The 144,179-nt window shown below is 47.2% G+C and overlaps 1 protein-coding gene and 1 long non-coding RNA gene across 5 annotated transcripts; one reads left to right on the top strand and one right to left on the bottom strand.

Moving 5' to 3' along the window:
- Positions 1–71,267: 71,267 nt before the first annotated feature.
- GATA4 (GATA binding protein 4) lies at positions 71,268–137,316 on the top strand. 4 transcript variants are annotated; one of them, XM_037042178.1, is made up of 7 exons: positions 71,268–71,431; positions 91,492–92,580; positions 128,410–128,579; positions 130,060–130,185; positions 133,833–133,920; positions 135,398–135,546; positions 136,535–137,316. In XM_037042178.1, the coding sequence occupies exons 2-7, from the start codon at positions 91,965–91,967 to the stop codon at positions 136,715–136,717; spliced, it is 1,332 nt and encodes a 443-aa protein (XP_036898073.1). In that variant the 5' UTR covers positions 71,268–71,431; positions 91,492–91,964; the 3' UTR covers positions 136,718–137,316. The 4 variants fall into 4 exon arrangements, with proteins under 4 accessions (XP_036898073.1, XP_036898075.1, XP_036898072.1 ...); XM_037042180.1 differs by lacking the exon at positions 71,268–71,431 and adding an exon at positions 87,588–87,675 and having other exon boundaries at positions 128,413–128,579; XM_037042177.1 differs by lacking the exon at positions 71,268–71,431 and adding an exon at positions 87,588–87,675.
- LOC118984326 (uncharacterized) lies at positions 130,170–139,226 on the bottom strand. Its single transcript, XR_005065908.1, has 3 exons — positions 139,078–139,226; positions 131,394–131,429; positions 130,170–130,335 (listed from the first exon to the last, which is right to left on the bottom strand). It is a non-coding gene; the product is annotated as an uncharacterized LOC118984326 (long non-coding RNA).
- Between the last annotated feature and the right edge of the window lie 4,953 nt (positions 139,227–144,179).

The following is a 144,179-nucleotide window of genomic DNA, read 5'->3' as shown; positions in this document are numbered from 1 at the left end:
GCTTGTGTCTGCATCACTCGGCATCTGCCTCTGTCTTCACACGGTCTTCTCCTCTGTATGTCTGTGTCTTCTCTTCTGTCTCTCATTAGGACATTTGTCACTTGACTTAGGGTCCACCTAGGTAATCCGGGATGACCTCATCTCAAGATTCTTAGCTTAAGCACATCTGCAAAGACCCTCTTTCCAAATAAGATTGAGCTCACAGGTTCCAGGGGCTAGGACAGGGATGTATCTCCAAGCCACCATTCAACCCACTGCTGGGGTCATGAGCTCAGAGCCTTACCTCACAAATGAGAGTGACTTCTCTGCCAATGGAAAACCAATACCATGGGGGAAAATAAAGTAGAGGAGAGACACAAAGAGATGCCAAGCTGGAGGTAGGCTTCCTGTTTTATTTTATTTTTTAAAAACTCTATTTATTTATTTTTAGAGAGAAGAGAAGGGAAGGGAAAAGAGAGAGAGAGAAACATCAGTGTGAGAGATACATCAATTAGTTGTCTCTCACACACCCTCAACTGAATACCTGGCCCACAACCCAGACATGTGCCCTGACTGGGAATTGAGCAGGCAACCTCCTGGCTTGCAGGCTGGTACTTAATCCACTAAGCCACACCAGCTAATGCAGTTTTCTGTTTTAAACAGGGTGGTCAGGGAAGACCTCTCTGATAAAAGGCCATTAACCAAAGAACTGGAGAAGTGAGCATGTGATTCATATAAGTGTCTGGGGGCAAATCTGGCCTTTAAGTTCTGGCCTCAGAACTTTGGCCCTTTGTTGTAATAATTTACCACATTACTTTTACTTTAACCACATTGGTCTCCTAGATTACATTGTGACTTCCTCGAAGACAGAAACTGTGTCTTTCTCCTTGTAGCATCCCTAGCACCCAGCTGAGTATAAGAAGCATGGTCAGTAAATGTGAACGACAGAAGCAAATGAATGCCAGAAGGCATGAAGGGCTGCATGGTTTACACGACTCTCCTGAGGTTCAGAGGCAATGCCAACACTAGGACACCAGAGGTCTGGTTCTCATCAGAAATCAAGGTGGTGCATTGGCAGCTTCAAAATGAGCTTTCAATGGAAGCTCATTTTTAACTCAATTCTCTTTAAAGAACCCATTTGCTACATACCGAGACACATAGAGTAGATGTGACCACATGATGGGACCAAGCCATAAGCCACCTCAAGCCATGGGCCTTATTGCATGAGAACACCCCCACTGCTCTAACCCCAGAAAACACTTTGTTAATGGTGTTTAGAATGAAGAAAATCAATAAATTGGGTGTCTCTTGGAAATCAGCCAGATTACAAAAAAAAAATCACCCAAGAAACCAGGTGGCTATGGCAGAAGGTGGGGAATAGAGTGACAGGCAATGCTGAGCAGTGGGTCAGCTGATTATCAACAGGGACAATGGCAGTTAAGAGTGAGCCCTGGAGTGGCTTGGAGGCAATCGTGGACTGGGTCAAGTGAGCTCAGGTCAGCAGGACCTAGACGGTAAGTACCAGAGGATAATACTGCAAGTCACACAGGCATGGTTTAGTGAGGTCCAAAATCAGGAAAGGCCAGAAGGCCAAGGACACAGGTAGAGACATGGAGGGTCCATGGGTTACTCAGAGCACAGGTCAAAGCACTTGCAGGACCTTGGATAGCTCCACAGGAAGCTCTGAGATTTAAAGAAAGAACTGTAAAATCCTGGTGGCGTCAACCCTTTCCTTGTGAGAGACAGAGGGCTGCTATTGTCTAATCACATTCCCCCAGAGAGGTGCCTTTTTCAGTGTGTTGACATGACTGATGGTTGTTAAAGCCAGCACGAAAGAGATCAGTGGTCGAAGGAGGGTCCTTAGGTGTGTTCCAGATCCCCACGCCCAAGGTGAAGATCCCACTCCTGGCTTAGCTTGCCTGCTGCAAAAGTTGGACCCTGACTGAGCCTTGACCAAGGAGTAACCTCATGCACTCAGGGATCCCCAGAGATCTCTAGGTCATGTCAGTGCTCCTACGGTGTGTCGAGATGAGCATGGACTTCGGAACCACTTAGTGGCAGTGCAAGTTACTTCTCTTCTTTGAGCCTCTATTTGCCACCTTTAACGTTGGGGCAATAACCTCTTGCAGAATGATTGTAAAGATTAGTCAAGCTATACAAAGTACCTGGTATGCAACAGACGTTCCATCAGTAATCACCACGGGTAGGATTGAGACCACATCCCCTCCTCCTTAAGGGTCACGTTGGAGGTCTAAGTGCACACCTCTCAGAGGTGGCATTGTCTTCTTCTCCTGTTTTCATCTCCTGCCACATCTCACCCAGGTTTGAGGCTTGAGTCCAGGCAGGATATTAAGACTTGAAAGAAATAGATAGTCACTAGAGTAAGACCTTCAAAAGAGGAGGAGCTTCAAAAAACAAACAGAAACTGGAGGAGGATCTTCAAATCCAGTTGAAGTGAGTTGCTTGGGAACTGCTTTCTACACCAGCAAACATCACATTTGTGGGCAGCCGCAGCTGCACAGCCTTGGAGACCAGCTGGAGAGCAACGCAGAATTCCTGCCCTAAGAATCAGGCCAGCGCCATGAGACACCCAATCTTACCGACATAAAAATGCTGGTGAGGTTATTTGTGATTTCAAACCTCATCCTCTCTGAGGAATAGATGCCAGGATGCTAGAATCAGACAGATCTGGAGTTAAACCCTGTCTCTGGCTCTCACTCCACAACCTCACTGAGCCCTGGTCTCCCTGTCTGGATTGGAGGGCTACCTCAGAGAGCTACAGTGAATAGTAAATGAGGGGACAAAATAGTAAATGGGAAAACATGCCTGAGTTTCTGACGGAAAGCAAGCACTAAGCAACTGTTCACTCCCTGTCCTTCCTGCCATGGGAGTGAGCATCAAAACTGAGGGGGGAAGAAGCCTGGTTTTTAGCTTTGTTGTAAGCTTTTTTAAAAAATTTACTTATTTTTCATTTTTAACTGTTAATATTTTTATAACAGAGAGCTGGACAATGTTTTCTTGCTTCCATAGGCAGAAATGGAATCAGAGAATGGGAGAGCTTTAACAATCACCTATTTCAACATCTCCAGTTTAATGCATCGATAAGTCAATGAGGCCCTAGAGGTGAAGTGGCCTTCGGTACTGCAATTCCTTTAGTTGTCAGTAACTGAAGTCCAACTCAGACCAGGTTAAGTGAAAGTGAAATGTTTGGGAGCATTAGATGTGGTGGCTGGGTTCTGAGACTCAAAGGACCTTATCAAAGCTTATCTTATCTATCTACCTGTCTGTCTATCTATCCATCTATCTACCTACCATCTATCTGTCTATCTCCATCTCCATTTCCATCTCCCTCTCAACTTATCTCTTAGCTGTCATTTCTTTGAGTATTGTCCTCATTGTCTCCTACAGCTGGCAAACTTTCTCCATACAGAGACGAAAAGGGAGCTCTAGATTTCTGTTGTCAATTTAGTGATCCCAGAAAGAACTTCCATCTCCCAATAGCTTATATAAAACCCAGGAAGGACACAGTGGTCCTATCTGTTTCGTGTACCAAGCCTTATATCAGGGATAGAGTTTAGAGATGGGCTAAGAATGTGACGGGGTGGGTGACACAGGACCTCACGGAGGGAGGTTGGGCAGAGAACAGCCACTCTATCCACTGTTTATCAAGGCACCTGCTGATAATTAATGACACTGTTGGGGTGAGCACTCAAGTATCCTGCTTCCTAATCTAGTACTTTTCCCCTCCATCAGCTCACATTCTAGACCCGTTGGTAGACCCTACTTACCCAGTGATGGGAATGGACTTGTGCTGTATCAACCCATTAGGAAACATGGGGGCCCACAGCTCACATTTGGGGACCAGTCGGCTAGAATTTGTGGTGACATGAGCCTGCAGCCATGATCAAGACTATAATCTGGGGCTGCTTAATACTCCCCCATAACCAAGCAGCTCATCTGCCCCTCACATCCACGAGGTATGCTGGGGGCTGGACAGTTTTCATCTCCAAGTAACTGTGGTGTCATCACTAAGACACACTTGCTATCGGGAATTTAGGAACCTCTAAACAGACACACCAAACAGGCCTGACGTACACTTGCATCATCAGGAAAGGGTTCTCACCTGCCTTTAATCCAGCTTGTCATCTCTACAAGGATGTATCAGGTAGATTCCTCAAGCCAATTGTTCTCACATCCGATGCTGTCTTCACAGTTTATGGACCTTCCAGCATGGTCAGTCCCATCCACCGCCCTGACTGAAACAGCTGAACAAACCTCAGCACCAGCTAATTTCGACTTGTGGCCAATCCACGCGGAGCTTTCAGATCAGGGGTGTCAAACTCATTTTCACCTTCAAAGGGCTGAAATAATTTTAGGACTATGTAAATGTGACTGCTCCTTTACTCTTAAGGAGTTGAAATTACATTTGGCCCTTTGAAGGCAAGGGCAAGGCCGATGCAGCGCCCCCCCACCCCCGGTGAAAATGAGTTTGACACCCCGATTTAGAATGTATCATGTCATTGAATGTCCGAGCTAGAGGAAGCCACAGAGATCGTCCCACTGTCTTCCCTTTTACAGGTGAAGGAGCTGAGATACAGAGAGAACCACTTCAGCACAAAATTTTGCAACATTTGTGCAACACATATTAATGTACAAAAGGTGGGCATGGCCAAACGCTTGCCTGGGGGCAGGGCGACCACCACAAACAGAACTTGGTGGCCACAGCCCACACTTGGACTCTCCATGTACCTCCTCCAAAGCCATCCAAGCCCTGGGGGACACTGGAGCCAGAGTCCTTCTGTCTCCCAACGACCAGCATTGGGAGAGTTGGCTGGCCTCGAGAGAAGTTCCAGCAGAGTCCTGGTGTCTGGAGTTCCCTGGTGCTCTGAGGCACCCCCTCCTGCCCTCCACACCCCTCCACCACACTCTTGGAGCACTTGGGAGACCCGGCCTGGCAGATGTTCCGTGTCTACTCGAAGAGCTGAAATTCTAATAGGGATGATTTATGAGTTTCTGAGAGAGGGAAATGGGAGCCGCACTTTCCCCTGACACAGAGCCTGGTCCCGCGGGTGCCGGATGAGTAATGCTCTCCCATGGGGCAAAGGGCTCCTGTCTGAGTCAAGGGATGATTTAACTCCAACTGGAGGGAGCCAGCATTCCCTCCAAGAACTCCCCTCCTTGAGAAAGGGAGCAGTTTCCTCCCATCCTATCGGCGTCTGTGCCCACTCAGCGGCAGGAGCTGCCTCAGAAGCAATTGGCAGGGAAACCCAGTGGTTAGCAACCTGAAGGGTGGGGAAGGGCCAGCAGGCGGGCACAGGGAGCCAGTCTGTGAGCAGACCGCTTGGGCAGTGGCTGCTGCAGGCTGCTGCGGGGACACCCAGGAGAAGGAGGTGCACTCAGACGGGCTGATCACCAGCGCCAGAGCAGAACAGCTGTAAAGGACACATGAGGATTTGAGCTCAGGATAAAAAGAACTTTCCAACAATCAGATCTGCACTCTCCCCCACCCCACCTTCCCATCAAGAATAAACAGTTTGGAGGTGGTTGGCAAGGATGTGGAGACATCAGAGCCCTGTGTGTTGGGGGTAGAATGCGAAATCATGCAACAGCTGTAAAAATCAGTTTGGCCATTCCTCAAAAAACTTTACATGAAACTACCATTGAGTCCAGCAATCCCACTCCGAGGCATATACACAAAAAAACTGAAAGCAGAAAAATCAAACAAATACTTTGCACACCCATGTTCATAGCAGCATTACAAAAGCCAAAAAGTAGAACCAGCCCACTGACCATCGACAGATGACTGGATACACAAAGGTGGGACATCCATTCCCCGGGGACATGAGTCGGTCTCACAGAGGAAGGAAATTCTGCACGTGTACAACATGCATGAACTTTGAGGACATTATGCTCAGTGTCGAACATAAAAGGACAAATACTGTAGAACTCCACTTACATGTGGTACCTAGGTCAGTCAAACTCACAGAGTCAGAAGACAGAAAGATGTGGTGGCCCGGGGCTGGGGGAAGGAGGGAATGAAGAGCTATTTAATGGGGACAGAGTTTCAGTTTGGGAAGATGAAGAAGTTCTGTACTTGGAAGATGGTGATGGTTGCACAAAAAAGTGAATGGACTTAACGCCACTGAACTGTACCCTTAAAATGGTTGAAATAGTAAACACTATGTAATGTGTATTTTATCACCATTTTGAAAAAGGGACTCAAGGACCCTTTTTCTTAAGGACCCAGATAACTTGGAAATTAACAGATTATTGGAGTGTCAGGGAGATGAGAGAAAATGTGTACTCACATTCCAGGTCTGTGTCCAGTCCCAAGCCACTCCGCCTGAGACAAAGGCGCCCAGGCAAGCACCGCACAGGCCCTTGAAACGCACACACAACGTTTTTATCAACCCTGACAATCTGCTTCCCGAATCACTCTCCTGCAAAGTGCCTGCCCCTAATAACGTTCTTGCAGTAGTTAGAAGACTTACAAAGTCACCACAGCGAACATTTATCGAGCACGCGCTCTGCGCCAGTCACTCTGCCGAGGAGCACATTCTACCTGCTGTTCTTTCACACCCGCAACAAGCCTAGGAGGTAGGCGCTGCCATGGCCTCCTCCTGCACAGGAGGAGAACCGAGACTCGGTGCCATTAAGTATTGTGAGTCAGAGATTTCTCCAGAGCTCACTCTCCCACCAGCGTGCTCTACAGACCAAAGGGCAGGAGAGGCAGGGATGGAGATGGTATGAAGGTGGCATTTGAAGGGGGGGCCTTCAGGGGAAATGGGGCTCTAGCTATGAATCACTAACCATCGCTTAACATCCCTAAGCCTCAGTCTGCAAGGGAGGAATGAAAAGCATGCTTGCCCCATGGGTTGGCTACAAGGACCAAAGGAGGTGACTCTGGCAAGTGCCTGGCACAGTGCCTGGCACCAAGAAAGAGCTGATCAGAACCAGCTCTCCTTATTATCATCCCTCTCTCCCCACTCTGAACTCTGAGAGCGCTCAGTGTTCACTCCCCTTGTTGCACTTAGCAATTTCCACCCTGCATCAGATAGAGCACGTTAACCCAGTCCGACAACCTCCCCACTCCCCACTCCCCACAAATTATACATTATTTGAGGGCAGAGGGCAGATTTTGCTCATCTCTGGGTCTCCAGCAGCAGCGTAGGAAGTGCACAGCGTCGTCTGAGTGAATGGTGACATAATAAATGGATGCACGGTGCTCTTTGACCAAAAACACAAGCCTCCCGTGGCCATCATTGGAGCTGCAGCCACCCGTTACTGAGGAAGGCCAGAGTACTGTCCCGCCCCATCCTCGGTGCAGACAGCCAGACGACTGTTTCGGGTGGGCTGATCTCAGAGGGGATAAGAGGGGGCAGGCGGACTTTGTGGAGGACACAGCCTTGGGCAGACAGGCCCAGAGGAAGTGACAGCCCCAGCCCTTCAGGCCTTGGGCTCCGCAGCTCCTGAGGACAGCCCGAGGTGGAAAAGCAGAGCCCCTGAAAAAATGAGAGTGGGAAGTAGGAGTCAAGGAGCCAAGGGAAACGGCAGATCTGTTAACAGGCTGTTTTTGCTTTTGTCTCTGGAGAAGGAAGAGGATGGAGAGCAAAGAGAGGAGAGTCACAGGCCGGCTTCCTGCCCTGCCCGAGCCAGGGTGGGATTGCTCTAGATAATGGCTGATAGCAGTGGAAACTGGAGACAAGATAATGGGGAGGGCTGCCGGCAGCAGACCCATGGAGCCAGGGAGGGATGAGGAAGACGTGAGGAAGCACAGAGGAGGCGCGAGCAGAGAGAAGAAAGGCCTCAGCGACTGACCAGCGGCTGCCAAAGTGGCCCAGGGCCTTTGTCTGGAGCTCAGACATGGAGCTGTCGCTCAGGCCCAGGGCAAATGCCACTTTCTCCAGCAGGTTCTAACCACTCTGAGGGCTGCTTCTCAGGGGTAAAGATGGTGGCTATGGAGGGTGGGTTATTAGAAACCTCGCTGCTTCCAAGGGTGTTTGCTAAGAGATTTGAGATGCTTCCGGTTAAGGGGCCAGTACAAAATGAGTGCTCAACTGAAGGGTCTTTTCGTCTCCTTCTAGGAAAGTGACTTCAGGAATGGTCCGGTCCCTTGTGGCTCTCCAACCTCTGGAGCAGGTGTGGGAAAGGGCCGTTACCCCATTCCCCCTGTGACAGAAGCAGCAGTGGCCAAGAAGCCTTTTGGGCAGGAGCCCCCTTGGAACCAGGACTTCCTCTGGCTTTGGGGTCAGAGGCGAATCAGGAAGCCTGCGTCTCTGTGTGAACAGTGCTTCTTTAGGAGGTGTTTTCAGTTCTGCACACACCATCCCCATCTCCACTTTCCCTCCTGAGAAGTAGCCTGACGCTGCCCATCCGTCCACCCAGGGCCCAGGTATCTGGGCTTTCTGACCAGGTCACCTCGGAACGGGACAGTCTCACCACAGTGCCCTTACAGAGCTCGGCTGGGCGCCGAGGGAGGCCACAGCTTGGCCCCCAAGACACAGCATGGAGCTGGGGGTACAAAGAGCCCCAGGGGGAGCATCTACCCGTCCACCTGTGTAAGACCCCAAAACATCATTTCTTTTCTGAGCACCAGCTTCCTGCGCTGTTGTAGGTTTCCACACCTCTTCTGGCTCCTGATCCAGGAGGCCGAAATACAGAGGAGAAGCCACATTGCTGCTTCATCATAGACACATGTTTCCTCAGTCCAGAGAGGCCTCTCTGCTGGGATTCAAACCCTATTCTTCCTAGGACCCAGCTCATTGAGCACCCGGGCTGCATCAGCTCATCATTCATTCATTCATTCAGCCTATATTTATGTAACACCTTCCTAGTGCCAGGCCCTGTGCTGAAGCCTGGGGCACAGTGGGAACAGGAGTGACCTTCTCCCTGCCCTGAAGGGGCTTGCGAAATAGAGGTGAAGACAAGAAATGAACAAATGATCATTAGAGAGCACAGAAAGTGCTCATAAAGGTTCTGGGACAGATAAAATTGGGGAGGAGGTCCTGTGATCAAGGAAGATCATTTTCTCAGCTAGGCCACAGGCTTCTCGAGTGAGTCCTTACTTCACATGCAAACTTGCAAGTCAGGAGAGAGAAAAGGGAGAAAGGTGAAGGACAGAGGCAGGAAGAAGAAAGGGGGCCAACATAGAGACAGACGAGCTGGGCATTGTGTGCTAACGAACTATACTGTAAGGCTCTGATAACTCTAAACAAAAGTGCTTGTCTGGGAGGGAGGAGGCGCCTCAGTGTGTAAGAATTTTTCAAGAAACGCAGCTAGATCCTTGGACACTGAGATCATCAGAGCTTAAGAAACAGACGTGAATGGCTGAGCAAAGGGCACCCAGGAAACGCTGCCTTGGCCCAAAGGGATGGAAGGAACACGTGTTCCAGTGATGAGACTGGAAAGGAAAGGCTGTCCCACCCCATCAAAACAGAAATGTGACTAGTCTGGAAAAACTGTCACGTGGGTGGCTTGTCTTCTGTTTCTAAACCTCTTTCCTCTAGTTAGTGGTCCTCAGCATTTTTCAGTTGGCACCTAGCACTTACTCATGACTGCGTGTTGGTCCACTGAGAAATACTTACACCTGAAAATAAGACAGATGGAAGGTTCCTTGGTGGAATTGTACACAATCCGTGGAGGAGAGATATGAGACCTACCAGAGCCCTTGAAATCCTTCAGGGTAAGAGAATTTATTGCTTAAAGCCACCCCTGAAAACACCATCCCTCATCCACAAGGCCCATCATTCCTGCCTTCCTCTTATTCTTAGTCTTCAACCTATAGAGCTTCCAAAAAAAGTCCCATCCAGAGGAAGGTGGAAACCACGTGGTCTGGAATTGGGGCCATGAAAGCACACTCCTCTCCTTTGGTCCTGGTCTCCGGGCCAATCCCCTCAAGGAGGGCAGTGCTCATGGGAGTCTGACAAGGTCCTGATGGATGCAGATCACACCGTGACACAGTGGCAAAGCAGGCAGACGCTGCCCTGATCTTCTAAGCCTCTTTTCATCCCAAGAATATGTGTCTAAGAGACAAAACCAAGGACTTTATCTTCTGTCACTTGATGTCATGGAAGAAGGCCTGGATGCGGACACAGAAGACCCGGGTTGACTTCTAGCGCTCTGTAGACCCGCTCCTCAGTATAGCATAGGGACTCACCCCTAGAGTGCCTCACAGGGTCTGGTGAGACCAGATGGGGTGTGATTTCCCCCTGGACCCCTGACCCTTGGGGGCTGTTTATTATCCCCTTGGGCCTGGAGCGCTGGGAAGGGCAGTGGGTGGATAGGAAGGGTTGCAATAGCTGTGTCCAGCAGCTTCTCCATGAGCCATGGTGAGGGAGCTGGACTCTCAGTGACCCATCAGCCCTGCTGAGTTCTGGGTGTCACTGGAAGGGCCCTGAGCCTCTCACCGTTGCAGAGTGCAGCACCTGCTTGCAAGATGTGTGTGTCTGCGTGTTCAGTGAGGTTAACATGTTGAGGCCACTTGGCACGGGTAAAAACCACTTTCCAATGGAGCTTCACAACCATACTCCAAATTAAATTTCCTCGGGAACACATTTCAAAAAGGACCCCATTATGCACAACCTTTGACTCCACAGAAAACAGAAGTCTCCAAATGGGCACTAGGTGTGTTTGTTTTCTTTTTAAAGTTCAGGCAAGAATGTGAGGCTGGGTGGGCTCCTTTTCTCTCTGGCAGCTCAAGGCTGGCCTGGCCCACGGGGTCCACCGCCTTCTTTCAACCCAGGTCTCCAAGGAGGGAGCCAGGAGAATGACGTCTAGCCCCCACTAGCACCTCTCCTCTGTCCTGCTCCCCAGTCCCCAAACCAGAAATAGCTCTACTAATAACAGCCACCACCAGTTCACTGAGTGCAGACTGCCAGGCACCCAGCTAAGCATCTTAACCATTTCAATTCTGGCCTCAGGACAATCCTTTTGAAGCTAACTCACTGCACCTGCTCAATGGATGCTTCCAGGAAAGGTGAATTCACCCAGGCAAACTGCAGAGGCACCACCCCCTGGAGAGGACCCACTTTCTCTCTGAATGAGATTCTCTGGGGGCTTCACAACAAGGCGCACGACGCACGCGGGGACGCGTGCACACACACACAGTCTCCTGGGCTCAGACTCCCACCCCGACCAGCAGGGTCAGAGAAGAGCTGAGCAGCACAGTGGGGAGAGTGCAGACCACGTTTTGAAGACTTTCCTTAGGAGTCAGCACAGCTTGGGGTGGTGGTAGGTCGTGGCTTTGGGGAGGGAGGAAGATGCTGTAGAGATGAAGCCAGGTCTTGAGTTTTCTATCTGTTCTCAGACTGGCCCTTCCTGGCTGGCTGCCCTTTGCTTTAGTCCTGGGTCTGTTTACCAAGCTCCTGCTAAGAACAGGCTCTGGTGGGGCCTTTAGGGGCTGCAGGAGATTCAGAAAAGAAAGAGCTCGAGGGAGGGACCCTCCCTAATCCCAGAGCCCAAAGTACCAGGGGACAAAGCTGCCCGTGGCATCCTCACCACCCTCCTCAGCATTTCAGCTCAGATGAGGCCAGCGAGGTGGACGCCAGCCGGGTGGAGTCCCAGGGACGGAGAGAAAGGCCAGGAATTGGGGCTGGGAACCCACCCCACCCTGGCGCCCTCATTGGCCCCACTGGAAGGAGACAAGGGGTGAATTCTCATGAGAATTCTGATAAAGGGGCTCCTCCACCCCTCCCCCTCCCCCAATTAAAGCTAAGCTGTGTGAGCACCGAGATGCAGAAACCACTTCCAAGCCAGGCATGACATCAACATTTCAGTGATAAGGGCTGGACAATGGGGTGTTAGACTAATAGAAAAACACCGCTGGATAAGGCCGGCTCCTGATATCCAGCCTGATGGGAAATACCATTGTCTGTCCGCTGTCAGCTGAGTCCCAGGGCGACAGGGATTCCAGCGGCCACAGGCAGCGGCGGGGTGGGGGGGGGGGGGGGGGGGGGGGAAGGGCAGCCAGGGCAGCCAGCGAGTCCCGAGTCCGAGTCCGGGCAGGGGAGGGGTGGTAGGTCGCCCCAGGAGGGAGGGAGGGCCGGGTGCAGGGCAGAGGGGAGAGTGCACATAGTGCAGGCGCTGGTTCGAGGACGCAGAAGGCGCTCTGGGCTCTCCTCGGACACTGGCTGCATCGAACAGACGAACACCACCCCTGCCCCTGCCAAGTCCTTTGGGGAAGGTGTCTCTCTCCCTCTTCCTGCCTGCAGTTCCTACCCGGCTGCAACACCCAAGGGGAACCTGCCATTTGCACGGCCCCAAAGCAGGAAGAAAAACCAGAGAGTTAGGCCAATCTTCGGCTTTGGACTGAAGAATATTTTTTTCAATATTAATTACTGTTATTCAATAGTATTATTTACAATTGAAAGTTTACTTTCAATATCATTTTGTATTGGTTTCAGGTGCACAGTTTACTGGTTAAACAATCATATAGTGAGCTGAAGCGTGTTGAATGAACCTGCCTGGTGGTGGCCAGTCTTGAAGGAAAACGGCACAATTAGAGAAGAAGGTGTGATTGAAAATTTTATCATCTTTTTTAGATCTCAGAGAATAGAATTCCTTTACAAGATGTAAATCTGTTGCTTCGTTTCACAGATCTGAAACTGTCTGTCATTTGTTTGATTTTGAGTTGTTTGTTTTACTTGACTTATTTGGAGAGAGAAAGTGGATCAAACAATGCGACTGTTTTGGTCTCAGTCCCTGGACGTGCACCCCAGATCAGCCTTCTTCCCTCAGCCTCCCTGGCATCAGCAGCTGGGTACATGAGCCCATAGAGAAAGTGCTTGCTGTCCCCCCAGCACATATATGCAAAGGTCCCTCCACTCCTCCTGGTCCCTGGACAGTAGCTTCCCTCAAAGTATGATCCTGGTGCTGTTTCAGGAGAGGGGGCTTCTCAGTGCGACCACTCCCTGTCTGGACCACTCACACTCCGTGTTCTTCAAGCCACGAAGCCGAATGTCTGTGAACCATCCTCAATTCTCTCCAGCCTCACATTCAGACTTTTGCCACATCCTGTCAATTTTACATCCAGAGCCTCCCTTGAAGTCCCCACAGCTCTTGCCCTTGTCCAGGCCACCGTTGGGTCTCACCCAGGCTGTTCCAGTCACCCCAGCCGGCCTTCACTCCCAGCCTGCCCAAGTGCAGTCCGCCACTCACCCTCTTGCTCCAGTGCTCTTTCCAGATCCTCATGAAAACTCTGAAAGGCTCTTTATTGTAAGAACCAGTCTCCTCGCAAAGCCTCCACCCCACCCGCCTCTCCACAAAGCCCAAGTGGAAGCTGCAGGACACCATCTGAGTTTCCAAACTTTTGCCCACAGTACTCCCTGGCTGCACACGCCCTCGCCCTCTTGGTGATGTTCACACCCTCCAATGCCACATCCCCCTTGTCTCTATTCCTTATCTCTTCTCCGGAAGGCTTACTCACTCCTTCCTCTATTTCTACAACTCGTGAAAAGTGTCTATTCTCCCTTTAAACCACCCAGGATTTAGTGTAAGGATTGCGGTGCCTTGCTCCTTCACCACGATCTTCTCAAGGCAACACAGTGCCTTCCATCTTTCTATCTTTAGTGCCTAGCCCAGCCTTGGCACATAGCTGGCACCTAATAAATGGCTATTGAATTTGTTTAATTAGACTGAAGATATATAGCTCCTGACTGGGTATGGTTTCCTATCAAAACATAGTGGTTAGAGAACTGTTTGCATAGAACCAAAAATATGTTTCCAAGCGCCAAAGCAAAGATGTTGCCTCTAAAATAATTTATCTACAGCAAGTGTGGATGATTACTCAGTCACCAGACATCTGCAGAACCGAAGGGGCCCTCCCAGCCAAATGGAGGACACCCTCTTTCCCACCATCTGATCATCACACTGCCAACATTTCAACCCTTGGTCCCTTAGGAGGCAAAATTATTGACGTGTAAATGGATGAGAATTGGCATTCCTCTTCTGCTTAATCCAGAAATTATGAGTAGCAGCCATAGTTACAAGTTACTCAGTCGTCGTGTTCTATACCCCAGACACAGTATCTAGTGACGACCCTGTGGTTATGTTACCCCCCCTTTTTTTTAACAAGAAATAGATTGAATGATGGGTACCATGTCCAAGCATTCATATCTACATGAATTTAAATAGATTGAAGATAGACTTCTTCAATGAAGCCTTCCTTCAACCCCCTGACAAATTCAGTACTCCTGTTTCCTGCTCCATACAATGGACTCCTCTATAATTCTTTCTTTTTCTTTTAAGATTTTATTTATTTATTTTAGAGAGGGGAAGGGAGGGAGAAAGGGTGGGTGAGAAATATCGATGTGTGGTTGCCTACTGGGGACCCAGCCTGCAACCCAGGCATGTGCCCTGACTGGGAATTGAACTTATAATTTCAGCTGGCAATACTGTATCTGGCACACAAAATAGATGGATGGAGAATGGGAGAGGCAAGTGAGATGCTGGCATCTGGTCTGGTCACTACTCATTGCCAATCTCTGATCCTCTTGGCCACGTTTTACTTGGTTCTGCTGTCCACACTATTCTGACTTGCCATGTATGCTGAGACTTTATCTTCCTGCCCCATTCAGTTTCCTGTTATCTCCATCTCTGTCTGGACCCCCTCTGCCAGTGGTCAAGGCTACTTCAGTATTTTGCTTAGCCACCACACCAAGCTACTAAGCATTTCTTGGCTTTCCCCAAGTGTCCTAGCTTTGAGTTCACTTCATGGCAGACCATAGCACTATGTCATACCAGATTCTTACTGTTCTCCTTAAATTCTACCTGAGATTCCTTCTGCTGTCAAGTGGGGTTCAAAATAGGGTACTCTCACATTAACAGTCTAGCCATGATATGAGTCAGGACTTGAGTACGAAGGACAAAAACCCAACTCGATCCAATGTGGGTGGAGAGGGAAAATATCAGCCCTATAATCAGGCAGTCTGAGCTCTAATGACTTCAGGCAAAGCTGAAATGTCAGACGTGACCAAGCTCTGCTTGTCTCTCTCTCTCTCTCTAGCCAGCCTTTGCGTGCCTCATACAGTTGTCCCGATTCTCACAAAAGACTCTCAATGTGTTCAGAAACATGCCTCTGGGAAATGTCCTCTGGGTTCATGTCCTCATAGCCCAGGAGCCAAAAGGCTTTTCTGGAGTCCATGGGTCAAATCTCATGGAATGATTNCATTAACAGTCTAGCCATGATATGAGTCAGGACTTGAGTACGAAGGACAAAAACCCAACTCGATCCAATGTGGGTGAAGAGGGAAAATATCAGCCCTATAATCAGGCAGTCTGAGCTCTAATGACTTCAGGCAAAGCTGAAATGTCAGACGTGACCAAGCTCTGCTTGTCTCTTTCTCTCTCTCTAGCCAGCCTTTGCGTGCCTCATACAGTTGTCCCGATTCTCACAAAAGACTCTCAATGTGTTCAGAAACATGCCTCTGGGAAATGTCCTCTGGGTTCATGTCCTCATAGCTCAGGAGCCAAAAGGCTTTTCTGGAGTCCATGGGTCAAATCTCATGGAATGATTTTGATTGGTTCTGCTCAGGTCACATGCCCACATCTGAACCAATCACTATGGGGAGGGAGGTGGGAAAGAATTAGCACTGGGCCAGCCTCGGTCATTTGTGATCCTTGAGGCCTCTGTGTTTGCTACCCATCAGATCCATATGAGGGTCATACTGTGTTTACTCCAATTAAAGGTTGCTAGCAGACAAAACCTGTCCCCTGTAGTCCTAGCCACAATGTAGACATCTCAGGAGCACCCTCTCTGAGTAAAGTATTATATTAGGCTTAGATAGACCCTTCTTGGCCAAAAGGGTCTCAGAGTCTATAAGCAATTTTGTTGGATACATAAATATCTGTAGCAATGTGCAGTCTATGGCCCTCAAGGCACAGATAAAGTGCTCACAGCTAGGAGGCAGATATTTGAGGTGTCCCCTGTGGAAGCCAGTGCAGAAGAATAATCTGGTGATTGGATGGTGGCTAAGGGTCAGGGAGCAACAACCCTGCTTACCCAGAGCAGCCAGGTGCCTGAGCAAGACGTTCTGAGTTCCCTCCAAGCATCCACAATGCTGTGTCCTTTCAGGTCCGTTCTCCCATTCTTCTTCCCTTCACCTTCCTGTCCTGAGTCACTCAGCTCGCTGATTCTGGCCCCTGGTTCTGCCCCTATAATCTACCAGCCTGGTCCATCCAATGGTCACATACTTCCTGCTGCTGATTCCTGAGCTCTGTTAGGGAACCTGGGTGGTGATGGTCTTTAGCTCAGATGTGGCTTTATTTACCCAGTTCTTTAGCCTCTCACCCCCTGACCTCTAACTGGCCCTCAGTCAGTTAAAACCTGCTGCCTGTGGAAGCTCAGTCTCCTGGATAGCCCTCCCTCTTCATCGCACCATACCCCCTAGCCCAGGATCTCATCCTTACGAAGGTTGAATTCTTCATAAAAGAGAGGAAGTGGGTGCAGCTCCGTGGACAGGACCCGTGCTGCCCAGAGGCAGAGATACAACTGGTTCGAAGGGAAAACCTCAGCGGGCTCCCTAGATGGGCCTCTTGGGTTCAATCAGTTCGTAATTTCAGTTTATTCAGTACACGTGTTCCACAGCCCTGCGTGCTCCAGAAGAGACATGTGGTTTTCCTCCCACGCTGGCTGGCCCGTGAACAGTTGTCAGTCAAATTCTTATTTGCTCCATAAGATGCACACCATGGGCTTAAATATTTTCCTTTCTTAATGACTAAGTGAATTAACTCTTTTTTTTAATTGAGGTGAAATTTGCTTAACAAAATTAAACATTTTAAGGTGCCTACTCAGCATTCGGTACGTTCACAATGTTGTAAAGCAAAGACCGATACCACTATCATTTCAAAATTTGTCATCACCCTAAAAGAAGACATATCCATTAGGCAGTCACTCCCTTGCCGAAGTCCCTGGTAACCAACCACGAAGCAGCTTTCTGTCTCTGTTCTGGATATTTTGTATAAATGGAATCATACGTGATCTTTTGTGTCTGGCTTGCTGTACTGAAGATGATGTTTGCAAGGTCCATCCACATCGTGGCATGAATCAGCATTTCATTCATGTTTATGCCTGAATAATATTCATTTGTGAGTATAACCATATTTTGTTTATTCACTTGCCTGTTGATGGACTTTTGGTTGTTCCCACCTTTTAACTATTGTAAGTAGTACTGCTGTGAACATTTATGTGTATTTGTTGGCATACCTTTTTAAAAATGATTTGGGACATATATCTAGAAGTAGAATTTTGGGGCCATATGATAATTCTATGTTTAATTTTTGGGGGGGAAAAAACAACCCACACCATCTTACAAAGCAGCTGAAAAATTTTACATTCCCACCAGCAATGTACAATGAACGCGATTTTCTACACTCTCTCCAATACTTGTTCTTTTCAGAGTTTTTAAAAATAGACATCCTAGTAGTTATGAAATAGTATCTCATTGTGGTTTTGATTTGCATTTTCTAAGTACTAATAATATACAGCATCTTTTCATGTGCGTATTGGCCTTTTGTATATCTTCTTTGAAAAAATGTCTATTCAAGTCTCTCACCCATTTTTAAGCTGCATTTTTTTGTTATTGGATAGTAAGAGTTCTTTATATATTTTGAATATCAAATATTTATCATACATATAATTTGAAAATTTTTTTACCATTCTGTAAGTTGTACCTCATTTTAATGCATAACAATTTTTAATCTTGATAAGCCTACCTTATTTTTGTTAGTGATATGCTTTTTTTTCTTTGTTTGGGCTTTTTTTCTATTGCTCATGCTTTTGGTGTCATATCTAAGAAAACATTGCCAAACCCAAGTTCATAATGATTTATCCTTCCCTTTTCTTCTAAGAGCTTTATAATTTTAGTTCTCAGTATAGGTTGGCAAAAGTAGGTTTACAGTTGTAGTACAAATAAATAATTTAATAATTAATAAATAATACAAGAATAAACTGTTTCACATACTCACAACAAACCTACTTTTGCCAACCCCTGTATATGAATCTCTGATCCATTCTGAGTAGGAAGGGTCCAACTTCATTCTCTGGCGCGTAGATAGCCAGTTGCCCCAGCACCATCTACCGAGAGACTCTTCTTTCCCTCACTGAACGGCCTTGGCACCTCTGTTGGAAAGGAATCAGCCATGAATGTAAGAGTTTATTTCAGGTCAAGTCTGTCCCATCAGCACACGTGTTTATCCATATACAAGAACCACACTGCTTTGATTACCGGAGGTTTGGAATAAATGTTAAAAATGGGAAGTGTGAGCCCTCTGACTGTCCTTTTGTTTCAGCTTTGTTTTGGTGAGTCAACTCACTTTAAAGACAGGAAGCCTCCTGTGGCTGGTGAGACCCACCCAATCATCCCAGATCACATCTCGGAGAGAGAGAATCTGGAGACCTGGGTTGTGGTTCTGGCTTTGCCACCAACTCTGTAGGTGCCTTTTGCAAACCACAGTTCCCCGTTAAGCCTTGCTTTACTCTTCTGCAAAATGGAGACACGGGGGCTCAACTTTATGTTTTCTGCCTGGAGTGGGTCCTGAGGTTTTTATTGAGCTCCCCTGAAATATGCTTGGAATTCTCAAATGGAGGACTCAGGTAACCAGAGACATGACTATCAGAGAACTCCCCTCCCACAAACCCCACATCTATACCGACCTGGTTTTGCCCCTTCCTTTCTGGGCCATCAGTAAGGGCGTTGTCCCTAAAGCAATAAATTGGCAGAGGAGAGAGAAGTCTGGGCCAGGGAGAATGTTAGAGATTGGGTCAGCTCTAGTTCTTCTTCTATCATTGAATTATGCTTGATATTTTCTAACACTCGACTAATGAATAAAGAGTGAAATCTCATAGACAACACACAGTCATGTACTCAAAAACACAGGAAACGAGTACGTGCTAGGCATTACGTTGGTACTACAATGATACGAAGATAAGTCAACTATGAGTGCTACCCTCTGATAATCAGTTTCCCATTTGAATAATATCAAGGAGAAATTCAATTCTTTTTAAAATTCCTACTTTTTTCGCTGATTTGGGTATCACTTTTAATTCTCTAATTTGCATGTGTATATGGCCTTACTGAAAATCGAAGCCCTCAGCATAAAAGGTTATCTACTTACACATCGGGAAGCCACCTTCCATACTAAGTAATTCAATATAGTTTGTGTTACATGGCTAAAATCAGGGTGTACTTGCTGCCACATGTCGGCTTTCTCAATTTGCTGCAATTTTATAGTTTCTCCTGCAGGAATATAGACCAAATTCTAGAATGTGTGCTGTAACGCCATCATCCCACTCGTCAGCCTACATCTGTCTCTTGTCCATATTTCTACTTTAACTGCCCTATATCTCATAGTCTAATGTTAGAGTGTGGCTAGGTCATCAGGAAGCTACTGAAGAGGTGATGGTGGCTCGCACAAAGGTGGTGAACCAGTGATGGGTTACATGTGGTGAGGGAGAAGGAGAAAGAGGCATCAAGAATGACTCCTAGATTTGGGGCCTGCAGTGTTTGGTTGGTCCTACTCATCGAGTTCAAGAGCACAGAGAGGACCAGGTGTAGGGAGAAGAACAGGGCACCACGTTGCTCAACAGGGTGCCCAGCAGAGTTGTACAACACAGGAGTCCTAGAGAGGACTACAGGCTCAGTTTCAGACGAGTCAAGTTTGAGGTGTCTTTGGGGCATCCAAATGACATCGGTAGGAAGGCAGTTGGAATGCAAACAAGAGGTCAGGGCTTGGAGGCACAAGGGTAATGGTGCAAACAGTGGGTCTGGATGAGGTTGCAAAAGAAGGGAGTGTAGAGCAGGAAGAGAACCAAGACCTGAGCCTTGAGAAGCCCCAACTTCACAAGCACTGGGGGAAAGATCTCCTGCAATGGAGACTACGAAATGACCAGAGTAGTCACAGGAAAACAAGGAGCACGTGGAAGCACAGAAACAATGGAAAAAAGTCCTTCAACCTGAAGGAGGGAATTGTCAACAATGTCAAATGCTGCTAAGAGCTCAGGATGAAGTAAGAAAATGCCCACAAGATTCAGTGACACTCAAGTGACTGGTGACCTTAAGAGCTGTTTCAGACTTCGACAGGAAGAGGCAAGATTGAAGTGAACCTTGAAGAAAATGAGGTAGGGGAGAAAGTCGAGGCAATTCCTTTGAGAATTTTTGTTTCCAAACACAGTCTACTCCCTCCCAGTCTTTTGCCAACTTCCCTGAGCCCTGTGTAATTTTAGGTAAATCTCTTCACCTCTCTGGATCTGTTACTCCCTGAAGCAACCCCGGGGGCAGGGGAGGGGGGCGAGGTGAGGCTACACTTTGTCCGTAATTGCATGGATAATGTACTGCAAACCCAGATCAGCATGTACAGTCTGGAATAGAAAACCAGGCACTTACAAGGACCATGGATCAAAAGAAGGTTTAGGATCCCCCCAGTTTCTTTGAGTTGAGAGGGGCACAGAACACTAGGGAACAGAAGGCACAGAAGGGTCAATGAGGAGTCTGTCTGCATAAGGAAGAGTCACAAAGAGGGATGAAGGGAGAAGAAAGGGACTGAGATAGACCTGATCCAAAAAGAGAAGCCGTTAGTGCTGGGGGAGGGGACCCTGGTTAACCCACAGGAGGAGGGAGTGGCCAGGCAGAACTGCCGCCTTGCATCCACCCCTGGTCTGAGGGAGGCAGGGCTGGGCCAGGAAAGGATGAGGAAGGCAGAGAGGAAGGGGAGCAGGAATAATTACTCGAACTGGCAGCGGGCCCCAGCTAGAGGGTGACCCCTGGGACTCCAGGGTAGAAAAGAGTGAGGGTTCCTTTAATGGCCACAGGTGTTAGAGTAGAAAATTTTCCATGAAAAGGGGGCTGTTCCACATGATTAAAATAACCACTTGGGCCCTCTTGGCAAGCTTAGGCCTTGTTTTTCTCACACTTTGCAGTGTGTCCTTCAACTCCTTTTGGAGGCTGTTCCGAGGATAAATGGCAAAAGAAATTCCTTTTCTTTTCACACGCGCTAATAAGGAAGGAGTGGGAGAAAGTGGGCCCCCCAAGGGCAGGCTGGGGAGGCAGAGGCAGGGCCTTTGGGATGAGGAGGGGCCGTATGGGAGTGAAAAGCTGACTCTAGATCTGGAAAACCAGTTGGGGTGGCGTGGGGGTTGGTACAAAGACACTGTCTGGTTGGAGGCTGCTTGGCAGGAAAGCTGGAAACAGAGGGACAGGGACCGAAGCCCTATTCAGGAGAGAGAGCTCGGGGCAGGTCCCTCATGGCGGTCTTGGGTGTGAGGTGACCACAGCAAGGGGTCCTGAGAGGCTTGGAAGGAGACAAATGCATACTCCTGAGGTATGTTTGGAGGCTACCCTTTCTGTAGGGAGAAGCCATGCCCAGACATGGTCTAAGAGCATGCTTGCACTCTGCTTCCCACAGTCTGAATGGGTAATTGGTGGCCAGCTATTTTGGTTCCCCCTCCACAGCATGGGCTCACTTGAGGAGCAAATAAAATGTTGTGCAGAAAGTGCGTGGCACGTGAACAGCAGATAATGTCGATGATGATGGTGATCGTCTCTTAGTCTTCATCCAGCCCAAGACCTCCAGGCTTCACAACCATTCTGGTGTCCACCTCAGTCTTAATTGTACTTGGCTTTCTTTGTTTCGTTAGTCCTGGATCAGGTATTAGGTACCACTACCTCCCTCTTCCCCATGCAAGGTCCATGGGGCTCCTTAGGTTACCCACTTCCACTGCAACAGAGTAGAAGGGACTTTCTGTTGTTGCTATTGGGGACATGATTATTATTGGACAAAGGCCAACCAGGGCCTTTTCCAGCCACCTCACTTCCTACAAAATACCTTCTGCCCATCAGGAAGGGGCTGGAAGTACCCTTGCTGGGTACTGGGCCCTCTGCGACTCCACAATCTCCTCGGGTTCCCCGGAAGACTGACCCCATGTGGCCTTGACCCCATGTGGCCTTCCTGACCATCTCATCCTCACCGACCCTTTCCTTCTCTGAACAATACCCTCAAACAGCTGTCTTTCAGGATGCAACCTGAGGGGCCTGAATCTACAAAGCCATCAAGAGCAAAGGCAGCAGATGGACTATGCTTGGACTGGGTAATCCAGTGGGATGAAGTTCAAATCCACCCCTTACTGACTGAGTGTGTAGGGAGAGTTACTGAATCTCTCAAAGACAGCTTTTCCCATCAGTAAAGAGGACAATAGCAGTCCCTGCTCCCAGGAGCCCAGCGCCAGCGTGGTAAGCAGGCTGCGCGCTTCAGTTTCAACCTCTCTGCACCACTGCCTCCTTCTGTCCCTCAGCCCATCTTCCAGGGCTTCTTCCCTCATAGAGCCAGCTCCTAGGGGGCTTACATCACCTCCGAGGCAAACCGCCCAGAGTGCGTCCCTGTCAGTCCTAACCCCACTTCTTCAGACAAGGGGATCAGCAGGGCCCTGCAAGGCCCATCACTACCCCAGTCCTCCCCAGTCAGAAGTGAGGGGTCCAGTCATGGAAACACGAGGCAGCTCCATCACCTCAAACCGCTCCCCCAAGGAAATCAACAGATCCCAGAGAAAAGGATGGAGGGTGGTAACGGGCTGAGCAGACACCCTCATGTATCAACTGTGACTCATCCAAAATAAACACCCTCCCCAACCCTAACCCCACAGCTGCCTTTCTCTCAAGAGCCCACCCTCCACATCTTCCTGGGATGGAGTGCTTCAGCATCAGAGCCGTGCACCTCCACCCCGACCTGCCCCTTGTTCCCTCAAGCCCTCCTGACCCATGTAATCCTTCCAAAGCTACCCATGTTCCCTCCACTGGGGGTGGGGAGGTGTCCCAAAATGTAAGCCCTACCCTCAGAATGCTGCCAGTCTAGTAGAGGATCTGAAGCCAGCACACACAAACCGACTGGAGAGGTGTCGGTACTAAGCCACAAGCCATGGCTCTGAAGGCACCAGGAATCCAGAGAAGGAAGAGTCCCATATAGGCTGGAGTGATCAGGGAAAGCTTCCTGGAGGTGGAGGTACCAAGGCAGGAGCTTAAATATTGTGGGGGTTGGGAAGGCACCGAAGGAATGGAAAAAGCCCTACTGATAAGGGGGAGGTGGGAAGGAGAGGGAGAGGAGGTGAGCTCGGCAGGTGCTGTAATAATGGAGGGCCTCCGCTGGCCATGCGTGGGCCTTCAGATTGTGGGCTGCCTAGGTGAGCCGTGGCCTCTCTCCCACCCTGCTCAGGCAAGCTGGCTGTCAGGCCTCCCACAGACCCCAGGGCTGCCCCATTGATTGGCCTGTGAAAGGCCACTTGGTGGGCTGGTTGCTGAGAGACGGCCCCAGAGGCCAGGGCTGGGATTAGTGACTGGCCCTGTTTGCTCTTCTTTCTGGGAGGCAAGAGGACTTTGGTCTCAGCTTATCAAACTGCCCTAGGTTTGAAAGCCCAGGAATGCAGCCTTGGGCAAATGTGCAGGTTCACAGGACACCCATTAATCAAACAGTTCCCTTCCCTCCACCCCTAATAACCTGACACCCACTATATACACATACCCATACACACGTACCTTGACTGCACTTTTATAAGGCGTTTTGGAGGTCCAAGCCTGGCTGGCAGCTGAGCCAGGCCCCAGTGAGGGGACAGCGGGAGATCAGGCTGGCTTGGACACTGTGTCTTTCCTTAGTTCACTGTGGGCCTACCTGAGGCAGCCCGAAGTCCAGGTGGGACTTCCAGGAAATGAATGGAGGGGGCTCCCCTTGGACTCACAGCTCCACCCACTGCCCTCTACCCCCTGGCCCCTGAGCCCAGGCACCTAGAACCCCACTGGCCTAGGTGCCTCCAGCAGCCCCTCCTGGACTCTGCCTGAGCCAGAGAACAGCCCTGGAAATGCCTTTGCCTTACAGACAGAGTGAGATACCTAAACTTCACACCTGATCCTGCCTTTCCCATCTTAAAACTCTGCCGTACACCTCCCCACTCTCACGCCCACCCCCACCACAGTCTCAGGATAAGGTCCCGCTGAGGCCCTGCATGTCCTGCAGCTGTCCGTGGCCCACACAACCCACATGGCCTGCACTTCGGGGCTGCTGTGCTGTGCTCCCGCCTTGGCACGTCCTGCTTCCCCTGGAGCACGCACAGCCCCCACACCCCGGTCCAAGTAGCCCCTGCCTGACCTCCAGCACTCAGCTTGCCGTCCTCTCCTCTGGGCAGAGCAGCCCCCACGTGCTCCCCAGCCCCATAGGATTGTCTCCCTCTAGGGCCTGCTCTCCTTTCCTGTCTGCCCCCCTCCACTGGACCCCCAGCTCCCAGCTCTGGGCCTGGTGCCTATCAGGCACCCTATCAGTATTTGCTGAATGTATAAATGTCAGCTGTTTTCAAATATTTGGAAGGCTGTCACAGGAAAGAAGAGTTAACTCTAACCTGAGTGGTTTGGGAGGCACAATGAGGACCAAGGAATGGAAGCCACAGGGAGGCAGGAACCGGAGAGGCTTCACCAGTTCCTTCCCCAGGAACCAGCAGCCTTCACGTAGGCTGCTCGGGGAGGCCGTGACTTCCCTGTAGCCTGTGGTCACTGAATGGGACAGGATGGCCCCTCGAAGGGGTTGGCAGTAGAAGGGATTCTGTTTGGATGAGAGGACTTCCCAGGCCTTGTAGCTCAGGACTCCTTGTAGCTGCAGGCTCCACTCTGGGGCCTCCTCCACATTTACACGCTGGTCATGGTGCAGACTTGAGCTTTCCCAGGCAGGGCTTGGCCAGGTTGGGCCTCAGCGTGGCGGAGAATCAGGACGCAGGCCCAGCTAGGACAGGAAATCTGTAACCATTCTCACGAGGTATGCTTTGTGCTTTGGGGTTGAAGTGTCACCATCAGCCTGAGAGCCCAATGGAGAGATGGCCGCTTCTCCACCCCAAATCTATAGGGCCTGCACTCTGCTCTCAGCCTCCTGCCCAACGCTGGGACAGGCTCTTTCACAGCAGAGCCAACCCAGGTGCAGTGGGGGAGGAGAAGTGACCTCAGCTCAGCCAGCACGGCTCCTTGGCCTCAGCTGGGCTGTCCTCCCTCGCTAGCAAGGTCACTGTTATCTGCTCCCCGAACGAGCTCACTCGCAGGGCCTGGACACCCTTCAAACATGCACAGGGAGTTTTAACCTAACCCAAGACCGGAAGGCCTCCCACGCCTGCCATTTTCCAAGTGCTGTGAACTCCAGACGAAGACATGGAAGACAGGCTCCTGGTGGCCCTGGGCAGCTCTCCTGCAGCCTCAGGCCGTCGGTGTTACCTGCACACGAGCACACACGCATATCAATGCCTGTGCGTCTGTGTTTGTTGATGTGCGCCTGTGCCTGTGTATCAGTGTCTAATCATATGCTGTGTGTGCGCATGTGTGTCCATATGTCAGTGGGTCCTTGGAGAGATGAGCATATTATTAGTGAAGAGTGAAAGCTGAGAGCCTAAAATGAGTTCACTCAATCTTAACCCACGAAAAGCAGATCAGTGTGGCTATTTAGCTTAAGGGTGAATAGCTGTATACGACTCAAAGATCTTAGAGGATGCTTATCAGGATGATTCTTTATCATCGAGAAAAATTTAGAGTATTCTTTACTTAGGCAGCCAGGTGACAGTTTTAGGGTCATCATATATTACTAACATTTTTTAAAGTTATGTTTTCAAGGAGTGACACTTATCAGAACATTTGTGCCACCTGGATCTCATGAAATTCCCCTCAATGAAGGTGACTGTAAGAGAATACCCTAAATGAGTTTACTCCCAGGGGAAATCAAAGCTTTTGAAAAAATACATGTTTTTTATGTTTCCACATTTCAATAACTCAGCAATTCTTGGGCCCAGGGAAAACACAAAGAAATGTTCTTTATCATTGTCAAAAGTTGTTAATGACTACTCAGTTCCTTAGAGGTGTATTTAGTTGGTGTCCAAGCACCCAGTAAAAGACACATTTGGAAACTATCTGATATGTGTGGACTGAAGTACCTTTTTCTTGCAAAGAACAGGTGTGTATTATCTGAGTTATTCTTAGAATAAGGAGTGGGGGAAGGTGAGAAGCCACCTGTGCCATCTTATAAATGAGTTTTTGTGTCCATCCTGCCATCCCCAAAAGCCTGATGTGATGTAGCCTGTGACGGGAGATTCACCCCCTCCAGAAACGGCCCTTCCCAGATTTGCGAAGCTGTCTTCAACACTCTTCTCCAGATAATGGAGCAATGCATTCCCCCAGCGCCCCTTGTGACTTGGTGTGACTCACTAGAAAGGGCTCCAGGCTGCACATTAGAGAAGTCAGCTGAGCTTGAGCCAGAAGGAGGATTTACAATAAAGGTGCAGTCTCACCCAGGGCCTCCAGGCAGGAAAAACAAAGCCAGATGTGAGAAAGGCCCTGGGGCTCATTCCATCTCAAGGTCCAGTGTTTCTGGATGAGCCCAATTCACTCTTTTGTCTCAGCAAAGCACTTTCCTGGGTTACAATGTCCCAGAGAAGGATGGGGCGGGAAAGGTGACTGTCCATTGTTTCTGAGGTCACAGTTCCAGATAAACAGAAAAACGGACCCCCAGTCCTGCAGAACCTAAAATTGTCCCCCACATAGTCTAACCCTTCTTCATAACAGCACTTCCATTACCCCATGTCCGGTGGCCTGTGACCTGTGACTCTTCCGCCAGAAACTCTTCAGTCATTTGTTGCTTAACCTGGCTGTGTCCCCTCCCCATCCCGACAGTCACCCAACAGAACTGTTACCCAGTGTCTCAGTGATTGACAATGTAGGTATTTGTAGATACTTGACAAAAATTAAATTTTCAGTAACTGTTCTCATGTGACCCTCGCTAAGGAAAGTGAGCTGATCTCTGGATTTCCATACCACCCAAGGGACTCTTCTCACCCAAGTAATATGAGCTGTGGAGGAAAAGGAACACACAAGTGTCAAAAACCAATACAAGTGGCTCAAACGTTCACACTGAAGGGCCCTTGAAGATAATTTGTTCCAACATCTTCATGTTATAAGATGGGAACACCATGGCCAGAGATGGGAAAAGATTTGTCATGGATGCAAGTTAATTGAACTGTAAATCCAGGGACATTCCCTGACTCCTGGTCTTCTAGCTCAGGTCAGGTCCAGAGTCCAGGGTCTTGGCTTCTCACAAAGCCATCTGAGTTTGTACAGTCCAGCTGGGTCCCCCAAGGTGTTTGTCCCGCATATACCTTCATGGCTTCCCATGCCCAGTTCCTCATCTGTAATGTGAGGATAATGACCAATATCACAGGATTGTTGCAAGTGAAAGTTAAAGATCATACAAATTCTCACACTGTATACGATAAATGAATGAATCATCACAACCATCATTGTTATTACTGTTTGATAAGACTCAGCATCATGAAGTGGAAGAGATTCAATGCCACAAAGCAACAGGGACATCTACTTGTTCAACCATGGAGCATTTTCATGCACAAGTCACTGTCTCTCCCCCAGCAACTCCAATTGTATATAATAGGCCTCTTGAAGGTGTCCCACGGCTCACTGATGTTCTGGGGTGGGGTTTTTTTTTGTCTTTTTCTATGTGTTTCGTATTGAATAGTTTCTAAGAGCTATTCATTCAAGTTCACTATTATTTTCTTCTGCTAAGTGTAATCATCCAGTCTAGCTTTTCCCCAAATATTGTTTTCCACGTCTATAAAATACACTTGAATCTTTTTAGATTTTCCATGCTGTGCTCGTGCTTTCCTCTAGCTTTCTGACATATAGAATATACTTTTAATAGCTATTTCAGCGCCCACGTCTACTAATTCTATCGCCTATATTGTCTCTGGGTCTGTTTCTATTGGGCGGTCGTTCTCTTCATTATGGGTCGGATTTTCCTGCCTCTTTGCATGCTTGGCAATTGCTAATTAGCTGAGAGACATTGTGAACTTTACCTTATCAGATGTGATATTTTCATGTTCCTTTCAATGTTCTTGAGTTTTGCCCTGGGATTCAGCTAAGTTGTTTGGAAGCAACTCTTTTCAGGGTATGTGTGTAAGATTTTTAAGTCAGGACAAGGTTAGTTTTAAGTCTAGGGCTAATCAAGCTTATTGCAACTACAAAGGCCATGACCTTCTGAGTGCTCCACCCAATACTCCAGATATTAGTAGATTTTCCATTCTGGCTGGTGGGACCACAAATTATGTCTGATCTGTGTGAACTCTGGGGATGGTGGTGCCTATTCCTTTAGGGAATTCTTTTCCCAGCCTCCAGAAGTTTCCTAGTACGTATGAGTCCATCAGCGCTCTGCTGAGTATTTGAAGGAGAGCTTCCGCAGATCTCTGAAGCTCCCCCATCCTTCCCACTACTCTGTCCTACAGACTCTGGCTGCCTTGGCCCGCGGGGAGACTGCCAGGCTCCCCCTGAGTCTCCTCTCGAAGCTCTCCCCTGTTTCTCCTCTCTCAAGGATCACTACCCTACACTGCCTGTTATTTGTTGTCTGAACACCATTGCTTCCTTTGTTGTGTCCTGTCTTTTAATCATTGGAGTTGGAGTTGAATTTAGTCCCTGTTGCTTCATCTGGGCTAGAAATGAAAGTCTCACTTCAACTTTTGGAGAAGAGAGTCCTTCCTTGTTGAGTGTGAACCTCGGAGACACAGGGATTGCTGCTGCTGCTGCTGCTGCTGTCATTCATTGTAGCTCTTCAAGGGTCCAGAGCCTAAAGCCAGCACAGCAAAACCCAGAGCCAGGAGATGGACAAAAAGGGCATCCTGGTGACCTTGTCTGAGCCCTGAATCAGGCTGATCCATCAGACAGTTTAGCTACATGAGGGGAAAAAAAATCCCTTTACTCAGACTGGTTGGGGTCAGTGTATTCTGGCATTTGAAATGAACAAATCTTGGTAGTTTCCTTCTCTGTTTAAACGTACCTATGAATAATAGCATGTGCCTTTTAAACTCGGGCAAAGGTTAAAGAAAATATCTGGTATCAAAGAGCCTGTCATCCCTGCATCCAGTAGGTGCTCAGTAAGGGCTATTCCTCCGTGCGGAACTCAGATATCTGTTTCTTCCTTGGTGCTGGCTATTAACCTGGCCTTCAAAATTGATCCAGGGTGCTCTCTTGCCACTTCCCAACTCCCCGTTCTTTGCAGTGAGTAGCTGGTCTGTTCCTGGGTTTTCCTCTGAGCAGAATGAGGGCTTTACAGTTAATATCCTGCCGCCTCTGATTGCAGCTTTAAGAGGTGTAACATTTGATAAGCTCCATTTAGCTTGGCTGTGCTGCATTGTTTGAATTATTCAAAGACAGATTGCTCCCCCACCCTCCCCTCCCCCTCCTCCAAGGATTTCTGCTCTACTGAGCCTGCGGCCTGCATGTTACCAGGAAATAAGGAAAGGGAATCAGCAGGGCAGTTTCTCACTGTAAGGCTGAAAATCAGTTCCAGCCGTGGTTCTACACCTATCACACCCCATTATTTCTTGCTAATTGCAAGCCTGGTATGCAGGTTAACTCTTTGCGAACAATGCTGGCTTTGATTGCTAAGGATGGGGCTGCCCCTCCATCCTTCCCCTCCCCCTCTCCCTCTCCTTCTCCCTCCCCTCCGTCTCTCCCACCATCCTCAGCTGACTCCGCCTGTCTGGGATTCCAAGGCTCTCACTTTGGGGAAGAGGAAATCTGAAAGAGAACCAGTTCCCTAGGCGTTCTGACAGCGCATGGGGGTTGAGAGGTGGGGGGCAGGGAGGGCTGGGCAGGTGGGGACAGCGCCCGGGCAGCCTTGTATCTCAATGATGGCGGGAGCAGATGAGCCAGACTGCGTCTGCCCCGCTGCCCTGGCCGGCAGTCTCGGAAACCACTCGCTCCTCCTGACTCAGAACGAGCGAGGTGGGAGAGCACTGGGCCACTGTCTCAGCACAAGCACCACTGGTCGGTCACCAGAAAAGTTTGTTCTAAATACAGTGAAAAGATACAGGCAGTTGTCAGGCACTTTGGGTGGGGAAATACTCTTTGGAGGAGCATTTATTTCACCTACAGAAGCCAGTGGCCTAAATTGGGAGCTATTCGCTCTGAACAAATAAAAATCGTTGAAAGAGAGGAGGCATAGCTTGCAAAGCCTGAACTATTTAATCTCTGGTCCTTCATAGAAAAAGTTTGCTGACCCTGACCCTAGAATCTGGATTAAAAGAGATTAAGGCCATGTGGCCATTAAATCCAGCGTATGAGCTTGTCTTAAATTGGCTCCTGGGCCAGAGAAAAGGTGAGAGTGAAACACTGGTAACATTTGAATTACTCTTCCCAATTAAAGTTCTTTATTTTGATCACTGGACTGTGGCTCTGTAAGACGTTAACATTTGGAGGATCTGGATATGTGGGAGTTCTCTGTGCCATTTTTACACCTTTTATAAGTTTGAGATTACTTTGAAAAATAGCCCCAAAAGGGTCATAAGGAGACGGAAAGTCTTCCTCCCAGAATTCCAGGGCCTGAGGGAGGCAGCACTAGGCGGGTGGGGGGGAGGGACACTTAGGGTCAAGGTTACACTTCCCGGAGGGCCTGAGTGTGAGCTGAGGGACCCGGATATGCTGGCTGGAGGACAATGGTGTTTGGGAAGAACAGGGAATGAGGAGGAAGGGAAAAGCACAGTGGTGGAAGGATTATCACGGGGCAATCCCTCCCAATTAGACCTCAAGTTTCAGTAAATGTATTAACCTATGAAATAGAAATATGGTGAGATGTCTCAGGTAAGAAGTGAAGAAATATCAGCTGGCGGGAGGCTGACTGGAGCTGGCACAGAGGAGCTGAGAAGGCAGGAAGGAAGCGAGGCTGACTAGTCACAGGACTCTCGGGAGGCCTGGGGGTTTACCCCAGGCTGGGATCATCACCAAAGACGACCTCACCTAAGTCACCAAGGGTCAGAGAAATCCTGAATGCTGGGCCACACTCTGAGGCTCTATGGGACACAAAATGTTCCTAACTTCCCTGTGGGGGGGGTGAGCCCCCCTGCTCCCTTGAGAACATGCAGCCCAGACTGACATCAGGACAATAAATGGGGCACAAGGAAGGTCACCCCATTAAAACTCAATAATGCCCTGGTCACACACAGCCCTCCCTGAGCTATTTCCTCTCTCCAACTATCAGAACCTGCTAACTAAACTCCAGAGGAGGCCCCATTTGCTGTGTGGTGAGCAGCGCAACTGATCGTGGGTTATCCGAAGTTAGTGACTAATAACAAAACAGAAAGATTCTGCCCTCTGCAGAAATATCTTTGAGAAGTGAGGCTGAGCCCTGGCTGGTGTGGCTCAGTGGATTGAGTGCTAGCCTGTGAACCAAAAGGTTGCCTGTTCAACTCCCAGTCAGGTCACACTCCCGGGTTTCGGACCAGGTCCCCAGTTGGAGGCATGCAAGAAGCAATAAGTCGATGTATCTCTCACACATATCTCTCACACATTACTCTCCCTCTCTCTCTCCCCATTCCTCTCTAAAAATAAATAAATTAAACCTTTCAAAAAGAAAAAGAAGAAGGAGAAGAAGAGAGCTTGGAAAAGGGCAGAGGATTCTTATCAGCTAGGTACAAAAAAGTGCAGATCAGACAGCTGTGGCCGTGAGAATGTGCCTTGCAGGCCCTCAGTTTTAGACGGCTTAGCTGCCCAGGGCCCCCAGCTGCTGCGCTCTGAGATCTATGAGGGCTACTCCCCACCAATGGCCAAGTGCAGCAGAATTCAAGGAGAGAAAGAGGGCTGGGCCTCTGCCCACCTCTTGCATCTGGGCAAAGAAGGACACTGGACATTATGGCTGGAGAGCCCCTGTGGGGGACAAAGCCGGGAGATGTCTGGGTTTGCTGATCCTGGTGCTGACGAAAGCCCCAGAGAAAACTGTCCAAAATGTCCCCTACATTATATGAAGGGATAAAAACTGCCAGCATAGAGGGAGAATCTTATTTCTCTGGGAAGCAGAGGGCAATAGCTGGACAACTCCAGCTTCACCTGTTGTGAGGGTGGCGGAGGCACCATTTGGGAGCCCCAGAGGGGAAAGCGGTTGGTGGCGACGCAGGAGGCGGTCGTCCCCCACCCCAGAGGAGGGGTCTGGAAGTGGGAGAAGACTCAGGTTCAGCTCCTTCTCACACTGAGGAAGCACAAATGGTGCGTAAGAGCAAAAAGGTAACGAACCTCGCAGTAGTAGTTCTAGAAAGGCCTTGGAGCTCTTGGAAGCCAGTCTGCTGTGTCAAAGGTGAGGAAACGGCTCAGAGAGATTTAGAACTACTAAGGGAAGAGCTGGGATTAGAACCTGGTGGCACAAGGTTGGTGTTGTGACGCCAGTCCCATGACTCAAATCGAGAGGGTACTTCTGGGCTCTGTGCCTCCAGGACTCTGTCAGAGCTCACTTCGTTAGCTGGATTTTGGACTCAAAGCTGCTGAAGTGATGAAATCATATTTGTCTTTGCTTAAAGAGCGCTTCTGATTTTTTTAAAGTGCAACTTGCAGTAAGAACTATCTTCTTTCTTTTTTAAAAAGATTTTTTTTATTTATCTTTAGACAGAGTGGGAGGGAGGGAGAAAGAAAGAGAGAGAAACATCAATGTGTGGTTGCCTCTCATGTGCCCCCTACTGGGGACCTGGCCCGCAACCCAGGGATGTGCCCCGACTGGGAATTCAACCTGCAACCCTTTGGTTCACAGGCCAGTGCTCAATCCACTGAGACATACCAGCCAGGGCAGAACAATCTTCTTAATTGCAGTTCAACATGCATGTGTATGGAATATCTGAAATAAAAGTTTCAGAAACTGATACCCACCTGGACTGTTTGCAATGCATTCTAGTATTTTCTCTTCCTGTCTCTGCTTTTCCCTATCATTAAAAAGAAACGATGCTTGCAATTGAGCAAACACTGGTTCAAGGGAAGACTGTGGTGACCTGGGGGTACTTTCTGGACCCAGAAGGACTCCAGAAGAGATAGCAGGTCACTAGAGAGGCTCTAGTCTCAGGTGTGGCTTGAAACCACCAGGAAGCCTTTCTGAGAAGACCGGAATTACTACCTGAAGAGGTCCCCATGGCTTCCACGGGCCATGCCATTCCCCTAGGTCTAATGGACCTGCCTCAGCTCGGATGCCTGTGCAGCTTCTGACTACAGTAACAATGATTCCTACTGCACTTACATGTACCATTTCACTAGAAACAACCTAACAGCATAGCTGATGTTACTCCCTTGTTTAACAGATGGGAAAAAGTAGAGGTCAGACAGTCTAAGCAACTTGCCCAAGGTCACCTGTGGTCAGGACTGAGACCTGAGTCTCCTGATGCTTTTTCTGCTACTACCCTCCCCCATCCCCACCCCAGCCTTGTGAGGGTCCACCGTGAGGATTGGGGGAATCCTCTGACTCTGGAAACTCTCAGTCCTCTCTCTACCTTTGGAAATTTCTTCTAGGTCTGCAGCTCTTTCTGGACTGGGAATCTCCTTGAATAGGAGAAATTCCTAGTGATCAGATAGCAGTCTCTCCAACTGACAGCACCCCCAAGGTAGCTTCCACAAAGTTCGTGAGCGAATGTTGAAGATTTAAACAGAAGAGGCGGAGACCGTGGACAGCTGAAGAAGAAATACGAAAAAGCCACAGCACTTCCAACTCTGCCTGGAGACTCTTTAAAACTGCCGCGGTCAGGAGCAAGTTGCAAAGCCCCCCAAGAGACTTGACCGAAAGACTCTGTTCTGAGGATAAATATTTTTATTAATCGATTGTATTTGCAGCCTCCTAGGAACACTTTGTACCCATCGGCACCTGCCCCCAGTCCCACTGCAACGGCTTCAACCCAGCCCTCTGTCTATCAGCGCGACTGCGTCCAGGGATTGCCACCAGCCCCATCCACCAGACAGGCCACTTTCTGAAGACATTTGTTGTATTTAGGATTAAATGTGGGGGTGGGGATAAAATTAACGGGGTTTCTATAAATAAAACTTCTCTGGCTCTTGTTAAAACTCAGGGAGCGGGGAGCGGGTCACAGGAAATCTCTGGTTTCAAACAGCTCTATGTGGAGTGATCCTGTTTACTCGACATGTCTGGCCAAGATCTAACGATGCCCCATTAATGCCGAATAAATAATTTCCACAGAAGCTACTCTTTGGTCATCTTTGCCAAAATTTTTCAGAAAGGCAGCCAGCACAGAAGCCTTACATGTGTGTTTCATGTAAAAGCCACAGGGTGAGTGGAAATGACACTTCCTCATTATTTTTTAAGCTGTTTCATGACAGATACAACTCAGCTGGTGAGTCAGCTGAGCTGGTCCCTACAACTTGACCCAGCGGGGCTGCCGTATTGGTGTTAAAGAAAAATAATCAATGACACTTGTTTAAGATGGTGAGGTCATAGACCTTCTTCAGGACCATGAGGGTGGGTGCAGGGACACTACAATGGGTCTCACAGTGGGAGAGAAAGAGTGGGCTCAGTTCTGGATACAGCAGGGGTGAATGGGAGCTTAGAGTCAAGGAGACTAGGACGGCTGAGGGGGCGTGGTCTGTGGGTGGAAAATCACTCAGAGGAACATCAGGGGCGAGAGACGTTGAGGCTAAAGAGACCTAACAAGATTCTCGCTCAGGGTAGGCCGGGGCGATGAAGCACCACCTGCGAGATGGTGGGGATAATGAACCTGATGGAATCGCAAGGGTGATCAGATATGGGGGTAGAGGGGATGTGCTAATTAAACGGATTTAGCAGATTTTATTTATTTATTTCTTTATTTATTTATTGCCCAAAGTGGATTTTATAAGGAAGTGCACAGATGAGCCTGGGAGAAGGTTGAGGAGCCAAACTAAAGGTTGGTCAAGCCAAGTCCCTTATGCCACTGGTTACCACCAAGGGGTCATTCCATGACATTCATAAACCAACTCTCTAAAAAGCATCTAACAAGTGTATTTACCTGAGATGTCAACAGCTGATGCGTAGGGTTGTCAGGTTTAGCATGTAAAAATATAGAATGCGCAGTTAAATTGGAATTTCAAATGAACAACGAATAATTTTTAGCATAAGTATTTCCCATGCAGTATTTGAGACATACTCGCTCATGTTGAAAGTTACTTGTTGTTTATCTGATGTTCAAATTCAATTGAGCACCCAGGGTTTTATCTTGCAACCCTACTGGTAAGACCTAATAGGGACAAGAATAGACAGCGATGTGGTTAGAAGGGGAGGTCTGGGGGCCTGCACTGGTGTGCCAGGTGAGAAGGCTTCCTTTCCAAGAACTTGCTTGTATAAGAAAGGTCCCCTTATCCATCTATCCTTTATCTTGTTCTAAACAAGAAAGCTCCATGCCTTGGCCAGTAGGACTGAGAAGAGCTGATATTATTGAGTGCTGACGACTTTACATTCACAATGAGGTACATATTGTGACCCCATTGTTACAAAAGAGGAAACTGAGTGTAAGGAGATTACAGAATGTGCCCCAGTCAACCTCCAAGAAAGAGGCCACCAGACCAGGTTGGGGTCAACTGATAAGGGGACATGCTCTTCTCCAGGCCACCATGTGGGCACAGGACAGACACAGATGGCTACAGGGATGCAGAGAGATGCCCAGATGCTAGGTGCACAGACCCAATAAAGTGAGGTCCACACAAAGTTCTCTGAGAGCGCTCGCTCGCTGGTATCACTGGGGAAGTGTAGGCAGCTTCAGGGCCCAAAGGGATGTTGGGAGGCTTACAAACAGAAATTTGTTTCCGAATAGTTCTGGAGGCTAGAAGTCCAAGACCAAGGTGTCAGCAGGGTTGGTTCCTCTGAGGCCTTTCTCCCCAGTTGGTACACAGTCATTTCCTCCCTTCTTCGTTGCCTGGCCTTCCCTCAGTGCCTGTCTGTGTCCTACTCTACTCTTCTTTTAAAGGCACTGGTCATATTGGATTAGGACACACCCCAATTTCCTCATTTTAATTGAATTGCCTCTTCAAAGACCCTGTCTCTAGACACAATCAGATTCTGAGGCCCTGGAAGTCAGGACTTGAGCATAGGAACTTGAGGAGGGGGCCCACAAATCATCCTATGACAAGGAGAGAATGAACTCTGCCTCTTCCAACCACCATCCAGGAGCCATCAGATTCTCACTGGTTAACACACACAGACTCGATGGCGGGAAAGGTACATTGCCTAAGGTACACCTTTCATCCTCACAGTAACTCTGCAGGTGGCTACTGTTATCTTAGGAGGTTGAGGTTAGGAGAGCTTAAAACACTTGCCAAAGCTCTCATAATTTGCATAAGCAAAAATTAGCCTGACCCCACTGCCCAGCCTTCTGCACACTGATGTGCATGCCTGCAAAGCCCAGTCTCCACTGAAGGACCTGGCCCAGTGTCCCTTGGGGGACACTTGGCCTCTGTGATGCCCATCACTTGTCTGGCAGAGCCCAGATCACACAAATGGGCCCCCACCATGCCTGAGATGTGCCCGTGGAAACATCAGGTAGCTCCTGGGACATCAGAGCCTCAGGTCAATATTTACCCAGTAATCCAAGCAGGCAATAAACAGCTTACAGGTAGCATCTCACACACACCACACAGGCTTCCTCTGCCTTTGGACAGGGAGCAGCTCCAGCAAGACTGGACTGGGGCTGCCTCCCCTCAGCCCCAGGAAGTAGCAGCTCCCAACCTGGCTGCACAGTAAACCCCCTAAGGGAGCTTTGAAAAACCCTGGGACCCAGGCCACCCAGACCAATGTAGTCAGAGCCTCTGGCCTGGGACTCAGTCACCGGTATCTTATAAGGCTCCCTAGTGTGCAACCAGGGGTGAGAAAACACCGCTATCTGCAAATGTGGAAAAGGCTGTATTGCCCTCATCCCTGAGGACTGTGACAGTCAACAAAACACCCCCTCCCCTCCAATATGCTCACCTCCACCATGCCCATACAGACAGAACATGTTCACACACGAATATGTGCACATAGTCAGGCACACACCAGCAGGCCCGTGCACACACTGGGACCATTTGTGCTAAGTCTATGGGAGAAAGATCCATAAAATGCCACCTTCAGGCCTCTCCAGGTGGGGAGGCATGAGTCACAAACCCTGGTCTAACTCATGTCACCCCAGAATAGCCTGTTTTCTAAGGATGATCAACATCCCACGGTACGTGATACCACATTTTGTTTACCCCTCCACCCATTGATAAACACTCGGGTTGTTTCCACCTTTCAGCTACTGTGAATAAGGCTGCCGTAAACACTGGTGTGCAAACATCTGTTTGAGTTCCTGCTTTCAGTTCTTTTGTGCATATACCTAGACATGGAATTGCTGGATCAAATGGTAACCGCCTGTGTAACTGGGGCGCGGAGGGGATTTCATACTGTTTTCCGCAGAGGCTGAGCCATTCCCACCATGCTTCCAGTCTCTCCTCATCCTCACCAATGCCAATTTTCCGTTTTTCTGACGGTAGCCATCCTACTGCGTGTGGGAGGGCCTCTCATTATGGTTTTGGTTTGCACTTCCCTGATGATTAGTGATGTTGAGCATCTTTTCACATGCTTGTTGAAATTTGCCATTCACATGTCTTCTTTGGAGAAATGTGAAACTCAGGACTTTTAAGGAACTTGATCAAGGCTGTGGGGCTGATGGTGGCAAGGTGAAGTTCACACCCCAACATCTAAATTCAGGAACCTGCTCTTAACCGCTAGCACTGAGTAACACACACAAAGCTCTTGAAATAGTACCTCAAGTAAACTGTGCTCAGTGTTAGCTATTACTACCATTAATATTACTATCACCATTACTGCCATTCATATTGCTACTGCTACTATCATTCATATCACTACTGTTACCACCATTAATATTACCACTACTATTGTTGCCATTAGTATTATTATCATTATTACTGCCATTGCTGTGAGTACCACTACTATTACTACCACTGCTGCTACCGTTAGCATTACTTGCTGCTGCTACAAGGCTTCCCAGACAGGAGTCTGGGTGTGGTGAGTCAGCCGGGTCTGCCTCAGCACACCGCTGTGTCCCCATATGCTCTGGGCTGTTAGTGGCACGTTTGGGGCCCACGGGGCAAAGATCTAGGACCACCAGAGCTCTGTGATTTGTTCTGTGTCTTAACATTTCTCAAAAAGTGGACTGTGGACCACTCGGGGAAGAGTAACCTGGGAAGCTTGTTTCGAGTTCGTGTTCCAGGCCTCCCTCCTACACTCACTGGACTGCAATCTTGCGCTGGTGGGAAGTTAGATATTTGCCGGACACCAGCCCTCAAGCGACTGGGTGCACAGCATGACTAAGCGGCTTGGCCCACCGGTGTGGGGAGGAGCCCTACCTACCGAGGGGCCCCAGGTACTCAGTACAGCTTTCTGGTTTGGTAATAATGATCTGCACCACCCCCACCACCACCAAAAAAAAAGGACAATGTGTGATTTACCTTCTTTTTCCTGCTCTTACTAATTTCTAAATTTCTCTGTTAATTTTATACTGAAAAATAAACATTTTTTAAATTGGCTAGAAATTTTGAGGTACCTTTAGTCTTTTTAACAGCTGTATGGAAATACAACCCATATACAATAAACTGCACTTGTTTAAGTGTACAATTCGACGAGCTGACACATGTATTCATGAAACCATCACCAGTCACAATAACGGGCATATTCGTCACCATACAAAGTCTCCTTGTGACTCTATGCCGAAGAGTCTGTATTCGTACTGTTTTCCTTCTCACCACTGCCTCCACTCATGCACTCTCCACCCCTCCCCAAGATCTTCAGCATTGGAACTGGTGGACTCGGAGGAAAAAATGCGCACTCTTTCCCAGTGAACACCGCCTTCAAAATGACCGTGATGAGCCTACCCGGAACAACTGTCTGGGTCTCGGTAGCCAGGAATAAACTGAGCAGGCATAGAGGAATGCAGACAAAGGGAGCAGGTCAGATGGGACAGGCCACCAAGCACATTAACAGGGGCCAGTCTCTGAGCCCAGAATGCCCTTCCCTGCCATCATCCAATTTTCAAACTTCTACTCATCCTTTAAAACCCATTTCTCCTATGGGAAACCTCTCTTGCTGTGCCCACCTGCCATGACCCTGGCCATTTGTCCAGGGACAAATGACCTGGTCATCATTTGCAATGACCTGCCATTTGTCCCCTCAGTGTTCTAGAGAAGACCCTCTGTCCATCATCCCTTAAGAGGAGAGGCCACTTGTCCCTTCCAACTACCTGAGTAAATTCTGCCCACCAGCAAGCCTTCAGCTCCTTTTTACATTAACTGTGGCATTAGGCACCTTCACTTGCTGGGCAACCCTCACTGCCCTCCATCTCCGGAACATTTTCATCTTCTCGAACTTGAACTCTCCACCCATTATACCACAGCTTCTTCCTCTCAGCCTCCCCCATCCCCGGCAACCACCATTCTACTTTCTGTCTCTGAATCTGACTGCTCTGGGCACCTCGTGTAAGCGGAATCCTGCAGTGTGGACCTATCTGTGGCTTATTTCACATGGAATGATATCTTCAGGGTGCACCCATGTTGTAGTATGTTATCATTCCCTTCCTTTCTAAGAATGAATAATACCCACTTGTCTGGACACCGCATTTGATTTCCCTATCTACCTGTCGGTGGCCACCTTTGGTTATTGTGAACGATGCTACTATGAACATGAATGTGCAGACATTTCTTTGTGACCCTGCTCTCAATTCTTCAGGGTGTGTACCCAAAAGTGGATTTGCTAGATCACTTGGAAATTCTATATTTAATTTTGGGGGGGACTGCCAGACTGTTTTTCACAGTGGTCACCCCACCTTATGTTCCCAACATCAGGAAATAAGTTTCAAATTTCTTCATATCCTCACCAACAGGTGTTATTTTCTGTTTACCCAGCAATTTTTTTTTTTACCTCACCATGGCTCCTAATCTTTCTCTATATATGCCAGTGAAAAGTAGAAAACTTCTATCTTCCAACGTATTTTTCCTCCAGAACTCCTCATTACTGTATGGTCGGTCCCTAGTGCTCAGATTTTTACATCATATAAAATAAAATCTCCCTGGCTGGTGTAGCTCAGTGGATTGAGCACGGGCCTGTGAACCAGAGGATTGCGGTTTGATTCCCAGTCAGGGCACATGCCTGGGTTGCAGGCCAGTTCCCAGCAGGGGCACAGGAGAGGCAACCATACATTGGTATTTCTCTCCCTCTCTCCTTCCCTTCCCCTTTAAAAAGATAAATAAATAAATAAAATTTTTAAATTACCAAAAAATTCTTACCAAGAAAAACAAAAACAAAAAACTTCATTCATTTAAAATAAATAAATAAATAAAATCTGATGAGTTAATACTCCTGCCCCACCTTGTTTGGCCCTGGCCTGCATATGGGTGGGTTAGGCATCTGTCCGGATGCCCACCAACCCTGGGTCTCACCTCTACAAAGGACAGACTGTGAACAAGGGCTATTGAGAGGTCTTCACCTGTACTGCTAATTTGCTTTAAGAGAAACAAAAACAACCAAACAAAAAACCCCTCTGCTCTGCTCACTGGTGGAATGTGGGGTTTTCACAGAGATATTCACAAGCTTGGGTCTGGGCTTTCCCCAACAGGTGAGCGTGCTCTGGAGATCTGACCAGCATGCAGAAGAGACTGACTTGGAAAAGGGTAGTGTTTACTCATTTATTAGGACCAGATAGTGACAGGATGCCTGACTCCCAGTCAGCCATCATCTTCTGGCTTAAGAAGCCAAATCAAGGTCAAAGCCAGCTTGGTAGGAAAAAAGTCCATGCAAAGTGAATTTAGTATTTTAATGAATTTTCTAATCCTCACCTGAGCATATGTTTATTGATTTCAGAGAAAAAGGAAAGGAGAGAGAGAGACATCACTGTAAGAGAGGCACACTGATCAGCTGCCTCCCATATGCGCCCCAGCTGGGGATTGAACCTGCAGCCTTTTGGTGCATGGGATAACACTCCAGCCAACTGAGCCACCCAGCCAGGGTTTAAGGAGGTTGTTTATTGTGATAAAACCCACGTAACATACGATGTACCATCTTAACTATTTTGTTTCTTTTTTTTTCCATCTTAACTGTCTTTAAGTATATAGATCAGTGGTACTAATTACCTTCACATTTTGGTGTAACCATCACCTCCATCCACCTCCAGAACTTTTTCATCTTCCCAACCTGAAACTCTCCACCCAGTAAACACTGACTCCCTGTTTCCGCTTCCCCTCATCTCCTAGCAACCACCCTTCCACTTGCTGTGTCGATGAGTCTGACTACTTGAGGTACTCATATAAGTGGGATCACAGTACTTGTTCATTCATGGCTGGCTTCTTTCACTGAGCATGCATCTTCAAGGTTGGACTTAGGGATTTTAAGACTCTTGCACAAAGATTCAGCCATCTCTGCTGATGTATCCAATGCCAAGTGCGCTGAGTTACATGCCCACCCAAAAACCCACCCTGGCTATCTCCCCACGGAACACACCTCCAACAGAGCCAAGTCCTTTTTGTTGTTTCTACACGTTTCCAGACCTTGCTAAAGTACCCAAATGTCCCCAGGTTTGGAGGAGGTTGCCTGATGAGAGCTACAGGCCCCTTGATCTTGTCAGGATTAAACACCCCCCCAAACACACCCAGTGTAGTTCCCATGGGGAAGGCATTTGGATTCAGCAGCTGCCTCCCTTGGTCTGGGGGTTCTTGGTAACTTCTGCCATCAGGCTGGGCACCAGCTGGGGCTGGCCTGGCCTGTCTTCTGCCCACTTGCTCCCTCCACTTGGTGCTGTGGGAGAAGTCCTCCATCGGTCATTCCTTGGGGGTCAAGCCTACCTGTTCCTCCCAACCACCTCTTGGCTGCCCCAGGCTGCCCAGGGCAGCTCCACCCTGCCCTCCTGGGGACTCGAGGCCACGGGATTGCATCATGCACACCTTTAGACTTCAAGTGCCACATGGGCAAGGACTCTGCTATTTGTCTTGGCTACACCTTTTTCATTAATTCCCTGCTGTCCTCATTTACGGCCCCATAAAACTGCAGGATTGGAAAGGAATAAGCAATTGGCCGTTGGTGCTCTCTTTCCAGGGAAGAGGTTGGGAGGGGTCCTACTTTCGAAGTTCAGAAGTGAAAATGTCACCTTTCACCTAAAGAGGGAAAAGAACCCAAGAGGCCTTGCTGAGCTCAACAAGCTCCCCTCTGAGCCGTCTCGTCTGATTCCTAAAGGGCTTCCACCACCACCCACCCCAGGCGAGGCCATTGTCAGGACCCGCCTCATCCCATCTGCCATCCCATTCCCACCTTCGAACTCCAGGCTGCCTTGGTCCCCACCGTAACCCTTCACCACCACCCCCAGTTTCCTTCCTAGAATCCCAGACTGGTGAAGTCCTTCTCCCTTCACCAGAACCTTCTCCCTGCTTCCCCAAGAAACCTCTTCTATGGGGCCTCTCTCATCATATTTGTAAGTGAAGGAGAATAGAAACTTGCCCATAAGCTCCCTCCTTATCTCCTCCCAAGCACCATGTGGCACCAAGGACCACCCACTCCTGCTGCTGCCCAGAACGGCCAGCTGCAGAAGAGCCCTGGCCAGCCTACCCTTTGGTCCCCAGGGGTCCTTCCCAACCTTCCACGCCAGCTGTCACACACCCTCATCCACTCTCAGAAAGACCCAGGAAACAAAACCCTCACCATCTCTCTCTGCGATGGAAGCCTCACTTCTAAAACTAACTCCCCACCTGCACTTTTTTAAAAAATTTAATTATTGTTCAAGTACAGTTTTCAGTCTTTCACTCCCATCCTAGCCCACCCCCCCCCAGCACTCCCCACCTCCCTCCCATTTCCACCCCTGTTAGTTTTTGTCCATGTGTCCTTTATACTTGTTCATGTGAATCCTCCCCCTTTTTCCCTGAAATTCTCTGCCCTCTCCCCTCTGTTCCCTGTCAGCCTGTTCTATATTTCAGTGTCTTTGGTTATATTTTGCTTGCTTGATTGTTTGGTTGTTTAGGTTCCTGTTAAAGGTGAGATTATATGGTATTTGTCTTTCACCACCTGGCTTATTTCACTCAGCATAGTGCTTTCCAGTTCCATTCATGCTCTTGCAAAGGGTAGTAGCTCCTTCTTTCTTTCTGCTGCATAGAATTCCACGGTGTAAATGTACCATAGTTTTTTGATCCATTCATTTACTGCTGGGCACCTAGGTTGCTTCCAACTCTTGACTATTGTAAATTGTGCTGCTATGAACATTGGGGTGCATAGGTTCTTTTGGATTGGTGTTTCAGGGTTCTTAGGACATAATCCTAGCAGTGGAATTTCTGGGTCAAAAGGTAGATCCATTTTTAGTTTTCTGAAGAAATTCCATATTGTTTTCCATAGTGGTTATACCAGTCTGCAATCCCACCAACAGTGAACTAGGGTCCCCTTTTCCCCACAACCTCTCCAACATTTGTTGTTTGTTGCTTTGTTTATGATGGCCATTCTGACCAGTGTAAAGTGGTATCTCATTGTGGTTTTAATTTGCATCTCTCCGATAGTTAGCAATATTGAGCATCTTTTCATGTGTCTCTGGATCCTCTGTATGTCCTCCTTGGTGAAGTGTCTGTTCACATCCTTTGCCCATTTTTAATGGGGTTGCTTGTCTTCTTTGAGTGGAGTTGTGTAAGTTCTTTGTGTATTTTGGAGATTAAACCCTTGTCTGAGGTATCATTGGCAAATATGTTTTCCCATACAGTTGGTTCTTTTTTTATCTTAATGCTGTTTTCTTTAGCCATGCAGAAAGAAGCTTTTTATTTTGATGAGATCCCATTTGTCTTTTCTTTCCTTCATATCTCTTGCTCTAGGGGACATATCAGTTAAAATGTTGCTGCATGAAAGATCTGAAATTTTCCTGCCAATGTTCTCCTCTAGGATTTTAATGGTGTCACAGCTTATATTTAAGTCTTTTAGCCACCTTGAATTTATTTTGGTATATGGTGTAAGTTGGCGCTCAAGTTTCATTTTTTTGCACGTAGCTCTCCAGTTCTCTCAACACCATTTGTTGAAGAGGCTATTTTTACTCCATTTTATGTTACTGCCCCCTTTGTCGAATATTAATTGCCCATAGAGACTTGGGTTTATTTCTGGGCTCTCTGTTCTGTTCCATTGGTCTATGTGCCTGTTTTTATGCCAGTACCAGGCTGTTTTGATTACAGTGGCCTTGTAATAGAGTTTGGTATCAGGTATTGGGATCCCTCCTACTTTGTTCTTCTTTCTCAAAACTGCAGCTGCTATTTGGGGTCATTTATGGTTCCATATAAATTTTTGAAGTGTTTGTTCTATGTCTGTGAAATATGCCATTGGCACTTTAATAGATATTACATTGAATCTGTAAATTGCTTTGGGTAGCACGGACATTTTGATGATGTTAATTCTTCCACCTGCACATTCTAGAAACCACCTGCCTTTTCATCTTCCTCTCGGGTTCAGTTTTTTTCCCCTAAGCAAGAGAGGACCCCATTTTCATGGGTATTTAGTATCATTGCCAGAGGCATCTTTTTTCCCTCCCTCCTTCATCACCTTCCTTCATAATGACTTAAAATTTTGTGCTGGACCAGGTCTCCTACAGAGCACTTCCTCTCCATTGCATGGCTGCCTCTTACCTGCATCACTGGGGACAGGGTCCACTCCTGACCGTATTGGGACACCACCCTCCCAGCGTCTTTTCCCATCCCTGCTCACTGCTGCCAGAAAACTTCTGCAAGACAGCACTAGAAGCCTCCACGACCTCCTTCCTCAAAAGCTCTGCATGATTCCTTGCCTTCTACAGAATCAAGCACTTGAAGCCCTGAGCACCCTGACCCCAGCCTCCCCTTCCAGAATCGCCTCCACAACCTCAGTATAAGTACCTTACACGACAGCCTCCTGTGCCCATCCTTTGCAGAACGTGCACTGTTCCTCTCCTTCTCTCAGGGCAATGTGAGATTGAATAAGGGAGAATTTACTTTTTAAAGAAGGAAGCCATGATGATGTATCTGATGGTGGTAGGAATGATCCAGAAGGAGAGAATGAACGGAAGAGTCATAGGAGAGGGAGAAATTGTTGGAGCCACATCCTGAGCCATGGGGAGGAGTAGAGTCCCGTTCACATGCAGAGGAAGGAGTGGACTTATATGAGATCAAGGACAGGGCAGCTGTGCATGGCGGGAATGGGGGTAGACAAGCCCAGAGAGAGACAGGTGGGCAAGTGCAGGGGTGGGAGCTCCCGGACGGCTCCCGGACGGCCTCTGTGTTCTCAGTACAAGAAGAAGCTGAGAAAGAGGAGGAGGTGCTGGAGACCTTGGGAGAAAGAAGAAATGAAATGTAGGAAGATGTCAACTATGCAAACATGTATCTACATTGTTTCCATATCCAACTCTCTGTCTACATACCAACCACCTCTCCCTGCACCAAGTCTGGCAAGAAATACATCAGAATGAATGTGAGGCTCTTTCTGAACAAAGGTTATGGGTGCCTCCTGTTTTCTTGTTTGTATATTTTATATTTTGTTTATATTTCCTAGAACTTGTGTAATCAGTGTGAATTAATTTCAGAGCTAACATAGAATTTTTATAATAAAAAATGAAATTAATAATAGATTGGTATCTGAAGCAGAACAGGATGGTGACTTTAAAGAAGAGGTTGGGGGTCTCAAACCAGGGTCAACCTTAAAGGGGAAAAAGTGATTCTGACCCAAATTTGAACAGAAGGGCTTGCCTCCTACATGGGGGCAGGGACCAAATAGTTCCACCTCGTCCAGGTCCCAGCTCCTGCTCACCACTTCACTTCTGCAGGTTTTCCATACTGAGCTGAGTCACATTTACCAGGCCAAGACGAACTGGTCTCCTACAGAAAAATTTGTGTTATTTTCTATGAAAAAGGCTTAGGGCAGATTAGCCTTCACGCAGCTCCCCGCTCACCCCATGTGAGTCGCAGGGCTGTGCACCTTGAGCGCAGGCACAGCCTGCAGCCGTGGGTACCAGACGCCATGAAGCACACTTCTGGCGGCAGACCAGCTCTGCAGCCCCGAAACGGAGGGGCTGGTTCAAAGGCTCCCAGCAGGTTCGAGGCCGAGCCTCATCCAGGTCTCCGACTCCACTGCACTGCAGTCTCTCACCATCCCCAGCTGCCCTCTGCCTGACACCAACAATCCTGAGAGGCCGCCATCTTTTTTGAGAAGTGGCACCAACATCACAGCAACTTCCTCCTGTCTGACCTAAGCCAATCTCTCTCCTTCCTCGCCCTTCAACTCTCTGTGCTAGTCCCCATCCTAATTTCCTTTTCTCCAAAACTCAAACTTCCCATTCTGCCCGAGGATCCCCATGTCTTCGGATTGTTACAGGTTTTCTCTTTTCTGAACAAGTTCACCGCCCACGTGACCTAAGAGCCTCCTCCTTCGAGTCTGCATTCTTTCCTATCCCTAATGGCCCTCAAAACCCACAAAGCAAGTGGACCAGTTTTTAAGTCTCCAAATCCTAAAGATTTCTCCCATCAAGCGAGATGGTACCTGTTCTTTTCCCCTGGGGTAGTCTAAACACGCATCTTAAGAAAGAGACATTTATTGCCAAGAAAATTGGAGATAAGGAAAGATCATCCGTCTGCCCAAATGGCTGGGGCTGGACCTGAATTGTGGCGTTGTCAGTGTGATTTTAGTGCAGACCCTGCTAGACATTAGGCTCTTACAAACTCCAGATAAGGCCCTCGGTTTCATAGGGCTTGGGGAGTAGGAGGGAAGACGGGGAATTGCATGATAGTTGCCACTATAGATAAGGAGAATATATATTTTGTTTAACCAAACTTCTCCTTTGTCTAGAAACCCCAGTGAAGCAGCATCCATCAAACCTTTTCTGATTTACACGAATACCTGATCCACGCCCCCCCCCCATAAGGAAAAGTGTAAGTCAACACTGCTCTGTTGTAATTAGGTGTTACCTGCCCAGATACCGGGAGTTTTTATCTACAGATCCTTTTGCAGGCTCTCTCCAGTTTATCTGCCTTGTAGGTGTGACCAAACTGTTGTGTGCGTGCATGCGTGTGTTGGTTGGTTTCAAGGGTCCATTCATAAATATGTCCTCAGTGCCTGAGAGAAGTAGTGACTTGGAATCTAAAGAGTAAAAAAGGGAGGTGGCAGGAAAATGATGGATCTATTTAATAATCATACCAAAGCCGCCTCCTATTGTCTGCTGTTGGGAGATCTGGTCTGCTCTCCATCAGCCAGAACATGGGGCAGCCAAAACCCAGGGCTCCCCTGATAAGAGGCCAACACTGCAATAAATTATCTCACACCTCTGGACTCAGTTTCTCCATCTATGAGAGGGAAAATTACATCTACCGCCATGTATCCATCATGAGGATAAATGGGCTGCCTTACGCCAAGTGATCTTAAAACAGGAAAGCTGGTGGATTAAACAAAGATTTACAAAAAATCATGTCCAAATGATTGTTATTTATGATGTGCTTCATGAGGCTAATAGATGATACATGGAAGGGACTCCAGAGAGAAGCACTGCGAGCACCTCATATTCCAGATTTTTTAAAAAATGAGGAACCTCCACCCCCAACTCAACTGTCAACTCAGTACCCAAGGAGACAAGTTCATGCTGCAAGTCACCAGGACTCAAAGGCCAGCCTTCTAGACCTGAAAAGTGATGCTTAGAATTTTTAACAATGCAGAGAAAGAGCTGTGATAAAATGTTAAGGAAATAGCAGTACTGGAAATATCAGTGGAAAATGCTTTATAAAGTATATGACTGTCTAATCATTCTAGTACATCCCTGAAACCAACACAAAATGATATTAAAAGTAAACTTTAATTAAAAGTAAAAATTTAGTTACATTTTACATCAATAAATTATTTTAACTTCAAAAAACAAAAAAAAAATTAGCAGTATACAAAATAGTATACATCCTATGACTGCAACTGTACCATACATGTGCATGGAAAAAGCAATATTTCAAAATGAATGAAAACAGTTGCATTTGGGAGTGGGTTTTAGTTTAAAAGTTGGTCTCCAATATACTGCTTTATTACTGGTCTAATAAAAAATTATTACATTCTCACCTGGCTGGTATAGCTCAGTGGATTGAGTACGGGCCTGCAAAGCAAAGGGTCGCAGGTTCAATTCCCAGTCAGGGCACATGCCTGGGTTGCAGGCCAGGTGCACAAGAAGCAACCACACATTGATGTTTCTCATCCTCTTTCTCCTTCCCTTACCCTCTCTCCAAAAATAAAATAAACAAATTCTTTTTTAAAAAAGTATTACATTCTCTTTACCTAAGTTCCCCCTCTACAAGCCACTCAGAAGTGCATGAAGAGTAAAAAGTAAAAGAGCCTCCCCCACGCTCTCCCTATGTCCTAATCCCATTCTCCCAGCATAACTGACTTTAAGTTTGCAGCATCTTTCCAGAGCTTTCTGAGTCTCGAACCTAAATCTAAATGTATTGTGTGATTTTTTTTTTTTTAATTGCAAAGGGGGCAGGTGCTGACTCTCAGGCATCACTACTCAACAGTCAGGAACAAATCCTCTATGACAAGTCTTTGAAGGTAGATACATGTTCCATCAAGAGCCCTGGAAAAAGTGACTTGTGAAGGGGTGTGAGAGCAGAGTTCACTCACCTTCCTAAGGGGAGACTTTACTCCCAGGAAAACACTGACTCAGCCTGGCTGCTCATAGGTCAGCTCCTTCCCCTTCAAGCCGAAGGTGCCATGTGAGCTGTTGGCCTGCGGACTCAGCAGCCACTGGCTTAGTCAAAGGCCAGGTTGATGCGGGGAGGCCCTGGCACGTCAGTGAGTCAGAGTAATGAGTGAGCTGAGAAGCACAAATCATAAAACTAGAAGTGCGGGGAAGGAAGGGGAGCAGGCTACTATGTTATATTTTTGGACAATATTCCCGGGATATCCATCATCCTTCACAACTCAATTCAAATGCCATCTTCATAAAGTATTCATTCGTTCTCAACTCTGGGTTCTCATAGCATACTAGTACAAGCTTTGAACCAAGTCCTTCCATGATATGATACACCACCCCTTGTATGAGGACCCCCTATTCACAAGCCATTTCCATCAACACGCGCCACCATCAACCTCAAAACACACTTGTAGCAAGTTCTCCAGTTTTAGAGTTGCCATATTTGGCCAATAAAACCACAGATGGCCCAGTTGAAATTTGAATTTTAGATCAGCAACACATCATATTTTAGTCTAAGTATGTTCCATATAACATTTAGGAATATCCTGAATTTTACCTGGCAACCCTATCCCAATGCTATATCTCTCCATGCCTGACCATCTTATCTGACAACTTTATTTGTTTAAAAAGCATACTCTGTAGAGTGGGTGGCACCAACTCAGAAATGAAAGCTTCCTGAGGAATATTTGGTACAAATGACAATCCTTTTTTTGAAACCTCTCAAATTTGTCATGACCTTGCCACTACCCAGCTTCCCCTAAAGCATGCAATGTTAAAGCATACAAGCATGCACTGTTAAAGCATACAGGCTCAAAATAATTCCCCTGCACAGCCAGTCAGAAAGGCACAGTGGTGCCTCATTTAGTCCTTGAAATAAGTTACAGGTATCATCACAGGTACCTCTGTGTCAATATCTCCACCACGTGCTGTGTTACTGTGGATAATACAATCATCACCTCAACTAACATTTATATAGTCTGCAGTTTCTAAAGAGCTTTCTAGTTGTGTTGTGCAATCGAATATAATCCTCATGAGCACCTTACAAGGTAAGCATTTATTATCATCACCATTTTTAAGTGAGAAAACTTCATTGTTCCATTTTTTTTATTCACAGGGACACTTTGCCCAACGGGAGGGACTCAGAGGAGTTAGGTGTCTTATTCAACAGCAGCACAGTGAGTGGGGAAACCAGGTCTAACCAGGGTCTTCTATTTCTAAGTTCTGTGTTTTTTCATCTCCACACATCTCTGATTTCAAAATAAAAAGTAAATTAGTAATATATAATCTTTGCAGGAAAATTGGAAAGGATGGATTAAGAAAAAGAACAATATGTATCATCACCTAAAACAAGCACTGTTAAAATGTTAGGATTAACTATATCAACTTCCAGATATTTTCCAACATGAATAGATAACATGGTCATATATATACATGTATACATATACATACATAAAATTGATTTTCCTGCTTAGTCTATATTTACCATACCTTAGCTAAAATGAGCTTTTATAAAATATCTATCTGATCATATAATTCTCTTCATTAAAACTCTTTGGAGGCTTCCTATTTTTCTATGGAGACGTCCCATTTTTCTAGAGATAAAACCCTTACCACGGCCTACACACCCATGAACTGGCCCAATACTGTCCCTCCAGGCTCATCGACCCAATCCCCTCCCACCCGACACTGCTTTCCAGCCACACTGACTATCTTTCATCCTTGCTAATTCAATGAACAAAAATAATATCTCATTTATGTTTCAATTTGCATTTATATAAAATATTAGTGAAATTTAACTTTTATAACATGTTAACTGACAAATTTATTCCTTTTTTGTGTAAAATGCCTATTCATATGCTTCCATTAGAGCCTTGCATTTTTCTTATTTGTTTATGAGCTGTTTATGCATATAAATGTTGACTCTTATTGACACGTAAGTTGCAAATAACTTTTTCGTAGTCTCATAATAACTTTTTGCCAGAGTTTAAAATTTTTGTCTAGTTAAATTTATAAATTCTTTATAGTTTCTACCTTTGATGCCATGTATAGAATGGTCTTTTCCACTAAAATTATATAAATGTTCAATATTTTTTCTACAATTTATATTCTTAATTTTTTGAGATTATATATTTGATCCAACTAAAATTTCTTTACGTATACAATATGAGATACCATCTGTCACTATACTTTGTTTACAAATAGGTAACCAATTGTCCAAACACCATTTATTAAATAATTTGTTCTTTCTGAAATGCCACATTTATAATGGTGTAAACTATTATATATATTTATTTCTGAAATACCTATGACCATTCCATTGATCTGTCCATATATTATTAAGTCAGTGCCACATGGCTTTGATGGTAGTTTTGTAATACATTTTAATATTTGATGGTCAAGTCCCCTATGATTAGTCTTCATTTTTATCAGATATTGTTTTAAGTAAATTTTAGAATAAATTTGTGAAATTCTAAAAAATATCAATGTATCTTTCAATATTGAGTCTTCCTATTTAAGAACAGTATGTTTCACCATGTATTCCGCCCCTTTTTTTGCCCTTAGTAGAATTGAAAATTCTTATTTTTTTATGCAGCCCCCCACTCTGCAGTGTCTATGAAGACCACGCTGGAAGTGCAGACTCACCACCCTAGCCAGCGGTAATGAGGCAGCCACACTCTCTGCTGGCGTGGTGTCACAGGGGCCTACTGGAGTTAGGAGTGTCACCGCTGCACACTGATAACGAGGCCACCCTTCCTCCTGGGGTGCAAGTGGAGGCCACACGGAGAGCAGTGACAAGACACATCTGATGATCCCAGACAAGGTGGCATCAGTAGAGGCTTAGTGGGAAGCCTGAACTCCCACTGGCACCCGAGGCCTACAACAGAAGACTGAAACAAAACCCATTGCTATAATACAGCATGCCAGGTGTCCAGGTTCCAACGGAAAATTCCTCACTATACCAAGAACCAGGAAAAAGTCAACTGGATAAGAAAACACGGTCAACCCAAATGACACAGTGATATCAAACAGGAAATTAATCGCAGAAAAATAACTGGAAAATATCTGTACACTCAGAAACTGAACAATATACTACAAATAATCCATGCTTCAAAGAGGAAGTCTCAAGAAAAATCACAAAATACATTGAAATGAATAAAAGTGAAAATACAACATTAAATCCCTGGCTGGTGTAGCTCAGTGGATTGAGCACAGTCCTCTGAAGCAAAGGGTCACGGGTTTGATTCCCAGTCAGGGCACATGCCTCGGTTGCAGGCCAGGTCCCCAGTAGGGGACACATTAGAGGCAACCACACATTGATGTTTCTCTCCCACTCTTTCTCTTTCCCTTCCCCTCTCTCTAAAAATAAATAAATAAAATGTTTTTAAAAAAATACAACATTAAAAATTTGGGGACATAACTAAAGCAGTGCTGTGGGGAAAATTTATAACATTAAATGTTTACTTTAGAAAAGAGGAATAGGCTCTAATTAATCATCTAAGCTCCCACCCCAAGAAGCTAGAAAAATAATAAACACAAGAGTAAGTATCAGTGAAATGAAAAGCATAAAAATAATAGAGAAAATCAATGAAAATTTTGGTTCTTTTAAAAGATCACTAAAATTAAAACTTCAGCAAAACTTTTTAAAAAGTCTTTTCAAAAGAGCTGATGCCAACTACTAAGATCAGGAATGAAGCGAGGGATATCATTTCAAACCCTGCAGACATCAAAAGATAATAAGTGAATGAATTCTACACGTGTCAGTTTGAAACATAGATGAAATGGGCCGAGTCTTCAAAAAGTACAAACTATCACAACTTCCTTAATATGAAACAAACCATTTTAATAGCCCTGTAACTCTTTTAAAAATTGAATTTATGATTTAAATTCCTCAAAAAAAAGAATATCTAGGCCCAGATGATTTTATTGGAGAATTCTACCAAATGTCATGAATATGAAAAAGTAACACAGTTCTACATAATCTTTTCCAGAAAATAAAAATGAAGGGACCCTTTCCCAATGCATTTTATGAGGCTAGTATTGCCCTGATACCAAAACAAGAGTAAGAAATTTACAGAAAGAACCCTACAAAACAATATTCCTCCTTTATATAGACGAAAAATCATTAACAAAATATAAGCAAATAGAACACAGCAATATATAAAAAGAATTACACACTATGGCTAGTAAGAATGACTCCCAGAATGCAAAGCTACGGCAGTATTTGAAAACCAGTGTACTCTACCATATCAATCGGCTGAAGGAGAGAAATCATATGATAATATCAATCGGTACAGAAAAAAAGCTCTTGAAAAATCTTGACACTCATTCATGGTGAAACCCATCTAAACACCAGAAATAGAGGAGAATTTTCTCAACACGACAAAGAACACTACACTTAGTGATAAAACACTAAATATTTTCTCCCTAAGACTGAAAATAAGGCAAGGATTTCCACTCTCACCACATCTGATCAACGTAATACCAGAAGTTCTGACGAGAACATTAAAGCAAGTAAAGGAAATAAAAGAAATACATATCACAAAGAAAGAAATAGAAGTAGGCCTCTTTGCAGATGACATGATCTTTCTGTTAAAAGAGAAAAAAGTGTTTCCCTTTAGATCAGGGACAAAACAGGGATGTCCACTATCACCGCTCTGATTCAAACAGCACTGGAAACCCTACCCACAGTCACCAGACATGAGGAAGAAATACAAAGCACCCAAATTGAAAAGGAAGAAATGAAGTTCTCATTATTTGCAGATGTGATAATGCATATAGAGAATCCTGAGGACTCCACCAAGAAACTACTAGAACTGATAGATGAATTCAGTAAAGTGGCAGGATACAAAATTAATATCTAGAAATTGGCTTGAGTTTTATATACCAATAATAAAATACCAGAAAAGGAAACTAAGAAAACAATCCCATTTACAATTGCACCAAAACAAAATAAAACATCTAGGAATAAATTTACCCAAGGAGGTAAAAGACCTGTACTCAGAAAACTATAAGGCTCTGAAGAAAGAAATTGAATAAGACACAAATAAATGGAAGCTTATACAGTGTTCATGGATAGGAAGAATAAACATTAAAGTGTTCATAACTACCCAAAGCAATCTACAGATTTCAGCACAATCCCTGCCAAAATACCAATGGCATATTTCACAAACTAGAACAGATACTGCAAGATCTATATGGGATGACAACAAACGTCAGATAGCCCCAGCAATACTGAGAAAGAACGGAGATAAGAGTACCACGCTACCCAGTATAAATATACTGCAAGTCCGTTGTAATCAAAGCAACCTAGTACTGACATAAAACCAAACATGTAAATCAATGGAACAGAATACAGAGCCCAGAGATAAATCCATGTCTAGATTGTCAGTTAATTTTTGACAAAGGAGGCAAGGACATACAATGGGGTATGACAGTCTATTCAATAAATGATGCTGGGAAAAATTGGACAGATACATACAAAACAATGAAACTAGACCATTTCCTTACACCTTATACAAGAACAAACTCAAAATGAATTATAGACCTAAGAGTCAAAACTGTAAAAAAGTTCTAGAAAAAAATAGGTAGTAAAATTTTGGACCTTTCTTGTAGCAATAATTTTTTTGATATATCTCTTTGGGCAAGGGAAACAAAATAAAAAATAAACAAATGGGAATACATCACACTAAAAAGTTTTTACACAAGAAAAGAAACCATCAAAAATGAAAAGACAATCTACTAAATGAGAGAACATATTCAGCAATAATAAGGAGTTAATAACCACATACTACTCAACACCAAAAAAAAATCCAATAAAAAAAAATGAGCAAAGGACCTGAATAGACACTTCTCCAAAAAGGACATACAGATGGCCAATAGACATGTGAAAAGATGCTCAACATAACTAATTGTCAGAAAAAGCAAGTTAAAACAACAATGAGATATTACCCTCACACATGTCCGAATGGCTATGACCAATAAATCAACAAATGACAAGTGTTGAAGAGGATGTGGAGAAAAAGGAACTCTGGTGAACTGTTGGTGGGAAAGGCAGGTTGGTACAACCACCGTAGAAAAGAGTATGAAGTTTCCTCAAGATTAAAAAGGGGCCTACCTTACAACCCAATGATCCTACTACTGGGGATTTATGTGAAGAAACCCAACACACTAATTCAAAAGAATATGTGCATTCGTGCATTCACTGCAGCGTTATTTACACGAGCTAAGGTATGGAAGCAACCAAAGTGCCCACGAATAGACAAGCAGATAAAAAAGTGGTGATTCATATATACAACGGATGGGTGGGCCTAGTGGGTATTATGCTCAGTAAAACAAGTAAGCCAAAGAAAGACAAATACCATAAGACTTCACTTATACATGGAATCTAAAAAACAAAATAAGCAAACAAACAAAATGGAAACAGACTCGTAGGAACAGAGAAAGAACTGGTGGTTGCCAGAGAGGAACAGTGTTGGGGCTCTGGGTGAAAGAAAGGAAGGGACTAAGAAGCACAAACTGGTAGTCACAAATTACTCACAGGGAAGTAAGTAAAGCATCAGAAATACAGCCAATAATACTGTGATAACTATGTATGTATGGTGCCAGATGGGTACTGGAAACATAAAGGAGAACTCTTTGAAGTGAAACATAACTGATAGTCTAACCATTAATTTGAATACCCCAAACCAATACATAGTTGGAAAAATAACAAAATGCCATGATTCATCTTCCTATGATGCAATTAGAATTCTAAAACTATGTTGTCAATTTCTTTGCCATTAGAGAGGACTGAGTTGTATAAAATACACACATGTCTGCTATTTATGACTCCAGTGTAAGATTGTTTTGGTAAATGAATAAAACATTTATATAATCATTTTTAAAATCCCAGGGAATCTACAAAAAAAAAACCCTAAAACTAATACATGCGTTCAGCAATATTTCACGATACAAGATCAGCAACCAATTACATTTCTATATACTAGCTATGAATATGTGGAAACTGAAACTAAATATACAATACTATTCACAATTGCTCAGGAAATTAAATATTTAAGGGTAAGGCTAACAAAACATATGTAGGACTATATACTAAAAATTATAAAACACTGGTGAAAGAAATCAAAGAAGATATAAATACATGGAGAGAGAGTCTGTTAATGAATTGGAAAATTCAACAGAGCAAAGATGTCAGCTCTCATCAAATTTGCATATAGGTTTAGCACAATTCCTGTGGAAATCTCAGTAAGAAGTGTTGTAGTTACAGACAAGATTATTTAAGAATTTATGTAGAAACTTATGAATAAAGTGGGAGAAATCATTCTACCTAATTTCAAGAATTATTCCATAGCTACAGTAATCAAAACTGTATATAGACAAATAGACACAAAAAATCAATGGAACCGAACAGAGAACCCAGAAATAGACCCACACAAGTACAGCCAGGTGATTTTTCACAAAGCTACATGAACTTCAACCAACAGTGCTGGAGCAACTGAATATCTATAGAAAACCAGCAAACTGGCCTTAAACCAAACTCAGATGGAGCACAAAGCTAACTCAAAACAGGTGATAGCCCGACTGGTGTGGTCCGGTTGGTCAGCTGTCATCCCACAAAGTGAAAGGTTGACGGTTCAAATCCCAACACATGGGAGAGGCAACTGACTTCTTTTTCTTTCTCCATCCCTTCTCCTCTCTCTAGAAATAAATAAATAAAATCCTTTAAAAAGTGGACAATAGATTTCTATATAAGATGTATAGATACAAAACTTCCAAAAGAAAACATAAGAAAAAAAATCTTCCGAACATAGAACTTGGCGGAGGTTTCCTAAGACATGACACCCAAGTATGATCCATAAAAGAAAACCCAGCAAATTGGACTTCATAAAATACCAGAAAATTTTCTCTACAAAAGACTCTCTACGAGGATTAAAAGACAAGTTAGTAGTACAGGAAGAAACTACTTGCAAACCACGTATCTAACAAGATTCATATCTAGACTATGTAAAGAACTTTCAAAGTTCAACAGTGAAATAAACAAACGACCGATTAAAAACGAGCAGAAGACATGAAGGGACACTTCACTGAAGAGGACATACCAAGGGTAAAATAAGCATATAAAAAAGATTTTCACCCTGGCTAGTGTGGCTCAGTGGACTGAGTGTGGGCTGCGAACCACACGATCGCAGTTCGATTCCCAGTCAGGGCACATGCCTGGGTTGCAGGCCAGTTCCCAGCGGGGGACTCACAAGAGGCAACCATACATTGATGTTTCTCTCCTTCTCTCCTTCCTTTCCTCTCTAAAGATAAATAAATAAAATCTTTAAAAAATGTGATGCAGTGTTATGTGAAAAAAAAACCCCAGAAACTTATCTTAAAAAAAAAAGATTTTCAACATAATTAGTCATCAGGAAAGTGAAAATTAATGCCACAGTACATATAACTACACACCTATCGGGATATGTAAAACAAAAAATAGCGACAATAGCAAATGCTGTCAGGGATGCAGAAACACCGGATCTCTCCTGCATTGCTGGTGGAGTATAAGATGGGGCCCCCACTCCGGAAGAGAGTTTGGCAGTGTGTTACAAAACTAAACGGACGCTTGTCCTATGACTCAGCAGTCAGTCACACTCCCGGGCATTTGTTCCGGGAGAATGGAAACTTATATGCACACAAAAATCTTGGCACAATTACTTTAAGCAGCCTCATTTGCAATGGCCAAAAACTTGAATCAACCAAAGTATTCCTCAATAGGTTAATGGTTAAATAAACAGTGCATTCATACCCTGGTTTTCTACTCAGCAATGAAAAGAAATGAACTAATGATACATTCCAACAACTTGGACGGATCTCAAGGACATTATGCTGATTTTGAAAATCCATTCTCACAAGGTCACACACTGCACGATAGCATTTATGTAACATTTTCAAAATAACTAAATCACAGGCGTGGAGAAAGTTGGTGGTTGCCAGGGGTGAGGGATGTAGGGGTGTGGCTACGAAGGAACAGCACGAGGAAGTCTTTGTGGTGATGGAGTAGTTCTGTGGCTTGATTGCAGCGGTGGTTACTTGAATCGACACGTGATAACACGACGTGGCACAGTCCCCACACTGCACCATGTTAATCTCCTGGTTTCAATACTGTACTCTAATTACGTAAGATGTAGTCATTGATGGAAACTGGATAACAAGTATATGGACGATCTCTGTTCTGTCTCGGCATCTTCCTTTGCATATGTCAGTGATGAATTAGCAGCCAAGGGGCTTTTCTCTGAGTAAAACCCATAAAGAGAGCCCCTGGGCTGTCACGAGAATCTTTTCCTCACACTTTAATGTAGCATGGATGACGCGCCAGGGACAAGAACAATGAGTGTGCTTTCTTCCTTAAGAAGAAAAGAGATTCGGTTTTCCCCATTCGGGGTCACTGGGCTGGATGCGAGCCTCTTCTCATGCCCACAGCGAATCATATACAACCAGGCATCGCACTACCTGACTCCCATAATGCCGTCCCATCTAATCTTCACAGAAACCTGTGAGGTAAGAATTATTATTGTTATGCCCAATTTACAGATTTGAAAACTAAGGATTAAAGATGTTAATTTCTTCACACAAGAGGAAAAAATGTAATTTCTTGAAACCGTCTCTTTTTTAAAAAAAATAGTTATTGTTTTTCTTTTCTTTTTAATTTTATTTATTTTTTTTTAAAGAATGGGGAAGGGAGGGAAAGAGAGGAAGAGAAACATTGATCTGTAGCCTCTTGCTCAGTCCAGGAATTGAACCTGCGACCTTTTGGTTTAGGGGCGGACACTCAACCAGCTGAGTCACACTGGCCAGGGCTCTTCAGGCTCTCTCTTAATCACATGTTCAGAGTCATACAACCCAGGAAAGGAACAGTCTCCAGAGGAAAAGTTGGTATTTTTAAGAGCTCTCTAGTGAGGAGAGAGGGGCAGGAGAGGCGGAAAACCGTAGCTTTCTGCCTTCTACACTACCTTTAATCTCAGCGGTGAATTTGTAACACTTAAATCATTAAAACTACTCAAAATTGTGTGTGGCATGTGCATGTGAGTGTTTTTAAAGAACAGGATGAGCAGACCGAAAACAGCTGTTCCTCAGAAAGTCTCTCCTTGGCCCTGGTGTGGGTTTTGACTGATGTTTCGAGCTCTGGGTGGTCGTCTCAGTAGTTAGTTTCATCATCTCCACCCTCACCTTCGCCTCTGGGGTTTACCCTCTGACTGACTAGGACAAGCAGAGGAGCGTGTGTGACAATCAGCCCGAACAAGCACACCAAGGGGTAGCTGGCCCTCGGCCTCACTGACTCTGTGCCCACAGTGCCCTGGGTCTCCTGGCACATCTCACGGCCCCCCCTCCTGCCCCCGCCCTCCCCCCGGCAGGGAGTGACCAGGGCTCCTCTCCCTCCCAAGAAAGGCTTGCACTGTCCTTTCAGTGCTAACAGACCCTCAAGCAGGACCCTCAGGACTGAGGTTTCAGGGTCCCCAAAATACATAAAACCTATGGAAAGTTTGAAACTGCAGGAGCAAAAATGAGTTTCCCTCCACCTCACACACACACACACACACTCAGAAATGTAGAGAGAAATGAAAAGTTTCAAAGTTTCATTAACATTCCCATGGTTATTTTTACTTTTCTAATGCATGAACACAAAGATGTCCTCTCTAGGACTTGTTTCTTTCCTCGACATTGCCATCCCAGATAGTGACGCTGGGGCCCCCCTATTCTTGTGGTCACATGGGGAAGGCTGAGGTGCAAAGCTGTCAGCGCTGAGATTCAAACACGGAACATGCGCTTTTGTCTTGCTGCACCTTGATGCCAGAACGACCCCCTTTAATCCTTTAGTAAAGAGGTGAGTGTTTCTGCTCCAGTGTAATTCTCAAGAGAACCTCATGCTCCACCTTCTTCTCTGCTGCAAAAGCAGTCTCTTTCACAAAACTTCTGCATGGGTGGGGCAACCTGCCCTCGGATAGAACCCCAGTTGGGATCAGTGAATATTGCTGCTCCCAGTTTTTTGCTACTTAGGAGGACAGAGATACCTGCTCTTGAAATTTTAAATCAGAACTCCATCGGGGTGGAAAGAGTATGGTGGGTCTTCAGAAAATTCAATGTAGACCAATCTGTATGATGCAGCAATTCTGCTTTGGGGTACATACCCCAGAGGATTGAAAGCAGGAATTAGAACAGAGGTTTGCACACCCATGTTCATAACAGCATTACTCACAATTGCAAAAGCGGCCACCCATGGATGAATGGGGAGAGGAAAGTGGTGCATCCGTACAATGAGATATTACTCAGCCTCACAGAGGAAGGACATTCTGACACCTGCTACAATGGGGATAAGCCCTGAAGACATTATGCTAAGTGAAATAAACCAGTCATAAAAGGAAGAATACTCCGGAATTCTACTTACAGTCGTCAAATGAATAGAGACAGAGAGTGAAGGGTGGTTGCCAGGGGGTGAGGGCAAGATGGAATGGGGAGTTCGTGTTTGACAGAGACCGAGTTAGCTTCAGAAAGACGGGAAAGTTCTGGAGACAGATGGTGATGATGGTTGCAGAACGAGGTGAACGGGCTTAGTGCCACTGAACTGTGCATTTAAAAATGGTTAAAATGAGACCTGGCTGGTGCAGCTCAATGGATTGAGCAGGAGCTGTGAACCAAAAGGTCACTGGTTCGATTCCCAGTCAGGATACATGCCCGGGTTGCGGGCCAGGTCCCCAGTAGGGGGTACATGAGAGGAAACTACACATTGATGTTTCTCTCTCTTTCTTTCTCCCTCCCTTCCATTCTCTAAAAAGTAAATAAATAAAATATTTTTTAAATGGTTAAAATGGTAAATTTTATGTTATATATGTATTTTAACATCATACACTTAAAACTCCATAATGGGAAAAGACACGGGCTAAGGCTATCCTCTGGTAGACCCCCCCGAAGAGAGAAGGCGTCACCCATACTTCTGCATTTGTGTCTTATACAGTTCAGCTCACTCTTGAGGAATTTTAATGATCTGACACTACAGGGAGTTTTACACTAAGACCTTCCTGCAGCATATTTTCTACAAGTTCTTTGGCAGGGAAAGAGTGTAAGGCCAGATAACAATAATGGACACCTTATTCATCACTTATGAAAATATTCATAACCAAAAATTCTTGGAAGGGAAAAAATACTCATTTTTCCCTTGTGTTTTTCCTTTTTTCCCAGGCCTTCATCTCTCTAGTTCCTTCTACGTATTTGTTCTTTGATTTCTCACAATCCACTTACCTTTTCTACTTCCGGTTTCTGGCCTACACGTGGAAACAGAAATAACTTGAACGGTCTCCCTTACCTTGCAGAGACTGTTGTAAAGCTTCCAGGAGACTGGAATGTGGGAGATACATTAAAATATACAGGCACTGTGTTTATTCTTCTGATTATTAAGAACCGCCTTTAGGAAACACTGACTCAATGGGCAGGATGCGCTGGGCTGAGAGGGCAGTCCTGCAGCAGGCCTGCCAGAAGCAATCTGGTTTGCCTGGCTCCTCAAATCACGCCCCAGCTGCCACTCTGTTTCTTTCTGGGTACCTGGCACAGCCCCCAAATTGCAGCCTCTTTTGGGGGGAAGGGAACTGTGGTGGCCAGTAGAGTTGGACATTCATGAAATGTAGAGCAATGAGCTCCCCATCACCAGGAGTATTCAAATAAGGTACAGATCATCACTTCACATGGGATTCCTGCTTTGGGCAAGAGACTGGAATTCTGAGGTCTCTTCCATTTCCAAGAACCCATTGGTTCCTTTGTTACTAGATTAGGAATCGATTGATCTGGAATCCAATATGAGAGCTCTCTTTTGTTGTCCCCCCACCCCCTCCCAAGGGCATGTTCCTAACCTCTCTGAGCTCAAGAGCCTCAATGATCTCTTATTATTATATAATCTGCCTACCTGTTCCGGTTGTGAGGAGCCCAGGAAATGCCACAAACAAGTGCTTTGAAAGTCTGTGTTTTTTTTTATTGCCACACCAGGAAGGGTAGGACTGCTGCTGTCCTGATCTCTACTTTCAGAGGACGGCTGCTTGACCTAAGCAAATACCACAAAGCAGCCCCCCGCACTCACCAGAAAGGCAGGACCCGAGTCTGAGAAACACTCGGGGTGGAGAAGCCTCAAGCTGTGAAGTCAGCGGTTCTCCCCACGAATGCTGATTCCATAGGTTTGTTTCCTGTCAATCTTGGGTCCAGCTGAGTGACCTTTCAGAAGCATCTCTGAACTCTGTGAACATTGAGTTTTTGTAAAAAAACATATCCAAGCAGGGCTTCATTCCCCAGCAGGGTTTCCTTCCCCTTGTACATACATGTACAAAAAAAAAAAAAAAGGCCTGCTGAATTAATGAACCACTTCTCTTATCTATTTTTCCTGTTATCTAATTCTGAGGGGAAAGCTGGGAGCTCCAAGGGAGCTGGGAGACGCAGCTCACACCGCCTCCCTCCCAGCCGGCTGAGAACAGCCTGGAATACCAGACCAAGGGACCTAGACTGACCCTGAGATTCTGCCTCGCACCAAGCTGAGAGGAGCCACAGGGACACTGCTCCTACCTTAGGTGAGTCCCCTCCAGACCCCCTGGTGACCCCTCCATCAGGGCAGAGGGGAAGATGCACCATGGGAGCCCGGGGAAAGGCCAGAGGGCCAGGAGGAACAGAAGGTCTGGTGCGTGCTGGATATCAGACTGCAAGGAGAGAGAGGTGGGGGAAGGCAGGAGGGAAGGGACCAGCCAGTGCATGACTAGGAACAAGCAAGAGACCCTTGGGGACAGGAAGAAAGGATGAGATTTTTTACAGGCCGAGCCACAGAGGCAAGGCTTCCTTTCCCAGTTTCTCTTGCCGGTTTATCCCTCTGCTTCTTTTTTTACAATTGGGGTGGCATTTTTGTTTCTCTGTTTCCTAGTTCAGCGTTTTGCTCCAACAATCAGATATCAGTGGGGAGGGTCAGTGTCTGAGGAAAAAATAAATAAATATACGCCATAAAAAAAATCAAATGGATCTGACCGGATGTCTGGGCCCCTGTTCCCTTTCTCCCAGCAACACTCCCAGAGCACATAGGTCCCCCTAGGGTCCCAGCTTCTGCTGCTCGATCTTGGGAACCCCTTGGAAAGCTTAGGAAACTGTTCCTGACCCACGCCGGCCCTACCTAGTGTGCTTTCAGGGCAGAAAGTCTCGCTGGCGTTTCCTGTTGGCTTCAGTGGGGAGGTAGTGAGTAGGCCTCAAGGCCTTCAGGATCTGATACTTTTCTTTGCCTGTTCACAGGCCAAGGGTCAGCCAGGCTTGGTGTGGGGCTTGATTTTTCCCTTTATGCGGGAGTGACACGTGTGACAGGAGGGAGTGGTGGAGGTGGGTCCTGCAGGTGTGCAGCAGCCATTCTGAGCTTCCCCCCTAGCCCACTTCCTGCTTTGGAGAGCTTGGTTGCATCTGCTTTGGTATACAAATCAAGAGTACCACTGATGGATCCACAAGATGGATCTATAAGTCCAGAGTTTGAGCAAATGAGCTTTGAATTTTTTTTTTTTTTGTAGTTGAGAAAAGAGTTGATTCCAAAAGAAAAAGAGAAACAAATAAGACAGAGGGGAAGCTATAGGATACAGAATGAGGAGACCCTGAGTTCAGAGTGAAACCCGTTTAACTTAGCCCCCGGGAGAGTTTGAAAACAACCCTGTTGTCTGAGCTCCCTCCCTGGCCCGAGGGTTGGAAACAGACAACGGCGTCTTTTAACTCTGTAGTCTTAAGAGGACTCGGCAAGAGCTCCTCCGGCATCGGCATCGTGGTGAATCTAACGCAAAGTCTCTCCGTGCCTGCGCACTTACTACAAATATTCGCTATGCAAAGCAAGGAACAGAAAAGTGTTCCCTCTGGTCTCTTTCCCCCTCCCAAAGCACTGCCAGCTCCCAGCCAGGGAATTCAAAAGCTGTCTCAAAATTTGCACTCATCTGGTCCACTTATCTTTCCCCTGCCCAACTCTGGTTTCCTTCCCTCTCCTCATCCCCCACCTCCCTCCGCAGTACTGATATTCTCAATCCACTGCGAGTTCTCCAAAAGTAAGGGAAATGGAAAGGTTTTTCACTGGGAAAATCGGGGAAGTGCCACTCTGACTTGCGCGGAAACCTCTCTGTGGAAGGTGCTAGAAGCCCATGATTTATCGTCACAAAATTGGCTTAGTTTTATTAGTAGCAGTCGTGTTTTATTTCTGCTAGTCTTATGTGGATAACTCGGTCTTGAGTAAAAGAATATTTAAAAGCTCACTCTATGAACTTTTACAGAAGTCATTAGAGTTCCTTGTTAGCCACATGTTTCCTCTTTCTTCTAAAAAATTTACCTCTGACAGTAACTTTTATTCTCGAATTGAATGGGGGGGTCGATCTTAAGGACAGTTTTGTGTGGTTAGTATTGAGGAAATGTTAATAAGTTGCTCTTTACCTATTCTAGTGCTCAAGCCCAATAAAACATCCATTTCAAATGACTTTCTAATGCTTCGTTATATTTGCCAAGTGATTTAATAAGACTGGAAATTACAGTTTGCAAGTGTAAGTCCGGAGATGTTTTAGGGCTGGGGACAGTAGAGAGGAGGGGGTTTAGGGCTGGGGCAGTGAGCGCGGAGACTGAAGAAATTCAAGCGATCAATCTCCAATTGTCCAAACACAGCCCCAGGTGGAGATTCGAGACAATTACACGAACAATTGGGGGGAGGGAGACACTTTCACCTGCGTTGTCTAGATAAAGGGGCAACTCAGGAAAACGCCCGTGGCCCTGAAGCCTCTGTCTCGGTTCACGCCGCGATCAGACGAATTCAGGAGACTTTTCTGAAGGTTCTCTAGGAGGGGTCGGGGATGGGCGGGGAGGAGAGGTTTCCAGAAAAGCTTAAAAGAGTCTCCCGCCGCGCGCCGAAGAAGGGAGGGGGCCTAGCGCCGCGGGACGCCCCCACCGGGCCCGATAAAGCCCCGAAGCCGATCTAAGGTCAATAAACCTGGCGGCGTCTGGCTCGGGCCGAGGGTCGGGAAGGGAGCGCTCCGCAGGCGGTCGGCGAAAAGAAAAGTGTCCAGGACCGCTGCGCGCCGGGCCGCGGAGCCCGGGCGCCGTGCCGGGGGGCTGCGCCGGGCCCGGTGTGCTCCCCGCGGGGCGGCCCGGCGGTAGTAACGGCGAACTGACCAGTGTCCCGGGAAGCTCCCACGGGCCGGTTCCCGGGTGAACAGTCCAAACCCTGCGGAAGTTCAGCGAAGAGAATGAAAAACACATTTTCTTTTTAAGGGACAGGGGCTAGGGATGGAGACTGCCAAATAAGAACACTCAATACCGCTTCAGGGGCACCTTAAAAAGGCAGAAAATTGTTCCAAAATATGAACAATTAGGACGGGGATGACAATGTTCACCATTAATAACCCATTTTGATCCTTAGTCTTATTGGTAGCGCTTTCGAATTCATTTGCCACATAGGCGTTGTTTCTCTCGCTCGCACCACCGGGAGAAAGAAAGGCTGGGCGAAGGGACTTGGCCGGGGTCTCCTCCAAAGGGGCTCGAACCGGCTGCTAAGCGACCGGTCCTCAGAGAGGTCCTCCCAAGAAAGAGCCTCAGTGAAAAGCACAGGGCGATGGGATCCTGAACGGCCGCGGCTATCCCTTCGGGCGCTTCGAGCCGCTTAACGACCCGACTCCCCTGTCCCTCGGTCGGAGCCCTCAGTGCAAAGCCCGCTGCCCGGCGGAGGGCCGGGTGGCGGCGGCGGCAGGGGCTCCTTCAACACGCTGGGGCCTGGTAGGGTCCCCGCCAGCGTGCGTGACCACGCGCCGGGTCTTTTCCGCTTTTTCGCTCTCCGCCCGGGAACTCGCGGAGCTCCCTCTCATCATTTGGATTTCTGGCGAGGCTGAGACTCGATTGGTTTGAGTACATTTCAACCATTTGAAGCCACGTGCGCCAGGTCACCTCGAACGGGTGTCGCTCCCGCGGTCTCCAGGGTCGCGACCGCGGCCCCTGGAACCCGGCAAGACCCAGCGTCCCGAGCGTAGGGACTGGTGGGCGAGAAAGCCCAGGCCGCAGGCGTTAGGATCCGGCCACAGTCAGTCGTGTGGCCACGCACCTGAGCCTGGCGCTGCTCAGAACGTGTCCCGGGTCACCCTCTGCAAGGGAGAGGCATTCGGGGAACTCACAGTCCGGGAGATGCTGAGAGCACCGAGGCTGGGGAGTGGGGTCTCGGAGAAGGTGGGCAAAGCTCCCCCCGGTGCTCGCGGGCCCCTCTCCAAGTGCAGGGCGCTGGTCTGACCCTGGACCTGCTCGCACTTGCCCGAAGTCATCAAAAACGGTTATTCTTTCGCACCACACATGCGCCCAGTTAAGCTGTTCTGCATCTCAGGGTTCCCGGGCGGAGAGACACCCCTCACCCACCGCCCAGTGACGAGCGTCCCGTAGAACTCCAGACCCGAGCCAAAGGACACTGAATCAGTCCTTTCTTGGGCCGGGCTTGGAGGGCTACTGCGGGGCATAGATGGCCGGAACCCCAGGCTCGCCCGCTTGGCAGCCTGGCAGGGCGTCTGGCTCGGTCGGTTCCTAGAACCTTAACGCTTCAGGCACTGTAGTCGGCTGGAGCGGTGTCCGGGGCTAGAGATTTCGCACAGCTTCTGGGCTCGGGGCTGGTGGAGGAGCAATCGGATTCTAGGCCCGGGCACGCCGAGGCTGCGTGGAAGGGCATTGTCTTTAACGACCCCTCAGCGCGCGCCCCAAACTCGACGATTGCCCAGCGCCCCTTCTCCCGATTTTAGGGAAAACTCCTGGCAGACCTTCCAACACCAGTCGCCGCTAAAGCCGGGAGCAGCGGCTGCAGTGCCCGCGCAGATGGCAGCCCCAGGGGGCCGGAGGCCAGGCGCCCGGGCGGCGTTCGCGGGGGACCGCCTTTCCGAGAGGCCTAGTGGCCGCTGCTTTTTCTCTAGAACCTGAGACGTGTGGTGTCTCCCTCATCCACACTACCTGCCGTTCTGGGGGGCTTTCTTTATTCCTTTAGTATTGCCCTAAATTTTCTTGTTTTCTCGTTCCCTTTCTCTCTCTTCGCCCCCTTTCTCGTTCTTCTAATTCATTTCCCGAGTTTCCGTTTCTTTCTCAATCACCCCCCGCCTTTGTTCTCTATACCATTTGCTCTTCTTTTCTCCCTCTGTGCCTTTCTATCTCTGTTCTCAGCGGGCTGCGAACGTGGCTGGTTCCAGTGACTGCAGGAACCTCCCAGAAACTCGCTCCAGTTTTACATTTTTCGCATCCCAACCCAAGTCCCTTACCCCGTAACATAAATTCGTTTGTATTAATTCGGGCGTACCGCTTGCACGTGTCGAGAAATGACTCGATAAAGATGTTCTGTTGAGTGAACCAGAAGCCTTCCCGAACAGTAAACTACACAGTAGCTGGTTTGGAATTTAAGAGATTTCTTAATTTCCGCCTCTAAATCAATGGTGCACTAAAAAATCATTCTCCAGCGGCCAGGTGGGTGTCTAACGAGGGAGATGTACTCAGAAACACCGTGCAGGTTGTTTCTAAAATTGTGGAAGCATTTAATACTGAGCCAGACGTTCTGTCCGGCTTCACCGTTTGTTACAGCTTTCCACTAACTCCAGAGGAAATTGTTATGTTATAAATAGATGCCTTCTTCTTGTTCCCTTGCTAAGATTTTATTTGCTTTCTGTTTTATCACAGTAGTTCCATCATTCGCAATAATAATAGAACGATTAGTCTTTCCCTGTAGATAAACAATGGTTGGGGGCATTTGCTATTTATTTTACATAGGATTTGTCGTCGGAGTTAAAGCGTATGTGAGCGTTTTATTTTCCGTAACAGTGCTGAGAAGTAGCAGATCCTTTTTGCTTTCAGAAAATGACTGGAGATGAGAAATAGTTCATAAGGGAAAAAACTTTTTACGTTTTTTTATTTCTTTAAGAAATGTAAGTAAAACTTTGAAGAAAACTTCCTTTGAAAAACACCATCATTAATAGGCAAAAACTTGACCATGGGGAGTCCAGAAGGAGGTCAGGGAGTCAGCTTTGCTTCCTTTGCTGTGGCTGCAGAACAACAAAAATTAGGGAAGTACTGCCCTGCCGGTCAGATGTCGTAGTCCCTGTTTGTGCAAAGGCATCTCTCTAGTAGTGGAGGGGGCGGGGGTCTCAAATAGTTCCTGGCGGTTGGAAGGTTGACAAGCGGAATCAACGAGTTCCTGTCATAGAACTACTCCCTAGACTTCAGCAGATAATCGCTGGCGATCCCTTCTGATAGCTGTTTGGCTCAGTGCTAAGGGAGTAGGGGGGAGGATTTAGGGTTAGGGGCAAGCTCCGAGGAGCGCAGCCTCCGGGCCCCAGGGTTCTACCGTAGCTCTCTGCCTTCTCCTACCCTCCACCCTCCCCAGGCTTCGAGTGGGACAGCCTTAGGAAGCTCTCAGCGTGGTGGCTGTTCGGGTTTGCTCTAGCCCCAGCAGAGATAACGGAGGGGCTCCTATCTAATCTGGACAGCAGCATGAACAATCCATTAGACCTCGGTGTTTGTCTGGGGAGAGGGAGGAGGGAGGGACATGGGCTGGCATGCCCCACCCGGCCCTGGGTGGCGTAAATCTGCCCCTTTGCCGTCGTGGAGATTAAGGAAATAGTTTTGTGTATTCAAAAGTCACTACTAAGTAAAATGCTTACCGATGCTGGTAGCTTATAATTCTACCCATTGTCAGTGTACCGGTGAATTAAGAATCTCTTTGGGTTTGGGGGACCTCACATTCTCTTTTACACTCAAGTCTACTTTATATCGTCCCGTTCAAACTCCATGCTAACCAAAAGGCTCTGTTAGATTCCAATTTTTGCCAGTATTCCTGGGGACATGGCAGTCTTAAATCCACCGATCCATTCATTCATTCATTCAGCAAACATTTACCAGGCTTTACTCTGCTCCAGGCATTGTGCCTTGCACTGACAGGTTAAACTATTTGCCCAAGATGAGGACTAGGCTGGCGACTGGGGCGGGACCCTAAATCAACTCCTCCAGTCCCATGACTGCACACGTCTTTCTCCCAAGACATACAAATCAGAGACGCTGGGAGTTGGAAGGGCCCCAGAGGTTATCTGGTCCAGCCTTCCATTCAATGCAGGAATCCCCTCCCAGAAGGCCGGCAATGAGAGGCCCAAGCTTCTACCCTCTCTATTCACCCGTGGGCTGGCTGCATCGAAAGGCTTTCACTCCCCCTGCCCAGACCTAAACTTAGGAGGCTACACTTCTCCTGCTTGCAATCACCCCCAGATGCTGCACTAACCTGGCTGTGCTGCCTCTCTTTCTGCTCTCCATCCCCAGGTGCTGGATGCTAGCCCCCATGAAATGTTAAGGTGCTAGAGGCCTTAGTCAGGCTAACCTTTCTCCACTGCCCACAGGGAATATTCACTGCCAGGTCAGAGACAGCGCTATAGGCAGTGGCCAAAACCCAAAACCGCCTGAGCCTGGAATCTGGTCCCACTTACAAGCTCGGTGCCCGCCAGCAAGTTATTTTACTTCTTCTTCTGGCATATTCTACATATAAGATGTATGAATGTGCTTCTCAATAGCTGAGGATGCCATCTTTTCAAAGATAAAATTTCTCCTCCAAAGTAACCTGAGATTATTCTCATTTGCTAGTTTAAAAAAAAAAAGGCCAACTTCTGGACAATAAACTCATCACAAAGAACATTCTGGAAACTTCAGAATTGATGAGATACTTAGTGCACATTGCCCTGGGTCAGTGTAAGACTTTAGATTCTGAAAATGCTCCAATAATGTGATTTGAATCCCATCTACACTACTTAATGTTTATGACCCCTATGACCCAGCAAATTATTTAACGTTTCCGTGCTTCAGCTTCATATATATTGAAATTCTCACAAACCTAGAGGACAGTCTTCTGAAATAGTCTCCACCATGTAATTCCCTTAGCTAGGCATCGATGTGCTTCTTTTTATCTGGCTTTGTTTGTTTTGTTTCTTTAACCTGTGGCTTCAAAACGCTTTAGAAATTCGATTTGTCTCTGCCCTGGCTGGTGTGGCTCAGTAGATTGAGCTTGGGCTGTGAATCAAAGGGTCGTTGGTTCTATTCCTGGTTGGGGCACATACCTGGGTTGCAGGCCAGATCCTCAGTGGGGGCCATGTGAGAGGCAGCCACACATTGATGTTTCTCTCCCTCTCTCCCTTCCTTCCCGTCTCTCTAAAAATAAATAATTTTTTAAAAAATAAAAAAAGAAATTAGATTTGTCTAATAAGAGATGGGAATCTACCCAACAAATTTATAAATATATTTTTAATAGTTTTACCCCAAATTGAGTGTTGGTGGCAGTGGAAAATTTGGATGCAACTTTTCTGAAAGATTGTTTGGCCATATGTACCCTAAACCCCACAAATGTTCATATTCTTTGACCCACTATTTCCTGTAATAGAAGTCGACCCCAAGGAAATAATCAGAGGTTTACGAGATGCTATACTAGCCAAAGTTGATGTGAATTTGTCCATATCACACCTCAAAGGACACATCAAACATTTATTTGTTGTAGTGAGAAAAGAAAATAACATATACATTAAACAGTAAGACCTTACATTAACCAGGCAAAATCCATAATGTAGCCATTGAACTGTTTCCTTAAAATATTTAATAAAATAGAAATGTCTGATGATATTTTTTAACATTAGAAGTAGATTGCAAAAATACTCTGTACAGTGTGAAACTTGTGAGAGGGAGAGAGGGGCAGGGGACTTAGTGTTCTCCATGTTTAAGGATGGGGTTTTTTATGCTGTCCTGTGTTTTCTGAATGAACTACAATGAGTTCTTGTTCATTTACAAATGGAAAAAAATATTTTGTGGGGGTGAAGAGGAATGATTAGATTCAAGACATGTCTAGATTCCTAAGATTTCATGGCTTAACAAATACATCCATTTTAGAAGATGCAGCTTCAGAATTCTCAAAACTCAATGTACTCAAAGTCCAAGACTAGTTCTGGACTGTCAATTCTCAGCTAGAGACATGGATAAGCGGTGGGAGTGATTTTTCTACCAAGGTTCCCCCTCCCTCTGTAGAAAATGTTTTCACAACCATCCAGATTGTCTCAGAAATTTCACTCGCAACCTTGAGTGTTTCTGAAATTGAAAACAATGGTCTAAGTTGTTGTAACTTTTTCCTCTTCTCAAAACTCCCTTTTCTGGCAGAAAGATGTGGTGGAATGTAAGGCCAGGTGCTGGGCCAGCTGCAACTAAAAGCAGATTATGGGATCCCAGGAGAGGAGTGAACTCGGGCCGGGGAGGCAAGATGGACCTTTAGTGGTGGCCAAAACTCTGGAGAGGGTGTTCAGAAGGGAAGACCTTGGTGAAAGCAAGAAAGTTAATTACTAAAAACTCAACTGAAGACCAGATGAATTACGAGTATTAATGAATGTCAGGTGCCATTTTTGAAGCTGAAGTAGTTTTGATTTATTGAGAAATAAGTAGCAGTTATAAAGATGAAGAAAGCCTTCCTCCCACTTTATAAGCAGAGTGTGGGATGAGGTTGGGGAGTAGAATGGTAACAAAAAGACATGGAAATAAAATCCCACCATAAACGTAGGGCAACTTCAAAAGATCTTGCACTGAGGTGTGTTTTTTTTTTAAAAGATTCTATTTATTTATTTCCAGATAGAGAGGAAAGGAGAGAGAGAAGGGGGAGAGAAATATCCATGAGAGAGAAAAACATCAAAGAAACATCAATTGATTGCCTTTCCTGTGAGCCCTGACCAGGGACCAAATCCGCCACCCAGGCGTGTGCCCTGATCAGGAATCCAACCTGCAACCTTTTGCTTTTCCGGATGATACCCAATCAACTGAGTCCTGCTGGTCAGGGTGAGATTTTTAATTTAATGTTAGCCATTAAAATGGCCAACAGAAGATAAAAGTAACATCAAGGTCAGTTGCATTGTTATTAATTAACAAATAAACATTTAGCAAATAAAAACTTATAGTCTGAGTATGGCAAGGAATATGGACTTAAAATACTACTCTTATCTTCTCCTTCTAAGCTCTATACTTTAAGGCATAGGTCAGTCTTTGTTTGTTTCTTTGGTGGGTTGCTTGGTTGGTTGGTTGGTGGTAAAGGAATATAAATAGAATTTAGGTAGACCTGAAAATTTTTCTGTATAAGTCAGTCAGTTCACCTCTGCAAACGGGGTTCAGTCAGGCATCATATTGGGCTTCAAGCCACAGTTGCCAGCCCCCTGCACTGTAAGGCACGGGGGGTAAGTGCAGTCCTGAAGAATGAATGATTCTCAGGGGGGCGCATTCCAGACACGTTGCTGACTGAACTCTCTACAACAAAAATCCTGAGCTACAACTGTTTACCGTTTATTACAAACCATGCAGACCATACGGTATCCTTGACATGGCCAAGGTGCACCTCAAAACAAGGACTATGAGAAGTGAGAATTGGAGCTGGGAGCAATGCGTATTTCCAAAGTCTTTGGAAATGCTTCATTTCCCATCAGCTAGAAGTTCCTAAGTTTGTGGGCCAGTAAGATATTGACTACTTTTCTTTTAAGTTTTATTGTATTTTTCCCATTACCATCTAGTCCCCTTATACTCCCCTCACCTGCAATCACCAAACAGTTGTCCACATCCATGAGTCCTTTTTCAAATAATTTTCTTATCACTGTTCTATTTAGCATGCCAGAAATGTCTCACCAGGCATAGGTTTTTCTTGAACACCCCTAGACCTGAAAGAAAGAATCTTAAGTGCTTGATCTTTCCCTAGTTTTTAAATAGTTTCCAATGTAATCAAGATAGAATGTGAGAAGTCGGACAAGTTTACCTTTAGCCCGGCTACAAGGCGGTCAACCAAAGACTACCTCAATCATGCCCTCACCTGTAGACTGGGGACAAGGCAGAGCATTTCCCGAAGTGTTTGTCCATGGATCAGTATTGATCTTCACATCTGATTGCTCTCTAGGGTAATCAGTGTGAGTATTATTAGAGTATTGTGTCGGTTTTATAGATGAGGAAACTGAGACTCAGAGACGTATTGTCACAAATTCACTCCACTAGTAACAGAAGAAAATTCAGAGCTCTGCTCTGACTGCCAGGTGTCACCTCCCCCACCCTCCAGGGACACATGAGATCGTCCACACCAACTGACTTGCCATTGCTGTGTTAGGTATTGTCAGGATCCTGATTGAATTAAGGGATGACAGAGCTTCAACCTCTAAAGCTGATCTAGCCTCTTCCCCTTTCATTTCGCAGGCAAGACAGACTCAGGGAGGTCAAGCGATTTGCCGAAGGTCACTCTATGAGTTAGTGGAAATGACCAGTGTCATTCTTAAAAATTAGTGAAAACAACTGCCTACCAAGCCCATTTTTATGGCTTATTTTAAGCAGGTTAATAAGTATACCAGGCACAGCTTTAAACCCAACTGAGTAAATGCTGACACTAGTTTATAGATTTGGCAGATAAGTAGCAATAAGGAATTATTCATCTCTCATTTATCATCCAGTCTCTCCAAGGTGCAAGTTACAAAGTGAAGCAAATAGCCGTTTAAGAGCCCCACACATGTGAGATCAAAACAGTGAGAATAAAGTGGTTTTCGAAGTCATATGTTCAGAACGTGGCTGTGTCTGAGATGTGAAAATTTAAAAAAGGAAAGAAATTCAGGAAAACTATTTGCATTTCACAAACAGGCACATTTCTTATACAGAATTCCATATTTGGCCTCCATATTTATCCAATCATTAATTCATTCTTTTGAGTGTGTATTGAGCACTTCCTGTGTGCAGGGTACTGGGGGCAATGTGGAGAATTATTAAATACCATTCTAGCTATTAAGGAATTTTTAAGCTTAACGAAGTACTGGAACCGGCAGAACCAGCGGGGTAAAGGGGAGGTGTGCTTGGGCGGAGGGAGGGGCGGAGGGAGAGCGGAGGGGGAGGGGAGGCTGCTGACGCTGCGGTAGCCACAACAAGGAGCACACTGAGGAGGTGGCCTCGCCACGGTCGTCTCCAACGGCGCTGCTTTATCGTGAGAATGGGGCTGGGAACGGCTACAGGCAGGGGAGAGAACTAGACCGCGAATGGATGGCCCCAGTTAAGAACTGAGTCCGAAAATCTTGTTTCCTTCATTAGATGTTAAATACAAACTGGCGGGGAGATAGAATGGGGACTGTTAGGATGCCAGTAGCAGTTATAATATTTGTACATGTGCCAAAAAATCAATAAAATTAATGGATGATTTGCTTGTTCGGGAGGTGAGCTCTAATGAATTCTTATGTGCTATTCAAAAGAGCTGGTTTATTTTATTATTTTTTAAATCCCCATTTGCCAAAGGTGAACCTGAGGCCCAAAGTTCAATGCCAATAACAGAACAGTAACCCATCCATAAATTACTTTGCTCTCGGCCACCAGGACAGAAGAAGTTCCTCCTGGAGCGCCACATTCATAAAAATGAAGCAATTTCCAGTGAAAAGACAACTTGAAAGACATTTACTCAAAACCCCTTACTTTGTAGATGAGGAAACCAAGCCTCAGAGAGTGCACATGACAACAAGTGAATGTTTAATTTATGTGAAGTGCGTACTAATACTCACACAGGACACAGGATAGCAGGCATAAAGTGAGACACAGGATCACCCTAGAGACAGTGAGTCAGAACAGGACCAAGTGCAGAACGCTGCCCATTACGCACCCTCCCCCAGCACCCACGCTTTGCCGCTGTATCTTCTTTATTTTGAAGGCTGAAATATTTGTGAGTCCACAGAATAGTTGGAAAAGAGTCTAGAAATGTAATATGTACTCATCCCCTTTTGGCTGGTCTAAAAGGAGCGTGGAATGACGGCAGTTTTGGATGTCTGCGACTCTTTGAAACCCCTTTACTGCCTCCCCACGCCTCCACCCCCACTCCAGGCCCCGCCAGGGTCACTCTTCCCACCTTCTTGCCCTGCCGAGTGTTCGGTGGGGGGCAACCGTAACCAGGTTCCCAGACTACCGCAGACCTCAATCTGCCTTATCGCTAATCCTCTGCCCCTGGTGATTGCATCAGGGGGAGGGAAGCTTGGCCTTGGGATGCAGATTTACAGACAGGAGATGATCAGCTTCTATGGCAGCATGTTGACACGGAAGAGCCAGGGTCCCAGGGCACCTACTCCTAGCCCTGCCGTCAAAAAGCTGCGTGACTCTGGATAAGTATGTAGCCCTTCTGGGTCCTCATCTATTAAAGGAGTGGATTGAACTAGGCTCCCTGAAGTCCCTTGCAACTGCAGAGTTGCACACCAGAGCCCATGTGAGAGAGAGGTTGTCCTTTGTCTGCTAACAGGGCGTAAGGTACCTGGGGTCATAGTCACCCCACCAAAAAAGGCACACAGACTAAGGCGCTGGTGAGGTGACACGTGGCATCTTCCCCACGTGAGCTCCTGTTTGTACACAGCGCAGGTCCACCTGTTTCAGCCATGTCTCTGATACTACATCCCAGTCATAAAGGACAGATTTACACCCTGTAAGGGCAAGTGGGAAACTCCAATTTTCTGAATTCAACAAACTTTTAAAAACATCTATTCATGTTCGAAAATATGGAAAATACGAAAATATCAAACATAGGATTTGTTCCCTTAAAAGGATTGACATTTGGGGGAGAGTGGTATGTAGATGGGCAGACACACAGAAATATAAAATGTTAAAGGCAGTGGAACCAGAGCAGTGAAAGCGATTGATCCTGGGGATGGAAGTTTCAAAAAGGAAAAGATTTTTTTTTTTAAAAAGGAAGATATGTAAGAAAGTCCTTGTTTTTCCCTGTATATTCCTCACCATGCCCACACCCCGCTCCTAGGGGCAGCATTTGGGTTCTGGAATCAAACTGTCTGTAAATCTTGGCTCCGCCGCCTATTAAGCGAGGCAAGTTACTCAATAGCTTTGTGCCTCAGTTTCTTCATCTGTGAAATGGAGGAACATAGAATAATCATGTAGATAAACGAGATCATCCATCCATGCAACACAGGGGTCAACCTGCGTGGCAAATCATAAGTGCCCAGGGTTAGCTGCTAATAATAAATGTTTGCCTAGAAAATGGGTTGCCATTTTATCTGCAGCCCAAGATTTCATCAGACACATTTAGACAGGTCTTTACGTTTTGGGCCCCTCGCTGAGGCTATGATTGGGTTCAGATTTAGAGGCCTGGCACTCCTTAGCTTCCATGGTGTGGGACCAGGAATGTCAACTCCTTGGTGTCGAACTGTCTGACGATTTGGTTATATCCACTTGGGGAAATTTAAAGTCACAAAATGTTGATGTAGGAAGGGATCCAGTCTCTTTACCTTCCGGAAAGGAACTAAAGCTTAAGAAGTTCAGAGATTTGTCTGTGCCGGCAGTGGCAGAATTAAAACCCGAGTTTCCTAAGCTTCCACCAACCTCGCCTGTGGCCTAGACCCTGGCTCTCCCGCGCAGTGAGCGTCTGAGACTCGCCAACCTGGGACCCCTCCCTCCGCTCTCTCTGCTGTGTTCCAGCGAAAAGCACGACCTGTTTTTCCGTTCCTGGGTCATAGCTAACGGAGAATTAGGGCCCTCTGCCTGTCAGGAATAGCCCTGGACTCCAAGTGTGGAGGGGAGGACACACAACTTGAGCCCCTTAAAAGAGTGAACTAAGTTGTCACCCGTGCTGACTTGCACCTAAATTCTCATGAACCAAGAGCGCTTTGCGGGTAACGGGGTCAGGGTAGCGGCGTCAGTGACACTAACAGAGAAGACAGCCGTGGGGGCTTTCACTGGGAAGGCCGAGGAACCAAAGCCACCTGCCCTCGTCCTGTGCAGGCGCTGAGGTCGTAGCGGCGGCCTTCCTCCTGCTTCTGAAAGGGCGACGGGCGCACCCGCGAGCCGAGAACAAGATGGGGGAAGGCGGGCCTGGCGACAGGGTTAGAATGAGCGACGCGGGTTCGCTCTTTGCCAGCGGAGCGCGTGTCCGAACGAAAACCTGCTCAATCAGAAAACTAGACACGCACGAAACCACCAGGGGATACCTCCCGGAGCCGCCGCTGCGCACGGGTCGATTTACTCTAATTTAGCTCCCGGCTTATCGGCCGCCGTACGCGGACGCGGCTGAAGCCCAGCGGGGCCTCGCGGCGTCCCGTTTCCTCCGCGCCCGGAGGGCGGGAAGGACCCGGTAGGTCCCGCGTCTCGACTGTGCTGCCTCGGACGGCCCAGGAGTCGTGAGGTCGGGCATCGAGGGCGCAGCACGCCCCCCGGGGAAGGTGCTCCTCTCCTGGCGGGGCGCCTGCTCGGCCCTGGGCCGCCGGGTAAGAGAGGCGGGGCCCCGCAGGGAAGGCGCCGGCTCCGGGACGAGGCTGCGGCCACGGCTGGGGCGGGGGAGCTGGGCGAGGGAGAGCGAGAGCGGGGGCGGGGGGGGCGGGAAGCGAGGCGGCCGCGCGAGGAAATGGGGGCGCGCTTCCGCTCCCCCTAGGCGGAGCCGGGCCGGGGCGCACCGGGGGGCGGGGGTGGCGGGCCGGCCAGGGGCTGACCCCGAGCGCCGCGGAGTCTGCACCACCGGCCTCCGCTCGCTCGCCTTCTGCCGCCTCGGGTTAGGCGGCGGCCGTCAGCGCGCACCTCATCAATAAGGCCTGACAGGCCGCCGGCTCCGCTGCCATCCATCACACCCGCGGGCGCGGGCGGCGGCGCTGGGCACGGCGCAGGGGGCGGGCGCGCGGGGCGCGGGGAGGCGCCCGTGCACACCGGGGAGCCCTGCCGACCCTAGGAGAGCTCAAGGCAGACCCGTGTGGCTCGGAAACCGCATTTTTCCATCAATCAACAAATATTGGACTTTATTCCACCTCTAAACCCTAGTCTTTTGAGGATGTGTTCATTTGTTTTTAAAGATCTGTAAATGAGCTTAGAACTGATCTAGCACCTCCCGAATGTTTAGCAGACGAGGGAACTGAGACAGAGTGGGAGGCTGGGCTTGCCCTGAGTTCACTCCGCCGGGTCAGTGGTGGTGGAAACTGGAGCCCACCTCTGACTCCCTGCCCCCGCGCCGGCCACCCTGGCGCTCTGCGGAACTAGGCCTGAGATGCACGTTTGGCATCAAATGTGTGAAATGGGCCAAGCCTTGCACGTTGCAGGTTCCGGGTGTGCTTTTCAGTGCGAGAACTGTGCAGGGTCCGCACAGTTCCTGGCCCAAATCTGGTCACTGCATGTGTGCACGGGGACTGAGGTCCGAAAAAAACAATGGTAAACGAGGCAAAAGTGACTGGGGGGTTGGACACCTACACACAAAAGTAATACGGTTCCTGGGATTCATTTACTTACCCTTCCCACCTATCGCTTTCCCCCAAGGAGTTAACATGGTTTCTCTTCATGCACTGAATTTGCTCCAGCGGTTTCTCCTATTGCTTGTTTTCAGGACTCTTCCTCACTGGTCTGAACAGTTTAGTGGTAGAAACTTGTGTCCATCCTTGTATCTCCGAAGATTTCATGGTGCCTCGCACGTAGTAGGCATTCAGTAAATGTTTGGTATATGAATTGCAACCCTTGTAAGGGAATTCAAATAATTCAGATCCAGAGATCACTAAAGCTGAAAGAACTCTCAGATCAGAGTATCCGATGTCATTTCACGCGAGGGAGACCGGCCCCACAGTGCCGCCTTTGATTTACTCAAAGCCACCCAGGGGGTGAGGTCAGCTCTGTAGTGGCCCCCAGGATTCTCCACACACACACCCCCCCCCATCCCCGCCACAGCGTTTCTGTGCCACCACTTTCTCCCTCGTGCGGATTCCTGCATCTTTTTCACTTCTTTCCCTGCCTTCCCACCTTTTGGTTCTTCCACTGCTTAATTAGCAAGCTCTCTCCAAGGATGAGGATGAGAATAATAGGGAAATTGACGTAATCAAACTGTTTGCTGTTTTTCTCACAGGAAACACCGTATTTTGTGGGACTTTGTCCCTTTTTTGTTGCTGATAATGGTGGTGTTTTATTAGTGTTGGGTTTTCAATTCAAGAAGATGAGGTGACGCCAGTGGCCAGTGGGTTTCTGCTAACATTTATTTTCCTCTATTACCATGGTTTGACTGGAGTTAGAAACAATGATATTATCCACAGCTCTGGGAAGGAGTAGAAATGATCACACACGTGTGTGTGCGCGCGTGCATACGTGCATGTGCACGCACCATTTTTATTGGGCAGAAGAGGAAGGCAGCAAAGCCATCCTGTGACACAAATAGTCAGTGGCTTCTGGCTCCAAGTGATGTCCGCTGGACTATGGCGTCTGTAAATGCAGGTACAAAGTGTGGTAGCTTATCTGGCACAGGGCACACTCTCTTCCATGTGCCTGCGTGGTCGCCATGTGCGCATCACAATCTGCAGCTAGGTGTGATGAAAAGAATTAGAGTTAAAACAACTTCTCCTGCAGAAGTTGTGAGGATTTGATAAGATTGTGTGCAGGAGAGGCCATGTTTCACCAGATGCTCTTCCCTTAGTCCATTTGGAAACACAGCCCTACTCTCAGCGGCAAACTCATTCTTTCAAGGCCAGGCCTTAGCTTACTCTTGCCTCATGGGGCCAGCTGGCGAAAACCCAGTCTTCCCTGACTGACTGGGTCCTGGCCAGCTGGGTCTCCTACCGCCGTCCATCCTCCACCAACAGGTTGCTTGGGGAGTGACAATGTGGTGGAAAGTGACTTAGCAGTCCTGAGATTCTGCTGCCTGGCTCCGTGACTCTCAGGAGGAGAGAACAGAAAAATCCTTCCCCGGATGACACTCCCGACTGTGGCCCACTGTGAAACATGAGAGCACATCTCAAATGTGTGTGACTCGACACTGGAACTGCGCCCAGGGTAGTGTGCTGTGGCCTTGCCTGCAGCCCACACACAAGACCAGCCTTGGAAACTAGATCCTTTAAAAAGTGATGCAAGGGTTTATTTTGTATATAAATCATTCTTCTGAAGTGTTTTAGGTGAGAGTCCAACACGTACCAGGGGTGTGGAGTCTCCCTAAAGACAGGATGGTCAAGTGTGTATTCACGGGTAGAGAGAGAAGAGGGGCCAGAGACTCTTATCTTGCCCTAGCCATACTCTTTTCCCCTGCTTTTTAACAAGTCTGATTTATTGAGGTGAAATTTACATACAGTAAATTCATCCTTTTCAGTGAACAGTTCTATGAGTTTTTTTGACAAACACATAAATGGTGTAACCACCATCACAGTCAAGATATAGGAGAGTTGCAACACTTTACAGAATTTCCTGCTCCCCTTTGCAGTCATCTCTTCCCCAACCCCTTGCACCAGCAACCTCTGATCTGGTTTCTGTCCCTACCTGAGAATGTCACATGCACGAGTTCCTTTAGAGTTGGAGTCTGGCCTCTTTCACACAGTTCTGGTGCATTTGAGATTCACTCGTGTTGTTGGGTTTATGTGTAGTTCTTTCCGTTTTGTTCCTGAGTAGTGTTTTGCTGTATGGGTGTGCCTCATTTGTTTTTCCATTCCCCAGTTGAAGATCACTGGCGTGGTTCACAGTGTGGGGCCATTACGAGTAAAACTGCAGGATTTGAAGGCACCAGCAATTCTCCTTTATAAATTAAAGCACAACTTGCATTCAGCGTTTCCCATCCAGAGGCTGAGCATAAATAAATATGCTAAGTGGCTGTGTTCGTAGAGTTTGGGGTGAGATGTCACAGTCATCGACAAAAATGGTATGTGGAGAAGAGAGTGTGTTTAGACAGGAGGGTTCTGGAGAGGGAAAGAGAAGGAGAATTCAGGGCTTTTGAAGTGGAGTAGACAACTTTCTCACACAGGAACTGAAAAAGCGATCACTCTTCACTGATAAGGCTCTGTCTTATACACTCTGCTCTGAGCTCTCCGCCTCATCCCCAGCCCACCCTCAGGCCCAGCGTGGACCGCAGGAACTGGGCATCTCAGAGACTTCGTGGGGAGAGGGGAGGTTCTTCCTCTGTGATGAGCTGCTATGAGGTGGGGGTGGAAGGACAGGATAGGGTTAGCAGCCTAGACTCCTCGGGTTAGCTCTGCACCTCCGTAAGTGAAAGCCTGCCCGCTCCCCTTTATCTAGGTGCTGTTTATTCCATCTCGTTCAGACCCTTTGCTTCTTGGTGATTCGCCCCAGTGGTTCCTTGCACTTCGTCAATTTGCTGTTCATTAGCACCTCTGCTGAAGGGAGAAAGCAAACTTTAAAAGTAGTGCATCCTTGTATCTCAATTAAACACATACAGCGAATGTGGAGAAAAGTTGAAGAGCCAAAAAGAAATGTAATGCCAGGGATCTTCCAGTCTTTTTATTCACTCAGGTCTGAACACAGTACATAACCATTTGACAAAAATAAGGAGGTCTGGTTATCAGAAGCACCGTGTCTTCCTCCTCTTCTGCTGTTGCAAGAAACCAATTATTCCCAAACAATTAATAAATATCTTCAAGGACCCATGGTTGTTAGGGGGAAAGCAACCCACTCTCTAGGGCACCTGTGCAACTGTGCTGCAGCTGTGGGGTGGTGGCGTGGAAGGCACATTACTGTCCATTGCAGGGAAGCCCAGGCCTGGCTGGAGTGGATGCTCACCAGCGTGAAGGACCACAAAGCCTCCAGCCTCCAGCATCCTTCTCCCCTCCTCTAGCCCCTGCCTTTTCATGGTCCCCCAGAGATGCTGTCTTCACACTTGGGCTTCTGGCTTCCTTGACACTTTCCTGTCTCTCAGCCGCGCCAAGCCTCGGCGCCTGCCTGGGCGTCTTCTCCAACTCCGGGTCACCTCGGCTCCGTGGCCAAGGGAAGGGTGCCGGGACGGCGGGGAGGTGGCGGCTTGTGCGGAAACGGCTCTGGGAACACCACGTCTCTGGTGGCCCCACAAATCTCCCAGATGCGCGTTGGGTCTGGCGACTGGCAGCGCTCCAGCCACGTGTCTCCATCGCCATCACTGCCCTCCCGGGAGCTGGGCGATGGCGGGGGGGGGGGGGGGGGGGGGGGCCCCCCCCACAGNGGGGGGGAAGCCCTCAACTCCGGAATGACCTCGTCCTTGTCTGGTGCCCTCTATTCCGATCTGGCCCTGGTCATTGACTTCCCATTCATTTCTCTTGCTTGCTTTCTCCTCCCTCTGGGGGTCCGGATTCTCTGTTTCTGTCTCTAGGTCTCTTGAATCCTGTCTCGCCATCTCTCTCTGGGCCTGAGATGCCCTGTCTGTATCCCTCTCCACGCTCTCCGCCTGTCCATCCCCGATCTGTCCCACCCCGTAACACTCCACCTTTTAACACTATGTATGTGACTTATTTGTTGTTCATCTTCCTCTTATAGAGCATAAGCTCCCTGGGAAGACTTTTTTTCCTCTGTTTTCCTCCATGCTGAATCCCAGTGCCTTGAAAGTTCCTGACATAGAGCAGGTGTTCAATAAATACAGAATGATTGAATAAATGAACGAATGAGTCCCATCCCTCTCTGGTTTCCTCAGGCCTGTCTCATTCTCAGTTGTTCCCAGGTCTTTCTTCTGCCCTCCATTCTGCCTGTCTCCCTCGGTCCCCACTTTCCTCTCCTTTCTCTTCTATCTGTCTCTCCATCCTCACCATTCCCCGTTGTGTGTGTGTGTGTGTATGTGTGTGTCCTACGAGACTGTGCCTGGCATCCTTCCTTGATCTTTGTCAGGGGGAGCTCCGTGGATTGCCACTGCTGAGCTCCAAACCAGGTTCACCGGCTGAGCGTGACTCCCCAAATCCTGCACACTGGGAAATCCCTTCTTCTTGCTGACCCCAAAGCCCAGGGCTCTGGGGTTCCCTTAGGGGCAGCTCCAATTTAGGTGGAAGATTTGAAGGCTGACCAGGTAGCTAGGCTGAGCTGATGAATGAACCCTAACAACCCAGTCAAGGACACTTTCTCCACATCGAGCGTGGACCTCAATGTCCCACTTTGAGAAATGGTGGCCACTCTGGGTACCTACTGTATGCCAAGGAACACATTTCCTTTTGAGGGGAGTGTTCCATTCTCCAACTTCCACCAACCCTGAGAGATGCTATTAGAAATACTTTCTGTAATTTTAATCACTCAGCCTGCATTTATTGAGCATCTACTATGTTGGCTGCCAACCATGGTCTCTGACCTCATGAAACTTACCTTCTGGGATGTATAGGGGGAAAGAGTGTGTATAACCAATCACAGATAAACATGTATAACCAACTAAGAACATAAGGTCTATGAATAAAGTGAATTGATATACATTCCAAGAACATTTATTAGTGTTATTTCTCTGGAATTGGTACCTTTAGCACCACAACTTCAAAAGTTCCTTACAGGGGAGGAGGGAAGGAAGGAGGACCCACAAGTGAAATAATTGGAGCCCATGTCACCAAGAGAAACCCCAGAGATGGCAGCCTCAGTCCCCAAAGTGTAGGCCCCCCCAATAACCAGCAATCTGACGGTGGGTGCTGGAAGCTCCTGTTTGCTACAGTTCTAGGACCTTGGATGAGGAGGGGGAGAGGGAGCCAGGCTGGGAGGAGTCAGCAGGGCCCGCTGCAGGAAGTTGAGAGCAAGAAGTTCTTAACTCGCCCACCCGCTGGCCACAGTGTCCCCACGCACTTGGATGCCAGACTCAGTCTCAGTTCTGGCCCCGGATCCTGAGGAGCACGCCCTTTCCACTTAAAAGCCTCTGTCATCCTTCCCAAACCTAATGAAAATGTAGAGACTCCTTGTCTGTCCTTTTCGGATTTTCTGTCCCTTCCTGCCAGCTCACAGACGATGAGAAACGAACTGTTTTAAGTTGATTTTAATGTTTAAGTGTCAGATGTACTCAATACAGAAAATTTAGAAATATTTGAAAGATAAAATGAGGGGTAAAAAGTGTTTTATTGTAGAAACTTGATGTTTAATAGAATGGAAAAAAAGAAGACTCAGGAACCTAGGTCTGAGACCTGTTGTGAAGCACGCCAGCTTTGCCACCTGGAATGAATGTCTTGTCTTTCTGGGTCTCCGAGCTGCCGTTTGTATGAGGTTGATAACACCTCCTCTCTCTTCCTCTAGTGCAAGGATGTTGTTTCCTCGAGAAATGGAATCTGAGAATGTTCTGTAGTCTAAAATGACTATAAAGCCTGAGGGGGTGTGCCAAAAACCGTAGTCCTCAGGGCTGGGAGCACCAGGAAGCTTTTGCGGAGGTCTGTAAGAGCATGGCTTCACTTTGCAACACGGATTCATGTTTTTAAAAGCAAGACAAAAGTATTGCCGCCTTCGCTCTTTGAGACTGCAGGCGAGGGCTGACGGCAGCTCCCCGGGATGCAGAGCTCGGTTCCCGGTGTGAGGAGTGAGAGTCGCTCTGTCCCTCCCACCCCCACAGAGAATTCTGGTTGAGCAAAGCTTGTAGCTCAAGGAGGGAAAGGTCTGTGTAGCCTTGCATCTTAATTCGTTCTCCATTTATCCACCCGCTCTGCACTTTGGCTCTGGGTGCTCTGCCTGGGAGGAATTGGCCAGAGGGCAGGGCAGGCCTGCGAGTGAGCAGCAAGTGTGGCTGAGGGAGGAGGACTCCAGCCGGGAGCTCCCAGGCAAGGCTCAGGCATTCCAAGTCCACGGGGGCCAGGTCAGGAGCCCGCATACGTCCAGTGCGGGCCACTCTGCTTGTCTGTCCTTGAGTCCTAGCTCACAAGTCCGCAGAGACGCATCTACATCTCCAAAGAAATTTGTTGTGGGCGGGGGCTGGGGGGTGACTTCCACAGTCCCCTCTGTGGTGCTTTCTCTCAGGAGGCTCACCGTTCTTGATTATAAGACTTGTTGGGGCCCCGTGTTTTTAAGGCTTCTTTGGTTGTCAGGTAACGCAGGAGCCGAGGCTGATTTTCACAGGGTGCCCAACGACCTCACCAGCTGGAATTGAGATTGTGGCACCCCACATGGTGCTTAAAGCAGCTGGGGTCTGCCCAGGAAATGCGGGGAACGCAGTGCTGGAGATCCTCGCTGATGTCACTGTAAATTCAACAGTTTATTAACTTCCCCCCCAGGCAACACTGAGCTCAGATTCCTCATCCAGCCACAGCCGCGCCTCTGCTGGGCTGTGACCTACTCCAGCCCCAGGGCCGTAATGGAGTAAGGGAATGCAACTGCTCTTGTGTCCAGAGAGAACACTTTTAAGCGAACAGTACATGTAAGTGGTTCTTACTTGTTAAAATCTCACAACCTGACTCTTCGCTAGACCCAGGCCCTTAGTAAAAAGAGGTCAAAGGCTTTCATGGTATTCACATTTCCCGGTGGAATATAGAAAAGCAGAAAGCAAACATGAGTGGGGTTGGGCCACATCCCAGACCAGAAGCCTAAGAACATCTTAAAAATAGCCTTTTAAGATTTCGAACCTTAGAGCACCCCTCCCCCTTCCAACCGCCTCCTGGGCAGGGAGAAGCCTGGGAACCTGCCGATAAACCTCCTCCAGACCCGCAGGCCAGGGAGGCCTTGAAATGCTCCCAGCTCCTGGCAACCCTCTCGGCGAGGCTGCTCCCACCTCCCCAAGGGAGGGAGGAGGCCAAGGAAGAAAAGAGGGAGGGAGCGAGGGAAAAGGAAACACCCCAAAAGAGCAGGCTGCTCTCCAAACACCCTCTTGAATGTCCTTGAGCCTTAGCCCTTTGGGGAGAAAATCGGGGTGGTGGAACCAGAGAAAAAAAATCTACAGGAAACAGACACAAATTTCTCTGTCCCAGGGAAATTTGAACCAACGAATCTTTTCATGCTTCCAGGCCCACGGGGAGAACGCCAGCGGGAGGTGTGGATAAGGCCCTGTCAAGGGCCTGGCTGGGAACGGGACTGCAGGGGTGGGGGGCCTGGGAATCAGGGCTTCCTCACAAGCAATAGTTTAGAAGAAGCAGGCTCTTTCAACAGGGGTCTCATAACCAGGCCACACATAGAAGGGCCTGGCATCGTCCCATCACTGTAAAGAGGAGACTGAAATTCCAAGAGGCTGAGGGGTGGGAGAGAGCCGCGGGAGGCTCGCCACAGGAGGGCCAGCTGACGCGAATCTCAGCACCCCACGCTCCTGCGCCTTGGTCCACCCGCACTCCTGGAAGCAGATCTCGTCGGAGCGGCCTTTGTCCTTGGCTTGGGTGAGGAAGCTCAGAGGGCTGTTCCTCCGGATGCCCAGCCCCAAGCACCTGGCTCGTTGCTCAAAAAAAAAAAAAAAGCCTAATTCCTAATTCCTAGTGTCAGCCCCTTTTGCTCTCTGAGAGTCTCGCGTGGGAGGCAGCTCTGAGACCTTGAGCATCGCTGGAGCCACAAATCCCCACGGAGAAGTGAGCGAGACTGGGGTAGCTACCCGCCTGTCCAAGCCCAGAGTTTCAACGCTCCAGAAAGCCCTCATAGGCCCCCAAAGCAGGCCTTTGGCTTCGAGCGGCTCTCCCTCAGCTGATGGGGACCTTTTCAAACAATGCAGGGGGCGCGTCCCCCCTCTGCTCCGCTGGGTCTGAAAGTGCGCAGGTTGAAGTGTCCTCCAGAAACAGCCTTTCCTCAGGTCCAGCCTCAGGGGTCCCCAGGATCTCCTTCCTCTTAAATCCTCAGGCCTGGGATATGAACCGCCAAATTTGCAGAGGCGCTGGAGAGGAGTTGGGGGAGCTGGAAAAGGGAAACTCAGCTTCCGGGGCGCGGAGGTGCCCAGGCTGACAGCTGCCCCAGGCAGCTGGGGTGCGTCTGCGCGCAGACCTACCGCAGCTCGGTCGGAAGCCCCAGTTTTCTCTCCTGCTCTGCGGCGCCTCTGGGCCTCTGCACCTTTCAGCTCAGGGAAGAGAAGTCCCCGCACAGCCGCGCTCAGTCCTTCCTCTGGGATTTTCCTGAGAATCCCCACGAGTTGGCTACGATCCCTTTGGGGGTTTCCTTTCAATCAGCCCTAGCGTCCTAGCTTCGTCCTCTGCTCCTCGGTCACTCTCACGCAGGCCGAGAATCCACGACCGATCACCAACTGCGGAATCGGCGTCACTGCTACCTTTCCTTCGGAGATACACAGGTTTCACGCAGGGTGGTATCCCGGCCCCCCTTCCAGACCCCTCTAATCTGGTATGAGAAAACTGTGATAGGGAGAAAAGCGCGGCCTTGGGGGGGGGGGAGTTTAACAGAAAGAGTGAGAGCCAGCGGCCGGCTGTTATCTGGGGCTGAAGGCTGCGGTAATCGATGGGTTATTTTTACGCGGTAATAGGGCCCTGTGATTGCTCTATTAACCTTTAGACCTGTCTGAGAGACTCTCCGGCTCACAGCCCCGCTGCGCTGGGGCCTCTAGACACTGACGCCGACTCCAAATCCCGACACCAAATCCCTGCTAGAGGGAGCAGGCTGAGGCTGCAGGCCGAGAAGTCCCGCTGGATTGCGGAGCTCCCCAAGGCCCCGCCTTGTCCCTGGGATTAGTGCTGTGGCTCCGCAGGCTGCACTGAAAACGGCAAGATCTGAAAGGAGAGGCCGCAAGGGTGGGAAGCGTCGCCAGGCGGGGGTGTACATTTTGCATACATATATAAAATTGAGGGCTGGACCCAGCGCTGAAAATCTGGGAAACTAATGGGAAAGCGAAAAGAGGACTTGCATCTCTGAGCTCTGATTTCAGGAACCAGTCCCAGGTTTATTGTTTCTTGTACAAAACTAGAAGTCCCGGGCCAGGAGGATCTCCACTACCCACTCCCCTCCCAGGGATCTTTGGCAGACCAGGCACTCCCTGTGACCCAGTGCCCTACATCTGATCTGGGGTCACCTTCCCCTCTCTCAGTCCCGCCCCTTGCCCACCACTTTCAGGGACACAGAAGGCTCAAGACAACCAAGAGGCAGGGGAGGGGGTAAGGCCGGGAGGGGGTTGGAGAGAGGGCTCATTAATGAAACTGGCCCTGGGCAAAATTGCAAACCAAATCAACCGCCGCAGGGTGGTGGGTGAAGCCCCGTACCCTGGAGGCAGCACTTTAACGTTTTCCTGGGAGATCCCTGCACCTGGACTTTGCCTGATAGGGGAGCTTTTTAAACAGCTCTGCAGCCAGACGCCCAGTGGAGTTGCAGCAGCCTGGCCGGGTCCCCGCCCCCCCACCCTCGCCTTTGCACGTGACTCCGATAGGCCAGTCAGCGGCCAGAGGGAGCGCAGAGGCGAGGAGACCGGAGAGGCGAGCTCGGGGACTTGGAGGAGGCTAGCGCAGCGGCTGCGAGAGGCTGTGCCGCCGCCAAAACTCGTGGGCTAGGAGATCGCACACCGGCCCTCCTGGGACGGCCCAACCCCGCAGGTACAGCTTTTTTCTTCCCTGTCCTCGCCCTTCCCCCCCCCCCCCAACCGCTACACTCTGAGCTCCCCCGCGCCGGTTTGCCTGGGAATGGAGAGGTAATAGTAGGTGAAAGGAGACATCAGTCACTCCTCTTTCCGCACACTAGACGAAGCCTGCTATACCTCTGGCTTAGCAGCCTCTTGAAAACACAGTAAGACTGCAGGGGGGGTGGTGAGAGGGGAGGAAGCAGAGAAGGATCTTCGAAATTCCTTTTGGATTCTTTCGATGCGAACTTGAACTTTTTAAATCACGCCCCTGTGTGCAGAGTCCTCAGCCCTTGTTTGCGCCTCGAAGGCCAGGGCCTAGGTAATGATGGCCCAGGCCAAATCACCCTGACCGACTGATCCGGGGCAGGTCGCACACGGAGGGGCAAAGACGGAGGAGTGTCGCCCACTGGCGACTCCAGGGACGCCGAGTGGCTGTGGGAGACAGAGGCCCCAGGGAGGCGCTCTGCAGTCGCACACAGCTGCCGAGAGCCTGGCCTTTCTATGCCTTTCTGACCAGCCTCCTCGCCTTCCTGACTGGGGTGCGGTGAGCTAAACGCCCCCCATGAAGCAACCCTACCCACCCACAGCTCTTCTGGGTGACGCTAGTTGAGGGCCAGACCCCGGCGGAAAGCTGCGACGTCCCTCTGCTGGCTACGGTTTGCTGCCCGGATCCACGATATTCTGTCCTTCGGCTTTGGGCTGTGGTGGTGGAGGGGCCACCCAGGGGAGAGGAGGATGCCCGAGGGATGAACTGTCACCACCCTGATGGAATGAGGGGACTTGTGGTTGGGCGAAGAGGGTGGTGAGGGACCCACGGCCTGGGGGGGAACCGGGCGCCAAAGCCCGGGCCGCTGGGAAGGTTGGGGAAGCGCATCACGGAAGTCTTTTCCGTGTTTCTCAGAAACGGAATGGACAGCCGGGAGCAGGTTTCAGGCTGTTAAACACAGAATGGTTTTAATGTGGGTGGCAGAGTACTGCTCCCCACACTTCTGAGTGCGCTGATGTGTGACAGTTTTCTGAGCAGCAGGCCCAGAGCGAAGGCGCGACCGGAGCCGAAAGAGCAGGAGTGACCTGTAAACCGACGCGAACATTTTGGCGTTCTGGGTTCTGCAGTTCTCAGAAACAGATCGGGAAAAGGCTGTGGGCTAAATCATGAAGATAGAAAGCATTTCCTGTCGGGCCTGTGAATTTGGGGTGAACTGGGATGAGTGATCAGGATTAAAGGAAAACGTGAGGCGCAGGCCCGGGCGCCCATGGCGAGGCCAGACTCTGCCGCTCTCAGGAGATCCCTTCATTCCCTCTCCCAACGCCTGGCCGGGGCTCAATTACAGTTTAGAGTCGACAAGTAAGAGTCGTTTTAAGAAAATAGTTAATTTCTTGTTTTGTTTTTTTCCCGGAAAGCTATTGAAGGGTATTTTCTCCACCTCCTGTTGTCTAGTATTCCAACTCTGAGATAATGTACCAGTCTTTAAAAAGGCAGAGAGAATGTCAGACAAATGTTAGAAGTATGGCATTTTTAGCACTTACATTTTAAAGCTTGTAGGCTAGCATTTGTATGCATATTGGAAGTTGGATTACAAAATTATAAATCTTCCTTTCCTGAAGTTATGTGAGGAAGAACTTGTATTATGTTTTAGACCCGTACAAGTTGAATATTACAGGAAATATAATTAAATAGGTCAAGCATTCGATTTTAAAATTAAATAGTGAGTATTTCACTAAGGTGAACCTATGTATTTCCTTACTGGAAACCAGAAATTTCTATGAGGTATTAGTATTTTCCCTTCATTTTCAAAGGACGAAAGTTGACGATCTCAGGTCAAAGTTTTTGTACCCACCCTCAAACCAAACTTATCACTGAAAGTAAATGTTCCCCAAACCAGTAATTAATTGTATAGTTTAGAAAGCAAACAATAAACATTTAGGAGTCACAACGTGACTGTAAAACAGTATTTTTATTATTTTTAAATACTTTTATTATTAGCAATGTTGCAACAATGGTTAAAAGTATTTAAAAGATTTCATTTCCAGAACTGTTTTACAATAACAAAGATAACCATTTGTTATAGTACATATTACAGATGGGTCATTTTCTTATGATACATTAGAAATCTGTAAATACTAGCCAACAATTATATAGAACTCCTGTGCCTGTTATAACAGTTTTACATAAACCTTGTTATAAGTGGCTTTACATACATTGATTTATAATTCTTACCATGACTCCGTGAGATAGACATCTTTTTTAAAAGATTTTATTTATTTATTTTTAGAGAGGGGAAGGAAGGGAGAGAAGGAGAGAAACACCAATGTGTGGTTACCTCTCACGTACCTACTACTGGGGACCTGGCCTGCAACCCAGGCATGTGCCCTGACTGGGAATCAAACCGACCACACTTTGGTTTGCAGTCCGTGCTCAGTCCGATGAGCTATGCCATCCAGGGCCGCTAGTTACCTTTAATATTTGCATTTTTGCAAATGAAGAAACGGAGGCACAGAGAGGTGTAATGTGTTTAGTCATTCACTCAGCGAATGGCAGAACCTGGATTTAGCAGGCAGTTCAGCTGACATCTCTGTACGTCTACTATTGCGGTGAAAGAGAAACCACTGTTAGAAGAGCTGCCTCTTCTTGAGGAGAAAAGTGGGGGTGTAGTGGACAGCCTCAACCCCCTTAGGCCCTACAGACTCCACCCCCCCCCACTTCAATTGTACTTTGGTCTTCCACAGGTTTCAGAACTTTCCGATGCTTCAGTTCCCTCTTGTGTTAAATGGGGAGAGGCACTTTCACTTAGTGGAGCTGTGGAGAAAGGGGCCTGGGACAGGGCAGGCGCTCCCTAGGGTACGGGTCTTGTGTTACCAGAGAAGTGGCAAAAACAAAGCACAGCACAGAAAACTATGATCAAGTCCTACAAACTGTTCTTCGCTGGTCTCATTGGTCCGATTCCAGACCTGTGTGGACCAATGATTGTACGTGAAACCCCCACTGGATGAACTGGAACGGTCCCGCGAGTAGTTCTGTAAAGTGCCCTTGTACACTCCTCTCACCTTCCTGGTCTTAACATCCACTCTCGGAAATCTCTGGAAATAACTCTTGGCAAGACACATGTATCTTGTCTGATTTGATATAGTGTCAAATTTGATTTGCCTGATTCGATTTGATATACCACACGGTATAGTGTGTGGATAAAGGATTTCACAATCCTTTGCACCCAGACAGAGCAAACACTGCTTGTTTATGTTTATAGGATTTAGATTCTACTTCTAGTTAAAAAAGAAAGGATTGCAAACAAAAATTTATTAGGTTGCCAGTTTTTTTGTAAAGTTTATAATTGTTTTCCATGGGCAATGTAAAGTTCTTTCATGGCCAGGAACACTTAGGAATGAGTAGGGTTACAGAGAAGGTAAGTGAGATTTCTTGGGTCCCCGGCGCTCCATGGAAACCCAAATCTTTGGACGTATAAAATACTGTGACAATAATACGTTTTTTAAAAATAGTATACAATAAAAGCCCTTCCCGACGAGCAACACAAAAAACTCAGCCTAGATCACAAACAGGAATTCCATATTCAATAATCAGGGAGCCTCTGCACATCCGAGAGAACGCGCCCCCAGAGGTGAGCCAGACCCCGTGGCCTCCGGAAAGAGAGACCGCGGCTTCCCTCCGAACGGCGTGGCTTCCGAAGCTGGGCGCGAGAGTGGCGATAGCGTGTGCAGCGTGGGAGAAGCAACCAAGCATAGGGGAAGTGGGCTCTGGAGGCTCAGAATGCCCTCCCTTTTCTCGTTCCTTTAGGACGGCAGCTGCAGCGAGGAGAAAAGGAGCCAGCCCAGCCCTCGGGCTTTGGAGTCCGCCCACCACACCCTGCGCCTGAGGCCGCAGTGCCTGGAAGATTGAGCAGCGACTGCTCCCAACGTGACCCGAAGGCCCGTTTCCCGCACCTGTGCCCACGCCCTATCCCATATCTTCAGTCACCCCTAGGCACTCTTGGAACTCCAGGCCTTGGAGTGGATCCACCCCTTCACCATCTCCAGGAACAACCAAAAACTTAATTTGGAATTTCCCCGAGTAAAACTTTTGCTCAATGACGGATTTAATACGTATGTACCTTTGAAGAATTTTAAAAGAACATTTGATTTTTGATCTTCATTTTTGCGACAGTCCCTCAACTGTACATTATTATTTGTTTTGGTGATTATTTTTCTCACTGCGCATTGGTCCTTGACTGGCAAGGGAGAGGACTCAGAGGCTGAGAGCTCGCAGGGGCGATGTACCAGAGCCTGGCCATGGCCGCCAACCACGGCCCCCCTCCAGGGGCCTACGAGACTGGCGGCCCGGGCGCCTTCATGCACAGCGCGGGCGCCGCATCCTCGCCCGTCTACGTGCCCACGCCGCGGGTGCCCTCCTCCGTGCTGGGCTTGCCCTACCTTCAAGGAGGAGGCGGAGGCGCTGCATCTGGGGCCACCTCGGGCAGCAGCTCGGGTGCCGCACCTTCGGGTGCTGGTCCCGGGGCCCAGCAGAGCAGCCCGGGCTGGAGCCAGGCGGGAGCCGAGGGAGCCGCCTACACCCCGCCGCCCGTGTCACCACGCTTCTCCTTCCCGGGCACCACGGGGTCCCTGGCAGCTGCTGCTGCCGCCGCCGCGGCCCGGGAAGCAGCGGCCTACAGCAGTGGTGGCGGGGCGGCGGGCGCAGGCCTGACCGGCCGTGAGCAGTACGGGCGTGCGGGCTTCGCCGGCTCCTACTCCAGCCCCTACCCGGCCTACATGGCCGATGTGGGTGCGTCCTGGGCCGCGGCCGCTGCCGCCTCTGCGGGGCCCTTCGACAGTCCGGTCCTGCACAGCCTGCCTGGCCGCGCCAACCCCGCCGCTCGACACCCCAATCTCGGTGAGTACTGAGCGCGAGTACAGGGGCCAGATGAGGACCCGAGCAGAGGCTGTCCAGAGCTCTGTCCGGGGCATTTAATTCTCACGAGGTTGTGGGGAAGTGGGGTGGAAGGGGCGCGGGGCGGTATGCGTGAGTTTCCAAGGAAAGCAAACTAGAAGGCGCGGGGAGATGGTGGTGGTGAAGGTCACAGGCCCAAGGAGCCCAGATGCTGTTCAGTGAGGACGGGGCTGCCTTCTAGATCCTTTTCTGAAAGACAGAAGACGGCAGGTGGCAGGTCTGATTGCTCCCTCAGAGCAGCCCAGACGTCGGGTCTTGCTGGCCCTGCCGTGCGACCGGGAAGCGCCCTTCCCTGGGTGCCAGTGGGAGGCCCACGGGCTCGCTGGAGAGGAGCCCTTGGTGGAGGCATTGTCGATGCTGGGTTTCTGCCCCCATTTCCTCCCTACCCTCCCTCAGAGTCCTCCTCTGGGAACAGATTAGGTAGGCTTGGCAACTAAGATCATCTGGGCCATTTGGCAGCCCAGTTGGAGGATCCTTGGGGTGGCAGATGATTTTCCTGTCGGGGATTTCACACCGGGAACAAAGGAGAGACGAGCGGTGACGATGGGTTGCCTGGGGCCGGCACCATGTGGGTGCCTGGGGGCCAGAACCCGCCGTAGCGTCGTGCTGGTCCGCAGGGGCAGATGTGCCCGGGGGTGCATTTAACGCCCGCAGGCTCCGTGTCCTGGAGTTTGGGAAGCTCAGAGGGGCTTCTTTATGATGTCCTCTTTCAATGCCCGACTTAACGGAGACTTGGCCGCCTCGTGCAAGTGCTGAGCCTCCTCTGTACCAAGGCCTGCGGTTAGAAATAACAGTGGGCACAATTGAATATTTCACTTGAATGCCACACTTGGGAAAGACGCCAGGCGTGTGCCCCTGCCCCGATTTGCAGATGAACAAAACAAAGTTGGAAAGAGAGCCTTGGTGCTTTGGGCTGGCAGGTAAGGACACTGGCGACTTCTAGTCAAAAACGCAAACCACCTTTGGTCCGATAGAATTTCAGGAAAGACCAGGTGGGGTATGGACAGCCATGGCTTTTGGTGGGGAGGGGAAGCCTAGCTTGGAGAAACAAAGTTAACATTTATTGACTACCTACTAAGTGCTAAATCCTCTCGCATTTGTTCTCACTTTGAAGAGTAAAGCCTGTCCCTCCCAGGTCTCCAGTCTTGGGCTGGCTCAGAGACCATGCCAGACTTTGAAGAGCTTTTAAATTATTTTCTGACCCTGGGTGGCCAGGGAAGGTCCCTAGGCGGGTTCAGCCAAATACACATCCCAGGTAAACTGATTAACCGTGGAAGTGGCGCCGGGTCTGAGCCTGTGCCTCCTAGTTTCCCCCTTCCCCTCGCGGGGGAGCCAGACGGCTCGCCCCAGGGAGGAAGGGAACCTCGGGAGCATTTGGGGAGGACTAGAGACAGAGAGAGAGAGCGCGCGTTCGTGTTGGACATTTCCATACAACGGCAGCTCTGAGCTCGTGTGTGGGTGGGCTGGGCGCATGCATTCTTAGAACTCATGCGTTCTCTCTAGAACTTCTGATTCAAAAGAGGTTCCCATAGTCCCACTTCTTTTAAATTGGAACTGGGGATGGGAAGTTTGCTTTCTAATCCCTGTAACCCTGGGGTGAGAATTTGGTGTTTGGTTAGGGGAAAGAAAGGGAAGGTCAAAAGCCAAAGATGGAGGATACTTTCTGGTCGTCAGAGCTACAACCACAACCATGTTTTAAAAAAAAAAAGATACTGTGTGAATTTTTGGATTCTGAAGTGTAGCCCAAACCACGCAGGAGGGCCTTGAATAATATTCCCAAATTCCGGGGTCAGTAGATGGCACACAGACCTCCCAGGAGCATTTTCTAGCCAAGAACTGTGGCCCACCCTCCCAGCACTGTGCGGTGTCCCACCTGCTCAGGACATCCCACCTGAGCACAGCCCTTGGAGCTGGCCTGACAGATGGAGTTCCTCTTCAGAACATCTCGAGGTGTTTTAGATGGGCCAGTCTTGAAAGGTTCCGTGTTGTCTTTGTGAGGTTAAATTTGTTGGCATTCACATCTTCAGGTGGCACATAACAGCAAGTTACATTAAAAACAGTGCATGTAAAAGGTTTTTATATTTACATATAAAAATGTAAATCTTTATATGTAAAGATTTTATATTTACATATACGTCCTCTCACCTGGGCCCTCTTGAAAATGCCTGGTAGCTTTCTCAAGGAGAAAACTGGCATATTCATTGACAGTTTGTGATAGAAGCATGATGAGCAAGAATTACTGACTCCACGATGTTTATTGAGAGCTTGCTTGCAGAGTTGCCCTCAGGCCCTAAAACGGGCATTCAGTGCGGGGGTGGGGGGTACACTCAGGCAAACCGAGATTTAATGTAAGTGCCCCACCGTGGTCTTGGTTGGGCAAGTTATTTACCTCTCCCTGTCTCTTCTTTTCATTAGAAACGGATGATTACTACTTTTGTGTTGTCTTAAACTAGAAAAATAAGGTGATTTGGCGTTGCCCCCTCATAAATGATGGCTATTTTATTAAACAGTCACATACTATCATGTGGAGTGACCAATATTTCTGATTTGCTCAGGACTGATGGGGTTTTTAAGGGCTTGGGAGTTTCAGTGCTAACCCTAGGACAGTCCCTACTAAAGGGGGTGGGTCGTCACCCTGCACAGGTGTGAATACGGGTACCTGACCCAACAGCGAGCTGCAGTGATGAGTTCAGAGCAACGTGGAGGAGACAGGTTGTTCTTCCCTTTGTTTAGGAATCTGGAAGTCTTCACCTAAGTGGTGCTACTAGCATTTGGCCTTGAAGGATGAGTAGGAGTTTGCCAGGAAAAGCATGTGCAATTTAAAAAGAAAAAACGAAAAAGTTCAGTTATTCCCTTGGTTACCACCACCCTGGGTAGTACCATGAAATGACACAACACCACTTGACTTTCGCGTATATTATATATTTATCACCATAGGTAAAACCACACAGATGGCTCACCCTTCACTCCAAAAGTGTTTGGAATTTCTGTGAGAAGAATTAAGAGAACACCATTTTTCTATGAAGTATTAATCACCTTAGTATTAACAATAATTAATATCTTACCAGAGTTCTTATGTTGTTTTTTTAAAGAGTTTATTTATTTATTTTTAGAGAGGGGAAAGAGAAGAGAAAGAGAGGGAGAGAACCATCAATGCGTGGTTGCCTCTTCTGTGCCTGCAGGTGGGGACCTGGCCCACAACCCAGGCATCAAACCAGCAGCCCTTTGGTTTGCAGGCCAGCACTCAGTCCACTGGGCCACACCAGCCGGGGCTATGTTAGTTTTTTTGAGTAAGGCAAAAGTCAAAGTAATAAAAGCTAACAGAGACCTCTGTAAAGCCCTGCACTGAGGTTAGAAGGAATTATTCTACCTTGGCTGCAGTGTATATGAACTTTTAATTCATTCCAAGTTCAGCATGTGTCCTGACCCTAAAACAACAGTTGAAATCATTAATTAGGCTGCATGTAATGGAATTACATGACCTTACTGAGGGCAGGTACAGAGTCTTACTCATATGTACGTGCCTGGCACATGCTGGGCACTTGGCAAATATTTGAGTCGAGATCCAGGAGGCAATGGCCTCACTCCTCTACCCAGGTCAAACCGCACACAGCGGCTGCTTAGAAGGCCCACTGGAGGGCCACAGGGAAGAGAGGGCAGGGTAGGAGGGGGTTCTGGAAACTTGGGGAAGCTGCTGGAACTGTTTAGACTGGAGAAGTCATGAGGTGGATAGGAGAAGTTGAGAGTGACCAGGTCTCTAAAAGGCAAAAGTCTGTGGCCTTTTAACTCTGTGTTGCTCCAGGTGGGCAGGTGTTAGGTTTGAGAACACTTTCTCACACTTGACTGTAGTTGTCGAAATGGAATATGGAATATGGCTTGTCTTAATAATAAACCCCTGGGCACTGAAAGCCCTTGAGGATAGACTGTGTTGCCATCTGCCAGTGGAGCTGTGCAAGGAATTCTTACGTTTCAAGGGCTCAGGTCTGTGTTGGTGCTCATGTGAAATAGGTACAGTGGCATAATGTGTCTGTCTCTTTTTCAAGAATCCAATCACAGTGGTTGTGCAGGTAGAGCAATTTGTCGAAACTGATAGAAATGTACTGTTAAAGCAGGAGTGTTTTACTGCATGATCATTACACCACAATAAAGTTGATTTTTGTAGCAATTACTGCTTGTAAGTACTTAGGACTGAAAAGGAGACAGTGGAAGCTGTATGTATGGGAAGAGGGGGGTCTAAGGAGACTAAAAGGTAATGTAAAAAATACAGTAAAAATTAAATTAAATTAAAAAATCATATGTAAATATTCCTTGAATGAAATGGAGTTGTGGTGGATGTTACTGGAAAAACTATGAAAATATGTTCTATTATAAAATAACAGCCCTTTTCTGTAATAGAGAAATAAGCAGTTACATTATTTTCAAAGGATCTGAAAATTACTGAGTCATTTTAAGGATTGGTTAAAATGCATGTGTATCACTTGGTGTTACCCAGATGGTTTCTTTAAAAGCTTTGCCTCTTTTGCGGAATTCTGAGTTTGCTTATGGTGTAGGTTGGAGGAAAATTCTGAAGTGTTCTCTGGATCTTTTGGGAGCTACTTATCAATGAGGCCAGTTGATTTCAAAGCTGGTTCATTTATAAATGGAACTTTCTGAGATCAACTTTTTTTTCTAGATCAAGTCTTAAGTAGCATGTTTGGCTAGAGAATGATTTGTCAGTCTTTGAGAAAAGCAAAGTTGTTTAACTTTCCGGTTACCACCCTGAGCAGGTCAGCCAGGGAGTTTGGCAGGTCTGTGGTGCTCAGCTGAGAACCAATTACATGGGAAAGGCGTGGGGTGGGGGGCAGGGGTGTGTCGCTGCTTCTAGTGAGACTTGTCACCTGCCCAATTGTGTCCCATCAAAAGGTCAGGCCACATCTGCTAGTCCCTTTCTAAGCACTCAGGTGGAATGGTGGGTGCACCGGAGGCGGTTGTAGATAACACTTTCTTCTGAATTCCTCCCCATTTTTTAAAAAACTTAAGTTAGCTAAGAAAACAAACATACTCTGAGAGGTGGGGAAACAGGGACTCAATACCTGTGGGTGGGGGTGTAAATTGGTGCAACCTTCATGGAGAGCCCTTGGAGAAAGCGACAGAGTACAGAGTACATAACACTAATCCAGAAATTCAACTTCTAGGAACTTATTCTGTAAATAAACGGGTACATATTTGTGGCGGTACTCTTCGTATGAGCAAAGTTGGAAATAACCTAAATGTGCATTATTAGGAGCTGCTTGTATACATATAGATCATGCAAACAATAGGATATTATGAAAGCTTGCAAAATGAAAAGTTTATTATGCAATGGCTTGGACTCTTCTTCAGGACATTGTAAGTGCAGGATGTACGTGTGGCATGATATTTGTGTAAAAAATAAAAGAAGAAGAAGAAAAGATTATATGCCTTTGAAAATACTTAATTTATCTCTGGAGACAGTATTCACAGGGAGTTTGTAATCTGGTAAACAGGGTCAGTGAAAGGTAAAGGTGGAAGTGGATTTTCACCATCTATGCCTTTGAAAATTTCAAACACCTTAGCCACTTTCATTTTTGTGCTTCTTTATTAATTTCTTAAATAATACAAAAATACATTTAAAATATAGGGAGGTTAAAGTTAAGCTTTATTTTTTTACCCTACAAGCATTTTAAAATGTATAGTTCAGTAGTGTTAAGTATATTCACCTGTGAAATATATTTTCAGAATCTATTTGTGAAATAGATTTTCAGAATTTTGCCTCTTGCAAAACTGAGCCTCCGTGCCACTACACACCTCCCCATTCCCCGCTCTCCACGAGCCCTGGCAACCACATCCTACTTTCTGTCTACGAATGTGATGACTCTAGGAACTTCATAAAGTTGAAATCATAGTATTTGCCTTCTTGTGACTGGCTTATTTCACTGAGCATAATCTCCTCAGGTTCAATTATGGTGTAGCATGTCTGAGAACTTCCTCTTTAATGCTGAATAATAGTTCATTGTAGGTACATATCACACTTTGTATATCCATTCCTCTCTCCTGGGCATTTGAATTGTTTCCACCTCTTGTGAATAATGCTTCTGTGAACAACCTTTTGAATTTTGAACCATGTAACTATATTACCAATTAAAAAATTAAACCAATTAAGTTTTTAAAGATACAGTGTTCATGAATTAACTTCCTGAAAGTCCCTCTCTCTCTCTCTCTCTCTCTTTCTCTTTTTTAGACAGAGTTCTATATTTAGTTTACAGGTGCATGGCAAAAGTATTTTAAAACAAATGTTTATTGAATTAGGCTTTTGATTTTTGCTTGCACAACAGGTTGCTTTCTGAGGAGGCAAAAATCCTCGTCCTACTCTCCGTAATGTCTTTGGTAGCAGCTCTCAGCGGTTGTCAGGTCACCCCCACGCTGACATGACTCCCTCATGGGCACGTTCCCAGGCGTGAGCAATTCTCTCTTGGGTTACATTTGAGCTACATCCTGAAAATTACTAATGTAGGGCAGTGATGGGACTGTGTTAGATAACAAATAACCTTCTCTCCAGGGCAAGGTAATATATTAGCCAGTTGTTTGAAGACATTGAGTTGTATGCAGTTTGGAGCTGAAGCCAGTTGCAAAGGTTGCTGTTTCTGTCTGCAGAGGGAAGAGGCGGGATCACTGGTTTTATCCTTGCCTTGATCAAGGAGAGGGCAAGTCTTGCAGCCCTGAGGATGCCGCTGCTGCTGCTGCTGTTGTAAGAACTTGAAGGGGGCTTTTTCATATCTCAAAGTATTTGTGTGCAGATGCCTAGCCTGCCCATTTTGAATCAGGTGCAGGGGATAAAGCTCTCTCTCATGGTTTGCATGGGTGTCTCTGTTATATCGATCTTGGTCTCATGTTACACAGTCCATGAAGAATTATTTAAACATTTTATTGGCCATCTATAGAGCTACTTCTTTGTCTCCTTCTAAAGAAGGTAGGAAAGATGATATGAGTGGGGTTATATTAGGAATAACCTTTGATCTGTTTTAAGTTATACAAAATAAATGTGCAAGTTTGGGTACATTAAGGTCTGGAAACTAGCTGATGGCTTTTTAGAGATAGCCTATATCCTGTACTACATATATGCTTGTATCTTGCATTATATATGTACAGTTTATATATAGGAGGTTGGATCCTTTATTAAGGATCAATGAGGAGGTTGTCAGGGACTTTAAAATCCTTCTTGAGAGGTAGATATTATCTTGATTTTGAAGGATAGGAAAATGATACTCATATTAAGTGCTCTGGCCAGGTAGCTCAATTGGTCAGAGCGTCATTGCAATAAGCTGAGGTTGCAGTTCCATCCCCAGTCAGGGCACATACAAGAATCAAGCAGTGAATGTACAAATAAGTGGGACAACAAATTGATGTTTCTCTCTGGAAAGAAAGGAATGAAGGAAAGAAGAAAGGAAAGATTGGTTCAGTCATGCCCCAGTGCTTACTGGTAGGACACAGCGGCCCTGGCTTAGAACCAGGTTGAGTCCTACTTCCAGGACCATGGTTTCCCCCACTTACCACACTTTCCTTTTGCATTTATCCCTGCAGAAATAGAAGGTGTGTAATGATGGAAGGACTCGGTCTGACTTTGGGGTTTTCTGCTACTTGGCTCTCCACCTGCTCCCCTCCCCAGTCTAGTTTCTCTTCAGTGTTTTCCTTCCTTCCCCCCAAAGTCTCTGCAGATGCAGTGTCTTCCATGTCACTCTGACACTGCATAATTTGCAATGTCAGGGATCCCTGTTTTGCACAAGCTTCCTTTTCGGCTTCCCGATTCTGGTGTGCAGAGAATGAAAGAGATTTCCCAGAACTCAGACCCTCCATGCTAGAGGATTCTCACTGTGGAGGAGTGTTGGGGGTACCTGTGGCTGCCTAAGAGCAATACCATATGGTTCTCTCTTAAAATCCTGTCATAAAAGACAATGAAAATCATCTTCTCTGTATTCTCCTTTCTCTGAAGATTCAAATGTATTTGTGGGAGCAGCAGAGAAAGGAGAGTATAAAAGCACAGCAATTATGTTTTTTTAATGTTTTTTGTTATTGATTTTTAAAGAAAGAAACAGAGAAAAATATCAGTTTCTTGTTCCACTTATTTATGCATTCACTAGTTGATTCTTGTATGTGCCCGGACTGGGGATTGAACCCAAAACCTTAGAGTACTGGCACAATGCTCTAACCATCTGAGCTACCTGGCCATGGCCCAGTAATGATGTGTTTAATGAAGATGAGAGTAGAGGCATGGATCAAGAAACCAGATAAAACCTCAAGCCAGAAGAGCCCCCCATGGCATTGGCCAGAGCTGAACACAGAAGCCATCAGTGGAAACTTCCTCGTTTCTGGCAGGGGGCCTATGGTTTTATCTATTACCTCTCTGTAATCAGAATTGAACCAGGATATTCAAGCCTCTTATCTGAATGAAGGGAATTTGTTTTTCTGGCCTTCAGCATTTTGCAGAGTTCCCAACATTGACTTCATGTCTTTAAGTATCTTCTTTTTCCCCAAAGGAAGAATATAATCCAAGCAGGTAAGAGCCATTCCATGCATTTGAAGTCATTGAGAAGCCTCTGCGACAGTGGAATGTGAGTCTGCCTGTCACTCTGTGTGGAATAATCACAGATATCCTTCATTTTGGAGGATGAGAAATCAAGGAGTCACTACCAGGATTTGGTGGGAAGTTTTCGAAGATTATCAAACCAATTGCAGATCCAACTTTGCTTTTTAAAATTGAATTCAGTCCTTAAATGACTTTTTAAAATTGTTTTCCTTCCCAGTTTAAATCTTCATTTTTACTTCTAGCAATCCAGTCAGAGTTTATCACCTCAATTCAGAATTGATCGATAGCAGCTGGTGAGCAGGTTAATTATAATCGCAGAATAAACGCTGAAGTCTCAAAGTTCACCACTTTTGTGATGTTTCCAAACCCCTCGGTGACCATGCCAAGAGACTCTCATTGACCCATTCAGGCAGGTGTGGGAGTTTGAACCTGGGGCAGACAATTGGGTCTGATTCGAGACAACTCAATCTGGTTTCTTATCTGCAGTTTTTCCTATCTTATGGTGTCTGTCATTTCAGATTAAAAAGCCCAGTCAACCGAGCTGGGAAATGGCAAGTTACATTTTCTTCCGATAAAAGTTTTCTACTTGTTGTTTTATCAGATTGTGTTGAAATTGTATGTGCTTCTGTCAAGGTCTGCAGTGACCTTTCAGATATTTTATCAGCTATTAGGTGGGGAAACCTTTTTTTTTCTTTTTTCTTTTTTTTCTTCGACCTAGCAAAGAATGACCTGACTTCCAAGACCATAAATCAAACCATGTAAAGAGAGGCAATAATACAGGTTACCCCTCAAAATTGGGTAGGCGGGGAAAACAAACAACAAATAAAACCTTCCCCTAGCACATGGAGAGAACTTAACTTGACCCTAAAGAAAGAATGTGGTTCTCATGGAGTGCATACTTAATAGGAAAATACTGCATACATGGAAAAAGAAAATGTTTTCCAGGTCAAAGATGGCTTTAGAAAAACATTTTTCCCCCAATGGTATCAGAAAAACTTAATTATTTTTCTTTTATTCAACTCGATGTATGTTTCCTATGGAAAAATGAAAAGCTCATTTAACCAATGCACAAATATTTGGTAATCTTACCATCCAAAGATAACCACTGTTAGGTATTAATCTTTGACTTTTTAGTTACCATTCACATATGGGTATGTGTGTATCATATATTTAAGCAACCATAAAAGTTACTGTTTAGTTATTTTATCATTGAAGAAAGTTTTAATAAGGCTAGTGACTAAGTCTGTCCTGAAGATGATCCCTTAAAAAGAGCAAAATTGATTGAAGGAACTGTGAATAATAAATAGCCAATCAAACAAAACCATATAAAATTTGTTTTTCAATTTTACCGTATAGTATGGAGAGCCAGTTTAAAGCTTGAGCCTATTTATAAGTTCTCAGTGGTTACCTTCTGAAGTGAGGCGAGCAGCCTGTTGCAAAGTATTGATTTGTGAAGCTCTGATTTGCTGGGAAATATGAGCAGCATCTTCCAACCCACATTTTAGGGGAAATAACTGGGGTGAACCCACATCAGTCTGGCACCAAGGGCCCTGAGAACCGTGTCCTGTGCTCTCATTTTTCATGCTGGTTGATTTTGGGCTACTTACTAAGTCTCTCTTAGCTTGAGTATCTGCATTTATGAGGTTAAGAAATCAGGCCAGGAGCAGACATGCTAAAAATTCAGGGTCTTGTTTCATCCCCCATGGTAATAGCTGATGCTGGCTGCCCTTCCTCATACCAAAGCTACCATAGTAACACAACCTTCCTGAGCTTGTGTCAAACTCACATTCACATACTCTGTGTAAAGTTGGTTTCCAAGGCAACCTGCCTCATTTTAAGCAACAGTATCTGAAATTTTGGGTTTGGTGGTCCTGTTTTATTTTTTCTTATACATAACAAAATGCTTGGCTACCCAAATACAAAAATAACTTTGGGAAACCATGGGTTCAGTGGCCTCAGAGTAGGTCTCAGTGTATTATTCCTTTGCTTTTCTATTACTAAGCCCGTTCAGTGTCTGCGGTCAGGCAGCAGAGGTCCGTAGAAGGCATAGCTGTTACATACACCAGTCTCAGACACATTGGCTTCGCCAGTCAAGCAACCGACGGATATTTCTGCCTTCCTGGGAGCAGGGCACTTGTTAGGCTCTGGAGATGAAAAAGGAGCACAATGGTCTCTGCATGCCAGCAGCTTGCAGTCTGGTGGGGAAATAAAAAGTGAGTGTGCTTGCTCAGACGGTGTACGGAGAGCTATAGTGGGCCCAATCGGGGTTCCTCCAGAGCCCCAAGGATTCTTAAACTGGCCTTGTAACCGGAAATTCAGACCAGGCGTCCTGCACAGGAGGGGACTCCTGTGTTGAGTCCTAAGAGATGATTGGAAGTTTGCTGCGTGGAGGGAAGGACATTCCAAGGTGAGGATGTCTCTTGAGGCTAGTTAGTTAGCCCACAGTGTAGGTCGAGAGGACATCAGGCTGGAAAGCAAGCAGAGGCATCTGAAGACTTTGGACTTGGCCTCTGTGAGAGAAGACTTGAAAGGGGAGGGGTGGAGTGGCAGGAGGAGCATTTGGGATGTAACTTTGATTACAGTGTAGACAGTCTACAAATAGTCACTCCCAGTTTTATTTTGTCTGTTCGTCTCGCTCTTGCAAGCTGGTGACTGCCTTCCCTGTGCATTTCTGCACCCAGCGCCAATTAGAGAAAGAACGCTGATGAAAAGACGGTGGCGTGCTGCCAGGGTGTGTTGGAGTTCATGGGCACGTGCTGCAGCAGTAGGCCACGGTGCAGTGGTGTGGTTTTGTGTCCACGCTGAGATGGAAAGAAAGGGCAAAAATCTAGGCCTATTCTAGTTCCCAAGCCAGATCCCACCTTCCCTGCCCTGGGAACGAAGAGGCCTGAGGTTAATCTGATCTCGGAGAGGGGGTCCCACACTCTCATGATCCCATCTTCTTTTGCACAGTTCGTAAGGCGAGGTAGGGGATGGGGTGGCCTTGAATAGGAACACAGACAATTACAGAGAAAAGTGCTGTATGTGCAAGTGAGCATCACCAGACTCCATAGGATGGACCAGAGCATCAGGGGGTTTGGAAGATGAAGATTTTAAGTTCAGTTCTTGCCTTCAAAAAAATTTTTAAATATGTTCAATTTCAAACATCAGCAGAAGCAGAGAGTGACTATTCATGCTCCAGCTCTGACAAATATCAACCCCTTACCAGCTGTGTTCCGTCTACATCCTCCCTCCCCCACCCCATGCCATGTGGTTTTGAAGGACATTCCAGACAACTTACCATTTTATCTATAAATACTTATGTAAGTATCTCTAAAAGCTCTAAGGGCACTTTTTAGAAAAATAGCCCCAGTGCAAGTATCACTCTGATGCAAATCACTCCCTAATATCATTACATACACAATCAGTGTTCAACTTTTCTGTTTATCTCACTTTCTTTAACAGTTTGTTCAAATCAGAATCTAAATAAGGTCCATACGTTGTCTTACAAGTTTCTTTTAATCTGTAGGTTCCCCTTTCCCCCTTCTACTTTTTCTTTCCCTACATTTGCTGAAGATAGCAGGCTTTTCCTGTAGAGTTCCCTACAGCCTGGGTTTCATTGATTGTGTTCCCTGCAAGACATTGAACATGTTCCTCTGTCCCCTAATTTCAGGTAAGTCTGTGACTGAAAAAATAGGCTTGGTCACATTCAGCAGTCTTTGATGGTCCCAGCCTAGGTCCGCTAGTTCATTAGAGCTTGCAATGGTGACATGCGAATGCTCTCGTTCCTTCTTCATTTATTAGCTAGAACACAGTTATAACAATTAAAAAATTAGTTTATCAAATATTTGGTGATTCTGGGACCCAGCTTGTATATGAAAAACAGGAAAAATGCTTGCTTATTTTGCTTTATTTTTCAGTGTTCAAAATAATGAATTAGTTCCCTTAGCATTCTTCAGAAACTACCAATGAAGTGATTTTTTAGTATCATTAGAAATTCATGGATTTAAACATATATGATGTGTTTTGATGCATGTGGTTATTACCCTAATGGATGCTCAGATTGTTCCACCTTTGACAGTGGGAACTTGTTCACATTGGCTAAAAAAATTTTTTGGACAAAATCTTAGTTTGGTCTTTTCCTGCTTTCCATACTATGAAATGTTCCAGGCTCTTCTTATGCATTTTCTCCTCCCAGATCTGGAGTTGGCCATTTCTCCCACAAGCCCTGCCTCCTTTTAGTGAGGAATAGTGTTGGAACGCCACTCTCACCGTTGGGTTAGTCATTCAGTACAAAGAATTAGGAAACACTTCCCCCACCCCACCCAAAGATAAGATAAACTGTATCACATGTCCATACCAATACTTCCAATTCAAATTTAGGTTCAAAAGTCTTTTACTTACCACTATACATTTTTTGCAAAAAACTGGTCAAATATACATGGTAAAAAACTGGTTTATATACACTAAAATATACACTAAAATATACACTAAAAAAACTGGTAAAATATACACTAAAATTGACCATTTTAGCCATTTTTAAGTACACATTCCAGTGATGGTTAGTGCATCCACGTTGTTGTGTGGCCATCACCCCCACCCATCCCTGGAACTCGTCACCTTCCCAAAGCGAATCTCTCTCTCTCCCCCCTCGGCCTCACCCCTGAAAACACTGTTTGTCCTTTCCGCCTCCGTGAATGTGACTGCTCTAAATTCTCCATGCAAGTGGAATCACACAGGATTTGTCCTTTTGTGTCTGGATTATTTCACCTAGCACAACACCTTTGATTTTTATCCACATTGTAGCAGGCGTCAGAGTCATCTTCCTTTTAGCAGTGGAGGAACATTCCATTGTCTCTGCCACATTTTGTCCATTCATCCATGAGTGTCCATTCATACCACATTTTTGTCCATTCATCCGGTCTGCTTTCTAGCTGTTGTGAATCATGCTTGTTGGAGTAAGAACGTTCAAACCTGTAGAAAATCTTTATAAAAATTTATTTGAATCCAATAGAGACTACACCTGAAAGTAAGATTTTGACAATCTGAGAAAAATGCTTCCCCAAATGACAGTTGGCTGCATCTTTTGTGCATTTGGAATTAGGGAAGGAAGGAAGGAAGATTATGTGAAGGTGGGAGAGGGCTAAGCTGCAGTGGGATTACAGGATATTAATGAGATATGTGCGTGTTCTCTGGAGGGTGGTTTCTCTTCTAAGGAATCCAGAAAGAGGCATTCCAAAGGAGTGTTAACCTAGGTGTGCTGAGGGAATAGATAGGGCTTGCTTCAGGCAAAGATGAGCCTTTTATTGAAGAAGTGATGTGCCTGGAGCCTCACCACCTGCCATGACCCGCCCAGTGAGGAATTTATGGTCAGATCACGTTGTGAGGTTACTTTCTGTAGAATCCCTTTTCCCGTCCATATGCTGTTGTTTGACGTGGGTGTACAAATATCTGTTTGAGTGCCTGCTTTCAGTTCTTAAATATATGTGTGGGTGTGTGGGTATACATTCATTGATTTTAGAAAGAGAAATGGAGAGAAAGAAAAATATCATTGTTGTTCCACTCATTTACACCTTCATTAATTTAGTTCTCGTATGTGCCCTGACCAGGGATTGAACCCACAGCCTCAGCACATTGGATGATTCTCTAACCACCTGAACTCCCCACCCAAGCCGTTGCTTTCAGTTCTTGGGGTATTTACCCAGAAGCAGACTTGCCAGATTGTTTGGTAAATCTCTGTGGTTTTGAGGAACCACCATGCTGTTCTCCCTGGCATCTTCACCATTGTATGTCTCTCATGCTTCTTTACGTCTGTAAATCTTGTCATCCACACCAAGGCCCCCATTCTCAACAGCATCAACCTCATTTTCTTTATGCCATAGCATCCACAGAGTTTCATAAAAACAGTACCAACACTTTCGCCAGCAGTCGATTGTTGGACCCAGTGTTGTCAGTTTCAGTCTTCCCTTGCCCTTAACTTTGGGTCTACCTCCAGTGTCTCTAGCTCTTGGCTTTGCGCTCCTCTTCATCTACGTGCACTGGGTTGCTCACAATGGGCCCCCTCTGCTTCCAGCCTCTCCATGCAGCGCTCTACCCCAGATGGCCACTGTGTGGTGGGCCTCTTCCCAGCACTCCGGCAGGTTGGCTCCCCTTCACGGACTGGCAGGGTTGACATAGTTGGGACCAGATATGGGGGCTCTGAAAATCAGGCAGAGGAGTTGGGAGCCTTATGCCTAGAAGGCAAATGTGATTGAATCAGTAGATTGGGAACACACACACACGGGGTGCAAGGGGTGGGAATGGCTGGCATGGAGACAAAAGGCAGGTGGTTCAGCGAGAGGCTGTCAGCAGCATTCTTTAGCCTAGATAACAAGTGAGTAATGACAGAGGACATGGGAGAAAAGTCAAGAGGAAATCACTGGACCAAACTGGCTAAGGAGGGGCATAGGTGAAGACAGTGGCCGTTATCTTTCTCGTGAGCCCTTGGCCATAGTTTGAGGAGAAAGAGCAATGGGCGGTATGCGTATGACAACTTCCATGCACCCCTCGCCAGCCCCACTCACCCCCAGTTTAGGTGACCTGGGGAGTGGGTCATCCTGAAGTTGCCCACCCAGAGATGGCATGCAAGTTCGCTTCACGTCTTTTGGATTCTAAGCTCTTCTTCCAGGTTGTCCTGGAGAATCCTTAGACTATGTGGCCCTCCTGCTTAGCTGGTGATCTTTTTGTGGGGGTGGCGGTGAGGAAGAGGGGACACTTGGTAGCAAATGGAACACTGGGTCAAGGCAGGAATCCTGGGTTTGAGGTTTCACACCACTGACCAGTCATGCGGACCAGGCCAATGTCATTTCTTCACTTCTGTGGGATTCTACTTCCCCATCAGGAGCTCATCCCCTTTCCCCCACAGTACCTTAATTTGCTGGACTGAAAAAGTCTAGAGGAACTTTTCAACAGAGTTGAGTCAATTGTTGGGTAGAATTTCTCACCCCACGTTTCCTTTTAAGCCTCCTCCATTGCCTGAGGGCTGGGGAGTCTGATTAATCACTTCCCCCTTCTGCCTGGCAGCCACTGATTGCTGGGACAGCCTGGGAAGTAAGTGGCACTTCCAGGGAGGGACCCTGCAGGAACTGGGAGGCTCTTACTGGACTTCTTTCTTATGGAAGGACGAACACATTCTACTGTATTTTGGGGTAGTCCCTTTATGTAGGCTTGGTGAGTCCTGGTCTTTGATGGTAAGACCAGGATAGCTTGAGCATCTAAGTCTAGTTGTTGTCTAGAGAGAAGGACTTGCTATTGTCTGTGATCATGGTATTAAATAGCACGGACACCAGAGCCCTGGAGCATAGGAAGTGCTGCATGATGTAACCATCTGGACTCAGAACCTTGTCAGTCCATCTGCTATCTGATGGTCTTGTTTTCTCTTCCTACCCTGATACTTCCATAATGCTTTATTTACAGACAACTTTCGCCTCTTGTTCTCCCTCATCTGACTTTGGAAGAACTAGACACAAACAAGGAAGAACAAAGAAAGTAGATCACACTGCCTCTTGGTAGCAGATAGCGAGCAGAGTTGAATCTTGTCATGAATTACATGAAAGCTGGGCTGAAAATCTCCCTGTGGACGCCTGGCTACCTCTAACAAGGCTCCAGGCAGAATTCCTGAGATTCCACGTGGCCAATCTTGCTGTACCTTATGTGCCGCTCTCCTTGTTTGCATTATGGTTCTGCTAGACTAGAACTGTGTCCAGGGCAAGAATTATACCTCATTTATACTGGGGTGTGTGATACAATTTCACAGCAAGTACCCAACATGTTTATTTTCTGAAAACATAAAGTCCGGAATTCATCATTAAGTAGGCAACCCCTGTGGCTCCGTATTCATACTGCATTCTGACTCTACTAAGACAGTGACCAGGGAGGGGCATGTCCCCATCCACGGTCAGTTCTACAGGGAGAGGGATCTTGTAGGGCTCCAGTGCAGAGATGGGTAGAATCGTGCAAAGGCAGCCAAAACCCGGAAGGCCAGGAAGACAGAGAATAGCATAGAAAACTAATGGTATGAGGGGGAGCCCCCCCAAAACTGGGATTTATTTATTAAAAATTATGTATTTATTCTTACATGTTTAAACTTCAGCCACCTTCAGAGTATTCTCCATTGGATGCAATATACCTATGGAGATTTTTCCACTGCTCAAAACAAATTTTGAACTTGTTGATTTTGATGCCTTTTAGTGCTTCTGACATTTTTTGTTTCACCTCTTCCACACTGGCAAAATGTTCCTTTGACTATTTTTTTTATCTGGAGATACAACAAATGTCACTTGGGGAGAGATCAGGTGAATAGGGAGGGTGGGTCACGGGGGTCATGCTGTTTTTGGCCAAAAAGTGCTGAACACTCAGCTCAATGTGGACAGCCACACTCATAAATCACCCATCATGAAGTAGGTAAATGTATTGAAAGAGTCTTCAAAAAAATTCACTGAAGCTGAATGCAGCCTCCCACAACAGTGCCAGCGGGTACACTGATACAGATGGGTTTTGAGAACACTGCCCTAGTGGAGAGAAGCCTGTACTACAAGGGGCCTGCCCTCCAGAAGATAATTCTGGCCTGTTCCTTCTCATATTCTCAAAGGTAACAACAAGGAAACAGGACACGCAGAAGTAGGACCAACATTTTAGATATGGTGGGTCCGAGGCATGGGGAAGGGACATTCAAGTGTCTGTGTCCAGGAGGCTCATCACTCTGTTTGAACCCATTGCTTGAAAACAGGAGAGAGATCCCCCAGGGTAGAGACTGACATGGGGCCGAGGAGCCCTGCAAAGCGGGGCAGGTCACCGAGACGCTGAACAGGAGAAGCCCAGCAAGGAAGCTGAGAAAACGGATCATTGGGTGTCCTCATGTCTCACCTTGTAAAAGCCACCTGGGCTTATTCCTGCATGTTGCGCTGTTCTGGGCCCTGAGGTGCATGCCCCTTGGGCTTCCTAAGGCCCCAAGGTCTTTACATTCTACTGGTTCTGAACCTGGAGCCAGATCCATTGCGATCTTTCTCTGCTGGTTTACAGAGACTTGCAGAATTTCACTCATCAGTTTATCCTTTCCCATTTAGACACCCATTGAGTGTCTAAATCCACTGGTTTCCCTCCTCCCCGCCTTGCAGGGATTCCCTGAGATCCTTCTTAGAGAACCTCTTGAGGCACCTGAGGGAGTTTGGGGTCTGCCCAACAGCCTCTCAACTCATCATAACAAACGGGCTTAGGAACTCAAAGATTCTCTGTAGAAACAAGCTCTCCCATCAGACTCTGTTTAAAGGTCGTAAGTGCCTGTTGATTCGGGAGGCTGGTCTGTGCTGGCCTGAAGTGCTTCATAGAAGTGACAGGACACTCTCCTGCGGGGAATGTTGATATTAAGTTTCCTGCCCAGTGTAAACACATCTCCAGGAATGGCATTAATAAAGGGGACCCTTTTCCCAGGACAAAGCAGAAGGGGCAGTGGCAGGAGGCAGGGGGTGGGGAGAAGGATGAAGAGGACGGATGCTGGGAGGGGAGAGCTGGCCAAATGGACCATCTACCAATTGACATGGTGAAGGCAGAGCCCATTAGCCAGACTTTTTTCCTTCCTTTTCAGAACTTTTGCTTATATTCCTTGTTGGGACCTCCTACTTTTTACTATTTAGCAGTTGATAAAAGAGAAAGCAGAAGAGTCTTGTAATTAAGGGAGTGGTCTGAAGTCAGACACCTAATTTTAAATTCCAGCTCTTCCCCTTACAATGTTTTCACCTTCATAAAATTAAATAGCAGCTACTTCCTAGGTTATTCTGAGTGATAGAAAGGATGTTCATAAAGAATAGTTCTCGACATGCAGTAAATACCTTTAAATGTCAGCCATTAGACACCTGTTAATAAATGTTCACCTTTACTATTATCATTAAATAAGATATTATTTCAAATAGAATCTTTTTGGTTCCACCAGTAAAAGGCTAGGTTGCACAAGAGGCAGCCAGGCTGAGTTAAAGGAGAGTTTTGTATTAGAATTCACCTTCTTTCTCAGTGTTAACTTATATTTAGAAACAGAAACCTTATATTCTCCCTGGCTGGCATAGCTCAGTGAATTGAGCGCGGGCCTGCAAACCACACGATCGTGGTTCGATTCCCAGTCAGGGCACATGCCTAAGTTGTGGGCCAGTTCCCGGCAGGGGACACACCAGAGGCAACCATACATAGATGTTTCTCTCTCTCTCTCTCTCTCCTTCCTTTCCCCTCTAAAGATAAATAAATAAAATCTAGAAAAAATTTTAAAAAAAAGAAACCTCATATCCAACCAAATATTTACTCTTTCACACAGGCACATCTACACAAGCAGAGTCTTACTAGGATTGTCGATACCTGGGAAGTGACATTTGCCATAGCTTTAGAATATTTTTAAATTTTTCTAAGGGAGCTGGAACCAACTGTCTGCCTCCAGCAAGATCTGGACAAAAGGGAAAAAAATTAAGAAACCACTTGTGTTGCATTCAGAAAGGAAGGATGGTATCAGGCGGTTGTGGAGGAAGCCCCGGCAGGGTCTGTCTCTGGAACTCAGAATAAGTGAGACCACCCCACCTTTCCCCTTGAGTTGCTTCAGCAAAGTCAAGACTTTCCTGAGTCCGAATCATGCATCACCATGGTTAGCGTTATCACGGTGTTACGCTGGGTTTGCTGGAAAGCAAGGAGCAAATCAGCTGCCTTGTGGACTTCTGCCAGGAAATGCATCTATCCCATGGTTGCTGCTGGGTTCTCCGTGTATCTGGGGAAGGATATGAAGAAAAGGAGGAATTGTTTATTAGTTGGCTTTTAAAAAACATAAACCCAATATACGCACCTTCCTGGGCATCTGATCAGTTTTACGGGATGTAATCAGGACTCAGATTTCCTCATGCCTCCGTCTGTGCTGCAGGAATGATGTGGACTAGGTGTCCATCTGAGAGGAAGTGATCGGCTGTCTTTGAAGGAGAATTGATGGAAACTGCATGGTCCACGTGGGCTTTCCCAGCCTTCCGATTCCTTTCTGAAAATGAGTGAATTGGTACCAGATGCTTGTAGTATCTGGGGGCCCTTCCAGCATTGGCCACCTGAAAAATAGGAATGAGTGAAGGAGAAGTATTCTCGCTGTTACCGTCAAGAACAGGTGCCTTTGTCGGGCCCTTCCACTAGGTTCTGAGGATAGCAACTGGGCAGAGGTATAGGCAGCAAAGAGGATGAAGCCTGGGTCCCCATCCCCAGCCACATCCAGCCTGCCCAGGTGATGATCAGTTTGGAGGAAAGTTGCAACACTTGGTGGTGGCACTGAGGCGCCCAGCAAACACCTTTAAGAGCTTATGGTGTTCTCTGCTTGCTCTCTTCTGACATTGTCTTATTTATTCCTGTTTTATTTATTCCCAACAACTGTCCTGTGGCCAGGAGTTGCAATATGCACTGGAAGATGAAGAAACTGAGGTTATAGGGCGCTGAACGCCACATGGGGCTGGGGCCGCGGCTGGCAGAACCTAGGCCACCTAACTTCCTGGGTGCTCACCCTTCCCATTACCTAATGTCGGCTGCACTGATGGTGCTCAGCCTTCCATTTCAGGGAACTGACACCACACATGTGCATACACAGCTCTGTCGGAGCTGGGCTACTAGGGCTTGTTCCTTCCCTCAGAATCTTGCTGCCAAGAGATTTTTCTTTTGTCCTGGCTGTTCCCTACCTCTGAGCTTCTTTCTGGAAGACCAAGTGTAACGAAGATCCTGCCACCCGCAGTCTCCCCAGCTGGATCAGCAAATGGGAGCCATGGTGGTCAAGGTCTGATTGATTTCTTTTTCTGTTCCATGAACAGCCCTACATTTATTCCTGATTTTCTATTTTTTGTAAAGATGAATACATTATTGCTTAAACAGAGAATACCGCAAATAGCCAAAGGGCTTTTGTGTTAGAATTTCCCTTCTTTCTCAGTACTAATTTACATTTAGGAACATAGGCCCTTAATGTTTATAATTCCTTCTATATGGGGGGCACATTTACATAAGCAACCCAAGTGTCTGTAGACAGAGGAATGGATAAACAGAATGTGGCTTAATATATACAAAGGGCTATTTATCCAGCCTTAAAAAGCAGGAGGATACTGACACGTGTACAACATGGATGAACCCTGAGGACGTCATGCTACGTGAAATAAGCCAGACACCAAAAGACAAAATCTGTCTGATTCCACTTCTATGAAGTACCTCGAAGAGTCAAAGTCACTGGTACAGGAAGTGGAATAGTGGTTGTGGGGGGTGGGGTGGGGGGTGGGGGCTGCGGGAAGGAGGGAGTTGTTTCATGAGTACAGAGTTTCAGTTTGACAGGTGAAAAGAACTCCCCAGATGGATTTCACAACAGCATGAATATACTTAACACTACTGAATTGCACACGTAAAGATGGTTAAATGATAATTTCATGTTATGTGTATTTTAACACAATTAACAATAAAAGAATAGAGAAACAGTGCAGATGTTTAGGAAGTAGAGCGTAAACTGCAAAAATCCTCCATCCTGACACCTCATTCCATCCTCCTCCCCAGAGGCGTGAGCCCTGGTAAGGTCAGAGTTGGTAGTGTTGTCCCTCCTGCATGCGTTCTGTCAGATGGCTTTTCTGTGCTACCTTCAAGCTTTTTCCAAGACTTGAAAGGACGTATTGTACATAAAAGAATGGATTGAACTATTAGACCTTTGCCATCAGATATGCTCCAGGGGCCCCAGCATTAGGCGGCTGTGCCCTGCATGGGAGGGAGAGAGGCTGAGAGCTGGGCTCTGTGCAGCCTCCAGCGCCCAGACGCTCCGTTTCTTTATGTACAGGGTCCAGCACAAATAATGTACCTTTTAATTACAAATCTTTTATTACCAAATCATAAGCATGTAATTCTGTAACATAACAATGGCACACTCAAGCACACCATATGACATTTTAGGTGAAACATTCAAATCAAAACTATAAATTATTACACCCATATTATTACCCTACCAGCCACACTCAAGCAGGCGTTACTTCTGCCAGACCCTGTATAAATCATAAATGTCTGCTTGGCTAGAGAGTTCTGAGGCTAGAATGAAAAAGGGGAAAGAAAAAAAAAACTAACCCATTAAACAAAGTATAAAATATACCCCAATCTCATATGTGCTTATAATTTAGCTTAGGAACAAAATATAGTTTGAAAGAAAAGGATGAAATAACACCCCAAGATCGAAATGAACTTGAAGACAAGGATAAAGTAGGCAATTCAAGGTTGATGTGATTAATTGCCAAATAAGCCCATGGAAACCTGGGGGTAGTCGGGGCAGGTGGTGATGGGAAGAGAAAGGAGTGGGTTTTGAGACAGGTGTATGTGTCGTGAAGAAGTAGAGACATTCTGTGAAAGACAGTAGAGCAGGGGTGTGCTTTCTCCCCCTCCTCCCTAAACACCAACAAATCAGATGAAAAGAACCCCCAAAATGAAGTAAAATTTTCATCTCCAATGAAACTGGGAAACAACTCAGCCCCAACTACAGAAGTACTGTTAAATGTAATGGAGATGCAGGTCACATTGAGGGGGAAATGTTGAGAACTAATATATACCTGTCAGATCTCCAGCCAGGTGTAAATTTCCCTGGTAATAACATAAATGACATTGGAAAGAAAAAAAAAAGAAGCAATTGCTGTTTCATTCTTTGCAGATGAAAGAATGGTTAACTGTGGTAAAGAAATAAGTATGATCTCTACAGTGGAAGCTATAAAACTTTAATGAAGAACATAAAAGAAGACATGAATGAATAAATGGGAAAAGATACTGTGTTCTTGGAATGGAAGACTTAGTGGTATTTCTTCTTTCAAACACCCCAAACAAATGTATAAATTTAGTGCAGTCCCAGAAAACATCCCAACAGAATTTCTTAAATACAGGTTGTCATGCTGATTATAAAATTGATATAGAAGAGTTACTGTACAACAATAGCCAAGATAATTTTTAGAAAGAAGATCCTTTAGAAAGGATCTTAAACACTGGATTCTGTCAAATATCAAAGTGCTGCTACACAACTGCAGAATCATGGAACAGAATGTAAATGTTACATACCTTTACCATGTAGGACTAGTAAATTTGTGTGCCTCTGTATGGATATTGGCAAACGTCCAAATAAGTATGCGCCCACAACAAAACTCAGCTGTGATGAGTTTGTATGGTCTGATCCCATTTGTGTTCAGGGCAGATTGCCGTGTTCTTCCCAGTTGCTCTTCCTGGGGGAGGGTTGTATACCCCACCCGATAACATAGGCTTTCCTGTAAGACTTACTTTGATCAATGACGTGTGAGTGGAAGTCACTTGTGCAATTGCCAAGCACAGGCTTTAAGAGCCATTGTATGGTTCTGATATCACTTTTTGCCCTCTGCCACAAGGCTGGTGTGACCCAGATAGATAGAGGTCGCACCTTCAGCCTGGATCCCACCGTGAGGCACCCACATACAACAGACTTGCAACTGACGTGAAACTTGAAGAGCAGGATATAGGAGATAAACCTATACATACTGCAAGACACTGAGATTTTGGGATTGTTTGTTATAGCATAACCTAGCAAAAAAAAAAAAACAAAAAAATGGTACACTGCTAAACAGCACCAGAACTAAACATATTTGTTTTATGAATATATTTTTGAACATGTCTCTAATGTGTGCAGTATATACTAGAGAAGCTTTCTCAGGTATAAAGCTGGTATGTACAAAGATGCCTGTTACAGCATTTATTACAGCAAAAACTAAAAACAACCTCAATATGCAGCAATTAGAAAATGAACAAATTAGATACTATGTCAATATAATAGAAAACATAAAGTAACTCAAAGTAGCATCATGTGTAGCAACCTAATTAAAACATAAAAATAATAATAGGCAAAAAATAGAACTCAAAGAAATAACATTATTTCTATGAAGTTTAAAACATGCAGAAATGTATGTATTGTTTTTGAAAAGTATACACATATATTATAAGGGTAAGAAGATTTATATGAACTGAATGACGCGTTCGGGATAGAGGTTACATCCCCTGAGGGAAGGGGGAGAGTGGGGAGACAGGATACACAGGGGAATCACCTGTCTCTTCAGTTTTTCATTTCTTAAGAAATATGTGGAGCAAGTATGGTAAATGCTAAGATCTGACAAAACTAGGTGGCGGGTGTAAAGTGCTTCTGTATTCCTTTTTTTCCTCAACTACTGAACTATTTTTTATTTTAGAAGTAAATTTGTGAATGTGATGCACAATATGAAGACATTCCAGTAAACTTAAAATCACACAGTCACACAATGTTCAGGGCTGTACAAGTATAAAAATGAATTGGGAAGACACACTAAATTCAGAATAGTAGCTGAATAAGAGATGGTGACAGAGAATAAAAGAAATTGTTACGTAATGCTCGGTACTTTTTTCCTCACTTCTAAATTTCTAAAAATAAAAATGACAAATAATGAAATAGAAAATCTTTAGAAAAGTGGAAAAACGTTTAGTCACTGTTGCCACAGGGGTGTGGGGTAGTAAGTAGCAATGGTGGAGACTTTTACCTTTTATCTGACATCCTCCTGTACTGTTAAAATATTTATAGCATTAGGAATTAAACAATTTAAACATAAATTAGGGGGACATTTAATATGTAAATGAAGAGTTTCAATATAGTGCCAAGTAGGATGATTCTAAAATCATCTTTTTCCAATACTTCATTTTTGATTTGTGGAGATCAGCACCAGACAAAAATACTGTTGGTGAACATTTCCACTTCATTAATTCTGGAATTAGTTTTTATTAATCCCAGCCTTCAATCTGTTCAATGTAGTTTGTGGTACTGAAGCAGTGGATCGACCTCATTCACATCATTGGTAGAGTCCTAAGTATCACTTGCAGCGCCCTTGTGCTCCTGCGCCCTCTAGCGGTTGGAGGACCTTCCTCAAGGCCCCCAGTGTGTGGATGTCCCTATGCCCAGGGTATTTGAGAAGGGTCTGGGTTATCCTTTCATCCAATCAGCTGCACTTCTCTGTTTTTTTATGTTGGTCTTCCTCAAATAAGATTTTCTTTGAAGAAAGGGTTCTGCAGCTTAAAACAAACAAACAAACAAACAGAAAAACCACTGGTGCAGAGTGATTTACATATTTGATCTGACATTAATCTGGATAATTTTCAAACTAGGAAGGACTTAGATCATCTGGTCCAACACCTTTATTTTACAAAGAAGATCCTAAACAGGGGCAGGTAAAATGTGTTCTGCCCAGGTCCATTGCTAGGAGGGACGCAGCCCCCCTGGAACTTCTGCCTGTGATCTTCATCTTTAGTTTTAGTTTTGTTTTGTATTAACTGAATTCAGAGCTAAACAGCTCCCTCCCAGCTCTCCTTAGACTTCGTATTTCACGCAAAAGGCTTGCAGGGAAACTAGGTGAATTAGCAGCAGAAGATGTAAAGTGCTGGCTGGCGATTGAGCTTAACCTTGGTTTGATTAAGTAATCCTCAAGAAACCCCAGAGGGGAAAACAGTCTCCTGCACAGCGCACACGTTTCTACACCCCTGCTCCCCTCCCCTTCTGAAAGGCGTAAATCTCCCCTGAAATGCCTCCTTAGCATTCAGGGCAATAAAGAGGTCACATTATATCTCCATAAATCTCCCCTGCTGGCTGGCTGGCTGCTGCCATTCCAGGAGGTGAAAGGGAAGTTGTTTCCTCTTGACGGCTGCTGGACTGGAAGGAAAGGCCTTTTCCCTCCAGACCCATTGTCTTGGTCCCCGAGGGAGCCGGTCTGGCAATTTGTTCAGTATTTCCTTTCCATCCTGCCAGCTTGTAACAAGCTGGGGGGTGGGGATGCAGAGTCAAAGGGACCCAGACTGGCCTGGTTTGTCTCCTCGACTGGCGCTGATAGAGAGCCTCCCCAAAGCTCCCTCTCCATCTTCCTAATTAATAAAAGGAACAAGGTTTAAATAGGCAGTGTGTGCCTGTGTATAACAGAGCATTAGAAGCCAAGCCAGATCCACTGGGGGCTGAGCCTGCACATGGAGTCTGGGCTGGGGGCCCCTGGGGACAGGATAGGAACTAGGGTGCTGTGAAAGATGATGGGGGTGGCTGAGACGGAGAACCTGCTCAGAAAATGCAAGGCGATAAGATGCTGTTATGGGAAAATCAGAAAACAGAACCTGTCCTAAATGTAGCCTGTTGTAAATTAAAAAGAATACTGTGTGAAACAGTGGTGATGATAGTCAGTACATATTTATTTCCTTTATTTAGCCTATAAAAGATTATTTCTAGAAAACAGGCAATAAATGACCATAGCTGAGTATTCAAAAGGTTCACAAGACCTTACAATGAAAAGTATCCCTGAGCTACCAGAGTGTCTCCCTGGAAGCAACTAATATTGTCAGTTTCTTGTCTATCCCCCCAGAGATATTTATCACATATACAAACAAATCTGTGTATAGACTCTTCTCCCCTTCCTTTTGTCAGAGAGTATCAGATACACTGTTGTATACCTTGCTCTTAATATTTCACAGTATATTTTGGAAAGAGTTTCATATCACTATAGAGGAGATCTTCATTCTTTATGGCTACATAGTGTTCTCTAATTGAGTTAACCAGTTCCCTATTGATAAGCATGTAAGTTGTTTTCTAGTCCTCTGCTATTGGGGGAAAAAAGCCACAAGGAATCTCCTTGTATGTGAACCAGTCATTTTACACAAGAACCAGTGTGTTGTAGGATAAATTCCTGCAAATGGAACTTGAATTTCTAGATCAAAGGGCACATGCATTTAAACTTTTGCTAAGATATTGCCACATTGCCCTCTAAGCTATACCATGCCACATCTCCATTAATGCCCAGAACACGTGTTTCTCTACTGCCCCCCCCCCCCGCCAGAGCACACGTAGATGACTGAGGCAGGCTTGCAGGATGCCTGGAGAGGGATGTTGACTCACCCCAGTGACCTGGAGGAGCCAGGACCAGCCCTGGACTTTGTGATTCACAGGCAGCTTTTGATTGGCTCATCACGTACATCCAAATGGGCTGGCCCTGCACCTGTGGAGAGGGTCTTTCCCTTCTTTCCATAGTATGAGAAGAGTAGTTCATGCCATCGAGGATGGTTGAGCCCAGAGAGGGCTCACCTTTGCGGGAGGGGAGGTGCCTGGGCCCAAGTTGGAAGGGACACTTTCTTGGTTTTGGAATGAGGATTCCAGGAAGTTGAAGAACCAGAGTAGACATCTCCAGTCCTCCAACTCTTAGGGAGAGATGCTTTTTTGAAATTTAATGTTTTGTCAGTTGTTTTGAAACAGCAGCATTCATATGTAATTTATATTCCATAAAGTTCACTCGTTTAAAGTATACAATAAATGGATTTTAGTGTCTTCAGAATTGTGCATCCAACTCACAATTTTAGAACAATTTTACCACTCCCAAAAGAACTTCATACCCATTTCTAATCAGTCCTATTTCCCTCTCCCCCAGCCACTGGCAACGCCAAATTAACTTGCTGTCTGGGTGGGTTTGCTCATTCTGCACAAAAGACGTCCAGTGATCTTTCATGACTGGCTTCTTTCATGTTGTATGATGTTATTTTTAACTGTTAAAAGCTCAGGGCCTTTTCAATGCTGTTCCCTCTGCCTCCAGTGCTCTTCCCTCAGTATAGAAATGCTTGTTTAATGAATTTAAACCATGTTATAGCGAGAGAAAAATCTTACCATGATCCATATAGCTGTCTTTTAAAAAATCAACTCGAGTTTTCTTATTTATTTATTTATTTTTTTACTGCAACTTAAGTTTTCTTACTCATTCCCTTATCAGTGGATGGCTGGGTTGTTTCCAGTATTTTATCTTAAAAATAAACATTTTTATCTTTCTCCTTTTTGATGGCATCCTTTTGATGTATTCCAATATAATTAGGGCAGTTTTATCACTAGCAGAAGTGGGCTGGTTTTTAGTGCACCACGGAGTTCCTTTCTATATCCACCCACCCATCTGTTACATATAATCATATATACGCACACATTATGTATATACGAAAACTGCTAGCCCTGCACAGATAATTCTCTCAGGAGAATTATTATGTGTGTCCAGGAACATGGCACGTCAGTGGCCAGGCAGTCGAGGGGGCCGGGAGCAGAGCCCTCAGGTACCCATGATCCTGCTGGCACGGCCGATGCTCCACCAGACACTTCAGGGGCTCTGGATTTTGTTGAAATCTGATTGGCAGTGTGCATGAGTTTCTGTCCTGTGCCAAGTGCTGTGGATGGAGTGATCCTGAGAGCAGTGTGGTGCTGGGGAAGGTGAGGATCAGGTTATGGAAAGTTCTAGAACAGTGAGTTTTCAACCAGTGTGCTGCAAGAATTTTTAAAATATGTAATACCTGGTTATTTAGTCAGTGCCACTGACCTCTTTTCCCTTAGAGTGCCAAATTTTAAAAAATGACAACAGCCAACACAACAATAGTTGTTGGTGTGAATGACTCAAAAATATACCTGTTTTGTCAGATTGGCAAAAAATATATTTTTGGTGTGCCACGGAATTTTAGTAGTCAGTTTATTGTGTGCCATGAGATGAAAAAGGTTGAAAACCGCTGTTCTAGAAGTTTAGATGAGTCATTAGCCTTCTCTGGACCTTGGTCTCTTCCACTGAATGTTCATGGAATTGCCCAAACATCACTTCCAGTTTCTAAGACTGTGTGCCTCCTGCCCTTCAGGAGCCTTAGAGCCTTCATTGAGACAAACCAGCTCAAGGGAGCAGTGATTAGGGGACAAGTGATGGCCATGGTCACTGAGCAAGGCAGGGTCCAGTGAAGGGAGAGCACAGTATGGGCTCAGTCCCCAGACTCCAGAGAGTGGCAAACATTCTCAATTGCCGATGCCCAGTCAGGGATCCCTGGCTTTAGAGGAAGCTCAGGCTGACCCCAGCCTGAGCCAGAGGGGCTGTGAGATGTCTACAGCCACCTAGGAACTGGCATTTAGAGTCATTTTCTCCACTTCTTTCCTTGCATTCTGCATGCACCTTTTTTCTGGGAGGTGGTGAGTCAGCCCACTTCTAAGTCAGGTGGTGACGCCAGGGAGAAACTAGTGTGTAGGGAAATGTGGAGCGAGTAAGCATGCGTGGGATGTAGAACGCCTCACAACCAGCGTTCTGCTCAGAGTGGCCACACGTCCTGATTTTAAGCAGGTTGTCCCAGAACAATTAGTAAGAACCCCCTTTTCCTCAGAAGTGTTCCATTCTGGAGGATGGGTTATGTGGCATCATACTCAGCATCAAAAGGTAGCAGAACAGAAGAGAGCTGGTGAGAAAGACAGTGTACCAGCCCATGGATTACACGTGGGAAGGGGTCATGGTGACCCTCCTCTCCGGGAGTCTGTGCGTGTTTAATTTCCAGTTCTCGCACACAAAGTTGTATTCTCAGTACCCAACACCACAGAACATTCAATAGCAATGCAGTGGTCTGTATCATTGATGGACTCACCTTTGCACAATCCAGAAGGCCCAAGACATGACTATCACTGAGGATCGACTTTGAATTGTAAAGCACCAAGGAATTTCTCCCGGAGCTAGGGGGTGACCCTACATTTTCATGAGGAAATCTTTATGCTGTAATTTTATCCCTGAACATGGGTATTTCCGAAGGTCTCAAAGTCTCATTCGCACAAAGAAGAAGGCTGGGAAGCATTTCCTAAACTGGTGTGTGGAAAAGCATTGAGATAGACGTGCCTTGAGACCCTCCCATGATCAGACGACCTGGGAAAAAGCATCCCAAGTCCTGGACTTCTCACAGCCCTTGCCGCTCGTATGTCATATTGTGACCCTGCACTCTTTCATGCACTGATTTTGGAACTGATCCTGTTGACACCACCGTCTGCTGCTCGGGGAAGGACTGGGTTCCCTGCAGAATGGTCCAGCAGGTGAGCCTCGGGGCCCAGATCAGTCTGGGTTCAAATCCCAGCTCTGCTATTTACTGAGCAAGACTTACTTTTCCGAACCATGTTAACACTCCTCTCTTGCCCCTCCTCCTGGGCTGAGCTCTCACTCTGCCCCTGCTCTGAATACAAATCGGGTAGGAATGGAGGTAGGTGCTGTCTTTGAGAGCTTGTCGACTGTTAAGGAAGGAGCGGTTGTCCACAGAAAAGGAAGACAGAAGCTTGACTTTTTCCCACAGCTCTTTCACCAACAAGGTCCTGGCGGCCCAGTGGAGTCTTCCGTCTCACCTGTCTCTTCAGCATTTCTTGTAGCATATTAGTAGTTTTTAACTCTTGGCTACATGCTCTAAATATTTTCCTCCACTCTCTCATTCTGCAACTTCTTCTCTCGCTCTCCCCCCACCAACCCCTTCTCTCCTCTCTTCTTACAGTGGGTTGTGTGTGTGTGCACGTGTGTGTGTGAGAGAGAGACAGAGATGAAAATTTATTTCCAGGACAATTACGACACTCACCTGGAGAAAAGTCTGAGGTCTGTCCTATTATTCAGTGGCCATTACGAAGTATAGTGTGGTAAATATTTCATATAGGCTATGCTCAGTGTCCTTGTTTATAAAATTCTGAGCATGTTCTGTGTCTCATGAAATCACAGTCAGAACTGCACTGGATAATTTCTGTGAACCACCAGCATTTTGCTCTTTAGCACGCAGAGACCCCAAACTGCCCAGGGCAACCCTGGCCCAGCCAGGCAAAACCACTCGTGTTTAGTGGCTGCAGGAGCTTCCAAAATAGGCGCTCTAATCCCCGCCTGCCTGGTCGCTGCTTGAGCTGGGTCTGCCCTCCCCTTGGCAGCCTCCTGTCACAGGCCAAGCCTGACAAAGCCCAGAAGACCGAAGGCTCAGGAGCTGCCAGAAAAACCTCAGCATTTGTTTGCTCCTCGTGCCCCAGACCCAGGCGCCAGCCCCGGGGACAGATCTGGGCCTGTCAGGAAATCCAAGCACAATCTCTGGTGAACTTTGGATGGGACTCGGGGCTGGAGTTCAGCAAGGGACATACGGGTGGGGCTAAAGACTTTGTTCCTGAAGCCCCTTCAGCTCCTGGGGAGGTCTCTGGCAGGTCCCTCCCCTCCCACTGCCCAGGCCTCAGATCCTCTGTGGCCTCTGTTTTGTGGCACTGAATGGCAGCCCTGGGCATGGGTAGTTTCCACCGTGTTTGTGCCTGGCCTCCCCAAGTGGACTGCACAGTGACCTGGGACAGCTGAAGATGTGCCCGTGGGGTAGGAACCAGCAATCCAGCCCAGGCCCATTGCAGTTTGTCACATTGAACATAATTATTTGTTTTGAGTTGTGGATTCCCAGCTAAACCAAAACAACTCTGGGTAGGGATTCTGCCCCAGTTTTGTCCAATATACATCATGTCCAGAGCTTTTCCATACAGTGCCAAGTAGAGCAGATGCACAGACAGTGTTTGGGCCTCAGTGCCCCCCTCCACTCAACAGTGGACGGCCAAGGACCAGACATGCTCAGCATCTTAGCATGAAGGAGAGGAGGGTCTCTCTACCACCAGGCCCCAGCTTTCCCCAGCAAAATGCCTCTCAAAAGAGGGAAGGCCTGAGAGCACCTCTGCTGCAGAGCAGACCCCAGGCTCTATGGCACTGACCCAGCATCCTTAGCCTGAGCTTTCTCTCCAGCAGTCGGGAGATAAACCCAGCCTCTGGGCAATGCCTAGCTGGTGTTGCCAGCCATGACCCTGGCCTCCGATTTCTCTCCCTTCTTCTGCCTACTTTCCCCTTCTTCCTCTTCACCCTTCTCCCAGCTCCAACTGGCTCACCCCTCCCTGTGGGTGGTTCCCCAAGATGGATGGAGCAGGTCAGGGGAGAGGTCGGAGTCCTTGCCTTTGATTGCGTCAGTTCTCTGTGGGGAAGTCCGGGGTGGGATCCTTCCACCTCCAAGGCCCCATTTTTCTTTCAGGCACTTGGGTGGGAGTGGTCTGCCTTGGTTCCTAGGAAGACCCACTCTAAATTCGGATGCCTAAGAAATCGGGTTGAGTTTGTTTCCCTCTTTGAAGTGAAAATTATTTTTAGTGGGGCATGGATGGAAGTGAGGGAGTTAGATTCCCACTCTTGGGGTTAGGGCTCAATTCACCTTGTGCTTTGGGATGCTAAAATGATCATTAATCACTGTTTCCCCACGAGCAGCCGCTCTGAGACCTCATCAGTGTGTCCTGCCAAACTTCCTGCCCATTCTCTCCTGCCTGCAGTCTCGCACTGGGCCACGTCTGAGTGGGGCAGGTATTGCAGTTCCGAGCTGGCCCCAGTGGTGTGAGAAAAGGTCAGATCCCCAAATCTCCCAGCTCTTTTATCCATCCCGCTCTCATCCCCTAACCAGCACACCAAAGTTTGTGTCTGGTCTTCCCCACGCCCTCCCCACCCCTCCAACCCCAACAATAATCCATCATTGTTATCTCATTTGGTGTTTGCAAAGCACTTTACAGCCATTGTTGTGAGTTTTTCCTCTTATTTGCCAAGTACTTCACAACTATTATTACAAGTCTTTCCTTTGGATGTGGGGTAGTGCTGACCCCCTTCCTAGAGCTGGCTTCCCACTGACTTCTAAGTGGTTGGGCCAATTCCCTTGGTGCCCAGCACCAGGTAGGTGGGGCTTTCATAAGTCCAGGCCTCGGCTGTGCCCTTCTGCATTAGGTATCAGGGTTAGATTGGGTTCAGACTGCTGCCCACCGCCCTCAGGAAATTCCGCCCTATGCACTTCTCATGAAGGAATAAGAGGTAATTGTTACCAAGATACACACCTCCAGATAGTAGTGCTGGTTTGGGACTCACAGCCTGTCACCTCCTGTTTTTCCCAGAGTGAGTGCTAAGCAGCAGGGTTTGAATTTCTTCCCCCTCTTTCTTCATTCTGGGGTGGGGGTGAATATGTTTCAAGTGTAAGAGAGTAAAACAATTCCTTCCTCCATAGTGGACTAGGAGTTTCTTGAAACGAACAAAAATTTGCTTCATTTTTATTGTTTTAATCGGGTTTTTAAAATAGGCCATGATGCCATTAGAGAATGGTGTTTTGGTTTTTGTTTTATGTTTGCAAAGAAAAGTCCACACGGTCGACCTAGCCTAACAAAAATTCCTTACATGACATTGCATACACTGAAGTTTTCATTGAACATGTTGGGTAAGCATTTTCCTCCGTTGTTACATTGTCTTTATAATAATCGTTTAAAACTCTGTGACAGTTCATTGAGTAGGCAGGAGGGCAATTTGCTGGTGCCAACTGTGGAAACGGGTGCCGATCTGAAGGCGCAGTGGGTTGTGGGGAAGCCACGGTATATCTGATGGGGCACTTGTAGGAAGCGTGGCCTTGACCCTCTGGTCACTTCTTCTCTTTGGCGGCGGTGTAACACCTGACCTTTCAATCTGGGTTGGACTTCTGCACTTTCTACCCAAGACAAGAAGTTTCTGCCACTCAAACCCCCAACTTGGTTAAGGTGTGTTCTGAAAAGGAGTGAGTAACACTGTTACTCATTATCGACATTCTGGCTCCACTTGCCCAAGTCATTAGCATTTTGAGAGTAAAACCCTCTCCTAGCTCCGGTGACATCCGTCGGAGTGCTTAAGTCACAGATGCTCAGTAAATGTTGGTCAGTGACAAACACGCTTTTCCCTGGCCACTAAAAAAGTTGCTTGACTGTGTCACCCATTCGGTGAGGCCAGTGTGGAGGAGTTTCTAAGGCAAACCTTTGTGTTGGCTTCTCAAAGCAGCACAAGGCCAGTCACCAGCAGAGAGGCCTAGGACTGCCTGGGCGGCTTCTTCAGTGAGATCCTGTCCCTACAAACAAAACAATTAGTGTGAAGACATAAAAAGAGGAATGGATTATGAGATTTTTGTCTCTGGAACCTTCTTTAGATAAACTGGAACACAGGAAAGAAGCCAGACTGCTTATCTTTAGAAGGAGAAGATAATCTTCACCTGTGGGGACTACACACTGAAATATTCGTGAATGAAGTGGTAGAATGGGAGGGGAGGGAAGAGTGAGTGGAGGTATGGATTGGGCACAAATTGTTGCAAAGCTGAATGATGTTAAATAAGAATTTATTTTTATATTCCAGCCAGTTTTTAATATGTTTGAATTTTTTCATAATTAAAAAAAAAACCAGAATAAGAGGGAATGCTTTAGGTTGTCAGGACTAAAAAAAACGTTCTCCATTCACAGCCCTGGTTTTCTACCAGGCTCATCATGTCTTGGTTCAATGTTGAGGCTGCAGTGCCATCTAGCGTTTACTGCAAACACTCAACAAAATAATGACCTTGCAAAGGCCCCTCCTGGGGCTAAGGTCCTTCTGTGAACTCTCCTGGCCTGTTCAGTTCCCTCAGTGAAGGCCTGTGCTGAGGGAGCAGGGCTAACCAGCTCCAGCAGGGCTGTCCAAGCTGGCCTGGAAGTGAAGGTGGAGATGGCCACATTGGTGTTGAGCACCGTGGCAGGTTGTTGCTCAGTCCACAACACTGCCCCGCCCCCACCAGGCCCAGGCTTAGGGAAGCAAGCTGTGCACAGGAGTGGCCTCTTCCCAGGCCACTGTGCAGGCAGGTGACCTTGCTGGAGGGTTCTCAGTGTGACCCAGGTGCAAAAATAGCCTCCCTGTGACCAGTGTGTGTTCAGCTCCGTGGCCTGAGCAAACAGCCCCTCACACCTGCACATTGTTGACTCTGAGTAGATACACAGCTACTTGTTTGCAGGTGCAAATGACTGTTTGTGTACCCAGAGTTGAGGGGAGGGCCCCCCACCATCCTCTGCTTCAGCCCACTGTATCCTTAGAGCAGGTATGTGGGTCACAGAAATAGCAGAAGGTGCAACCTTAAACCCCAGGGCTGGGCCCTGGTGGAGGGAGAGCTCTTGAAAACCCTCTCCTCCAAATATCTCCCCTCTACTAGAGGAGAACCCACTCTCACTTCTGGTAGTAGGGCAGGAGCAATCTGGACACCAGGGCGGGTATAGGGTCAGATAGGGTCAGCCACCAGTGGCTCTATTTAGGGTCAGAAAATTTGGAAAAGATATAAACATTCTTCAAAACAAGAAGCAGTAGATACCCATGGAGTCAGAGAGACTTCTGGAAGTTTGGGACCAGGCTGTAGGGGGGGAACAGAAATGGCCCAGCCGATTTCACCTGGGCAACTAAAATGGGCAGGAGTGGAATTTATCAACTGTGAGATTCTACAGGCATGGGAGGTAGAGGTAATGGGTGGGGGAGGGCAGTGAGTGGGCGGCAAATGATGGGGACTTGCCGTGGAAGTGTGTTTGCCTCTGCCACCGCTGTTGTAACGGCGTCTGTGTTGTATGTACCAGTGAGCAGACCCAAGTCAGGCGGTCACACAGCACATCGTGTGGGCACACTGAAATGAGAAAAACGAAATACAGACTTTTCCGGCAGGGCAGTTCCAAAATTTCAAAAACTTTAAAAAATATGTAGTCCCTTTCAGTTCATTAATTCTACATCTAGGGGAGTATCCTCATAACCAGAGATGCTAAGATTTGTGTACAAAATGAGCAGTGTTTCCAAAGCGGAAATCAGAAACTGGGTAACAATGAAGAAAAAGGTCAATGACAAAGGTTAAAGGTGGTACATTTCTGGGATGGGATATTACACTGCATTTAAAATGAGCTTATGAAGAATTTCTAGTGTGGAGGAGGGCTTTGGTATTAACTCAACAGACAGGCTCAAAATTAGAGCCTGACCTCAACCAGTCAAAAATATGTGTCAATATATATATATATACATATATATATATATGGTATTACAAAGATATAATAGAACAAAATGCTAACATCACTGCTGATCTTCAAGTTACAGGATTACATATGGCTTATATTTTTTCTACACGTTCCACTGTCTTCTAATTTTCCTGAAGTAAACACTTACTATTTTTATTCAGAGGGAAAAGGGAATCTTAATTTTGAAAGGAAAAAAGAGAGTGGAGCTCAGTGGTAGGAGAGAACCTTGGGGTTAAAGGGCCCGAAGGAGAGAGATGAGGACCTAAAGTCAGGCCTCCAGGGTCCCTGCAGGCCCCCTTCCTCTCTCCTGACGGGGGAGAGCCCTGCCTGCGGTGGCCGGGCTGTCCGAGGGTAAAATGTCCACTTCCCAGGCCAGTGAGGTCCCAAGGTGACCCATCCTTCACTCCTCTCAAGGAAAGGGCCTTACTCCTTTGGTCTCTAGAGTTTTCTGACATGAGGCTAATGGGCATAAAGGAAGAATTAATCCTCTGTATTCTTTCCCACCCAGTAGATATGTTCGATGACTTCTCGGAAGGCAGAGAGTGTGTCAACTGTGGGGCCATGTCTACCCCTCTCTGGAGGCGGGACGGGACAGGACACTACCTGTGCAACGCCTGTGGCCTTTACCACAAGATGAACGGCATCAACCGGCCCCTCATCAAGCCGCAGCGCCGGCTGGTAAGCAAGCGCCCGGACCACAGAATCGCAGCGGCCTTGGGGGGGGGGGGGGCGCACATCTCTCCTCTCAGCACTTGGCTCCAACGCTCCTACCTCGGTGGGAAGTGTCCTGGTTTCGAATTCTGGATTTTGAGTCGTCTTTAAAAGAAGGCGTGGTTTGAGGGGTTGGGTGGGTGGGTGTAGGCTAGATAGTAATTTCTTATGCCTTTAGAGTTAGCTTGAGCTACCAGTTGGTTCCAGACTGCTGACCTTGAACAGATAGCCAGATATTCCTCCAACAAAATGGGTGTATTCTGGAACAACAACGATTTGTGGTCTCAGGGTGAACCCTGATAGGTCCAGATGACGAAGGAGAGGAGCGTTCTTTCATAGAGGAAATCGGGGGTTCAGAGGGGCTGTTGTAAAGAGTCCACCGTGTCATGGTTTTTCATGGGCTGAGATGACACAGTCTTGCGGTGGGGGGAGGGGGAAAGACCCTCCTTCCACCTGCTGGGATGGCAGAGCAGAAACACACCTTCCTGTTGGACACCGAACTGGCGTCTCTCCTTGTGTGCGGTCACCGATGAGCGGTACTGCACGAGAGCTCCCCCTACAGGCACTCCCAACTTCATTTTAAATGAGGTTTCTGTTTATTAATCTTCACAAGAACATCTCATTCAAGCCCTTAATTATGCAGAAGTGACAAGTGAGGTTCAGAAAAGCTAATGGCCTGAGGTGACATGTGAGTGAGCCCAGACTTCCTAGTTTCCAGTCCAGCCTTGTCTTGTATGGCCCCTGGATTCCCACCAACCCCACGAGGAAGGTCACCTCTCCTTTACATATTGTTACTTACCCTGTTTTCAGTTGACCGACCCCAAACTCAGGGAGGTTAAACAGCGTGTACTGGGCCCCATGGCTGAGGAAGCGTCTGGAACTGAGTCGTTTGGTTCTTGGTTCCGTGGTCTTTTCTTCCTACAAGTTGATTTTTTACTACTAATTTGACTGGCTTTCGTGTGGATCAGGGAGGGAAGAACTGAGGCCATAAATGCTGATGTTTTCCTTTCCTGAGGTCCCACGGCCCAGCCAGTCTCTGATGACACTGGGAGCCACCCAATCCTCACCCACCACCTGTCCCTGCCACCTGGAAACCACATTAATTCTACTTTGGGGAGAAGCTTTTCTGCCTACAGTGCCCAGTGTCCACTGTGGTTTCCATCTGACATCGAATGACTAATAACGCCGTTAAAACCACAGTTAGGGTTCACTCTTCTTCTCCCACAGCAGGTTCCCCCCGCCCCTGCCCCCGCCCCCACCCCAGGACTGGCTCGGGTAAAGGGAGGCCCTGGAGCTACTGCTGGTCCGGGATGCTGCCACAGGATTCTTACGGCCTGCTCCCACCACCCACGTAGGCTGGGCCCAGCTCCGCAGCACTCCCCCTGAGATAGGAGCAGCAGCGTCTGCCTTTACCTGGGACTTGAAGGGTCTGTCTCCTGTGTTGCAGTCCGCTTCCCGCCGGGTGGGCCTGTCCTGCGCCAACTGCCAGACCACCACCACCACGCTGTGGCGCCGCAACGCGGAGGGTGAGCCGGTGTGCAATGCCTGCGGCTTGTACATGAAGCTCCATGGAGTAAGTAGTCCCTGCCCCGATGCAGGACAGGCACTGTGACCAGCTTCCACGTCTTTCAGAGCTGTCACTCAGTTCTCACTTGTCTGAAGGACCCTCCTTTGAGACTGTAACTTCGTTTTTTTTCTTCTTCGGAAGGAAAATGATGCTTAGCTGTGGGCGGGACCGCACAGACTGTATTAGTCTATTCAGGCAGCTCAGCAGAACCCCACAGACTGGGTGACTTCTAAAGAGAAAAGCACTTCCCACTGTCTGGAGGCTGGAAGTTGGAGGTCGAGGGAGGGTCCCCTTCCAGGTCAAAGACTTTTCCTCACATGCTCACTGGTGCAGGGATGAGGGGACTCTCTGGAGTCTCTTTTGTGTGGGCTTAATCCCATTCCTGAGGGCTCCACCCTCATGACCTCATCATCTTCCCAAGGCCCCACCTCCTAATACCATCCCTTGGGGGAAAGGTTACTAAGGTGAAATTGCAGGGCAGGGCACAGACTTCCATAGCAGAGCAGAAACACCGCTGGTCGTTCATCTTTAACACTGTGTAAATCTAATTCCAGTTTTACAAACGCGGAGACTCAGGACTGATCACTTATATGGTAGTGTGATATAGGACAAAGGCAACAGTTCAATGGAGAAAGGACAGCTAAGGCATCATTATATTGACCAAATCCAGAAAACAAACGCCAAGCTTGACCTCCACCTCTTACCAAAAGCAAAAACAAAAACAAACTTGGGTGAATTATAGCTACAAAATGTGAAACATCTTTAAATAGAGACAATAAAAGGCCAGAGGAAAATATAGGGGATAATGTTTAAATAACCTTGTGGGTGAGAACTCATTAGGCAAGTTTTCAAAATTCTTAAGCTGTAAGATAAAAGTCAGGTATATTCGATTGCAGAACATTTCATATTAGTGTGTGTGCGAAGTGAGAACCAATGCACAGACAACTCACAGAAGAGGCTCAGGTGGTCCCTGAACATGTGTAGGGAGACTGGGCATCCCCGAAAATCAGGGAAATGTGCATTAAAACCACTTTGAGATTCTCTGTCTTGCCCATATGTTTGGCAAAAATTAAAATGTGTGATAAGCTGTAGCTGAGGCATGGCTTTGGGAAAGCGGACACTTTCATGGTGTCTATTATTGATTTCTATGTGAATTACCGTAAATATTCTTTTGGGAAATTAGCAGCACTTACTAAGGTCAAAAACACACATACCTTTTGATGTAGCGGCTCTACTTTTAGGAAATTAGCCTATAAAACAATAAAAGAATCATCAGTATATAATGATGTGTTGCTGCAGTGTTTGTGCTGGCAAAAACTAGAAGCAACCTTCAAGCCTCATGAAGGAATGGCTGATAAATTATGGCACACCTTACAATGTAGAATGGTGCATAGAAATAAAAGGGAATAAGTTTGGGTCATGTATCTTGACCTGCACTAATGAAAAGACACATTGCAAAAAAAATATATTTGTAGTATGATCACATACTGTGGAGGTGAGGGTACAGTAAACACACACACAGATACAGATGGAAGGATGGGTGGATGCATGGATACACACATGTGTAGATATGTACATGTGTACACACGGTCACAAAATTTTTTAAATGTAAGGAATATAGGCTATTAGTCTGATTGCCTCATGGGGCCAGGACTGATGGTAGTAAGGTGGGAGGGGTCATTATTAACCTAATCTCATGCATGCTTTCATGTTATAATGAGCAAAAGATGGCTAAAACAGAGTTATGAACATTCATAAGAAAATACACTTGTTTGTTCACATTTGTCAAATCACTGTAACAGTGAAAATGGAGAAAAAGCCTCCAAGAGGAAAATAGTTAAAGAAACTATTGTTTTTCATTGGGGGAGTGTTTTAAAAAAAAAAAAACAAATGAGGGAAGAACATTATACAGGTATTAAAAAGATCATGTCCTCAAAAAAAGTAAAAGTAGAACTACCATCTGACCCAGCTAGCCCACTTCTGGGTATATAGCCAAAAAGAACCGAAAGCGGGGTCTCAAACAGGTGTTATTCACAGTAGCCCAAAGGTGGAAGCAACCGTATGTCCAGTGATGGGTGGGTGGATAAACACAATGTGCACACACCATAGAATGTTGTTCAGCCTTTAAAAGGAAGGAAATTCTGACACCTGCTACCACATGGATGAGCCTGGAAGTCATCGGGCCAAGTGAAAGAAGCCAGTCACGAAAGGACAAACACTACATGATTCCCCTTACGTGAGGTACCAAGAGTGGTCCAATTCAGAGACACAAAGTAGAATGGTAGTTGCCAGGGGCTGGGGTAGAGGGCACGGGGAGTTATGGAGTAGGTACAGAGTGTCAGTTTTGCAGGATGGAAGGTGCTCCAGAGATGGATGGAGGGGATGGCCGCACAGCAGTGCGCCTGCACCTAACACTACTGAACTGTACACTTAAAAACGGCTAAGGTGGTAGATTTGATGATCTGTGTACTCTACCACAACTTTTTAAAAGATACTTAGTGGGTGGGGACAAAGCGGAGGGCAAGAGTCTTCTGACATCAGGGTGGGCTTTGAGAGGGTCTGAGTACACTTTCCCCAAAGGTGGGAATGCGCTCTCATCTGACTCTCAGTTAACTAGAAGTGACTAGAAGGCCAGTTCAAGTACATGCACACTGGTGCACTTCCCTCTTAACCATTCCCTGTTGATGTCTCTTTAGTGGTGATTGCTTTTCTTTCAGTGCTTGTTAGCCCCATATGGGACACAAGCATAGACCAGGGGCTAAAAGAAACCAGACATGGGGAAGGCACAATATTTTATGATATTAGAAAGATGCAGGCTTGCTCCCAGATACTTGTGTAGGCCTCTGTGAATGGCTCAAGGGCAGGATGCCTGACAGTCACTGCTTGTTTATGAGACGTCAGATGGGATAAAAGTATTGTCCACGGATAGTTTCTCTCAGCACGGGGCCATAGGTCGGTCTCTGCAGCATAATCTCTTGCTGCTGCTATGGAAACACCACTGTTTGCTCCTGTCAGATACAAGGCAGTGAAGAGCTGCCCTAAGGAGAGTGGCTGTACATCCTGACTCCCTGGACTGTACATCCTGTCCCTGTGTGTGCCTACTTTCTTGGCATAATTATTAAGACGGACACCACCTTTCACTCTCACAGCATCCTGGTGTGGCTGACAAATGAAAGGTTTTGGCAGACACTGTTTCCGCTGCCTGAAATCCCTGCCGCTGTCTACTCCATACCCTCCTGCAGCTCAGACAGCACCTCTTCAGAGAAGCCTTCCTTGATGTGCTCGTGTGCCCCTTCCCCTCCTCCCCACCCCAGAACGGAGTTCCCCCACATCACCTGAGTCGGATTATTTTCTATTTGCCTGTCATTCCTACTAAAATGTCAGTCTCTGGAGGGAGGGGTCTTCATCCTTCAGCCTCTTATTTCAGGGTCTAGTATAACACACAGCATGTAATAAAGGTGCTCAATACATTGTAAAAAACAGAATTGATTTCTTTCTCAGGAGGAGTTCCAGGGGCTGATTTAGTCTCAGCCCCAAGGATTATAAGGGAATTGCGTAGATGTTGTCTTCCTATACTCTGTGTGTGTGTGTAAATACTGTAGCTGATCTTGTTCAAATGGAAAACCCTGATGTGTTGACTTGTAATCCCCTAGGTTCCCAGGCCTCTTGCCATGCGGAAAGAGGGGATCCAGACCAGAAAACGGAAGCCCAAGAACCTTAATAAATCTAAGACACCAGCAGGTGAGGAAGAGAGCTGCGTGTAGTTGTACGAACATGTCTGTAGCCCTTGGAGTGTGTGAGAATGTGTTCTTAGTGAGCCGGCTGCCAAGGCATGATGGTGGCATCGTCCATCCCAGCTTTTCAGGACGAAATGAATAACCCAGAACAAAAGCAACATCAGTACGGAGCATTTTCAGAGCCTTTCAAGCAGGCTCAAGTCAAGTGGTGGCCAGATCACTGCCAGGTGCAGAGGCTACGGTGGGCCAGCTGGATGGTTGGGGGCCCGAAAGAAAGAGGAATGTTACCTGGTCCCTCCACCTTCAGGATCCAGGAGGACAGGGCCCCTTAGTCCCATTCACAGTAGGCTAATTGGTAAGCCGGTGTACGATTAACATCATGTAGTACTCTGTGCTGTAGAAGGTTTTTTTACAGATACCCCCCATTGATTCTTAAAGACCCCCATAAGACCCCATTTATTATCCCCATTTTCCAGATTAGCAAACTGAGGCTCAGAGAGGGCAGGGACTCAACCAGAGTCAGACGGCTGTGGCTGGGTAGGCAGATCAAGAACGGTAACCTGCACTTTCACCCCGCAGGGCCCATACACTGTGGGCGATGACATACTGCCCTCTCAGTTTCCAGGTTAAGCCTGAGGTTGGCTTATGTTCTCTCTCAAGAGCACTTCCGACTCAGTACTGCTGCCAAATTAAAGGTGTCTCTGAAAAATGCCATAGTCATAGGAGGAACTAAATCGGCCGATGCATCATCTAATCTGATGCACGACAGAGTCAGATGCATGGTCCCTTTCCACCGCTGAGGACACGGCCCAAGTTGTTCTTTCCAGATGCGGCGAGGGCTGACCCCTCTGGCAGTCACACCTTATCGGTCCTTTCCGTGTCTCACACCAGTGGTCTGCCTCCTTCCTCCTGTCCCCGCGTTCTTTGTCAGTACCCCCCCAACCCCCCACCCGTCCTGTAACTGCATCTCCTTACACGCCGTCACAGGGAGCGCAGGCATCGGCCCAGGTGTGGAAGCCCTGTCTGAAAGCCAAAATCCAGGGAGCAACACCTAACCTGAACAGACGTGGCTGCTTGTAGTCTGTGAATATTCCCTGCCTGTGAATATTCCCATTTTGCTGTATAATTATTGATGTATTTAAATACGGTGTTGTTCCAGACCCACCAGAGGGATTCTGTGATGTACAATGTACACCCTTTTTAAAATTAAAGAAAAAAATTAGAATCCTGAAACACCTGGCCTCAAAGGAGTTGGGAGAAGGGGTGACGACCCTGTCATTTCAAAAAAGTTCCCTGGAAAATCTCATTTTGGGAACCACTGCTCTCCAGTGATGAAGGACTCCTGCTTCTCTGCCCAGCAAATGTAAATGAGCCATCAGCAGAGACCTGCCCTGGCTGCCTCTAAGGACAGCCATCGGGCCATCCGGCCACCCACTTATCCCTGGCCCTGGTCTGGGAGTCCTGACTCTGCCTCATTCCAGGTCCCTCCGGCAGTGAGAGCCTCCCTCCCACCAGCAGCGTGTCCAGCAACTCCAGCACGGCGACCACCAGCAGCAGCGAGGAGATGCGCCCCATCAAGACGGAGCCCGGGCTGGCGTCCCACTACGGCCACAGCAGCTCCATGTCCCAGGTGCGCCCCTGCACAGGGCAGCAGGCCTGCCCTGGGGAAGCGGGCTCCAGGGTACCAGGTGGCCAGGCCAGCACTGGCACCTGGAGCACGTGGCCGAGGGAGCTGCCTGCCAGAGGGTCTAGTTCAGCACACCCTGTCCAGCTACGATGATTTGGACATACAACTATGAGACAGATGTTTGGCAGCTCCTCTGTCTCCTAAGGGAGGGGTGGTTTGACCCCAGCCTTGAGGGATAGATACCTTTTAATAGGAGAAAGGGGAGGAGAAGGATCCTCCTGGCATGGGGCAAGGTGTGTGGGTCAGGGCTGGTGAGGAGGTCACAGGCAGGGTGTCACTTCAATGAGGGTGAGCGGCAGGTCCAACTTTCTTGTGTGCCCAGATGGACTGGCAGTCCCCCCAGTCTCTTCTTTCAGATACAGTGGCATTCCCGCTCCTCCACCCCCTTCCCTCTGTGGCTCCCCTCCTTGGAGACCGGATGTTCCTGGTCACAGTCTCCCACAACTCTGATTTCTTCCCCACCCGTCCTTGGGGGAGGCTGTGTCCTAACCAGCTCTGTACTGTCAGGGTACAGGGCAGCTGGGTCTGCAGAACCAGAAGAGCCGGGAGCTGCTTCTGGCTGGGAGGACAGCTGCTGCTTGAAAGTGGAGGTCTGGTGGTGACGAGGCTGTAGCAGATGTCTCATGTAACTGTCGGAGCCTTCAGAGAAGCCCGAACAACCACCAACCCACAGGGCCGGTTGCTCAGAAGCAGCTGATGACTCACGCAGGCCCTTTGCCTCCCATAGCACAGGGGCAGAGAGAACCGAAGTGGTGCTGGGTCCATCGTCTTGCCCTTCTCCTTTGGCCCGCTCCTCTGATCCCTCTCCTAGGGGTGGGAGACTCCCTGGGGGCATCTACATGATGAGGCTCCCCCTCTTCAGCCCAGACCTCCCCTCCTGAGCCCCCAGAAGTGATCCCATTGACCTCATCTTGCACTTTTTTGCTTGCAGACATTCTCGGTCAGTGCAATGTCTGGCCATGGGCCCTCCATCCACCCGGTCCTCTCGGCCCTGAAGCTCTCCCCACAAGGCTACACATCTTCTGTCAGCCAGTCACCGCAGGCCAGCTCCAAGCAGGACCCTTGGAACAGCCTGGCCTTGGCTGACAGTCACGGGGACATAATCACTGCGTAATGTCACCTCCCCCCCTCCTCAGATTCCTGCAGACTTGGGACTGGGGGAGCGGCGGAGAGGAGGCTCTGGGCTCCCAGCGGCCGGCCTGCTCTGTCCCGGAATGACTCCAGAAGAACACCTGGGAAGACACTTGAAGTCGACGATTTGGTTAGGGGGAACGGATGCTGGGTTTTTACCAGATGCCTTCTCAAGATGGGGGGCTGGGAAGGGCCCAGACTCTGGTCTGGACACACCCGCCCTTCACTAGGAGCACACTTGAGTCCCTTCTGTGGAGGCAGAGGCTTCCTCCTCATTTTCTGCCCACTTCACCTCTGACAAGAGATGAGATGTCTTTCTTTACTGTTCCATCATTGACCTGTAATGGTGGTTGTCCTCTGGTGTCCCAGCACTGGGGATCTGAGGGTGGGCAGAGGGGCAGGGTGCTGGGACCCCCGCTCCGGCCTGGGCCAGGGCATCTGATGTGCCTTTGGAGGCAACAGGCTCCTCCGGGCAGCTGCTACCCTTGCCCGACACTCCCCTCCAGGCTCAGCACACCCCCGCCTTCCTCAGTACTGCATCTTGACTCCAGAGGCGCCAGGGGTAGCAACCATGTCGCCGGGCGCTCCATGGGACGATGGAGGAGAAGCTGCTTCGTCCACTGCGCAGCAGGGCTTCAGCAAAATCGCAGCAACGCAGCTCGGCCTCCCCCACATTTCTTTCCCCAGCTCACGGCCTCAGTCCTTCTCTCCTTTTCTTCACCCCAAGGCCCCTGAAAACAAAAATTCCTTTCACTGCTCTAAGTGATTCTTCTATGCCTTCAACTTGAACATGTTTCTCCCTCAGCAAAACAGGAGCGTGGCAGTTTAGTCAAAGAGCAGCACCCTCTCCCCAGCCTGCCCCCCCAAATCCTTCCTCCACCCCATCACACACAGGGGGTTCTTCTGAGTGAGAACAAAAAAGTTCTGCTGCTAAAGCAAGCGTGACTAACACGCATCCAAGACTTGACGTCCTTCTGGAGAGACTGTCTGGTGGCCACTCTCTGGGGGCGGAGGGCAGGGTTTCCCATGGATCCTGACTCGCCTACGTGCATCATTGCTGACGCCACTTTCCCCCGGGAGCTGCGCTTCCAGGCCAGGCAGCAGGCCGAGTCCCTGCAAAGGGTGCAGAGTGCCCTTTCTCCAGCACAGACCTCTTGACCAGGAGGCGGAAAGCTAGGGATTTTGCAACACCAACTCAAAGCAAACAAACACAACAAAACTCATGGCAAGAAAGGTTGTGAATGAGAAGAGAAGACAGCGAGGTGGGCCCCGAGCACTCTCCGCCACTGGCCTAGAACCGGCCTCTCCCGTCTCCGTGGCTGTTCCTCCGTGTGGCCGGGACACTGGGGCTCGCGGGCTCCTCCTCCCGTGTCCCCCTCATCACCAGGGCTGCTGCAGACTGTGGCCTCACTACTGCGCCCTGCCCAGACGCCCAGCTCCCCACCCAGAAGTCCTACAGGCTGTAGCAGAGAGTGTCTCCAAGCCAAGATTCTGTTGTCATGATCATTTACATGGCTTTCCTTCGTAACGGCTGCCGCCCTGTACCTTCCCTAACCCACGAACCTGTTAACATTGTCTTAAGGTGAAATGGCTGTAAAATCAGTATTTAACTAATAAATTTATCTGTACTCCTCTCTCCCGTCTCCTACCATAAATGTCTTTCCTGGGAGGTTTTCTGCTGCCCTTCGCCAGGCCATCGCAGCCACGGAGGCCCCTTCGCACGTCTGCTCCCAGAACACCATTTTCTACATTTGTTGTCAGCAGTGGGCCAGCTATTCCTCTGTCCCTGACGGTGACTGGTGAAAGCCACCCTCACCCTGGCCCTGCCACTGAGGCTTTGGTTTCCTAAGAGAGGGTTGGATCACTTGTTTACTAAAGTCCCCTGAGGCCATTTCTAGGACCCCCCCCCCCCTTAGGGACAGCAGAGTGGGACCTGAGGCAAAGCTTAGGGGCAGTGGTGTCTCCCGCCCACCTGGGTTAAGATGTGTGCTGGAGGGTCCCCTGGGGGGGTTCTTCCACCTTCCGCTTCTCCTTTATGGCTTCATTCAAACCACCCCCCAAGGGGCAAGTCACACTCCACACCAGTGGGAGAGGAGGGGCACTTCTCTATCTTCTTAGGCTACAAAATTGCTGCATCTTAAAGTGGGGTGAGGACTGGGGGCGCTAATGCTACCTGCCTAAGGCTGCCCTCCAATTCTGGAACTTGTGGAAAGGGGTGGAAAGTGTGGAAAGTGTTTAGATTTGCTAAGAAAGAGCCAACCCTATTAAACCTAGAGACCATTCAGAAGGATCACTAGCCACGAGAGGTAACACAAGAGCTTCAAAACCCAAAATAAAACCTACCAGGATTTGTGTTGGCCGTGGGAAGCACATGTTTTCTGATGTGGAAGTCCTTGTGGAAAACATCTGGCCCCTTCCCTGCAGGAATGGCTTCCAGAATGAAATGATATACAATACCAGAAGACCTTCTATAGTCACAACTTGTGCTGTGCCCCAGACATACAGGCCAGTCTGTGTCATCCTCCTTGCTCACCAGACTTGGTTGCTTTCCCAGGTCCACCGTGTCCTCAGAGGAGGTCGATTTTCATACTCTAAAGGATGCAGTTCCCAGACAGTTGGGAAGTGGCTGGGGGAAGGAGATGGGGTCGGAGGGTGAGTGAGGGCTAGCAATCCTGGCATCATTAGAATAAATGACTGTCCTGCTATGGTGAGCGAAGCAGCCAGTAACATGATTAAGCAGCCAGTGTCCGGATTAAGAAATTTCTCATCTTCCCTTACAGTCTCCTCCTGCTGTGATAAAACCTTTGGAAGCACAGGCCAAATCATTCTAACAGTTGGACAATGCTACTCCTCAATATTTGACTTTTGAATGCCAATAGGGGGTGAGTAGTAGCAGGTTTAGCAGTGATTATGTTTGGCTTGGATTGACAGCAGTGAAAATTAAGTTTATGTTGACTGAATATTCAGCAAATGGAGCCGGGTGGTAGGTTATTTAGATGACCCAACCCCCACCCCTGAGTCTCCAGAACTTGACATGCTGACTGGGATACTGAGTGCATGAAAAACAGCGATTTGGAAAGCTGCTTTTGGAGTAGAGGTGGTTGGTTTGGGGTTTTTAATCATTTTCTGACACAGGACTCTTCAGTTTGCAACCTTGCCCCGATCGAAGCTAGAACACACAAATGCCATCATCCCATGGCCAGGGACCAGACTCAAAGCTTCAAGTGGTTGCCTGGGCAGTAGTGGAACTTCCAGGTCTCTCTGCCCCTGGACACTTGCTTCTGTTTCTGACCCACAGCCTGCTGGGAGATCAGTGCCGCTGTTCCCTACATCTGGCCCAAGTGCGAATTCGATCTCACCTCCAGTAGCTGTGGCGGTGACATTTGCAAAAAGACTGACTATTCAGTAACAAAGCAAACTAGGTAATCCAAGTGAAGATGACATTAAAATAGACCTGCTTTTGCAAAATCCACTGTCCTTTGGGTTTGTGCATTGCTAGCTCACTCTCCTGGCTGAAACCCGGGAGATTGTGGGTTTAGTTTTATAGACGTGACCACACAGCTGTGCTCTGGGTTAACAAGAACAGATGAGTCAGAAAAACCCTGCAAGTGCTCTCGGGCCCAGGCTGTGGGGGCCCTGCTTTGCCTTGGAAATAAACATGAAACACATGTTTTGACCTTCCCTCCCCCTCAATCTGTGTTTGTAAGAGGTCTTTAACTAAGCTCTGGGCAGTTATAAAGTACTAATCAGTGCATCTTATGTAAGAAGTTATCAGAAGCTCAATACTAGTTGACTCTTACAATGATCGTTGCCACTTGTGCTGCCTCTTCTTGAAAATGGATTTGCTTAAATGAAATGAATTGCAATTAGAGATGTGAAAATTTTAGATTTATCATCCCCCCCCCCCCAGCCGCAAGAGCCTCACTGATTAGGTCTAGCATCTCACACCTTGGACCAGCAGCTCTGAAAGCACCAGTTGGAAGAAAGGGGCTCATGTCTCACTGGTCTTACACACGCTTGTTGGCAAAAAGGAAACCCGAGGGCCCCAAGGTTTGAAAATGCTCCTCCCGGAGACTCCAGATTGATGCTCTCCAAGTGGAAAACGGCACCTCTGTTGTGACCTGAGTAACGAGGTTTAGAAATATTTCAGCAGCTATACTTCCAAAGGAGCACTGGGCCTCCAAGCAGCCACCTAGGAAACCACCCGTTCCAATACGGCAGCCATTGCCCGGACAGGCGGGCACTCCCTGTGAACACTCTCCAGGACCCGCTCACATCAGCCTAAGAGAACCAGGTTGGTGGGTTGCTTCTTAGCCACGTTTAGTTTGGGACCCCAAGCAGAATTACATCACCTGCCTGATTTTTGTCACCGGTCTTAATTCTAAATGCCCCTTTCAAAGTATAGAAACGTTTCGTCAGCGAACAGCTACTGAAGAATGGTCTCTAGTCTCCGAAAGCTAATCCCGGCAAAGAAAGCAGAAGTGATGGAAAACATTTCCAGGGCTTCTGTGGCTCCCGCACTGCAGGGGACAGCATGTTATGCTTTAGTTCAGGTGTGTTCTCTAGACACACCTGGCCGCCTAAATCCACCCAGTGACCTTGGCGCCTTCCCTCAGGCCCCAGCTGTATCGAGGTCTGAGAGGGACTGCAGCTTATGGGACTGGCACGCACTTCCAAGGCTTCCTGCTGCACACAGAATGCTCGGAGCAGGTCATTTCTGTAATTCTGGGAGTGGGAGTCTAACTTTCCAGGTCACAGACCTCTCTAAAAATGTAACAAAAGCTGTGCTGACTTTTCCAGAAAGGTGTACATAGCCTGAGATTTTGCACACCACTGGAACTCTGGAAAGTTCTCCACATGCCTGGGGTTAAGAACTCCTACTTTCAGGCTCTGGTCCCGTCCAGTGCTGCAAGGCTGCCTTGATCTGACTAACGAGGTCAGCTCTATCTAGGGTGCCCTGGCAATCAATGGGAAAAGTTAGGCGCAGAGTGAATCTTCCCGTTTAGCTGTGAAGTCAATCCATCGAACGGTCCCAGAGCAGCCGTCAAGGTTCTAGGCTCTTGTGAGGTCCTGCAATCTAAAATCTAGCTGTTTACACAGAGACAGGTCTGAGGAATTCCTGGTAGCCCCTTCTTTACAGGAGTCTAAGGATTCGGGGGAAGTCAGTCTTGCTAGGTAAAGTTTCCAGTAACTGGCCTGGGAGTGTCGAAGGGATCAGGATAACTACACCACACCGGCTGGGGGAAAGGATGCCTGAATTGGGTGCCTGGCACACTTACAGATCTAGAGGGGTCCCAGAGATAACCTAGTCCAAACCCTGTTGTTCCCTCATCATTGAGGGAACTTGCCCAAGGCCACAGAGCTGGCTGAGCTGCACTCGCTGAGCACCTGCCCTCACTAGGGAGGCTCGGAGATTGGAATCAAGGTACTACACTCACCACGTGGGGGCGCCCGCGTCCGCCTACTCTTCTTGTGTCCGTCAGAATCCGCCACATTTTCAAGCTCAGATCAGTCCAGAAATTTTGCTTAAAAAAAGTACCTACCGCTTACTGAGCACTACTGCTCAGTAAGCAGTACTGCACATCAACACTGCTAGTAGCTCTACATAAGCACACAAAATATATGTCATTATGATCATGTTTTGCAAGTGAAGAAGATACTGGCCCACAGCTTCTAAGCCATCTGCTGAAGGTCACAAAACTAGTGTGTATAGAATGAGGATTCAAACCACACTTATTTGATTCCAGAACTGGAGCTTTTATACAGTCCCCCCCACCCCGTGCCCCGACTAAAGAGTGGATGCCTCAAAGCTGGAAACTCCGCACAGCCTTTCAATATCTTTCTAGAAGTTAGGAAGATCCTTGGTTCCAAATTCTCCAATTCCCCCAATTTAGGCACAGTGAAAGAAGGATCTAGAACTGCTGAGGAACGAGGCTTACTGTCCACGGTCACATGCCCCAAAGAAGGCCACCTGGGACAAGCCCAGAAGCCTCAGTCTCTGCCCTTGGTGCCCCCCAGGGGCCTCTAGAAACATTTGGACCCTCCTTGATGTGGTTCAGAATCCCCAAACTCTTGCCTTGGCAATATGATTCCTCATATTCCCGAATATGATTCCGGATTCGACTGCTTTTCTCCTTTACTTCCTTTCTCCCTGTTTTGGAGGTGGCTGTATTTTAACCAGTTTTCACGTGCATTATAACGTTAACCCTGTTGGAGAAACCAGGGGAATAAAAGAAGAGAGAGGAATTGGCTCCATGACCCTTAGAAAGCTGGCACTGACCTCCATGGTGCTGAGGCCCAGGCTCCTGTGGGCTTTGAGACTGCCCCAAATCCAGGAGGCAAATAATAATTATAACTAAAACATATTGAGCTATTACTCTTTGGTGGGCCTGGTGCTCAGAGACTGATTTACCATCTCAATAAACCCCTCAGTAGCCCAGTGAGGCAACTCACTCCAGGGTAAAGGTTGAATTATTTGCCCAAACTCTGCCCACGGAGTGGCAGGATTCGAACCCAGGTAGACACAGGAATAGTGTTCTAAAGTTCTGTTCCAATTACTCTTCCAGGAGTTCGCCCTTTTCCAGGTAGTTTTCCCAGCCTCTTTACCCCAGAATGATAACATACATCTGCATAGTACTTTCCAGTTTACGAATGTTTTGCATCTAATAATCTCATTCTATCGTTCATGTAATGAATATTTATTAAGACTGTACCAACTGCCAAGTGCTGTGCCCTAAGTCCTGGGCCAAACGAGGTCCCTGGGCCAGCAGCAGCAGCTGGCAGCTGGTTGGAAAGGTAAAATGTTGGGCCTTGCTACACACCCGAGTCAGAATCTGCGTTTAAACAAGATTCCCAGCTAGTTCATATGCACATCAAAGTTTGAGCAGCCCTGTTTTCCAATATTTCCATAAAAACACCATGGAAAAAATACCTCACTTTAGTACATGGATAGATTGAAACATTGTGACTTGCTTGTCTTCCCCCAATAATGAAGCAATCTATGTTAAGAGCTTGGAAGAGCAACTTGCACATAATATGTGCTCAACAGACAACATCTGTTATTATGAACAACATAGACCAGCTATGGACCACTGCTTTTCTCAACTCCATAGGCCTTTGGCCTCAGTAGAGGCCTCTTAGGCAGCATGCAAGAGACGAGGCAAGGCTTTTGACTCTGGCTTCCTTTTCGGCTCAGCCAGAGTCTATAAAATGGGGGAACGGGGGCCCCAGAAGCTACAGTTGGGGTATGCCTGATCCTAATGCAGGGGCCATCCTGCGGTAGGGATATTGGTCTCCAGAAGAGGCCGCATAGAGGGAGAAAGAGACCAGGAGGCTCTCGGGGGATTCCTCCTGGAAACTCCACGCCCTCAAACCTCATCCAGCCTCCAGAGGTCCTCTGTGCTGAGGACCATCCATATCCCAGTCCTCCCCAGCCTTCCTCTCAT

This window comes from Sturnira hondurensis, unplaced genomic scaffold (assembly GCF_014824575.4).
Source record: "Sturnira hondurensis isolate 20B ecotype Veracruz unplaced genomic scaffold, ASM1482457v3 Scaffold0003693, whole genome shotgun sequence".
Taxonomy (NCBI): domain Eukaryota; kingdom Metazoa; phylum Chordata; class Mammalia; order Chiroptera; family Phyllostomidae; genus Sturnira; species Sturnira hondurensis.
The sequence above is the reverse complement of the archived record's forward strand: the minus strand, read 5'-3'. Positions and strand labels throughout refer to the sequence as shown.

Coding starts and splice junctions, on each gene's coding strand:
- GATA4 (XM_037042178.1), top strand. CDS start 91,965: ATGTACCAGAGCCTGGCCATGGCCGCCAACCACGGCCCCCCTCCAGGG. Junction 130,186..133,832: donor TGTACATGAAGCTCCATGGA/GTAAGTAGTCCC, acceptor GTAATCCCCTAG/GTTCCCAGGCCTCTTGCCAT. Junction 135,547..136,534: donor ACAGCAGCTCCATGTCCCAG/GTGCGCCCCTGC, acceptor TTTTGCTTGCAG/ACATTCTCGGTCAGTGCAAT.